The 144,179-nt window shown below is 33.2% G+C and overlaps 4 protein-coding genes across 4 annotated transcripts; 2 read left to right on the forward strand and 2 right to left on the reverse strand.

The window, feature by feature from the left end:
• Window positions 1–11,055: 11,055 nt before the first annotated feature.
• LOC106719764 (epithelial discoidin domain-containing receptor 1) lies at window positions 11,056–72,108 on the forward strand. Its single transcript, XM_014514205.2, has 17 exons — window positions 11,056–11,356; window positions 26,919–27,030; window positions 28,214–28,445; window positions 29,629–29,776; window positions 29,931–30,119; window positions 30,217–30,350; window positions 31,181–31,388; window positions 37,404–37,719; window positions 38,816–38,919; window positions 42,235–42,329; window positions 57,146–57,313; window positions 68,629–68,753; window positions 68,928–69,086; window positions 70,238–70,330; window positions 70,781–70,922; window positions 71,336–71,440; window positions 71,896–72,108. Exons 1-17 carry the CDS (start codon window positions 11,056–11,058, stop codon window positions 72,097–72,099), a joined length of 2,835 nt encoding a protein of 944 aa, XP_014369691.2. The 3' UTR covers window positions 72,100–72,108.
• LOC106719943 lies at window positions 58,766–59,451 on the reverse strand. Its single transcript, XM_014514434.2, has 2 exons — window positions 59,327–59,451; window positions 58,766–59,029 (listed from the first exon to the last, which is right to left on the reverse strand). Exons 1-2 carry the CDS (start codon window positions 59,430–59,432, stop codon window positions 58,773–58,775), a joined length of 363 nt encoding a protein of 120 aa, XP_014369920.2. The 5' UTR covers window positions 59,433–59,451; the 3' UTR covers window positions 58,766–58,772.
• A 12,805-nt stretch (window positions 72,109–84,913) lies between the features above and the next one.
• On the reverse strand, window positions 84,914–91,031 carry LOC106720043 (polypeptide N-acetylgalactosaminyltransferase 35A). Its single transcript, XM_045686070.1, has 11 exons — window positions 90,867–91,031; window positions 90,405–90,677; window positions 89,229–89,364; window positions 88,193–88,628; window positions 87,784–88,024; window positions 87,552–87,697; window positions 87,092–87,244; window positions 86,432–86,649; window positions 86,123–86,252; window positions 85,553–85,687; window positions 84,914–85,061 (listed from the first exon to the last, which is right to left on the reverse strand). The coding sequence occupies exons 1-11, from the start codon at window positions 90,958–90,960 to the stop codon at window positions 84,930–84,932; spliced, it is 2,094 nt and encodes a 697-aa protein (XP_045542026.1). The 5' UTR covers window positions 90,961–91,031; the 3' UTR covers window positions 84,914–84,929.
• A 1,905-nt stretch (window positions 91,032–92,936) lies between these two features.
• Window positions 92,937–99,279, forward strand: LOC106720044 (RING finger and SPRY domain-containing protein 1). The gene is made up of 8 exons (XM_045686102.1): window positions 92,937–93,070; window positions 93,878–94,055; window positions 94,477–94,650; window positions 94,977–95,202; window positions 97,054–97,304; window positions 97,515–97,527; window positions 97,865–98,120; window positions 98,809–99,279. The coding sequence occupies exons 1-8, from the start codon at window positions 92,937–92,939 to the stop codon at window positions 99,152–99,154; spliced, it is 1,578 nt and encodes a 525-aa protein (XP_045542058.1). The 3' UTR covers window positions 99,155–99,279.
• Window positions 99,280–144,179: the final 44,900 nt, after the last annotated feature.

The raw sequence follows: 144,179 nt of genomic DNA on the forward strand, positions 1-144,179 counted from the left end.
AACATTTTTAACCCGAATATTCGAATTTCCAAACCGCTACAAAACTTTGATGCTGGAAGTTTGTAAGGATTGTCTGAAAATTTTATTACTCACTAAAATATTCTATTAGTTTCAAATTAAATTTTGTTTGAAGGTAAATCTAGTAAATTACTTTATAATTTGGTCGCCTGCTTTATGATTTAAATTAAATTTCACTTTTATATATTTATCTTTTTACTCAAATTTGACGAAAATAAAAACAAGCAGATTTAAAAAAAAGGACGAAGAATTTATTCATTGAAGCACGAAGATTGCTTTCATGATGTTTTCTATTCCTTTTCAGATCTAGTTATTACGATATTGTTTCAGTCATATTCACACATGTCAGTCACTTCCAAGTTTTATATCTCTCTATCTCTGGTATAGAGGTAAATATTGACTTAATACTCTAACCGTATGCATTACTCGCATGTTTCAATAATTCTACATGGATTTTCACTTAAATTTTTCAACGTAACATTATAAATACATTCCGTTAAATGGCACCTTTATAATAATAAAGTCACGTAGATTATCTGTTAACATTTTCAAACGATAGAATAGGCTAAATAGTATAATAATAGTGAGGACGCTTTTGCACTGCGCTGTGTGCAGGTGAGTTTGGCTCAGCTCCAAGGGTCGTGCCATCCGTTATCATATTCACTGCACAAATTCAATTAAAATGCACAAAGGTCTTATTCCTTGTTCTTAACATTTGTAATATTCAGTTTGCATTTATATTTTATAATAGGGTAATCATTTTTACTCCAAATAGCATTTTCAAATTATATGGATATTGCTCTGATATATCACAACATCGTATGTCGTATGTCTTCTTTGTTTAGAGATATAAAAGAATAATTTTCGATTTCTTAGATTTTCTCTGATTTGACAAACATGAGAGGTAATTTATATTTATATAAAAAATAACGACACATGCGTACCTTATCAGGAGGTTAATAAATATTGCATATATATTTCTGTAAAACAATCACGGCGTAATTTCCATTTCCAGTGATTTTCTTGTTAATTTCATTAACTTATGTTTCTATGGACTTCTTAGTTGTTTCTCTTCGTAGTTTTCTTTTGCATTGTTACAAAATTAGATAAATACTTACCCCTTATATATCAGACAATATTAAACTGAAAAAATTAATACCAACTTTGCCTAATTTATAATTATTAATTGTTTCACTGTCGGTAGAACTCAACAAAATTGTTTCTTTAAATAGTCCAAGGTAATCAATGACGTTAATGGATCTAGCTTAATGTATTGATAAGTGCACTTTACGTTATAATTTATAATAAAACATCGGCTTCCATAATATTTTAAATTGTTTAAGTATCATGGAGCGCTAATGGACCGTCCTCGGTAAAATGTCTAGCTTAAAGCTATAAATTGTCGTCATTACATTATATATAGAAGAAAGTTTTGTCATCTTGTTAATTAGAAACTATGAACGAAAGAAGAATTAATAATTAATAATTGTTTGACGAATACAAAAAAGAACAATCTAGAAAAATTAAAGCAATTTACTAAAAGAGACCTTGCTCCATTTGTTCTTTCAGAAAATTAAATCAAAGTTTTCAACGTTACATTTTAATTAAAATCTTAAAGAATTTAACGAGCATTCTGAATTTTATACAAATTTAGTTATACCCATGACAAATTTTGATGAGATTGGAGGATCATAGTTGTAAAGTTGCAATCGTATTCAGAACTTTATAGTTCGCGAAAATTTCTGTTATAATATGACGGCAAAAATAATTCCGTGAAAGTACTTAGGAAGGAAACAAATATCCTTAAATGATACTACAAGCCTGTAATGTTGAAGAATTGAAAATTAGATTTTTTAAACAACATTTTGTTTAACGTGTCAGCATTTAAAAGAAAGAATAGGAGTATTAATCAAAATTACGAGACAAACGTTTCCAAGTGATGTTAAATAAAAGTTTAAGATCGTTGAAGAAGGTATTCTACAGATATAATAACACTCTTGTATGGAATATAGTTACATGACACCCGACACAAGACTCTTCCGTCCTAAAACAGGCAAAGGAACTGTATGAAAGACTTTTGCGTTTATATGACATTGATGTCCCTCATGAGGCATTTCAATACATGCACCCTGCATTAAAGTAGCATTAAAATAATGGTAAACCATACGAGGGTGCACACGGTCCTACTTCTACAAACACGAACCATTCTATCTAATTTAAAGTCGTCACTGACTGAATCATTTACATTTTATTGGCAAAGTTTCTGTCCTCAGAACGTCTATTTTTATGGTAACCATATTCAAATGCCCGGGTGTCATAAATCGGTAAAGAGGTAAACTGGTACGGCGGGGACCGGAAAGTTCATGAATAGAATCCTTGTCCCCAATGTGCCTCTATAGAAGCGATGTTAGATTTTTAACTTTCCGACGTCGCAACGCGAGGCATGTCTCTATCGCGACGCGCCACCATATTTTCGCGATACTTTATATCTTTACCTAAGGACTATACAAGTTTGTTGAAAACTTGAATTGAGTTTCTGCCTGCTTACCGCGCTGTTTTCCGAATCTTATAAAAATAAAACCTTATAAAGCCACATTTAATATGACTTTCTGTCCAAACATTACTTTAACATAGGTAGGGGCAGAAATATATATATATATTTTTTTAATTTTAGCAACCACAATAACATCATCTAGTTACTCGCATCAGCGTTTAAGTAGATAAGACTATAAAAATAAATAATTATAGCTTAATTCAGTAAAAATACTTTTTAGAATACACCAACAATAAATATTTCTAAATCAATACATCGATTTGAATAGGATAATCTCAATACTGAACAAAGTGATTTTACGAGTATGAAAATGTACTCAAATACCAAAACAAGAAAAGGATTTTCTATAACATTGAACAATATTACACAAAAGGTACCAAAGCTGTATCATAAAGTCTTGTTATGCTTTCGCCGTGTTTTGTATGAGGGAATAATTTTAAAGGCACTTTAATAAGCTTTAAGACTTTGAAAATACTATACAGTAATCTACTACTGTTTGTTTAAAAATCTCATAAACTGCTCCTTAGATGAAATACTTTAAATAAAATTTAATTTGAACAATATTTATAATAATGTGCAAATACAACTACAATTTACTGTAAACAAGGATTCTCAGGTTTATTAATTTTAATATTCAGGCTCGGGATTATTGTTTATTATGTTTTTTTGAAGGTATCTCCGGAACGGATCAACGGATCTTGATGAAATTTGGCACGGTTGTAAAACATAGTCTGGAAGAACACATAAGCTACTTATAAAGTTTTTTTTTGCCGCGCGAACAGAGTCGTGGGCAATGGCTAGTCTGTTAATAAATTGAAAAATTACTGTACACGTAAATACATAATTGGATTATAATAAATAATCATTTATTATGTTAATCTGATAAAAACTCAAGTTACACTCCTTTGTTTTCGATTTAATTAAAACACGGTCGTTTAAGTTTCCAAAACTTTAACACTCAGGACAATGTTAGCAGCTGGGGAAACTTTAAATGGATGTAGGTATTACATAAAAGACATACAGTTTTATTAATGTTTAGAAATGTTGAACTAAATGAGAATTTCGTGATAAACAAAAACCTGCTATACTTATCCCATTCTATATATTACATAAGTAATACAGTAGTAATAATGTTCTCCACGTATTATTTAAGAAGATAATTATAACTGTTATTTAAAATTTATAAAACGCTTATGCTGTAGTTTTACATCTTGTAAACGTAACGTTTTGGAACGAAGTTTCTTATCGCGCGTTGTGAAAGGGGGCTAGACGGAAAAAATTCTTACGAAAAGTTGTCACTACACTTTTTTCTATAGACGAATGAGCGCTACTTCACCATGGCAACGACGTGACAATATATAACGAAAATTCATAGAAATAAAATGTACTTCTTGTGAAGACTTAAGTTTCTTATTCATGGAATAAACATTGGTTCCTTCACTAATTAATCGAAAGGAACTTCGTTCCATCCGGGTGTCCCTTGACACCTCTCAAGTTTTTTTTATTTTTTATTTTTTATTTTTTATGCATCATTACAGTGGTTACGATCATCAACGATCTGATGCTAATTACTGTGCTATTGTCGACAAATTGCAACAAATTTATTTTAAAATTATTATCATGAAATGCAGACTAGTTAAAGTTCAATCATTTTTATCCTACTAATATTATAAATGCAAATGTTTAGATAGATGAATGTTACTTTAAAGGTACCTCCTGAACGCCTCTGGAACGAACGAATCTGGATGAAGTTTGGATTGATGGATATATACAGGATATAGAACTTAGTGCGCAAGAACACATAGGTTACTAATTTAGATTGTTTATAATTCCGTGCGGACGGAGTTGCAAGCGACAGCTAGTCGGTTTATAAATATGAGCCAATGCACATGTTAGGTCACAAGTAGTGGGCAGATCAATTTTTGATACTAGCATCTTATATAAGAACATGTATCCTTCTAGATTACATCATAGTTTTATAGCTGTACGAGGTATGTGTTTCAAGTATACGAAAGCTGAATTAACCTAGCTTAAGTTCATATTAATTCCAAATTATGTATTTGTTATTTGACGTATATATACACATCAAAAAAGTCTAAGCAACACATATAAATTTCAATTTTACAATGTGTTTTCGCTTTAAATCCTTAGTATTTTCGTACTTTTATTATTTATTAATGCTTTTTTAATATTAAACAACAATTGTTTTTTTTATTTACTTTTTAATAATCTTAATAACCAATAATTACGAGTAAGGAATGTTTGTACGTAGTACAAAGTAAGGTGCCTAATCAACTAAACTTAAAGTAAAATTAAATGGTTGTACAAAAATTGCATAAATGAATACAAAGTGTGGTCTCCTCTGTTATGGAGAACTTGCTGGCACCGATTATTCATAGAATCGATGAGACTGTTAATGTGATCCTACGGTAATTGCTCCCAATGAAATTTTAGTAAGTCCATCAGTTGTTGGGTTGTTGTCACTCCATCCAAGTCATTTAAAACACGTCTCTGGAGCATGTCCCGTGCATGCTCGATGGGGTTGAGGTCTGGCGATTGTGCAGGCCAAGGCAATACCAGGAAGTTTTCCCTTGCCAAGTACTCCCCTGTGTGCAAAGCTGTATGCGAACGCGCATTGTCATGCATCAAGGTGAAATCGAAGCCAAGCGCTTGTGCGAATGGATGGACATAAAGTCTTAGAACATCCTCAACGTAATTTACAGCGTTCATGTTACCATTTACAAAAACGAGCTCTGTTCGTATGTTCTTCATAATACCCGCCCATACCATAACTGTTAAGTCGTTGTATGGATGCACTTCCTGAAGCCACCTCAGTCTTTCAGTATTTCCAGGACAACGGTACACTCTTACCCTTCTAGTATCAGGCTAGAACCCAAATCGAGACTCATCGCAAAATAAAATTTTATCCCATTATTTCCGGGTCCATATAATGTGTTGACTAAACCATTCATTTCGACGAGCGCGATTCCCGTGACGTATCGGTGGGCACCTAATTGGTCGTAATAAGTCGTGCTCGTAGGCCATACTCATGCAATCGATTTCACACAGCTTGGCAGCTAACAACAACAGTACTTGAATTTTGTAGCCTCAAACCTATCTCTCGGGCGGTTAACATCGGCTGGCGTCTTTCAGTCAGTTGTATGTATCGATCTTTCCGTGTTGTTGTACACCTTCCTCGACCTGGGTGCTGCTCAGCAGGATCTCCCGTGTTAGTTTAATGCCGATGAAGACGGCAAATAACGCTTCTGTTGAACCAAAATACCGAGATACCTTAGATTGAGTTCTTCCCGCTTGCAACATCTCTACAGCTCTCTGCATTTCATCTGCGTTCAAATGACGTCGCTCCATAACGTAAAAAATGTCTCAAAATTCAAATTTGTTCAAAACTTTTTTTAATTTTGTTTGAATCTTAAAATTGATACCGAATACTAAATTTTAATAAGCAAAGAAAACGCTGTAAAATTCGAACAAATGCATTCGCTTTTAAATTTGTGAAAAAAAAAACAAATGATACTCGATTTTTTTTCACAACCAGCCAGTATGTCCTATAGATCAAAAAAGTTTACATAAGTATTACCTACTTGGTAAAAAATGATAAAATAATTGATTAATAACTTGAAATAGTATGTGTTGCTTAGACTTTTTTGATGTGTATATTTTTCCAAATAATTGGAAACAGCTTCGGTCAGCTGTTCATTCGGCCTACATTTATTTCTTAGCTCAGACGGAAACGAGCGTAGAACGTGAATCGAAAACCGGATACGTCTCACGAATAGTTGGTTCAAATATTTGCGAAAACAATCACTTGCTATTTTATAGAAACAAATATTTCAACGATGGAAACAAAGAGAGGTAAGATATTAAAATTCGATAGAACAGGTATAAAAAACAGTGTTTGAAACAACGAGTTAAAAATGAAAGAAACAAAACTGTTTAAAAATAAGACGGTTTTGAATTTAATACTTAGGTAAGGTAAATGTATTTTAGTTTGTTTACTTGAAAATAACTCACTAGTTCAAGTAATCACTAAGTATTTTCACGCTCAATTTGAACCAAGTTATTGAAGTTTTCGCGTAATTAAATTAAAACTTTATAGTCCACTTAGATCGAATAGAATAATGCTGCTTTAACTTGTTTCTGTTTGTATTTTCATTTATTTAATTCTATTTTAAGAATTAATCTTTTTTAACAACTGCACTTAGCTTAAATTTTACCATTACAACTACAAAGTGGATTAAATCGTCAACATTCAATGTCGATTACGGATCGATTTTACACTAAACAGTAAATACAATACTGTATTGTGAATTAGTATAATACAGTAATTACCGACAATACGGCGGAATGCCCGAGGCAATTGTAATTGATCGGATTTTGGTCCGAGCTCGTATACGCCGACGTTGCTAGGTAACCATAATAATTAATTTCCGACGTGTTTCAACTGAACAAAACTGATATCCTAAAAAAATATTCTAAAATATTTTTTCTTCCAAGTATTTTATGGAAAATTTATAAACTCAACTTTGGCATATGCAATAAATAAACTGAATGATTTATGCAATTGAAAACGAAGCACAAAGTGTTAATAAATTTAACGGTTTAATACTCGTAGATCCAATTTAGTAAGATTGTAATAGATTTAAACACCGACCTATTGTACGAGTATATGTAGAAACGTAATTAGCCCATACGTTTTTCAGACTATGTTCTACATCTATGCCAAATTTCAGCGAGATCCGTTTAGCTGTTCTTGAGATACCTAATAAAAAACGTCCATCCATACATTTAAATATTCGCATTTATACTAATTTTATCCATATCTCTGTACTGCACCAGTTAACAAAGTTAATTTAAGAAAATACTAATACAATGCAACGTTGCACTTTCACAATAAACGTTTCGTTTACTTAAAGTATGAAATAGCTTTCCAAGGAAGACAGTAGAATGTTGCCAGCAGACTAAAACTGTCAAAGTTTCTTCGTACAATGGGTATCGCGAAAACTCAAAACTGAGCAGTTAATATTTTTAGTCTGTGCAGAAGTTCAACTATCCAACGGCTGGCAACTAATAAAAGTGTGATAGCATCTCATCTTAAAGAAAAAGAAATTTAATTAAATCTACCGAACGATTGGTTTTTTTAAAATTAATTTCGGAAGTGCTCAGTCTTTTCTCCGCAAAAACGTTTTATTTTAAGTCCACGTAACGACCGTTCGAATGATTTAAATAAAGATTTAAGCGTAATGGAATTTATTGGTGGAATTGTTTTTTCTTAATCTGATTAGGTTACAAAATCGATTTATATTAATACAATCGATTTATATAATATTATTAATACTTATTTACTATTTGTAGAATTAATTTCACTAATGAATTAATATTTAGAGAATATGAAAAAGCTTCTATGATATATGTATTTACTTCGAAAAAATCATAACGAGTAGCACAGTTCTCAGATAGGTATTAGTTAAGTCACGAAAAGATCGAAAGAAAATGTCGCCTCGACAAATATTATCTCAATCTGAAACTTTTCCACTTCATTCTCTCTTATAGAAATCTCCGCCATCCATTTGTAACTCTTGAAAGACGCAAAATAAAACGAAGAAGGGATTGGATGCATTATCGGGCTGGGTCGGCAACTGGAGGCTTTCAAACCAACTCTCCCGGGAATTCGACTACACATTCCGTCAGCCATGGATCATTTATTCTAATATTCAGAGTAAAATGTTATAGAATACCACTGCAGTTTACCACACAAGTGACCACATAAAGTAAGGTAGGATTGTGGTCAACCGCTAGTTTAAGAATTATAAAAACAAGTTATGAATCAAGATATTTGGATGAATATTTTCAAATTTCTAAATTGTTAAATTTGAAATAAAAATTCTTTCAAAATGACTTCGGTACTAAACAAGCGATCAAAACGGCAATGTAATTTAAATAGAGGGCTTTCAAAGAATACCTTCATAACAATAAATCCTTTAAGGAATTTGTCGAATAACTCGTTACGAGTTATTCAGTCCCAAGTTTGTGCCGTTTTCATTTGGCAAAGTTTGATCCAGCCCGAAGTGAGAAACGGAGGCTGATGTTTATGATTATAGTTCGAACGATCGCAAAGCTTTACCACGATAATATGCCTCATTGTTTGTCAATATGTTACTAATATCAGGATAACATAAATAACAATAACTCTGATATGTGATACTCATTAATTAGTAAAACAAAAAAACGTTCACAAACAATTACTATTAAGCAAATCTAATATTATGTAATCTGACACTCATCTTCGGATAAAAAATTATAAAAATTATCACTGATAAGTAGTTATTGCTATCGATAGATCAAAAAACTTGTGAGCCGTCATGGGACGCCTGGCAGATGTGAAACATCGTGCGTGTACAAGTAATATTAAATATTATAATTAAATAAATAATAATAATAATAATGACAATAATTATTAAAATGATAAAATAAGGATTAAAATAATGATAACATATTGATAAAATAAAGATAAAATAATGATAAAATGATGTTTAAAATAATGATAAAATAAAGATAAAATAATGATAAAATATGATAAAATAATGATAATAATAATAATGTATACCTCAATATAGCGTGGCGACCCGTCGCCACACCGTACACTCTACTACACATAAAATATATATATGTATATCTTAGTATAGCTTGGCGACCCGTCGCCACGGCGAGCGTCGCCACGGCAACGATTCGGTTTACAAGTGATCCTATAGATGTTTCACATCAAAAAGTCTGACAACAGTGCGAAATATTAAAGTCAAAAACTTCTTTATAAGACATAAATGCATGTCTTATAAACAAGTTTTTGACATGTTTCATCATGTTTTATAAAAGCCAAGACATATTACAATTTATTGTAACTAGTAACAAAGCAGTTTTTATTTTATTTAATATACAAAATTTCACCTACAATTTTAGAGTATACTGGTTCGACAATATACTGGGTAATTTATCTTGTGTTTTTGCCGGTTGTTTGAACGCTAAATGCGGGAAGCTTGCTGGGAAAACTTCACGCCTCCGCGCCGCGCCGCGCCACCAAACCACCTGACTAACAAAACAATTTCGGAACGCTTCCCTCGAAAATACGTGTTATGGTCAATGTTCCAAGCTTTAATATTTGTAATAAACGATAACTCATTTAAAAAAATGAAGAATATATTTATACAGTACCGATATCAAGCCGTCCCTTGTCTATCCTGTGATTGAGGTTAGTAATACTTTGAAAGATAATTCTTTCAAACTTTGTTCCCAACATAAGAACGCTTTCAAGGAATAAATATGTCCCTAAGGCGTAATATTTACTTGAGTAAAAATCTGATCTCAAACTTTACTTTTTGTACACTCCTTTAGCGTTATGAAATCGAACATCAAAGTATTTAATAATAATAATAAATCAACTTTGACAACGACCAGCATTCGTTTTTCACATTTTTGGTTGTTCATTTGTTTTATTAAATCGTCAAGTGATATGATGAATGAAATGGCTCACAAAAAATATATCCATATTTTCACTACTGTATACTGTAACTATCGTTTGTAGGATCTAAGTCTTTGGTTTAAGAATTCAAAATATCCAGTGTAGCATTTTGAAACGACGAATAACAGAAAAGCTAGAAGAAGTAGTCTATTTCCTCTCTTTACGATGTGAAATACGAAAATACCAACGCATTGAAGCAACATAGAGGTTCATTGTAACGCAGATCCTTTTTAAGAAACATTCTATTACGCTAACATTTTCTACACTTTTTTTTTTATATAAATTATTAAGAATTCAAAAGCTTGTCGCACATGATATTATTAATTAATTTACTCTTTTTTCAAATTACGTCATAATTACGATAAAATATACCTATATAGTACAAATATAATTAAGCTTTGTATAGAAACAACAGTTAATATTTAATAACGATTGCGGGTCTATCTCTCAATGATTATTTAAAATATTACAGTTAGTTTATACTGATGACATTCAATTATATCTGCAGTAAGATTGTGTGAAGAAGTGATTAAAAATATTATTGAACATCTGATTTAAATAAGATAGATTATACAAAATACTTTTGTAGTTTTTAAGCTTAGAGCTCTTTACAATTTCCACACTCGAAGCCTCACAAGTTACTTCGCAGCTCTGAAGCGCTATTTCTCTAGCTGTCCGTCTGTCAGCACCCTAGTTTCTAAACAACACAAAATCGCTTTTAAAGCTTAATGCTATCCCATTTGCTTAGTAAGCAAATAATTTAAGTTCACCAAAACAATTTGAAAGATGGTACCGACTTTAATAGAATTAAAAAAGAAATATACCGAATTATTTTACTAGCAATCGATGGTGGAATCCTTTGTATGGACCAACAATTGTAAGGACCCAGCAATGGACGACCATAGGCTGTATCAACAACTTATTTTTCTTTTTCGTTGTTACAGACAAAATGTGGCGTCTGGCGCCACTGGTGATGCGACTTCTGGTCGTGTCACTGGTGGCGCTCGTTCTCGCCGAGAAAGGCACTGGTGGCGGAACCACATACGTGGCACAGCTGCCTGTTAAAGAGGTGACGCGCCCGGTGCGCCCCACAGCCGCCCTACCAAGGACTAAGGGGGGGCGCCGCCAGCGCAACCGACGTCGTACCACCACAACCACAACCACCACCGTAATCCCCGATGACGATGATGAGTACGAGCCAACAACGCCGGGGACAACTACCACAGTCGACCCACGGACCTTCGATCACAGTAAGTACTAAAATTATTTACAAAACATTAGTTTACAGTTACGTTCGATGAATTCAGATAGCCGCTTGGTCGCTTGCCACCTTATAATATATAAAATGGACAGACGAGGAAACTGGTTTTTCATTTGTTTCCCTTCTATATATGTGGTCAAGGGTCTTTAGGTTAGGTTAGGTTTTGTTAAGTTAAAACAAAGGTTGTGTTCGACAATAGTTACTGAATGGGCCTAGAGTACACAAAAGAAGGCTATCTGTCCGTATAAAATCAGCTGTATGGTATCGTCGACCATTAATTTACTAATTATGTTAATGTCTTTCATAGAAATGAAGAAGCTTAAGTGCAATTAACAGCTTGCAAAATTCTTTTACGCTCTAAAAAATTATGCTTTCTATTTAGAAAATTATAATTTTAATGAGTTTCAAACTACAGTCAAAATGAGTTACTTAAATGAGCAAAATATAATTTAAAATTAAAAATTATTAATAATATTCTAATTAACTAAATTTAAAATATGAAAATCCTCTAGTAATAAAAATAAATTAGACCATTCCAAATACAATTGATATTTTCCAGTTCAAAATCTGACAACCTGAAAACCTGACAGACAATTAACCATTTTATATTACGCTGTAAAATAAAATAATGGAATAAGGCAAGAAAAATCCGTTTGTAGGCCAAAGCGTTCCAGGCATTAATTACAGCGTAATAATTAAAAGCTCGTTAAGTCTAACCTGTCCAACTCATTTACTGATTAGATTCAACACTGCTTTCTTTATGAACGGGAACATTTTTTATTCTGCTTTTTATTAGATGCTTTAGTTGCTAGGAACTGATTAAAAAAATATTAAACTCCACCGTTAATCTCCAATCTCAGTCTGTTCAACTATTTTGCCTGCAAGAGATCAAATCGGAGTGGACATTCATACGGCAAACATTTTCCTGTCATTCGGGCAAACCTAATTTTAATTCTTGCATCCGAGATAACAAATTTTCCACGCTCAATAATCAGTCTTATTGTTTCGTTAAAACGCGTTGGCAAAAACAAATTAACTATTAACTTAACTGTCAGAAACGTTTTCTTTTTTTGTTTGTGTAACTCATGCAAATGGATTCTGTATTCCGTGCAATCGTCTCTAAGCATTTTTTAAATTCATTTAACACTGAAATTAAACTGACAAGCGCTCTATCAATGGTATTTTCTTGTTGAACTATCAAGACTACCTCAACCAATAGAAAAATAGGACATGGATCTTGTCGCCCGTAAAGTACTTGAAATCATAGATGAGGTCCTCCATTTCAAATATTATACATCATCATCATCATCAGCTTCACTATACGTCCCCACCGAGGGGCTCGGAGCCTACCCCAAGTTAGGGGTGACTAGGCCATAGTCAACCACGCTGGCCAAGTGCGGGTTGGTTGACTTCACACATATCATTGAATTTCTTCTCAGATATGTGCAGGTTGCATCACGATGTTTTCCTTATTAAAATATTATACGATGGCTTTTAAATATTGTTACGCAGTTTTATAATAACAAAGTAAATAGTCAATATAGCTGTTTCCCAAAAAATAATTTAAAATATATCACGATTCAAAATCATACACAATATTCTTGAAAGAGAATGAAAGCAATCCCGCGAACCGTTTAGGCAAACGGCCCAACGGCCGATTCCCTGCATAATAACCCCATAAGGCACAACAATGATGCGAACCTCTCAAACCATTATATTCCCAAGTAAATGTCAAGCGTAAATTGCTAGGGAGGCGATTTGATGTCAGTGTCGCCCGTACCACCGTTCTGGCCGACTCCCTTAAGCGCATAGTTTTCCAAGGGCCTTGCAAGAATGTCTCCTCGCAACGTGTTGACATCCAAATTGCTTGTCGCCAAGCAACGCACGGTTGTTATTCGAGAAAGTAACTCTACCGGCACCGGAATGTGTAGGAATAGACTGTGACAGTGAGGACTTGAAGGTGACCTTTCGATTTGACAGTACAATGTAATAGTGTAGGTAAATTAACCTGTTTAACATTAAATACTTTTTATATGAGTCATTGATATTATTATTTTATATGCATTATAAATTTAGACTATCATCAACTAATGTGCTAATTTTATCGTAATCAGCGTTTTATTTTTTATGTAAAAAATCTTCATATAGAAACTAACCAACTATCAGGTCTTAATTGCATATCATGCAAGTGGGTGTCGAGTAAAGGCCAATTTAAATAAAACCACCGATACATGGCCTGATAACAGTGTGCCTCAGGAAGGTAGAGGTGATATAAAATAGCAGGGGTCAACCTGGGCTGGCGTTCCTTGTCCCCCATAGGGCGGCACGGAGTGGGGCTCATTTCACGCCTCTTGAGCGCGCATTGAACCAATATTAGGTTTATTAGATAGATGGGCCGCTATAAAAAGCGATTTTTCATTTTTTTTCTCTACAATTTTATTACTTCTAGTATACCCGGGGAATGTTAAGTTTTAATATTAGAGTAACGCTGTAAAAGTTTTACTACCAATTGATAGAATCGAATCCGACGACATTAAATTTTCCAATAAAATAAGATGGTTTTCGTAAAATCTAATTTACAGAATACTTAAAAAAGTATTTTTTTTAAATATAAACATTTTAATAACAAAGTGTTTAAATAAATCAAACAAAACCAAGTTACCGCAACCTAATCTAAGCACATCAATTACTATAGACGTTTGGGTTTAAAAATTTTCGTATTGTTGGTTTTTAATGTAGCAAGAGCACGTCCAAACGTTGGATCCTTGTTAAATATTCAGAAGTTGTAAACTTTTGGTCGCTATTCAAAGAAAAGTTCAAAATTTTATGTATTGCATTCGCTCGGTTTTGGCAAAACGCCACTTAATCGCAATATGGTCTCCGCACACAAGCAATGCTTTTCTCGTACGCTGTCGACTCTCTCATATTGGGTAAAACTATTCAAATAAAACTCATGAACGAACACGTTTGGGTATTCTTTATTGCGCAAAAGAATTGTTAGGTTGAAATCACTAGTGATATTGCGATTTTTTTTTTGTGACTGAGTAGTCACTGTTTGCCTTGCATTGCGGAGGCAGTTACAGTTTCACCGGGCTTGAGGTGGCCGGGCGCAGATGGCGCTTAGCCTAAACCTCGTTTTGATATCGCGAAGAAAACTAGACATAAATATATTTTAAGCCAAAATTGTTGTAGAAAATTATTTTTCTTGACATAAAATGTGTTCTTCATTATATAAATACTAGCTGTCGCCCGCGACTCCGTCGGCGCGCAGTTAAAAAAAACTTAATAGCGGTATGAAAAATAGATGTTGGCCGATACTCAGACCTACTCAATATGCTCACAAAATTTCATGAGAATCGGTCAAGCCGTTTCGGAGGAGTACGGGAACGAAAACTTTGACACGAGAATTTTGTATATTAGATTATTTTACATTATAAAATACCGCATAGAAATAATAAAACACACCTGCAAAATGATAGTCCGCACTAGCCTACAGCTTCAAACCAGTTGAACAAAGAGCTAAAATTAAATTTACGCGGTGCAAAGAAAAAACTAGTTACAAGAGGAAATTGGCGGAGACAGTGACAAATTGTACCTCCAGGATGAAAGTAGTCTCGCTCTCTCTAACACACCTATGAAAACCACCTTTTCCAACATTTTTTTGCAGAGCAAGCATAACGCGATGTTCGTTTCGTGTACGTTTTTTATCATATTATTGTTAATGAATTTACAAATGGTGATTTTAGTCTTACGTACTGTTTCATCTTCTATACTAATGTAACATAATGTAATTCCTTTTTCAATTTACTTTATTTTAACAGTGATCTTTGAAGTTCTTTTGATGTTACAGTCAACAAAGATAAAATACGTGAAAATATATAATATACTTGATATTATTTCAAAGAGTGTAAAGTATCAAACAATCAGTAAAAACATGTCGACGTTACAAAAACGAATCACGTTTTATACAGATTCGAAATGTGTGTGCAACTCATTAAAATTTTTCCCAGCATATCAATGTTTACAATTTATTGCTATTAGCTTTTAAACTAGAATTCTTCATATGTACGTATAACCAAAATTCAATTAGTAAAATTAATTATATTCTAAAATAGCGGTATACTATTTAACCACATTAAAAACCTAACAAAAACTACGAATGTATAATCGACGACGCACGCTGTATACGAACCTCTATGATGTAGTATTGCGTAAGTCGCTTAGTGACTAAAATAACGTAAAATAAATTAACGTTGCTTTGTATTCGAAAGATTCTAACTTCAACATTTGAGAGATTCCTAATTTTGTTTTATTTAACTGAATAAAGACTAAGAGATATCAACGTCCCAATATACATATAAATGTAGCATCATCTTAAAAACAAAAAACAAGAAGAAGAACTCTTAATATTAAGATACCAACAAAAGCGATGTTTCAAAGATTTATATCAAATTATTAACAGAGCAGCAGCAACTTGTACGATTTAATAACTGGAATACAGAAGCCTAGTCCCAGTGTAATAGTTTGTCGAAGTTCTAGAGTTCCGTAACAATCAATATTAATACACATTTGTGCCGGCCAACTGTAAACTTTAGGAGAGCGTTGCAGAAAATTAACTGAGAACAATAACTAACTGCGAGCACTGGCGGTAGACGTTATTTTGGTAACAAATTAATAGCGTTCAATTCAATTAAAACTCCGACTGGCTCCAGCTATAGACAATAAAGCTTAGAACATACGATTGAATTGCTTGCGTTTAACGAAACAATGTGTTTTAGATAAGAAGTTCAGCTTCTATACGTATTTGGAGATATTAACATTTGAACGTCATATAAGAACTAAGTTAAAAACATAAAGATGCAATTAAGATATGTTTAAGTTAAACGGAATTTAAGTTGACTGTATAAATAAAACGATAAGCACGTTAAAAAGAAGTAAAAGGGAACTAACGTAAATATTTTGTTATCAGTTCCCGCGCCAGCGTTTCGCTTCAAATTAAATAAGTATTTAAGGAACGGTCTCCCTACTCGCCCCCGCCTGTCACTGCTTTATTGAAATACTGAACAGATAATTACACCAAAAATTTTATGAATTTGCACCATACTGGTACCAAATACGAAACCAAGCATCTGGAAAAAAAAATTGTAGAAATTATTCCAAATATTACGCTTTAATTCCAAATTAACCTAACCGGTTCTCAGATTGATCAATAGACTTACATTTTTATTGTATATGACCTGATTGAGACGAAACACAAAATAGGTACTGAATTTTAAATTAAACTTACAACAATAAAATATTGAACCGCATTGAAATAGCCTACCTATTTCTAAAGTTAGCTCGCACGCAACCACAGAGAACCCGACAAACAGAAAAAATTGTACCAAGGGTTGTTTTAAATACCTATCGTTTATGCAGTACGATCCTAATAGTCTTTCTCAGATATTTTCAAGTAGTATTATTATCCCGCCCAAAGTTTTCACACTGCATAGACTATCTTCTAGAGGCTATCCACATCCGCAATGGGGATGAAAAACAGATATGATGTCCAAGATACCAAAACATATTTTTAATCATTTGCTATAAATACGCTGTGTGCTAAAAATTCCCCTAACGTGGAAAGGCTATTAATTTTACGTCCCAATCTCTTTTATTATACTCATAAACAGTACTTTTCACGTATTTTCTAGAGATTTTAATTTAAGAATTATCACATAATACACGAAATTGCTAAATGAAACTCTTTTACTTTAATGCAAAGGTAAGGAAATGTCTTCTCCTTAAGTTTCTTCTAGTCTACTGAATTTCTATTAATCTAAACAAACAATAAGAGTAACCAGTATCAGGATCAGTATTGAAATTAAATCTAAATGATAATAGTCAATTTAATGTGGAATTCAATTTGATTTTAAAAAGATTAGGGTTTTTAATTAAATTGTTAGTACAACATATTATCATTAAGTGATGAAAAATAGCAAATATGACTTGCTGTAAAATTGGCAATTTGATTGAAAATACTACGCTTATAGACATAAGCGCAGCGTAACCATTTTACTTAAGTGTATGAAGTGAGTAATAAAGATAACTCGACAAATAAGTTAGTAACCGGAAGCTTTTTAAACTACATAACCTTGCTTGACAGTTTTCAATTTACTTAAACTTGTTACTCAGTTGCTATTTAACTTACATAATTATCTTAGCACGGCGTTAAGTGTTGCTTAACTTACAACGTGTGATGACTTATTAAATTTACATACTCGTATTTCCCGACGGTATTCGAAACCTGTTAACAATAATGCTACTTTCACACGAGGGCGGAATAATAAGACAGTGTAGTAAACAGTGCAGTGCTGCTCTAGTTTGAACACACACACAAGAGTACTATACGTTCTTGGCATGTGTACTCAAGCAATAGCAGTACTGGACTGTCCAACTGCTTTGTCTCTATTCTGTTCTCGTATGAAACTACGAGTAACATTACCGCCATGCTAAACTCTCTTAGTGTTGCGGGGTAATGCCGCAAGAAAACCGTAAACGAAACAATTACTATTCTACGAAGGGCAGTTACGCATCCCCTTCTAATGTTCCTTCCTTCTCAATTGTAATATTAACGCTGTCTTAAAAAAAAAAAACCTACATATTTTGAATTATTTTTTTATTTCATGGTTTTCCAATGTTCTTTATCGTATAAAATAAATTATTTATTCTGTTTGCGTTTTGTGATACTATTTTAATTAAATAAATATTTTTAATTTTTTCTTTGTTGTCTATTTTTGGAAATATCATCTTCAACTTACCTTTTTAATTTGTTAAATGTTAATTATTAGAAAATTTCATTACTAATATTTTAGGTTGCTAACCCTTAGAACTCCGCCGTTTTATATATATATATACATTGATCATTATAGTTATTAGCTTATCCCTTAGGGAAATATTAATTGTAAATTTCACATAACACGCCTTGCCTCGCAAGTAATTAATTTGTGCTGTGCAACGGTGCCAGAGCTCAGGTTTGTCTCAGCGACGAAACTTAATGCGAGTCTTAATGAATGTAATTTTAAAGAACGTTATGTTGCAAAATAAATGAACATAAGAACAGAAAAAAAATTGTTTAAAAAGAAAAAAAGTTACTGCTGGGTTTCGACTTACAAGCTTGCTTGATGTTATTGCGTTCATTCGAGAAAGTCCGACCATGTGTTCCATTTCCAGTATGACTTAATTCCTTTACTGGAATATGTGTTCGAATTTGCACGAATGGACGCAAAAACATTGAGCAAGCAATAAAAAGGCGTGCTTTATTTACATATATAAGTTCAGTACTATACAATCATTACTAAAAGTACTTCAGCCCAAAAATGTGGGTGCTCTTAAGTTAAGTAAAGCAATTTTTCTCAAATGAGATGAACCTTACAAGGAGTGATATGCTTCCGCTGTGTGATCCGCTCCGCTCATTTCAAGGTACTCAACCTCGGCATTCGGCAAGACATAACGAACCCCTAGCTACAAGTCTGTCAGAGTTGCTCCGTGCCACGTCATTAATTTCCTACCTAATGTCTAAAACGAGAGAGGCGTCGTTACGGACCATATTTTGTGTTCACAAGCACAGTAATAAAGTCTAGCTGCATGCATCATCGTTATGGTAGCGTTTGTTTTTGCATTTGAGTGGAGAACTGTACGGTATACAGCGCAAAACTTTTTTCGGCATTTGTAGACCCAGTTTAGTAAAATATTTCTCAAAAAATGGAGTTCTGTATTTGAGAGAAACAAAATAGTATTTTTAGAAACTGAGTGTATGACCATGCTACATTTAATATTGCTACGTTATAAAATTAACAAGTTAAATTAAAGAAACAGTCATAACCCCTGTTGGGTATAGGCCTCCTCTATTTTTCTCCATTTTTCCCTATCTGTTGCCGTTTTCTACCAGGATTTTCCTGCTACTTTTATTATGTCGTCTGACCATCGGGCTTTGGGTCATCCTCTAGTTCTCACGCCTTTTACCGGGCCAGACCATAGGGTTGCTTGCTTTGTCCATCTATTGCTACCTTTACTAGTTATTTATTAGCTACTTAATTGCTAGTTTACCAATTCTGCTCTAAAAACTTCAGTTACCTTCCTTCAACTGAAAGTTTCTTAAATCTTGACATCATAGCTAATAATAAATATTATTAAATTAAAATCTACGGGAATAAGCTAGTTCTATATAAACAAATTAAGGTTACGTTAGCTTCCCGCGTTATACTCTGACAACGGTGAATGTTTCCAAGTTCACAAACGCCTTGTAACGCATAAGTTTGTGCAGTTATATAGTTTGGTGGATAGAATACCTGGTTAATGCATACTATGTTCAGTTTACTACTCTGAATAGTTAAGCACAAACAATTTACTAAACTTTAACATTCCTGTTTAACTACTAAACAATGTTTTCTAAATTACTTTTTTTTTCTGACATTTTTTCGTCGTCCGTCTCGGCCGTTCGAGTAGGAATCCCTTTCCGCTAATAAATTTTAATGTCATGTAAAGAGTTGAAAATCATTGTATTATATTTAGTAGAGTAGTCATTAGGCAATCTAAGTATCGGGTACCTCTGTATCAAATACCCGTTAAAGTCTCTTAAAACTTGTTAGAAAATAACACTCCAAATCCAATGAACCGTGGAAATTTATAAACATAATGTACTATAAAACAAAAAAATCTTTATAAGCAAACTATGTTTAAATAAGAGATGCATTAAAACGCCTAAGAAACTACATCAATTTCCTGCCCGGTCTGCATGCATTATTAACTTTAATAATTAACTGTAGCATAAGCACCTTCAACACCTCCGTTTTCAAGCGCAGCGCTTTCTTGTTTTAAATAAAATATATACTGAAATTTGTTCGGCTGTTCTGTTTATACGATAATATTTATTTATAAGTAATGTATTTACAATATTTTCTGCAGCATTCAGAGGCGTTAATTAATAATTCAGGGAAGCTCTTAGCTTTCTTATACTAAATGTTCTTCTTCGTGTACTTCATTACTTAAGGTCATGCTTGTCTTAAAATGCCTTCATAGATGTTTTGGCCAGCAACCTCGAGGCTGACCCATTTTATGTATACGCGATATTAAGAAAAATGTAAAACAAATTGATTCATACTATGCCCTATATTTCGTATCTAAAATATTTTTGTACTTAATTATGCATAATATTCAAACGTCTTCATATAATACAAGCAACCACCATTAACGTTACAAACGTCTCTAATTGTTCCAACTGTGACTAATTCGAATTTGCAAGATTATCTCGCTAATTTGTACTTACATAATGACAAATGTAGCAAAAGGAATATAAAATAGACATAAATGGTACAAAACTACATGTTAAATAATTACGAAAAAAGTTAATAAACCTAATAACATCACAAGTTATATAACAAAAACATAACATGTTCTTTCATCAACTATAAAGAATGCTGAATACAATAGGAGATTTACAATCTCTCAATACTTAAAGCGACTTAGTCAACTTCTCGTAAAAAAAATCCGATCTTAGTTAGTATATGTTACAAATTAAACTAAATTAATTCATCTCTTTACAAAATTAAATTAATTAAAATTGTAAATGACTGTACATTTTTCCTAACAAAATGAGCAACGAGAAAAAAAAAAACGATCACAAGAATCGCAATGATTCAAGCGGTTGAGCGTGAATTAATGCCGTTGTTAATAAGATGAGGTTTGCTCCGTCATTAAAGAAATACTTTTAGACTAAAAGGTTCAGTTATTTATTGCGATGAACACTGAAAGCGGAGGCTGTTTACTCAACTCGCCTCTCTGTTATTACTTCAATCCTTACGATATTGTAAAGCCTCGTACAAATTAATTTACTCCTTTAATTAATACAAAAGGATATATGAATTGTAGTCAATTCATGATATTATACAGTTAAATAAATAAGTAATAGTAAACAAATTCTTTAATTATTTTAATAATAACTTTTCAATTTATAATCTCTTATATTAAACAGTATCAATCAAATTCAATACATTCCGATGAAATAAGTTTTAATAATTTTCCAAATGAGAGCATTAAAATAATCCGAGATTTTCAACTTTAGTAACAAAGTTTCTGATAGAAAGAAAACAAGAAATCTCCCGGAAAACTCCCAATTAAATGTTTCAGACCTTTAATTTTCAATGAATTATTAAAACTTTGCAAAGATACGATTCATAACGTAAGCAATCTTATACATATTAATAAAGTTTGTAAGTACGTATAATTTTATATTATAATGATACTTTTAATGTGAAGTATAATTTTTTTTAATTAAAACAAACAATTATTTCTAAATGGTTTGAGATTTGCTAAAGATTATCATTTATACTGTTATAAAATAGCGTTCATCGAATGGCCGTTTTCCATTTTATTTGGCAGCGCAACACGTACGAGGTAGTAAGGTCGTTGTAACTACTGCGGTTCCGATGCGGTACCGACAGAAAATTTATGTACCATTGAGCGTGCAAGTCTAGTCCCTTACTCTGGTACGCGCGGTGAAATCTTGGCCACGCGGGATTTCTGTATGCCTCACGCTCCAATGCCGCTAACGTAATCGAGCACGGTACAATACGCTTTGTTCGCGCAGCCTTCTATAACGAAACACTGCGAATAGTCGAACGCCTAACAACATTATTAGTAGAAACGCTATCCTTAGGGGGCCAACCCCGCTCAAATATTAAGTTTCCTAAGAATTTTAAATTAGAACATTAGAAGCGGGGGGTAAGAGGGGTCTCAACAGAATTAAATATTGATATTACCAACCGAGCGGACTACAGAAGGCTGGAAACAATTAAATTTTAATAGTTATACGCTTTTGTGACTGGTAATTAATGTAAGGAGGTTGCATGTTTTAGTAGGGGCAAAGCCTATCAGCGTTAACTTGCTTTCGGCAATTCGCTAATATATTATTTGACGCCTATCATACCTTAGAGGTACATATTTAAACAAGATAAACTTTGCCAATAAACATACAAAAGTTTTTCGAAAACATCTTCGTACGGCAACACTTTCAAATACAAGATCTTTAACATAATATAACAGTGTTGATCACTATATTAGAAATTATTTTTATTGATGTATGGTAATTGAATCAGGGTTGTATTCTTTTGTCACCTACGTCTCAATTAAGAACAAAAAAACTTAAAGTACTTTTTCGTAATTAAAGCGAATTTAACCGCTATCTGGGGCGGATAATTTCTTTTTGTTCTCGCACGGAGTTAGATTCGCGTCATTATTTTGAGTTATAGCGTGGTTTACATTTCGCTCGTTTGTTTTTCATTTTGTTATTTCAGGTGAATAAAAATATGTATTTTTACATTAATTTCATATATTTAAAAACTCATATACGGAATGGAATGAATACGAGATAAAAACAAAAGCCAATTTTGATAATATTTCGTATCTAATTTATCGTAACTTTTAAAATAAGATAGTTTTTACTTAAATCTAGTATGATTAAAAAAAAAACGAACACATATTAATAAAACGAAGCTTCAAACAATGAAATATAACTTTTAAAAGTACTCTTTAGTTAGGTCAATAAAATGTTAATTGTTTAATTAAACCCTAAGTAAAATAAAATATAAAGAATATTGTGAAGTAGGTAGTCGAAAACTCAAGGAATATCATGCCTTTAAATTCAGTTAAGAACAAAGAGAAAATTTTAATATCAATGACAAAGGCTTAATCTAAATATTCATGTTCGGCACCCGATAATTTACTTTAAGCGTCTTAGCGGACATTTGCCAAGTAAATCTCAATGACGATCAAAAATTAAATAGCTTAATATTTTCAAAGAATTTCTGAAAGTATGTCTTTCGGAAAGTAAAGATTTTTCTAATAAAATCTATTTAAAACGAAATTTTGTATACCCGTACGTATAAAAATTCGAATATTTGCTTCATATGTCGACTAGTATAAAATTACAAAATTACCATTGCATGTCATCATAACAAATTGTTTGTTTTTCTCTCTTGTTTCGAATGTGTTCCTTGTAAAATATTACTTGTCTCCGCGATACTGTGGATTAGGCGCCCATCGCTCACGATGCTCGTATGAGCTACGCCTGTTTTAAGGGCTACCAATAATCAATTTCTTGACAATGTTAAAAATGTTTTTTTTTTCATTCATTGTACAAAATTAAAGGAAAAATATAGTACAATTCTGTTAGGCAGCAATTAAGGAAACCCAAAGGATTTTAATGTACCTGTTGGTCACTAATTTGTATAAAAAGTTACAATTTGCATACGTCCTTTAGTGATTTTTTATTTAAAATTATTTATTAGCTTTAATTCAAATAATATGCGATTAAAATCTAGCGGAGTGGCGGGAAATGAATCTCTTCACAATTAGGTTATTTCTTTTAAAATGTATTGTTACCATTTATTTTAATCCGTATTGAAAATTACTTGGTACATGTAAGATTGTTAATTTAATATATGTATAAAAGTTTCAAAAATTTGACAACCCTATTTGAGCAGTGACATCACTAGCGCTCACATACAAATCCGTCTGCGGAGTCTTAGCAAAATATATGCCGGTCGTCCTCGTTTGTACATTGTTTGTACTCGTAACAACAAATCCCTTTACTATAGACAACTAAGCCGTTATATTTGTATTACATTCATTTATAATTGTAATTTTCATCATAAGTTTTTCTTTAAGTCCTTTATACATCTCTCTGACTGTTAAACACTTGTACAAATACATATTTTGTCTCTGCTTGTATCAATGACATTACCTATAACACACAAACAGAAATACATATTTATCGGTAAAATAGAATACATATGTAGTACAACATAATATTTTACTATGTTCCTTGGTTTCCCTAACTTTTTAAATATTTACGAGTATAATATTTGAACAAATATCTATAATACTAGTATTTGACTTAAGAATCTCTCTATAACCTGTAAAATAAAACTCACTCGTTCGTTGAATGTTGAAGTGTTCAATCGATATTTCTTTTCAACAGCAAAGTATTCTTAAGAATGTTAAGGTCCATATTTGTGTATTGAATATGAATTCTGAACTTAAACAAAAATGGTCGATATATTCACACATAGAAAAGTAAGGGCAAAATGCTTTTATTCTGTTAATTTAAATGGTTAAACGTCAGACCGCAAGCAATTCCTCACTTTAATGTTTACAGGAATTGTTGCTGTCATCTGCGATATTATAGTCGTTTTACCGCGCAAACCCGAGCACGTCAACCGCTCCTCTGTTTGTTACGTGAAAGTGCGAAAAGCATTTTTATAAGGATCACGTGTTTTCGTCTGACGAAGCCACTTTCATCTTTTTAAAATGTATCCCATCTTGTGAATACTTGATAAAATTACATCATGCCTACACATTAGAATAGTTGTAATTTTTCTTTAAATTTTAATTTTTACTTTATTTAAAATTGCAGACACCTACGGTTAATGTCATAAATATGGTATGTAAAACACACACAATTTCCATAACAGCAAATACCTTATCGAAGAATAATCCGTAAAGAATAAAATACGGATAATGCTAACTTGAAAAGAAATAACACAATTGAAAGAAAATCTCATCTCAATATGTTTATCCGCAAATAATCTGAATAAATAGAATTATTGTCTGTTCAAGAACCTTGAAATGCGATAAATGAAAGAGAAGGTAACGAAAAAAAGGCGAATGTTAAAGTAATTCCGTCAACGAAACAGAATTTGAATATTTCCCTTTGTGCTACAGACGCGGCGTATTGTACTTACGTTTTAATAAAAAGCAGGAAAATAAACAAAATTTCATGCTCGTGGGCGACCTCTTACCTTCACCCTACAAACCGTGTCACATACAAACCAATGTTAAAAGCCTGCTCTCCCTTTTATCGGAACGTAACCCCTGGCGTACACGCAACTGCCTAATTGGAAATTAAACCGAGAACTTTATTTAAAACTTTATTGAACACATTAGTCGCGATCAAGTCAGATGATTTATTTTTGAAGATATAAATAAGCTAATGGTCTTCGTAATATTATGTTTATTTTATAACGAAAAATACACCGTATATTTTTTGAGGATCGATCGATAACAGACATACTTTACAGAAAAACAAATACACTATTATAAAAACAAGTAATAATGCATCATAAAATTACCTGTGTTTGTTCATTTTAGACATTGTTGCTTTATATATTCTTTGTATAAATAATGTATAACTTTATCATCTTTGACATTTGCACTGAACGTGATTCTTGACATAGAAAGAACAGTCTGGGATAGGGTATTCATATAAGTTAGTTAGAATCTAGTTATCGCGTCTGTAAACTTTGATCTTTGTGTTTGTCTTTTGATATTGATAGTACACTGTGCCTCTTAATGATTAATTTTTATATTATTTAGCTGTTTTGTTATATTTAATTTTAAAAAAATCCTCCCAAGTAGGTTTGGCGACGGGCAGGCGGCCGGCCGTAAAAACTTAAGCCAAAACTTTAACGTTCATAAAACCTTGTGTACCGACCCCACGTAAGTGGGATAAGGCCTGGGAGATGATGATGATGAGAACACTATGCCTCTTGCCAATATATTTGCATTTGTTAAAACATTCGACATGATTACAGTGAAATTCGTTGCAACACTTGTATTGATACAATATATAGTTGTCCTGGTTTTTCTCAAAGAGAATGTGACAGATGTCAATATGTGTTAATGCAAGTATTCCATAGTTTTAATTATTATTATGGTTATTTCTATAAAGGTAAACTTTGCACGAGAAAGTTTTAAAATTCTTTACACTTACATGCCCCGTTATTAAGGTTTGAACAAACCTATTTAAATTCAAAGAAAATTAATTATTTTGAACTTAATTAACCTAATTTTATTAGTTTACGAATAAACTTATCTTGATGATTGATTGAATGATTTTTCAAACGTTCATGTTATTGCATATTTCTCTTTGAATGTTAAAAATAAGTAAATTCACCTCGTAACATAAAAAAAATTAGGGATTGGAAATTAAAATCGTGCTAGTAGTTGTAGAAAATATGAAATTTGTAATTTGTTACTGAGCTTGTTACTGAATCCCTGCAGGGCAGCGTACACGAATAACACACATGCGTTAATTAAAGAAATACAAGCTACAGAATAACAAGATTAATAATGTTCATATAATACGATACAATTTAATTTAAAAATAGACTATTATAATGTATTTCATTTTAGAAATATGACTTTTTAAATATTAATTTAAAGAGGAACATATATTGGTGAAGGATAAAACTAAGAAAAGATCCAGATTTATCAAAATGTCGGTTAAATGACGGATTTTCCTGAACGATCTATTAAAAAAGTACTCCTATAGAAAATAGGTAATAGGAGAATAGGAAAATAGGCAGAACATTTTATTAACACAAATAGATTGCAGCGGAATAACACATAGGCTACTATCTCCAGCCAGTTTGAAATATATGGCGAAACTATTACATTAATACTGTATGTAGTATGTATATAGGAATTAAAGTTAACACGGTTTAATTTGTCAACAGCGGACGTGGGGAAATGCGAAGTGCCACTGGGCATGCAGAGTGGGATGATATCGAATGAATCCCTCTCCGCCAGTTCCAGTTACGACCAGAGCGTGTCCCCGCTCAGTTCAAGGTAAGCTTGAATATTTTATAATATTATCACTACTACACTGACATAAATCGCATGAATAATTCATTAAAAAAAACTTGAGAGGTGTCAAGGGACACCCGGATGGAACGAAGTTCCTTTCGATTAATTAGTGAAGGAACCAATGTTTATTCTATGAATAAAAAACTTAACTTCACTTCACAAGAAGTACATTTTATTTCTATGACTTTTCGTTATATATTGTCACGTTGTTGCCATGGTGAAGTAGCGCTCATTCGTCGTTAACATACTTACTATAGCAAAAAGTGTCGTGACAACTTTTCGTAAGAATTTTTTCCGTCTAGCCCCCTTTCACAACGCGCGATAAGGAACTTCGTTCCAAAAATTTCATAACTTAACTAAAACTTCATCTTGAAAGTGATAGATAGCAGTACAAAAATATTAGCATACTTAAATGTTTCGTAGTCTTTAGTCAACGGATTTACTTTCATCGTGCATTCTACGTGTATTTAAAAAAAGGGCATCTTTATTTAAATTGGTTTAAAAGAACACGTTACATGCAGAATTAGCAAGTTAATATAGCTGCGACGTAGTAATTAAACTTGGCTATTGTTGAACAACAATTAAGTGTTCTGATATGGGCAAGTTGTTACAATAATTGCGAATCCGGCAACCGCAGCGCTGATACTTAGCTCAAACAATTAACAAGGGGTTTCACATTCGTGTCTTAAGCCCGCATAAGCTTGATACGAAACAATGGAGGGTAAACTCGACGCTCGTTTGTGAAATTCAGCAACGGCAAAATTAAATTTTCATACGAATCCAGTACGTTTGTGATCCAACAAAAGCCGGGACTTGACTGACTAGAGTGAGAGATATAAAGGAGCAGGTCGGATAGTGTTCTCAACATACATTCTCGTTCATAGGGTCAGGGGCTAAGGGAAAGCCACCTTAATTTGACGTTTAGCGCACGTTGTTCCTCGATTCGCTTGAGATGAGATCCACTAGAGATATTCAAATGAAATGACTATCCGCTCTACCGCACATTTAACAAATGCACTACTTGACCATTACCGTACATTCTAAATTCAATTATTTTTATCGTCACTTTGTCAATGGTTTTAATAAAGAAGTAAACCAATCTAAACAAGATAAATCACGTTTTATCATGATTTTTTAATTTATAACATCTCCGTGTGTCGATTAGGATTCGGACAGAAATACGGGGCGGTGCGTGGTGCCCCAATGGCCTGATTACGGCGAGGAGTCACCAGTATCTAGAGATAGACTTACACGATGAATATTTGATCACCGCAACTGAGTCCCAAGGCAGATTTGCTAACTCCATCGGAGTTGAGTTCGTCGAGAGCTACTCATTAGAGTTCTGGCGGGACTCTCTCAATCGCTGGGCCAAGTATCAAGATTTCAACGGGAGCCGAGTAAGTATAAAAACAGTATATTATTATGCACAGTTAGTTCTAGAATCATTTAATATTTACTATACAATTAGGCTCTTTGATTCGTAGGTGACATGGAAGTTACAATTTATTGGTTTAGTAGGAATGGCACTTTTCAAACAACATTTCGCGTTCTGCAAAAGACAATTCGACCATCACATTATATTACATTTCTTTACGAAATTCCCCCTTAGAAATGCTAATTAATTTTACGTCATTCATAATTTAACAAACAAACTGTAAAGATGAAAGCATTATTTCCACTGCGATTAATAACAGGATGATCTTGTCAGCTGTCAAATTCACTAAGCGGTTTTAGAAATTTGAACACGTCAACAACTTCACAACGATGTATTGCAAGATCAAAGGATAAAGTTAACCATCTTAATGCAACTTAAACACGAAGTCGACTTCAAACGGCCACCCCCAAAACGTGTTTTGCCCCCCACCCCCCACCTCCGCTAAAAGACGTCGAAACGTCCAGTAGCATGACAAAATCAAAACGTTAATCAGATGCAGAAGAAACAAATTTCCTAAGTGATACTTGAATGGTCCCATACAATTTGATCAGCAGACATAAATTAAATATAACTTGTATTATCTAGTAAATAACATTATTTTCTGAATTAACAAATATCTTAAAACGCAAAAAACAATTCGTCTAAATAACATTTTAAAAACAAAAATAATAAGAATGAGAGAAACGTCGCTCCAAACATTATTGCATTCGAATTCTGGGTAGCTATCTATGCCTCAAATTATTTTAATTTTATTTTTTCAAATTTGAAATTTGCTTTATAATTAAATTTTCTTAATTGTATCATTAAGGTTGCAAAAGCTAGTTACACAAACATTTTCCATTCTAAGATTAGAAATAGCATTTTAAATAGATGCACAGTACTGTGGCGACTTTTCGTATAACGTAAGCACATAGACTATGGACCTTGTCTCGGGTTACAAGGACACGATACTCTTATATAAAATAAAATTAGTCCCTTTGCGCCGTTCAACTTGAAACTTACGCCAGATACCAGACACTTACAGATTATCAAATCTAAATATTAAAGTACTTTCATAGGTTTTATGTTCATGTTTTGTTATCATATCATATTAACATAATTTAAGGTTCTTTTTCATTTTAATATAATGAAAGAATTATTTTCAGCTCATCCCCGGAAATGTAAACACCTATACACCAAACAAGTCTATACTGGAAGCTCCATTCGTAGCGTCCAAAGTGCGATTTCTGCCATTTGCTGATCATCCTAGGACTGCTTGCATGCGTGTGGAATTGTACGGCTGCCTTTGGAAACGTAAGTGTAACAATTATAATTCGATCATTGCTGGTGTTGTCCCGGGGACGTAGCAATGCGAATTCTTGAAGCGAATAATATTTGTTAATTGTTTGCGTGTGCTGGGCGAAATCCGCCTCTTGGCGGTGTATTTATAATTTCTATGTTTCTACAGAGGCCATTATTGCCTACTCCGCGCCTAAGGGCGGAGATATGCAGTCGATGACCGGTGGTGCCAAGTTCGAAGACCTGTCTTACGATGGTGTTATTCGTGATGGACGAATGTTAGATGGATTAGGGCAAATAACGGATTCTTACACCGGCCCTAATGACTTCGAACTGCCAGACCCGGATGACACTACAGGTAATATCATCAAAGAGATCATCGTTTTTCTTAAAGTTTGAACTGATCTTACATTAGTGCATTTGGAATTTTTGATTACATTGGCGATATCTTACAGGCTCCCGCTGGGTTGGATGGAACAAATCGATGTTGATCGATGACGAAGTGGAACTAACGTTCAACTTTAGTGATACAAGGGTTATGTATTTCGTGGACATTCACACTAATAATATGTTCACCAAAGACGTTCAGGTACGATTTAAAAACTTCTTCATGATACTTTGTTCTTTTATTTATCTCAAATTATAACACCTATTACAAACCACACTTTCACCCTCGTATTTTGATAAGTAAGAACAAAATACAAAGGCAAAGAAAACGGATCTCTTATTGCATATCTTTTATCCAACAAATAACTAACAATTCATGTACTTTTAGGCACATGTTCTTTTGTAATTCAGATAGACTACCATCCCTTTTTAGTATCAAATTCTTGTCGATCGTTCCTAACTAGTACTAAATTTCTATTATAGGAAATTTCTAACAGGAAACGTTATATTATTTTATGCTATAGAAAAACTGTAAGGTTGTTATTCGCTTGCGGAACGACATTTCGTGGACTAGGTAACGAAACATATTGGCTTAAGAATTCGCTACGTGATTTTAGACTTTAGCTAGTGCAGCGACCGTAACAGGGTACAGTGTTACCGCTGCGGGCGGCTGCATGTTGCATTCGCTCGGGTTTTTATTACCAAAGTAATTTTCATCCAAGTCCGTTACAACAAAACGTTGAATGTTGAGCTCGGTGAAATTTTTCCATTTTGCCATTTTATCTTGTTTCTTTAGTAACTTTAAAATGTTCGAGGCGCGGTCGAAAGAGCCGCAATGCTATTGTTTTCACATGTTTGGACAATTTACCACGTTTCCCGAAATTATAGATTTAAAAAATACCATACATAGTGGTTTTTACCAGACAACAGATTAACAGTTAACATACTACGGTTAGTTAACGTTCTTATATAAAAAGTTTTAGAGTCTTTAGTATGAATACTGCAGATTCTACAGTTGTGTTTCTCTTACAGCTCTTCAAGGAAGCAGAAGTATACTTTTCACTTGAAGGTGAACGGTGGCAGGAGGATTTTGTATCATACGAACCCAAGCAAGACAGAGTTTCGGAGCATGCGCGTGTCATCCACATTGACTTGGAGAACCGCACCGCGAAGCACATCATGTTAAAGTTCAAGTTCCAGCATGAATGGATTCTAATCAGCGAGGTCACATTCAAGTCTGGTAAGTTATTCCCAGTTCAAAACTGTTGCTATATGAGTAGTTTGACCACTATTCAATATCGGTCTTTGCAACTGTATCGGAGATGCTGTCAATCTTAATAAATTGTTCGAAGTTAGTTAACCCGTGGCCTGCCTTATTGAAATAATTAATAAACTTCAAACATATTTCATAAGTTTTATTTCTTTGTAATACAAATATAATATTCTTTGTCACAAAATATAAACGTTTAAAAATGGAAAAGTTGGCGCAAATTCTATGAATCAATATTGATAAGAAAAGGCTCTCATAAATTAAACTGTTAAGTACGGGAAGTAAACAATATAATCATCTTAAGCAAAATATTAAGGAAATTTAATTTTGCTTCGTCCTTAATAAATCAATCTATCTGATGGTAATTTATTTGAGATTCGTTCCCAACTCAATCCGCTTTGGTCCAATCAGCACTCAATTCCCGAAATAAACATACCGGAATCATAAAAGGAAGTCAAAAACAGTTTATCTAATCTAAATATTTTACACGTGCAAATTATTCTTAGTATAATATTGTAGAAATTTAAAAAAGTTTATAAGCAATGATTTTCAATACAATTTGGTACATTTTCTCGTACCAAAAACAGAATTATTGGGTTAATCAGAAGAGGACCAGGACCAGTTAATAGATCCATTACGTCTAATCGAACCTTATCTACAATGAACAGTCGCGAACCTCGAGCTATTTCACAAATTTTATCTTTCTCTAATTAATCCGCGGCTCTTTTGACAAAAATCGCCCTTTAATAAGTGGTAAATTGATTGGCGTTAAATGAGGAAGTCGTTACTATAGCAAATCTTTGATCTTGATAAATCTCCTTTCCTTATTGTGTTTGGTGGCGTGTAGCGTCGGGGAACGCCGACGTTATGATCTGATAGATGAATCCTGACTAATTAATATCGGGAACGCTTTGAAGATGAAACCCTCTCTATACAACGCGTCGGCCACATGGCGCAGACACCGTCTTCTACCTAATTAGAGATGCATACCTACTATGAACTAGAACTTGTTACATAGACATGTTTATTTACAGCTGATAGTGGTCTCTTAACTACATACAATATCTTTTTATACAATACCTTTAGAAATTATTGAAGTCGATTACATTACATTAAGGGGCTTCTTATTTTAATTAGTATCTAGTTCAAAGTTGTAGAACGGAAACTGACTAGCCTTGAAATTAATAAGTTGAGACTTTCAAGAATGGTATTTTAGTTTAAAAATCAAAATTAACATCTCATTATATTATTCTAATACTCGTTCAATACAAAATCTTAACCTAACTTGTACTATAAATACAAAAACGTTTACAATGCTATAAATTAAAACGTTACAACGAAACACTCCAATATGTGTGGCTCTTACATGGAACATCTGGCACTGACTAATATTATACAGCTTAGGTTGAACCAACTGACCTGCCACGCTACACCACAATAAAACTAATCCCAAATACTACGATATTTAGTCCACAATGTGGAACATAACTTTAATATAAAACTAAGATTGCTTTGACAAAGAATAGAATCATATAAATACTCATTTCTCATTTGCAATCTTTTAATTTTTAAACGTTTTTACCTATAATTATAGTAACCAACTAGTAGCGCTTTGTTTTGCAAGTACTTTTAACAAACAGTTGAATGTTATTTTGTTAGTAAACCCGAATATCAAAAGCGTTGATAGCGTTACAGAAAAAATATCGAACGTTGAATAAAAGCAAATAAAATCTATCGTTTTGTAAGTTACGCGAGCATTGGAACGTGAATTATTGTGCGATGTGTTTTTGTAATTTATCCAATTGCGCGAGCCTCGGTCCCAGCAAAATTAATGATACAAGTGATCTACATACCTGGACACATTTATGGTGCACTCTGTGCAAAAAAATGTCCCATCCTAAAATTGCCTGTAAACTTTTAATAGCTATCGTTTATATACTTCAAACGAATAACAGAGTCTATTGTTTCGTATTTATTTATTTGCCTTATATTACCAAGTAACTAAGTAAATAAAAGTTGGACTGTCCCCTAAGAATTCTTAAACCACTGAGCAGATTTTGATGGAACTTTGGTACGGTTTAGTTAAGATTTATGCTGTAAATATTGTACAATTTGTGTCTGATTTTTAATCTGTTCAAATTTAGCCCCTTTTATTTTTCTTCTATCTTTTTTCGCTTAAAAATATTTTAATAGTTTCAAAAGGACATGAAAGTTTTAACTATTCCGTTTTTTTTTGTTACACGCTGTTATAGCAGTCGCTCTATAGTTGTGGTATTAATTAGTGCTTCCATGGCGCTGGAAGATTAGTTCCATGTTCGCTACGTTGTATGTTGTACGTTTTTTTTTGGTATAAAAATTTTTCCATTCCCTTTTTTAATGAAAGTATTCCTATAAGTTAATAATAATTAATATGTCAATACATTAAGATTAAAAATTATAGAAATTAATTATTGAAATTATGGAATAAGTGTATTTTTGAAATATTCCAATAAGCTCTAACGTTAGTTTAATGTGAAGTATAAACCGATAATATTATTTTATAAAATTTATTACTACAACATGTGATTTTGATATTGACGCTTTAAATGTTAAACTATGGAACATGTTTAAGTTACTACTTTGTCCTGTACATCATATTTACATATTACTAGCTGCCGCCCGCGACTCCGTCCGCGCGCAGTTAAAAAAACTTAATAGGGGTATGAAAAATAGATAGTAGCCTATTCTCAGACCTACACGCAATGAATACGCATATAAAATTTGGTATAAATTGGTAAAGCCGTTTCGGAGGAGTACGGGAACGAACATTGTGACACGAGAAATTTATATATAAGACTAGCTTTTACCCGCGACTCCGTCCGCGCGGAATAAAAAAGAGAAAATGGGGTAAAATTATCCTATGTCCTTTTCCTGGTTCTAAGCTACCTGCCTACCAATTTTCAGTCAAATCGATTCAGCCGTTCTTGAGTTATAAATAGTGTAACTAACACGACTTTCTTTTATATATATAGATAGATTACTGTTACAAAATATTTTCTTTTCTTTCAATAGTCAGTCAATGTATTCAGCCAGACTTACTAAAAATCGCCAAAGTCTCCTTTTTTCAACGTCGGGAGATTGATGTTTTTTTTTTTTGTTTTCGCTATTATTGTTCCCCACAAAGTGACACACATCAGTAATGTTTAGTTCAACAGCGCTATTGTTCGAGAAATTACGCGCTTATAGAAAAATCGCTTTTTGTTCCCCTTGTATGAAAAGGGAAAAGTTACCATCGTTATTATCAATTTAGAACGTTCCCTTACTTTATTAACAATTATGAAACAAACTTAAGCTAAAAACATAAGCCACGGAACTCAAATCTTGTTAAACACGTGGAGGAAGTTGGGTTCACTTGGCCCGAAATCAAATTCTGAACATCCCGGTTGGCTGGCACTTCGTTAGCCTTATCGGCGTAGTCGTTTCACAAGTATTTTATAATCATTTTAACTTTCAAAGGTTTTCGAAACTTAATAAATCGACATTTTTATCGCGTTTCTCGAAACAGTGGGGAATAATTGGACAAAATTCGTGTTTTAACCACCTGGTAAGCGATAATTTTTAAATGCAAACAAAAAAAGCGTCAAACGAATTCGCTGAAACTAATAATAATTTGACGACAAAGTAAAATTATTCAAAATGACTGTTTACAGGATAACTTTTAATAATGATAAGGGTTAAACCACAAACAAACAAATGTAAAAATATTAGTAATATATAAAAAACAACCCTTACTTTTATTAGAATTAATGAATAAAAAAATATAATACGTAAAGAAACGATACGTTTACTTTCTAAACAAACACTGAATGTTATTTCTACTAAACATATCAAATCGCATAGGAGACCGTGCGCTTGGATATAGAATTTACTTCATTAACTCTCATAAGCTGTGCCGCAGCCGTGGTAACCGCAATCCTTGTTCACTGCGAGCATTGTGTTATTCTTTAAATAAACACCTGAATTACGTTTATTTGTTACATAAAGATTGTGGTTGCTCGAAAATAATTATAACATTATGTATTAAATAGAATAAAACCTATAATTTATATTCAAAAATAAGGAAATAATTAATATACTGAAGTATGAGAAAAAATATTTCTACGTCTTAAAGTAATGTAACTATTGTTTTTTTGTTATACAATCGGCTTCAAAAACTTATATAAAGTTTAAAACACCTTTTGTTATCAGGTGACTACAAAGAAATCTAAATTCAATGACATAAAATGTATTCGAATGTGTCCGGAAAGGAAATGCGAGAAACTTACAATATTGTTTTTCTCTGTTCTTTGTTTGTGACTTTAAAATAAAATAGTAGTTCTATATTCATACTTAGATCAAAAACTGTAATACTAGATGTATCAATATTATTGAATTTGAAACTGCAAATATTCATTAACTTATCATATTAATTAGTCACTTATTACAAGCAACAATGATATAGGTCTTTAATTAAAAGTTTAGCTAGCTTAAGCTAGCTATACATAACTTGTCTAAGCGTCGACCCACCAATCCTCAAGGCTTAGCCGCTCATCTATAACTCAATGTTCTTTGCCTGTTAATTTGTTTATCAAAGGAATTATAAATGTTATTAGTCCTTATTTCTTAAGTAACAAAATGTATCATGTTAAATAATCTGTGCTCTGTTATAGAAAGGGTAATGAACTTTAAAATTATGAGGAAATATTCTAGTAGTTTCTTATATTCTTAAAAGAACAGAAATACATGGTTCAGCAGGAAATTGGCTTTATTTGACGTTGTTAGTCAACTATTTTACCTGTTAAAACCTAACAAAATGTTTATTCTATCGACATATCTCTTTGTTGACCTAAGAGTGTGCCTAAACGCAATTAGAAATTAGCACGGAATTAACTGACTCTTGGCACCCACTCGGTATTACACTGGCACTCCGCCATACTCTCACACCTCGGTTTAGTTTTAGACCTAGTTTAAACAGTTTGACACACTAACATATGACTTTCGCCAGCTTTAGTTTATGCACGGCTTAAAATATAACTACTACTTTAAGCTCGACAGGCATTCTTTAGTCGGAGGTTTTAGCGGTTTAGTTTTTGTACTCTACATTTTTAAAATTGTTTTGTTCATTATCGTATTATAATAACTGAGATTTATAATAAAAAAATACTTTTCGAATTTACTAATACTTTTTTTTGGATCCCATTATAAATAATTAAAAAAAAGTTATAGATTGTAGAGATAAAATTATACTGGTTTGAGGATTATTATTTTTTTCACTATAGCCTAAGTCTACTCATTAACGTATTTTAAAATTTTCTTAATTACTTTAGATAATATTACTTCGAAAATCCTTCGGTGATTTCTCTACTTAACATTAATTGACATTATAAATAAGTGAATAAAACATAGAGCGGACAATAATTACGCGAATTACTAATTTTAAGTCAAAGACATTAAAGTCATATTAAGGAAAACAATTGGTTTAGGCGAACAAGGGAAGTTAGTAGACGGGTACAAATCAAATTGCTTACGGTTTATACTGAGTGATGGAGACACAAAACCATCTGACTAAACGGGTCTCGTGTCGCATTGTTTTAGGGACAATTAGCATTGCGCTCGACACCTATTCATTTCTTGTTCATTGTATTACTCTTATGTAAGGTTTGGACTCCTTTTCCGCGCACAAACGCTCGCTGCTTAGATACGCAGTCGGAAATATAAACTTGTCTTTAACACGTTTATACTATTAATTCAGATATCTCTTTTACATACATACTTAAACATAAACGAATTAAGTCGTAGTCAACGAAGGCATTGTTGTGTAGGTATAAACGCATTGCTACAAAATCAGTATATTAGTATAGACAGAGTTAAAGATCAATCGTTTAGACAAAATTATTAAATCAAGTATAAACTTGATTTAATAATTTTTGACTGTTACGAAATTTTAACAAATACTTTTGTCCACAGCTCCAACGGTCGTCAACTCATCAATTGAGTTCTTGGATGAATACTATCGGACGGATGTACCACCAACTTCGAGGAAGAAAAGAAACTCCACTTCACGAACTTCTGTGGGCCTTGCTTGCGGTGCTCTTATCGGTGGCGGTATATTTATAGCTGGTACTACGGTGTTACTAACGAAACGTATTAGAAGAAGGATTCCGAACATGCTGAAAAAACCATTCTGTCCATCGTTAAGAAGTGGGAATTCCGCAAGAAACAATAGACGAGCACCGCGTCTTGCACTCGGGCTAGCTAACTGTCCACCGATACACATGTTACGGTAAATAATGATCCATTTACGCTTTCAATTTTTTATTCCAAATATAAGGAGATTTTTGTTAATTTATCCGTACTCTTAACAATTATACTATTGGCGCTGTAACTTTACATTATTAATACAAAAGAGGGGATTAAAATATGCTTACTATTTTATGAATAACATATTTACGTTACGCAGTTTTGGCATACAACAGCTCTTTAGACATCTAAATGAGAGCAATTTATAAACAGCTCTATAAAGTTCCGTAATAACACGCTACGCGCCGTGAATGCTTTGGATAGCTACCAACAGTATCTCATCGATAACCTATCTTAACGTAACTAATGTTTAAATGTTATTCTTAGCCTTCTTCCTTATGTACTAAAAAGTTGCGTTACATTGTATAGTATTATTGACAATTGAGATTTTGATTACAATTTGTTATTTTATTTCAGATGCATTTTTTTTAAATAAATAAGAACATTCAGATATAATACCTACTTTATATATAACAAGAAATTCGATTTTAATATTATGTTTTACTTATTTAATTATTTATACATGTCTTTTACTTTGTGTCTTTTTGTGATGAAACAAAAAACAAATCCCTAAGTACACACATTGAATAATTTTATATAAAAATTTTAAAAGTACTTCTTGATTTTTTTAATTTTAGGTAAGGAATAAATTGAGAGTAATTTTTGTGTGTTCCTTGGCATTTATAAAAATAAACTGTGTGTGTACACAATATGTCGCGCACCATTTATTGTAAAGTATATACATTATATATTACATTTAATTAAGTGTGTACAAGAATGCTAAATCATATGCATGAGTAAATTTTAAGTTCTTACTAATCTTAAACTTAACTTAAACAAAGATAGACAACATCTACATCTAAACATGTTTACTTTTCATTGGAAGTCTTAAGACTAGTTAATTTTTAAATGTCCAGTTCTTTAAAATGATATAAACTAGTAAATGAAATACACAGAGAACCTTAAAAAATCTAATTACAATGTGATTTGTAGACTGTATTCGTTCAATGATCATAATCGCTGGCGAAAAATAGTAACTACTAATTTACGTATTCTAATGCTTAAATATTTGTTCACAGACCAGCTATAGTTGACGAGGATTATCGCGAGCCCTACAACATATGGAAAGAAACGCTAGGACGCCGTGACAAACGCTATGTTCCCGATCAGAACGAGTACAACGGTAAGTTTATATTTTTATATATAAATTTAGTATCACAATGAATATCAGCGCAACTATTTGAGTAAACTTGATAAAATCACGTTACCCTGTATAATTTGGTTCAGCATAAAAAATAGAACTAATAGTTCATCTAAGCTGAACCGCAAAAAAACAACAATCTATATCCATACACTTTTAAGATTTAATCAATGAGCACAATAAAATCGTAGAAAACATTAAAGTATACTTAAATCCATACAATAAAGCATTATATCGCAAACAACCGCAATTAATCTGGGCAATCAAGAATGAAATAAAAAATTTCCTCCGACCATACCCACGCACAATGGGCAGGAAAGCACACAAAGGTTGTATCAATAGAGCCATACGCTACCCGCATTCGCATTTATGGTACAATCGATGAAACGGAAAACTTTAAACTAGTATTACTGGTCAACTAAATAAAAGCAGCTTTTAATGTTACAACAGATTTCCATTATTTTTGCATTATATTACATTTTAAATCCCAATTAGTCTCAATTGTTACAATTTATTTTATTCAGCAAAGACGTTCAATTCTTCCTTCGTAAGATTGCATAATAAATATTTTTTCTTTGTTCTTTAGTACTATCCATCGATATTCATAGTCTTTGAATTTCACGATACTTGTTTCTAATATTTTACCCCATGCTACTGCTGTTTTATTATAGTTCTAATACTTTTAACTTATAAAGATGTAGGCATTTAGGCAACGTAAGAATATTATCTTGCAAAAGTATTAATTCCCTAAAAGTTTTCTCAGATCCTTTTGGAATATAATATTAATTATCTACTACAAGGAAGACCTCTATTGTAACAGTCCTTTGTCTTTTTTCGTTTGATGATTAATTAAGGTAAAATCTTTGTACGGTGAAATAACATCGAAATTTCAATTTTAAGAATCCTCAAATAGCCTACGGGTGTGATTAAATGACCTCCCCTCGGATTGTAAACAATGTTTTTACAAATGAACATACTACTGGGGGCTACTTTTTGTTTGGAAAAGCCCCAGGAAGTACCCGGTTTTGTGTTCGTTCAGATCAGAGAGTGCACAATTTGCCCGCAGTTGTTTTCATTGTAATCTAGTATGCTGTAGCTTTTGATTAGTGCCTTACTCGATATATCTTGCACACATTTCACATAGAGCAGTCCGTTTTAATTGTTGATGGATTATTAAATCAAAAATCGTTTTAGTAGTTGATTAATGTCACGATAAAATATTTTTACTATCTGTAAATGGAATTAATTTGGACGCGATGAAACTTTAAAAATAGACACTAAAAAGCAAGAGATGTTTAAGCAATTTCCTGAACTAATCAATGTTAGGTTATTTACAAATTGAAAATCCCACTTTAATCCCGGGCCGAGGCGTCTTTGCGAACGTTTCGAGCGGTTAGAAGCGACGCTACTTAGCCCGCTAAACACTTCACCCGCCCCTCGACTGCACTCGTTAGGTTTTCTAGTGCCCCGCACTTGGCCCCAGTTTGTTACTTTACACTAGGAATTCGTTGCCGCGTAAGCACTTACTAAGGTCGCCAAACTAAATCGAAACATTGAAAATATTTTGAAGTGTTCCGTAACCTACTACTCTGGAACAAGTTTCTAACTAACATAATTACAGACTTGTATATTTACATAAATATTTCCCTGAGTAACATTATTTTAGCGATGCCTGCCTTATTTCGGACTGCACGTTAATGATAGATAGATCAAATAAAGTGCAAAAAAAAACAACAAGACCAACTCAACCTGGTAAAATATTGCTGTCAAAAAACCTTTGAACAATTTTCAACGAGCACTCTCCATCTTCACATTAATTAAAAAAAATAATTATAATAAAACAAAGCACATAGGCGCGTGATTAATTTACGATGATGAATTTTAATTTTGAACAGCCTAATTGTTCCGCGCGTTTCATCTTTTAATACTTGGAGCATTACCTTCGTAAACAGAACGGGCGGGTACATTTTATTTTATTAATATCGCAGGTGGGGTAGGAGTGGCTGTACCGAGGCTTAGTCAACTTAATTAATGATGTGAGTGCGCTAATCGTGCTATTTTGTAGGCAACGAACTTATTTTATGACGTACTCTGTATATTTTCTGTAGGGTATGCAGCTGCTACCGAAGAGAAATTACCCAGTACATTGTCTTCTTAATGTATTATTTTATGACAAATTATTAAAGCGTTAACAGAAGAGCGTCACAAGAACATATTTGTCCCTTAGTATGCAATGTTTATTTTTTAATGTAAATTGAATAATCTAGAATTTATCCTTACAGTTGTATGGGCTAACCTACACATTGATTTTCCACAATAATATTTTGATGATATTCATATTCCATTACTTACTGTATCTGCCACACTATTGCTGTCTTCTGATGAAAAAAAATCAATGCTCAGAATTTTGAAAAGAATGCAGTAAATTAAAGTTACTAAAAAACAAAGATGAATCAAGAAATGTTTTAAGATTCCTTATTTCAATTCTTTTATTAATTTTATAGAGCCAAGCGGCAAAGGTTTTTAACAGTAAATTTGACGATACTCAGAATGTGGGTTAAAATGTTTAGCTTTAATTAAGCGAAATAACTCCAATACCTGCAATGCGGTTTCAGTATTAAACGGTCGAAGAATTTTTTTTTTCATAAACGTATGTGTGTGTATAAATATATATTACCTTTAATGGTATAGTTGTTGCTTAGTTTAAGAAAGGATTGTAAAATACTTAAAGTCGAAAGAAATCTTATTTGTTAAACGCCACTTAGTACAACATAAATAGCCGTTAAGCAACATCCTTCAACAATTTGATAAGAAAGTCACTTCAAAGGGAACTGTGTTTAAGAAAAAATTATCGCTAAATTAACAAATGTACCTTAAATTATTGAATGCGGACATTAGATAACATTGTAAAGAAAACTGTAAGATAGGGTGTGCTCGTTACGGCGGCCGGAAGTCCGGCGGGGAAGGCGGCCATTGTTCAGGCGCCATATTGAAAAGATGATGCGCCCTCGGCGCAGGATAATGGCCCCTCTAATACTATTTTAGAAAATAGTTGTTTCAAAACTTTTTTAAATTGTCTTGTTTAAAATATTTAGTACATAATTTATTTTACAAACCACTTTGGATATTTAAACAGTTTTATTTGACTTGCTCTATTTATTTGGATTGGATTGAAAATTATTTGAATACAGCATTAATTTAGAACAAAGTGGTCAAAAACTGCGACGATAAGAATTTAATTTTAGAATTATTACGTAAGTCTACAGATAATAATATGTATATATATTTGTCCATCAGAAATCTACGAGGAGAACGAGTTTCCACGGCCCTACATGATGCGACGACCGGACCCCCACGAAAGTTTCTATGCCGCTACGGATATTATACACCACGTAAGTACATTTAAAAAGTTTATCGTATTAGTCTATACGCCTTCGCCTAATTGGCTACTTGTTAAAACTCATGTCTGAAATACATCCAAAAAAACTTACTTTCAATGAGACTTCTAATTGTGGGCAAACTTTCTTAAAACCCATTTACATTTCGATTAGTTTGCAAAAAAACGCTGAGAGTTTTATGAATTGTTCTTTATGTTTAGTAACTACATAGTTACATCCAATTGTTATTATTGCAAAATGTTCACTATACATACTTTTAATATGCCAGAGCTAAAAATCATATATATTTTTAAACGATTTCAACTGTTTGTATTTTGAACGTAATTATTGGCTAACTTTATAACATGAAACATAATTACATCAGACAAGTGTAGATACAAAGCAAACTCGGTTTACGGTCGATGATTGCTATTAGGCAACTAAAATTAATTAACCGGTCACCTAATCAAATTTCCAATTCCGAATCTAATCTGAGCGCAACGCACTGGCCTCATGATAGATGCATTTATTGAGTACATTGTTTATAAATGTACACGCCATAGCAATATACTAGTCGTTGATAATAGCTATTATATGACGTCATTTCTATCTTTTTTTTTCACAACGAATCTTAATGGGACAGTTTGACTTAAAAACAGGCATATAGATTTTTTGCAATTTAATCGTCTTAATATTTTTTTTTAATTTTGCTAAGTACCAAGTTAAATGAAACTTAAGTCTTATATTATTTTTAAAAAGACGAACTGACGAAGGAAATCTAGACAGATGCTTTGACTTTTTGTCATTTATTTACTTAGTTGTAGGAGCTTCCTTTGTCTACGTTGTCATTTTCTTTTCCCGGACAGATTCAGCACTCAATTAACTCTTATCATAATGATCTTTCGCGGTGTACAAAGGGCTTTTACTCTTTAAGATCACAGACGTCCATTTTCTGTCGACTTTGAACTTAATGGAGTGTCTTGTGAATTATTAACTATTAATTCTAATAAAAGTCGTATAATTTTTTTACTTGCCGGTACATTTTTTATTCATTTCCACTATTTTATGTTGGTTGTTACTACGTCAGTTTTCTTTATTTAAAACTAGCTTTTACCCGCCACTCCGTCCGCGCGGAATAAAAAATAGAAAACGGGATAAAAATGATCCTATGTCCGTTTCCTGGTTCTAAGCTACCTGCCCACCAATTTTCAGTCAAATCGATTCAGCCGTTCTTGAGTTATAAATAGTGTAACTAACACGACTTTCTTTTATAGATAGAATAAAATACAATTTAATTCTTTACCTTTAATGTTTTTGCGATTTTCTTTCAACGCAATATTTTTATCAACACGGATGGATACAGTTGAAATACGAAGCGTCGATGTATAGACAGTAAAAGTGGCATTGGCTCGTAAAGTATTGTACTAATGCACTCTAGAGGCGCCGACGTCGCAGGATGATTTCCCGCGAGGGACCGCCGAGCCAAACGCCCCTCCTCTTCAAAACATGCCAATTGATCGTTAATACTTAATGAGACGCGTAACATCTCATATTCTCTTGTTTGATTAAATAAGTTTGTTAGAAGTATTATAACAAAACAAATAAACAAACACACCGGTCGTTGTAAGGATATCTAAATTTTGCATCTATTTGACATGCCCTTAACTTATCCTTTTACACATCACCCAGGCTTAGTTTCCCCGCAACCCGACTACCGCTAGTATATTGCGCGTAGGCAAGATATAGATTCACTATAGCTAGTCAAGCTCTGAAGAGCGGAGCAACCCTTTGATGTTGATGGTAATCTCCGGGCACGTACGCGAACCGAGATACTTTACCCTATTCAGTTACGAGTTTTCTTAATATGATTCATAAATTGTGTTGACATCGATAATATATATTAGAGAAAGAATTTTAATTACCATACCTACCAAATACATATTTCTTCAGATAAGAATACTAATTTAGTTTCCACTCTGAACCATATAACCAAATTCATTCCTACTATGAACCACTAACTTGTAAAGTTCAAATTTACTACGTGCCCTACGGCAATGGACAACCCTTTTCTAAACCCTAAAGTCCAAGAAACTTCTCGAATTAAATAATTTATATGTTCTTTGTACGAGTATGTCAGAGAACTATATTAATTAACAACTATTAAAGGAAGCCCGTGGTCTCTGCTTAACCCTCTGGGTTAGGGCGTGAGTTGTATTGTTGTTGCTTTATATAAAACATTTTCTGAATAAATGAATAATCATTTTTCTCTAAGAATTAATTTTCAAATTTCTTATTCATTTCCAGAACCAAAATCCTAGTAGCCAACTTCTACTAATATTAGGATCTACAAACTGGTACTAAACCTTTACCTTATTTTTAATTCATTGTAATTTATTCCGAATTTAAGACTAGCTTAATTATAAATTGGGTACTCTATTTTAATAATATGCTCTTAACGTAAGAAGCCGACAACTAAAGAAATTAATAGGAACTACTTTACAACTTAAGTAAAGTAGTGTTAACTAATGAGTTAATACTTATGCATAACTTGGCGGAAAGAAATATTTTATCAGACATTACTTCCCGTGGCGGCTGGAAGTTTCTCATTACGTCCTGGAAACTTTACATATCAAGTTTAAATATGCCCGCGTTCGCCGCCTTAAACTAACGAAGCTGGTTTCGTGACTTTCTCAACAAAACATTACATACGGCATAGTTGACGTAAACATTCTTATTGTTACCGACAAAGTGTAGTATACAAGTAGTATGTACGAGTATACAAGCATGCAGTTCTTTTCACATATTTGAATATAGATATTTAAAAAACATATATAACCTGTTTTTAAATTTTTTCTCTTAGTTACTTAGTAAAGTTCATTCAAACAATTCGACGAGATCATTAATTTTCTCGTCGCTCATTCGAATACTATACTACTTTCTATACTACAGTTTTAAAATTTATAAACTCTAATACAACATTAATCTGTAATGACTTACTATTACCATTAAAATTAAATTGATGTTTTAGTTAAAATTACGTCCAGTAAGCGCCGTGAAAGGCAAATTGCTTTCCATTATCGCCATACAACGCTATGCCTGTATGGATGATTTTCACGACAATTACTACGCGGGTGGAATTGTTAACAGATTTCGACAGTGCCCCGACCGCAGACATCGCAGTAATGATTACGTTCAAACGCGCCACTATACAGGTCCACCGACCGCATTAGTGATCAAAATTGCGACGGACGTTCCGAGTGACGTGTAATATCGATAGAATGACAGCCGGGCCACGATCACGGCTCGTAACAAGTCCAACACTCAAACAAGCAATTCAATGGATAGATGTTTCATGATTCAACGCGTGTTCGAGGTTAAATTTACCTACACTTCAGTTAAACGGTTTTAGGTCTCTGTTTGCGGTTCTATTGATATGTTCATTTAAAGCTCTTCGAATTTCATCGTTTGTCTATACAACTGTGTACGTTACACTACGAATTAATAAATAGTTATGAAGCTTTCTTGATACAGCGATCTAATATATCATCTAAGTAAAAGAAATATTTCAATTCAAATACCCAATTGCCCCAGATTGGAATTAAATGTAGTAACATAGCACTCAAATAAAGTACCATTGATGTTGTTTTCATATATACCATTACTCTACTTATAATTCAAAAAATATATTTTTAAGTACATTTAAGTTAAAACACTTTCAAGAAAATAATTGTAAAGGTATCTGAACGTGTAATTTATTCTCTATTTTATTTGAATAATTATAAATTGAATAATAATAATTAATGAGTTAATTAATAAAGCAAATAATTCTTAAAAAACTTATTCTTCTTAAATAACAATACTTTCTAACATCCATCCATCCATCTAAACTTTCTCATCTATCTATCTATATATATAAAAGATAGTCGTGTTAGTTACACTTTTTATAACTCAAGAACGGCTGAATCGATTTGACTGAAAATTGGTGGGCAGGTAGCTTAGAACCAGGAAACGGACATAGGATAATTTTTACCCCGTTTTCTATTTTTTATTCCGCGCGGACGGAGTCGCGGGTAAAAGCTAGTTTAAAATAAAAGTAAGATTGAACGATCAACAAATTAAAGGTTAAATTATTAAAGCTTCAAAAATAGCGCAAATAAACCACGCTTCTTATTATTAACAGATGGCCAAGTTTCTCACGGCCACAATTATTTTATCCGCTCATTAAGATCCTTTTAAACTCTTAAAGCGTTTAAGAGCGACGGCTTTATTAGTACCACAATTACGATGTTGTCAGTCTTTATTCTTCTTAAACATTGTAAAAGAATGTTTTGCTACTTTTGTTTAACTATTTATCTTGTATTTTTATTACTAAATATAGATAAATAAAATAAAAAATAAAATGACATTTAATCCTTTGCACCATTACAACGTAATTAAAAACTAACATATTACAAAATAATTATTAATACATAAAACAGGATTAAATCAAAATTACATTAGAACAAAGAAATATTTATAATTAACATTGCAATGCTGACCGGATAGGGATCCTCCCTCAACTTTGTTTGCTGGTTGCTCCTCTCTGGACCGCTCAGCGCTGATCTTCCGCGAAAACCCTTACGACTATCCGCACGCCAGTTGCAGCGGTGGATAACCAAACATAAATATTCATATATAAAGATATATATAAATTTCAAAATTACAAAAGATAACATATATATATATATATATATATATACATATATATATACTAGCTGTCGCCCGCGACTCCGTCCGCGCGCAGTTAAAAAAAAAAAACTAAATTTGAGATTTAAACTATCCTATCACTCAAGTTGGATCGAACTGCACATGGTGTGCGAATTTTATTATAATCGGTTAAGTGGTTTAGGAGTCCATTGAGGACAAACATTGTGACACGAGATTTATATATATTAAGATATATATATATACGAATAATACAAGAACTATGGTATAAAAAGAAGTTAAAGTTATGTATAATTAACGGGTCCTAAGTTCAATATGAAAGGTTAAAACGTTGCTCTTTTATTCCATGTTTCACATTATTTGTACAAATTTATAATAGGAGTCTAATTAAGCTATCAAAATATAGAATTAAAGACGCAATGTACTGATTCTCGTTCCACATGTGTTTTCATTAAAAAATCTTAAAAACAATAATTAAGTCTTAAATGTAAATCAAAACTTTCGTTCTAAGGAAGTATTTTCGTTCGAATAATTTATTGATTCGGCAACTTCAAGAACGGGAACAAAATCCGTTCCGTCCAAGTAAGTTTCGTTCTAAAATTAAAATAATAACTTGTTGCATAATTTAAACTACACGCCGGAAAAAGTTTCGGCAGCTAAAGAAAATTCCTCTTCACTGTTTTATATTACGAAACTTTTAACTCATTTTAAAATTTTGGTCTATATTTAGGCGATATACTTCGACAGTTTGTTTTATAATATTGCGCAATTTTATTGTCCAATTATCAAGAGAATATTTTTTCAAAGTTATGAAAGAACATAAATGTTTATAAGTGGCCTCGTGTAACATAAACGACTTAACTAATTGACTCGATTCTTTCTTTATAGGTATGCAAATGAGCTTGTTGATATTAACTATTATGTATGTAAATTGTGAAGATTTATGTATTTAGGAACCATACCATTCTTAGCATCTTTTGTTTAAGCTCTAATAAATGTTGTACGTAATGTCAAGAACGAGTTAATTTAAAAACGGTTAAACCTTAATGTTAACCTTTTATTTTGTATAAATTCTTACACAAACACACACAACACAGGTAGATAAAAACCTTCTCCATATTTTTGTAGCGAAAGGCCGTTTAGCAAGTCGCTGCTCGCACGCAATACTGAATTATTTAACCTCTTTTTAACAGTCGTTGAATAAATAAAAAACTGATTTATTTCTTCTAGGCTTGTATTTTACAAAGCGTTGAACATTTACTCTAAGGCAGTGGCTATATTATTCGTACATATGTACATTTTGAAGTCTTGTTGTTTGTTACCAAAGTGCCTTTCCTTTAAACTGTTAAACTGTAAAAATACTTCATACTTTCAATACATCATAAAAATCAACACACATATCATCAGCTTTTGTGAGTGTACTGCTGGAAATAGGCTTTCTCCTATACCATCCGAAGTATACGGTCCCTAGCTTTTCGTATCCAACGAAGCATCAATCCACGCTTAACTAAATACCGAAAGAAACAAAACTAACATGAAAATAATTATATTTAATGTTTTCTTTTCAAAGATGTGCAACACAACGTAATCTTAAAAATCTAATTAAAACTTTAATTCCTTTGAAAAGAAAAACGTCATTTGTTTACAATGGAATTGCTGATTCTATTCGGTTACATAAGTTGATAGTGCAATCAAGCAGAGCATACAAGCACTGGCTTGTACTGTAACAAAGATATATATGTCGGTCTGGCGGAGCATTAGACTGGTTTCCAGGTATTTAGTGTTTGCCTGCGGCCCCTTAATTTGTGTCCGCTAATTACAGTGACGTACACAAGCCCCGAGCGTTAACACTATTTAAAAAGTTGTACGCTCGTATATATGGATGTAAATTACATTGATTTTTTAATTTTTACTTGATAAAAATATAAAAAATAATTTCAATTAAAAACGTTTGGTTCAATGGATATAGGGATTTTATTACTACGTACCTCCATAAGTAATGAAAAGATCTGGATGGAATTCTGAAGACATAGTTTACAGTGTGAAATAGGGCATAGGCTACTTACTAACCGTCGGTTTCTGAAATCAAAATTTCTGTATAAAACATATCATCATACCTGTCATTATCTTTAAACAAACAGCGATAACATTATTTGAGCAAAAGCAAGTTCAAGAGAAATTTTAGTATTGGTCTTTGTTAACAAATGTTACAAGCAGTAAATAGAAAGATTTAATTTAATTTTATGTTACTGTTTAAAGTATCAATAAACGTTTCCGAAGAAAATTCATCAATCAACAGTTGTGAATTAACCATTTAGCAAACACCTCGGAACAATACACAAACACTGAGTAATCCGCAGCAAACAATATTCAACCAATACAACAGAGCCCTTTAGAGACAACATTTACCAACATTTGCCAAATAGTATGCTGAACCGATCTTAACTGGCAGAAAATCAACAATTCTCGGAGTCAGCAGACCGCTCCTTCAGTTGACTGGATTAAGTAAATACAATGGATCACGCAGAATAAATCAACTTATCCCAATTACTTTTCTCGAATATCGTTATTTATCAAAGACATTAACATTGAGGTTATTTTTAATATAGATAAGAAAATGTAAAGTCTTAGCATGCAATGAACTGGTGTAAATCACTGAACTCTTCCACACGTATAGGTAGTATTAGGTAATAGGCGTCTATTACCTTTAACATACAAACACAATACCTATGCATTGGGTAAAACATAAGCAATGCAGAGAGCGTATAAAGAGAGGGGAACTCGAAAGCATTTTTCAATTCAAAGGAAACCGGAGCACGAGTAATCGAAACATATTACTTTATTCCCCTTCCCGACTGCAATTCAAAAAGACATAAAAAATCGAGCACGTGTCGCTCCGTCCGTGCGAGGGTCAGCTATGGGAAGCTATAGCTCTCAGACTAAAGATATCATATTTAATTCTATATAAGGTTCCTTTTACCTTTAACTTTGTTCCAACATCTTTTATTTCCCGATTAGTTGACATTGTTTTCAAATTCAATTTGCTAGAAATTACTCATTGAATTTTAAGTGTTCCATTAAATTTTCTACGTCCATTATTCTTATGGCTTACTTTCTGGTTTACTTTTATTGTTAAGTGACGTTAGTCCATCCCAATACTATATGTTCGCTTTAGTATATTATTTATAATTAAAGTATATATAAAAATACGTGTAAATTTAAATGATACTAATCCAGCCATTTTTATTTTTGCAAAAATTAACATAAAAGAACCGTAAGTTTAAGTTTTGCTCGGAATCTAAAAAGTAGGCCGTTCCCGAACAGCTTCTTATCCTCTGATAATGCACACTACAGTATGTTTGTAAAATTAATAGTAATTTACCTAATCAACAGGAATAATTTAATACTATTTTCATGAGTGAGAGACCAAAATGCCGACATAAAAAGAGTAATGTTGCCGTTTTCAATTTCAGATGTGTTAAATATTTATAAATGTCGCGCTACAGGCAAAATCATAAATTCTTAAAAGTTTTCAAGGTGATTATGAATTTGGTTGCCTTTCGGTTGCACGCTCCAATAAATATCAATTCCCTAGGATATGGCACCTGAGCCAGCGTCGGTTTCATTGGAGTTTCAATACGAGCTACAATGTAATGAATAACATCCCAACTATACACATCAAATCAATGCTAACTTTACACTTTATTAAACACTTGTATGTTCAAATACTTTCATAGTTTGTACTGAATCCTATAATTAGTTTTTTTTTAATTCTAGAGTGACTTTTGATAAATAAAATTGTGATAAAACTATTTAAGTGTCACCTTTCTTCATAATATCTTCAGTGAAATCTCGCGGCCTCGTAATAAAATCACCGTCGTCACCGCTTCATAATTAATCAAACCGCTAATAAGCCCAATTAGTATCCTATACTGTCTTCAGGAAATTAATTATCAAGGAACTTTATGCAGTGATACTAGAATTACTATGTAAAGATTTATAAATGAAATGACTTTTATATGTTTTATGTTATATTTCTGTACAGTAAGATTTTTTGGGCTATTTCAGTGTCAGTTGAATACTTAAAAGGAAATATTTTGATGATGGTAGATGATATTAGTATTATAAATCCGAATGTTGGGATGGATGGATGGATCTTAGTTTGAAGGTATCTCCGGAATGGCTTAACAGATCTTGATAAAATTTGGTACAGATGTAGAACATAGTCTGGAAGAATACGTAGGCTACTTATAAAAGTTTTTTTTTATTTCGCGCGGATGGAGTCGCGGGCGACAGCTAGTACCCTATATGTACATTTCAAAGGTTTATATGCTACTTTGTATACTATGAAATAACTATATTGAAATAAATAAAATGCTACAACATATTATACGGGACAAAGAGGCGTGGCCACACAAAGTTAGGAAAACGTTCATTCAGTTTACGCGCCTTTAATCAAAAACAAATATTGTGAGCACAGTTTGACCACGTTTTGTTGATGCTTTTCAAAGATTCTAAACAACGCTTGGGGCACGTAACAATTTAAACGTTCAACAAAATTGCACTTTAAGGCGGAGACTGAAAGATCTAAAATGCTTCAAATTTTAAAATTTCTCAGCGCTGTTATAGGTATTCTAAGCACGGCATTGAGTCCATCGTTTGCACGATGACTCTGTTGTTAAAGCTCTTTGAATAAATAGTTTGCGATACCGTATCAACGAAACGTGGTAAATTAATATCTTTACGTTTTGAGTAACAATAAATAAGTAGAGCCAAATGTAATTTTATCATCAGTTTAAACTTCATAGTAAAGAGATTTGATTAAAAACATCGATTAAAGTGAATGACTCGATACGGACTTCAAAGATATTATGTGAATTGAAATCAGTTATTATGATAAATCTATTGTGCGGTTCTAACTTCAAGAGACATTATATAAAAATTAAATGTTTGATTTTCAACTGTTTCTTGCCCCTGCCAGCATTTTTACTTGGCCATTTTCCAGTAAATTACCAATTGATCGCGTCATTTCACTCGCCCGATTGTACCGCAAACTAAATTGATAAAAAATATTTTTTGCCATTCAAAACTTAAGTCAAAGTACGTAGTATATTTAGTGCAATAAAAGAGAAAAGATTTAATTAAATTTTAAATCAAAAAGGTTTTAAAATTAAAGTATAAAAATGTTAAAACTGTATTCATATTTGAGTGTGCAATAAATTTATTCAAGTGACTTTACAACTTTTCCAAAAAATACATGACTGGGCCGCAGAATACAGTTCGTAGCTCGACGGCTACAGAGCTCAGGTGTTCTCAACCTCTTCCTATTTCTCAAAGCGAATCCACGCTGCGGCCCGTATTTTATAATGACACTGGGAGCTTGCTCAAACGACGTATGCTCGCTGCCCACTCAAGGATTACCTTTAGGGCTGTGTCTCGGTTGTTATCATTATTTGTCTGGAAAGTTTTTGAAATCTTCAACGTTTAAACTTTAGAACATTTTATCCTTGAATATTCTGAATAGTTTCGTTAAAATTTTTACTTGACTGCTTCGCTGAGCAAGATCCTGTATATGTCGTATATGAATATACTTAAACCGTTCCTCTATTGCGGATCCATTTAAAATAAAATAAAATGAGAAAAGACTAAAAGGTTAATGACCTCAGCCGTCTCTTAATTTTATTCGTTAACTAGCTGTTGCCTGCGACTCTGTCTGCGCGGAGTTAAAAAAACTTAATAAGTAGCCTATGTGTTCTTGCAGACTATGATCTACATCTATGCCAAATTTCATCGACATCTGTTGAGCCGTTCTGGAGATACCTTCAAATAAACATCCATCTAAACATTCGCATCTATAATATTAAGTTTACAACTGATACATGTCCGTGGGCGATATTTACAAATCGTAGAGAATGTAATATTCGAATGCATTTCATGGCTGATTGGCTTCTTGCATCAAGCTCAATTCAGTGACTCAATATTCCCGAGCTGAGGTAAATCGCTTGCAATCTGGTCATGTTGAAACTTAACAATTTATACACAATTTAACTTCCATTTTATGTCAAATGTGGAAAATAATATAACTAAGATAACATATAACATGATAAAACAAAAATGACTATATAGTGTAATAAACTGAAATATGTTCTGCTGAACGGCTAAGGTTTAACTCCCAAAAGAGGAAAACTTTGATAGAGCATTTCTATTCTGATTTACTTCGGAATTGTATTGATAGATATGAATCATTCCCAAAGGTACAGTCTAATAGTGAAAAACATTGTTTCCTAAAGTGCAAGCACTTTTTATATGAAAGTACGGGCGACAACCCATGACTTCGTCCGCACGGAATTAAAAAAAATAACTGAATAAAAAAACATTCAAAATTTGTCTGTCTACAAGTCTATGTTTGTTCTGTATAACTTTCGAAACTGTTAAACAGGGACAGTTACTAGAAGGTAACTGACGAATACGAGACTAACTTACCGTGGGTTTCTGAGAAAAAATTCCCGTGTAAAACATATTGTTATCTCTGTTTTGTCAAAGATGATGACAGAGATTTTTTATGTTTTATACGGAGATTTTGGTCTCAGAAGCCCACTATATTTTTTAATTTCACGTTGACGAAGATGCGAGCAACAGCAATTTCAATATAAACTGGAAGCTTGTTACAATAACACAACAAATAACGAGGTTAAGACTGAACGACTAAAGACGATATCGAATAACGGCAAACGTTTGCACGAGGCGGCTGCGAACTCAGTCTAGTGATAATAGCTCTATGACAGAGAATGTTAAATTTAAGGAAACTTGGGGAACGTCGTTGTGTTTCTAGTGTCGCTTAGCTAGGTCAGAGTTTGCGACGCTTTTACCAAAATCACTCTGGGAGAGGAAATGCATCAATTGAATCCGCATTTACGTTATAGACAAGCGGTTGGATTGGATTTATATCCAAGAATCTCACTTAAATAATTATTTCGTGACTGTTCCTAAATTTATGCATATTCCATTTATTGCAAACTGTAAATAGTAAATACATAGTTCGATATTTCCTTGTTTATTTTCGTTCAGCTTCTCTTTTAAGGTCTTTTTCCACTGAGTGGAATCCAGCTTAAAAATTCTATTAGTTTTTCCGCATAACACTAGCTATTCAGTAATGTTTACAAACGTTAATACCCGGTAGATAGCACGAATACTGAGTCGAGTGGAGGCTCTGGACCGCACACAACATGACTTAACTAAGGTAATTAGTGCTACCGCTACATGACTTGTTTTTACGACAATCTTAATTAATGCATTGCCTGAAGAACACCTGAGAACTCGTGGGGGTTTTAATTTTTAATTGCATTGTTGAGTTTTAGATACATTTAACAGTATGTATATTTTATGTTCATAATCGTACTAAATTCCGCGAATAGATGGGCTGAAACGTATATTTTTATTTACTAATCTCATTATATTTGAGACTTAGATTTTCAAAAGATTTTCTTTTCGCTTTTCATTATTTTATGCCCATCATCATCCTTTCCTTTCTCAACGTAGGGTCGGTTTTTAAGTCAAAAATTTTTAATAAAAAAAAAATTAAACTAAATCGTTCATACTTGAATTTTAAAAACCGTAGTTATATTAGAAACACACCTAGTACATATATCAATTTCACTCGAGGTGGCTGCATTAACTCGCATTGTCTACCAACATGTAAGTAATAAGTTTTGTTTATGTGCTCAAAGTCTTTTTAAAGAGGATCGTAAAATAGTAGATGTATGCACGCCCGCACCGCTCGTAGCAATCCTTTCATATTTAAATAAACGAAACCACAAAGTATTCTTTTCTTCCGATTGAAATACGGTAGAGGCAAATGGTCGATAAAACTGGTCGGTAAATGGATCTGAGGTCTATAGAATCTCAGATTATCAAAACCTAGAAAGTTTTTAAATCATTTCTAAAATATGCAGTTTGTCACAATAGTATTCTACACTACATAGATATTGTTCTCGTATATCAGACTATGTCACTTTTATAACAAGTCAATTCATCTCTTATGGGTTTCACTTGGCTATGTATACATGTTAGTAGTAATATGATGTATGTTGCATATGTGAGGGTATTTAATATGTATTAGACAAGAAATATACCCCTTTATTACTAAATATTAAAAGATGATAACTTTGGCTAAAAGTGACAGTCAAGGGTAATAACCAACCATGGGTTTCCACTTGATATACTGTGAAAAACTGTTTGAAAAACAACTTGAAAAACTTAATGTTTTTGTACGGTTGTTTAAATAATGAAACATTATGGTAATGTCGAAACAGGATAACCTTAGAAACTAAAATAAAATAGCGACCATGAAATTGATTTAACTAGAACCAGAGTCGTAAAGAAGGCACCTTCTGGAAAATGATTGTGGCCCCGAAGACTGTTTTATATACGGCAACTTCTATGTTTTATGCGACATTTTAGAGCTTACATCGCCATCTTTTTGCGGGCACTCCATTACTTGTAACATACGGTGCCGTGTAGCCACAGTCACTACCCGGTGTAAGTACCCCCGAGTGCCGCGTGAATATGTCACATGTCCCGTTACACCCTCACACCCTAACCCTCTCACCCCCTACTCCCCTCTACCGCCTGTGTTACCGTCGCTGAATTAAATAATGGATTGGCTTCGCATAACAACTATTTCATTCTGTTTACACGCTCCTCTAAGAGGTAGCTATATATCAAAACATTTTTAAAATACTAGCAGAGAAATTCAGATTTTTATTATGATATACATTTCTTTATTACATAGTGTAAGTTGTACATAGTTTCTTCCTTTATATTCTTCCTTTATATCTGCCACTTCAATATAAAATGATTTGTATAGTAAATGAAAACCACGAAACATAGGCAAACAACGTTTAAACTATTCTATGCGAGGTAGCCATCTAAAGGGGAAAGGTCGGGTTCGTAATATTAATGGTATTGCCTAAGGTATGCTTGGATTTTACTCATTAGGGGTATTATGCGGCTATTTGAGAAATGATAAATGAGCAAAGGTTGGTTTAGCGAGGAGGGAAACTTCGGAAGGCATAGCCGTTTTGTTAACATTTTGCTAGAGAATCATTAAGCTCAGTTATAATCCTTCTATGGTAACGATTGTTCTCCGTCGGGCCGATCAGCCTATTAGTCAGTCCGATGGGACTTTTCTCAACATTAGGCCGATTGAAGAAATGTTTGTCACAACGTAGGCCGTGGCATTTTTTCACAAAACAGTTAGCATGTAAATTCATTTAACTAGCAAAATATTATTTCTATTTTCATATCTATTAATATTTCTTTGCTCGATGTTTATAATATTAATAGATGAATAATGGAAGGAATCTCTTTCTCTTTCTCACTCATCTTCAATCTTATTTTCAATGTTCATAATAAGTTCTTTGCGCGCTCAAAGTGCTTGTACTCGAAATGATATCAAGCGATGATTAACGCATTCAGTTTACGAATATCGAAACTGCAACGCCAAGAACAATAAGTCATCGAGCCACATAAATTACAGGAGCACAATCTTGCTTAGGGGGAATAGCAATTAAGCGAGACCCTAGATTATTTACTGCTACATAAAATAAACCATCGCCGTTATTAACGACAAATACCGTAGCGTGATATGATCGATATACCGCTCGCGAAATTAACTCACAATATTTTGGTGAAACGTAATTGACTAATGGATACGTGATCGAGCCTCGACACTATCGACAGGCTGAACTTTATTTTAATCTCAATAATAATATCGCCCAACAAAGAGTCATCAATCTTAATTAATATGAATAAACAAATGAGTAATACATATATACTACATTAAAGTATAGAATTATAGCATCTGCTAATTGTATGAAAACATAAGTTGTTTACTGTGGCTCGCTTGGCCTACAAAATAATCGGGTCAGTGGGAATATTTTTTTGATTCTATTGACCTTATCGATTCCAACAATTTTCTCAAAGTATGAGATATTCTAATACCAGCACACGCAGTTTTAAACATAATGTTTTTTTTTTACAGAACATGAGGTTTTCAATTTTTTTATTATGCAAGACTCGCAAAATTGACTACCGTAAGTTTACTAAAACGATGTTTTTGTCAACAGGCATACCCGGAAGAACGCTATCGGCGCCGTGAGAGACCTATCCCGGGTCTCTTCACCTCCATCAAACTCCCTGAAGCCGAGCCCCCAAACGGGGTGGCGCCCCTGCTGGATTTTCCGCGGGGGCGCATGCGACCGGTTACTTTCCTCGGCGAGAGCCTTCATGGCAATGTAAGTACAACTTATGTAATAACACTCACGCTGTAACCCAGGATTACCCTGTCGTACATTTATAGCTACTTCTAAATTCATACATCTACATGTAAACACTTGTCCGTTGTTTCCCTCTAATACCAACGGTAAACTAAAAACCAACTGTGTAATACAAATTTAGAAATAATTGTAATTTAACACCGACAGGATGAATCACACGCAAATAATAATTTTGCAAAAAACCGAACTGATTCATCAGACTGACTTACAAAAAACTTGCTCGCCTGTTTCGCCTGTCAAAGAAACAGATGTGCTACCGTACACCCTTGTTTCTGAGGATCAAATACGAAAAACCCTTAGCAAAGCTTCGATACTAATACAAAACAACTTCCCAATTGTTCCAAATCCGGTTTATTTAAAATTTAGTTGCAATTTTAAGTCAAATTTAAAAAATCATCAAACTGGGTTTTCGATTCCACTTGTTCTGTTTGAGATGGCATTGTAAGAGGTTTTTGCAACACTTTGATATTACTCTTGTCGGGTTCTGATGAGCCCTCTATAGACTCTGTAGCAGTTGATTCCCTTAGTCCAGGGCTAGATTCGCCAGTAGTCTCAGGTGTTGTCAAATTTGGTTTCGAAGCTTTTTTCTTTATTTCTTTCACTTCTAGCAAATTAACCGTTTCATTTAACTCGATAATTGCTGAAATAATTGAAATACGCTTATATTTTACAATTCTAGTTGTTGCTTATTCAAACATTACTCCAAAAAATGCTTTTAGACACTGTATTGTTAAACACGTGTTTTAACCCTTGATATTGTTGACGTCAACATGACATCACCCAAAATATGTATCACCACACTGGTTTCGTTATAAGTAATTCATTATATATTGCTAAAGATCTCATTTCACAAGCCTACGCTTAATAATCTTTCAATATCCATGATTTGTTTAAAATCCGCGCTGGGCACTAGTATTATTGGTATGTTTAATCTAAAATGTATTTGAAACACTGTCTAAGATTTTTATGGGAAGGCCTTTACATTATAAAATTCATAAAATCTTTTACAAGCGTATCATTTTAAATATTAACTAATGCTATCTCAAATTATATGCAATTTTCAGATACATAATTAAATCTGTATGCTAACGTTTGATTTCACCTGCTTGTAAATGAGATCCCGAAGCTTTTTTCTGTATCTCATTTTCCTCTGCCAAATTATGGGGCTCACTTAACTTGACCGGTGCTGAAATAATTTGAATCTTACTTATACCTATTGTTAAACGAAAATTACGCAGGTTTCTATTATAGTTCAAAGTTGATCGACTTTGACTTTTGAAGACTATAGGTTCCCCAGAAAATCCTAGTTTAGTAATAGTGATAAAAAAATATATTTTATAAAGCTATTTTATTAGTAGATTACTCATTAATTTTCAAGTCGCTAAGTCAGTTTTGTATTAATCACGGAGTTGATATCTTAATTTGTGTTTGATGTATCTTTTTCCACTTCAGGCTGAACATTAGGCTTCTGTAGAACATTAAAATGATTTGGAGATCCACTTTTATCGTCAGATGTTTCTTTAGGTTCATCTTTAGTTTGCTTACTTTGATCTTCATTTGTTTTGTGTTGAATGTTTTCCACAGTGATTTGATTTTTGGGATCCAACATATTCTTAGATATATCCGCGGACCTTATCTCTTCTTGTTTGGGTTTTTCACTTAAATTCATTGTACCTGTAAAAACACGTTCCACATTAAATAAAACGATTCTGATAAAAATAGTATCTGTTAAGAATCATGAAAGTGAAGTGGAAATATAAGAGGTTCAAAAATTATATATTGTATGATCCCTAAACTTAACCTTAAATAATAATATAGTAAAAAGAAAGTAACGATAAAATGAACCCGCTACCACTTTTCATAGTTTAAGCTTTTAAACATGATATGCAAACTTCAAACCTAGTGCATATTAACAGGTGTACTTTTGATTTGTTTTTTACTGCATAAATGTTTCTATATCGTATTTCTTACCCGTTAAAGTTTGTTTTATATCTTCCTTAAGTTTTCCATCTTTCATAAGATCAAGAATGTTGTCAACAGAGAGCTTCTTTTTTAGTTTCTCAAAAAACTCCTCCATTATAGCTCTTGTTTTTGTATTTTTTGTAATATTCTTTTAAAACATTTTTTTTAATGGATGGTTGGGTTATTGTAAAATTTTGAAACTATTTGATTTCGATTTGAACGTAAATTGCTGTCACTTTATGTTTAAAAATTATTGTTTTATTTCATAATTTTCTGGCAGCGGATGAAAAAGTTTTCATGCTGTCGTTTATTATTCTCAATATACATTAACCCGAATTATATGCTGCCCAGGAAAATACTACTACTCGCCATGTTGCGAAAACTTCGGCACTAATTTCTTGTGATGGCAATTTCATAAAAAATAGTAACATTACGGCATTGACGTTGTTGGTTATCGTCAAGTATTACGAGTATTTTATTGTGCTGAATATGCATACATATGCAATTAACGTTATATCTAAAATATCGGATGTTATTTATAAATGGCATTGTTTGATGTATTAACGTAGATGAAAAGTATCGGGAAAAAACACTGGAGCTTCTTTTGTTCATAATAGGGTTTCTGTATGAAACACTAGCGATCACCCGCGATTTCGTCGACGCAAAATTTAAAAGAAAAGTAGCCTTTAATATATCCGCATACATCAGCAGGCCACAGAATACAGGCGTAACGTGGACGCAATTCCGCTTTTTGTTTTATGAGTGTGGTGCCTTTTCTTATTAGGAAAGGATGGGAAGGAGAAGTGGATTTGGAGCATAGGAAGGGTTAATATCATCTTTCTGTGCGTCTCCTTTTCCGTTGATTAAACGTAGTCAACGCATCTGCATTGTCTTTGAGGGTGTCCGACTTTTCTACTCAAATGTCCGGCCAAACTAATTGGTCTGTCCGGCTAGTAGGTTTGGCGACCTAGCAACCCTACATACAAACATTCCAATTTTATAAACTGTATACAAAAGCCACTTCTCCGGCCTTCGCATAGGTGGATATTTAAACCATTTAAGCAAAGCTAATTTAAGCTACCTTATGCTAAGGGATAATACATTTAATGGGGAAGAAAAATTTAAAATCGTTTAAGAAGTTTTAGTTTATTTTTTACAAATATACATAAATACCTCTCTTCGTCTCACCTCCGTAACTAAACTGTAGAAGAAAAAAATTAGTATGACATCACTCACCGCATATTATATTTGCTTGGTAAACAATAAACAATACTGTTCTTCAGAGATAAACGGATACATCATGAATAGCAGCGTGCAGGGGAAGTTTGTCTAGGTTGCTACACTCCACTAAATTCAGTATGTTTGTTCTTTCTTAATTAAAATACAACAATGACACGTGCCTCTGTTTGCCAAATCTACCACACACAGTTGGTAAGCAACAGATCTAATTAGGATAGACACAAATATACAAAACTGAATATTTACATTGAAACACGTACGAAATAGGTATTATATAGTATTTATTGTCTATAATTTATTGTAATACTAATTTGTGCTTGCGACTTTGTGTGCGCGGTTTTAAAAGACTTTGTTCTATACCTGTGTCAAATTTAATCGAGACCCTAATCTTCTATTTTTTTCTCATTTCTTCTTTCATAAGAAATTTTCCCTGACAATATAAAACACAACAAAAACAAGAATTAGAAAAATCGGTCCAGCCGTTTCACGCGTGATGTCATAACCAAGGTATATAGGGATTCCTTTATATATATGTATACAGAATACATTACTATAGATTACATAGAGATGAGTAGTACTTATATTTTACTTATAAGAAGCATGTTTGGAATACTAACGTCTTGTCTACACGCTCCAATGAATAATGCTATCTTCACACGAGGGTAAAACAGTGGACAGTGTTGGACTCCAAAGTTTGAACGCAAAGTTACTGCCAAAACAGTTTCATTTTGTCCTTGTGTATACTTTTAAATAGCAGTACTGTTCTGTCCTACAGTTCTATCGTACTCTTTTGCCCTCGTATGAAAATAACATAAGAAGGGTGTATGGAACGCCTCCGTCTTGTCAACGCGCTCCAATCGAGTGAATAACGCGAGGCGTTGGTGTGGAATAGAACTGTACTTGATAGATCGCTATTTACATTGTACGGAAAATAGGAGAATAACTTGCTATAAAATAATAGGAAAGCTTTCTCATAATCTTTAAAAATTGTGACTTGTCGTTAAAATTTCCGTTTTAAGTTGTAGTGTTGAATGTGCCAACTTTGAAGGTTAACCTAGACACGAATAAATCTTTCAAAATTTAAAATATTTTAATAGTTATTTTTGTTTGGAAATTAAACAGGGAATTTTCATTAATACAATTTTATAGAATTTCGCTCTCTCATAGAATGTAGAATATGAAATAATTAAACTATATAACAAAGCATTATTAAGGTTCAAATAATATTTGTTGCGAAGCTTTGAGGTTGTTTCGGGGTCAAGTGGGGTGGAGGGAACATTTTTGGACACTTGTCGCCCCGGGCAGCAGAATGTCGGCCGCAACTGTGCCTCTAACGTTTCCTCTTTGACAACCACGTGGAAAACTTTTATCACTTGTTTATAATTTATTTCGTTATATTTTCTAATTCAAAAATGTATTTTTAATGATGAATATCTATATATATATATATATATATAAAAGTCGTGTTAGTTACACTATTTATAACTCACGATAGGTCGAACTGATTTAGCTGAAAATTGATGGGGAGCTAGCTTAGAACTAGGAGACGGACATATGACCTTTTTTATCTTGTGTGCATTTTTTTTATTCCACGCAGACGGAGTCGCGAGTAAAAGCTAGTTTAAAATAAACATTTGAGTTGAAGTCTCTTCGTATCTATTAGGGTGGGTCAAAAAAATCAACTATTTTTTTTTTACAATTAATACGGAAAAATGGGTTACTAGGCACCTTAAAAAAATTCTCACCAAATATGAACTCTTAATTTTAATAGGAAGATCCTCCGCGTCGCAGTTTTTCATTTTTTTCTCAGTCCAATAGAAAAAAATTCATTCCTCATCATTAATTGGTCGTACAGAAAAATTTTTTTTTAGAATTTTGTAGGAAATTTAATGCTCTACAAAAAAGGTATCTTATGTTTTTTCCGTAAACCTCACCATTTCACTAATATTGAAGATTTAAGATTGATTATTTTAAGTCAAATGTCACTTTTGTTTATGAATTTTATAACTCGACAAGAAATGGCTATTATTGAATGCGCAATAGAAATTTTTGTAGCAAATTAACTGCTCTATAAAAATGGTATCAATATGTTTTGGCGATTAAATTAAGCGTTCAAAAGATATTCAATAGGAATGAATTTTTTTCTATTGGACTGAGAAAAAAATGAAAAACTGCGACGCGGAGGATCTTCCTATTAAAATTAAGAGTTCATATTTGGTGAGAATTTTTTTAAGGTGCCTAGTAACCCATTTTTCCGTATTAATTGTAAAAAAAAAATAGTTGATTTTTTTGACCCACCCTAGTATCTATAATCTATATATACCCGTACAATAATAAAATTAATACTAAATTGTTATTACAATAGAGATAAAATAAACATGTTTCATTTAATTCTTAAAACATTTATTTTACGATATTTATAATATACATAAAACTTTTTTCCCAGAACACTACCGTACATAACAACAGCTCTATTTATTCAAGTACAATTCTCATGAATATTTATTCTAATAAAACGATACGTTAAATATAAATGAAAAAGCATACATCGCGTTGAGGGCCGGTGTGAAATAGCACCCGGCAAATTGACAGCCAAATGGAATTTTTAAATACTTACGTTAAAAGTGAGGGGTTTCCAAACGGAGGCGTTATCACACACCCATTATTAAAACTCCCCCAGTTTATTACTTGCAAAGGTCGTAAGTTACGCTTTATTACTTTCTTACAATCTTCGTAATCCTTAGCGTTGAGAATCATTGGATTTATTTATATATTAAATGCCAAGCTATTTAATTCATGTTGTTGATTAACATTTACTTACTGAGTTCTATCATTAGTATTTGTGGGTAAATAAAAAAACCAAAGCTCGATTACCTAGAGCACTCGGGTAAAAAATATTCAGATGTGTACGCAATTAAATACGTGCCCGCCACATCAGCGCCTCTACTGTCAGTCTGGCAAAAAAGCGTCAAGTTAAAATTGGAAGCTCTGCCAACCAGGATTTTTAAAGTTCGTGAGTGCCTTTTCTCCTATCCTTTGAAAATTAGCGGTTTACAGTCACACATATATTTATTTTGAAGCTACATGTTAAGTATTTTTCGGAGGCGCTTGACAAGTATAGTGCTTCAGTTTCAAGTGGTCGTTGTAGTCCTTAGACGAGTCCAATTCTCGTTATTCAGATGCAGTTTCGTTGTCACCCCTGGGGCGTTCGAGGTGGAATTTCAAAAACTACAATCGTTATTTCTCACGTTTCTGTGCAAATAAACTTTTCAATAAGCAACAAACGTAACAGCTGTGTGCTTGAAACGGAAATGAAATATATAAACTATCAAGACATTTAAGGATATAGATTACTTTAAACTTTAAAACATTTAATAACAGTGTTTTATTTAAGATAGTTCAACGAATGGAAATTGACGGTGATCTGGAAACTTATAAACATATTTAGGCAAAACCATTAAGTGTTGACTATGAGATTATTGAAATTAGTATGATCCGATTACTTGGAATATTAATTAACATTGCAATGCATTATCTCTAATCTAATTAAATTAATTTCAATTAACACCTTGTCCGTTATAGAAGTCATTTGGCTTACGGTACAAAGACATCACAATATTACAGGTAAGTTTAAATGTTCTAATGTATAATATTGACTAACATTGAATAAACTTCAGGAGTCTCTCCACTAACGTCTCAACTAAATTTTTTCGACTATAGAGTCGGATCGAGTCCCCACGTAAAAAAAGCCATAGTCAACCACGCTGGCCCAGTGCGGGTTGGTTGACTTCACACATATCATGAATTTCTTCTTAGATATCTGCTGGTAGCATCTCGATGTTTTCCTTCACCTTAAAAACGTCGGATAAATGTACATATGTAAATAGAAAGTCGTAAAACACATTGGTACATGGCGGGATTCGAACCCAGGACCTGCTGCAGATTATAAGTCAAGACCTTGACCCCTGAGCCACCAACTACATTTAATTAAACAGTTTTCAATAAGTCGATGAACCAAGAGATGTTGTTTTGTACTATGTACAATCTTTATATCTGACTTGTCCAAATAATTCGCAAAAAACAATTACTTATAGCTCATGAATTTAATGACCATGTACCGGGGTAACTAATTTTCTTGAGGCTGTTAGTTCAGGATTCAAACCCTTAAGCACGGTCGGCAGGTTTGCACATCACCTCGTCTCCCTTTTGCGAATTTCTCACGAGGGCAACAGTGTGACGGAAAAGTTGACAGTGCAGTATAACTATTGTGTGAACGCATACTTACTCTCAAAACAGTATATATTTATTTCTACACATTTTGTCCATTCTACTAGCTACTCGTATAAGGCTAATTGAATGTTAGATTTTACAATTGAATGTTAACTGCAGTACAGTTTTGTCTTACTATTCCCCATCATCGCATTTCCCTCGTGTGAAACAAGTATTTGAGAGGGTAAACTGGTCTGCAAAAATAGTCATAAAAATTGATTAGCGACTGTAGCAAGGAAATGCAATCTACCGGCTGCCGGCTAAACATCGTTTCCCCCCGTTCCCCCCCCCCAGCCCCACGTTCCCTGCACGTTGATGGAGCGCAACCCCAACCATTACCGTTTTAAATAATATTTTTTTAGTATGAATTTTTTAAATTAAGTTTGTAGAATTCAGATCTCTTGATTTATAATCTATTTATGATATCTTACTTTTATGCTTTATAGTTTAAGCATGATTAATAATCATATTATGTTCTGTAGATTTTTCACCAAAGAACCTTAGTCTAAAGGGGTACCAGCTATTATCGTCTCTGTCGACTCCATTAGACGAAGAAAGCGACACAGTACTATAAATATAGGCTATATATCTCTAGTTTAATTTATATTAATAAAAAAGTACCTAATATTCAACTCAGTAATAAAAAATATTGACACGACAGATACGATATGTTAACTCATAAAATGCGCCATCGAATTTCACATCTGAATTGCGAACGAATTTAAAAAAATAATTTGCTCACTTAAAACTTTGACGCCAGCATTTTTAACTACAACAACACGACGAATATTGTCATTGCACGAATGAACGAGTCAATACCAATTTATCGGACAAAGAGTCTTTATTAATTATTTTGATGAAGCTACCGAAAACAATATTTGTAATTAATGGCAGAGTAAAATGTTAAATAAATGTACGCTCGCGTCGCTGTAGGTTACGATGAATATGGCTAAAAGTCGTTTTTAATTAATTTACAATATTCAACGCCTTTTTGCCCTTTTTAAATTCGTTTACAATAATGTCTCACGAAAGTTCAAACAATTTAATTACGTTGAATGTTATAGTTAAGTTTCGAAAGGACATTTTAAAATGGTTATCAAAAATATACAGGTGATAGTAGATTACTTAGTTTTAAATAAATGTTTATTAATTTTGTTCCACCTAAGTAGGTTTAGCAAGGGGCAGGCCGTTAAAAAAATAAGTTAAAACTTTAAGGTTTATAAAACCATGTGCGCCGATCTCACGTATGAGATAAGGCTAGGGACATGATGAATTTTGAACAATACTGAGAAGTTCCATATAACTAATGATAATTATGTCATCTAATATTTTTAGTATTATTAATTAATTTATTTGTTTGAACCGATTTTAAAAATTATTTCATTCTTGAAAAGTTACACTATCTCCAGGTGCTAAGTTTCTCTTAATTTCACTAGTCCAACAATATTTTTGTAATAATATGTAAAAGAAAGCTTTATTATTAATACGTAAAGTTGTGTGTAACGAGTAACAACGATACCGCGCCCCAACTTTGTTAAAGTTGTTTACTCGAACCACAAACCTACAGGACACCTGAACAAACAATACTTTAATTCCATTAGTTACTGGATTTTTCGAGATTTGCGGTTTTATATTTACTTTATCAACAACTGGACTCCTTCAAATAATATGGTTTATAACTTGGAATCTTATTAACTTAAGTATTCTAAATCGGTTACTGCCCACACTCAAGGCTGTTCTTAGTGGAGATACAGTATAACAAATCAATGCTAAGGTATATTATAATTAGAGATTATCATACTGAAATAATATACGTTTAATTGAAATATCTAGTAAGCAATGAGTTTTGTTAGATTGAAGTGTATCTAAATAAAGATTTTTATGCCTATTTCCATTATCTCTGAACCTGCTTAATTTTTAATGCTGCTTAATTAATCCGAGCTGAATTTTTAACATCGAAAATTTGTGAACAGAATGAACGAAATTATAAGTTCTTGTTATAAGCAGTTGCAGTATAAAGAACATTAATAACATTCATAATTTTGGCAACCTAGCTTGCATTGACTTTTAAACAAATATCGTAAAATAGACCCTTGATGATGTCCATTTTTAACACCCTGTAATTCACCACTTTATGGATCAAAGAAAGAACAACTAAAGATTATTTGGTGTTAACTCTCGTCTTTATAACGAGTATAAATCTAAAATAGTACGATCGTTTCTTTGATCGTGTCTACTACAGTCCTAAAGTAATGAATTTCTTAAACCTCAACCCAATATTTTCTGCATATTTGCTATTTTTAATTAATTTAGAAATTTTAATACATTTTCGTGTTCGTTCAAAGATAGTTTTGCTATATACACGGTATGAGTTGAAAGTAGCAAGAACTTTTATTCTGTGTGTAAATGAGCCTTTCAACACATCGCATTATTAGCCCTAGTTTTCATGACAAAGAGTACAACCGCGCTCTTTGATTCTTTGCATAACTTTGTGCTAAGATATTCACAACATACGCTAGGAAATATAGCCATTTTATCATTTTCCATTCGTATTGAAATTATTTTTTTTTTTTAATAGTAGATATAAAGTACGGTCACAGATAAAATCTAGATACTAACATAAATATGTTAGCAATTACATACCGAAAATATTTTCGTGAGGTCAAAGTCGTTACTGTATAAGTGTACTGATACTAAAAACTTATTATTTTCATAAACTTTACTACATTTAATTTTTTTTCATTACACAGTAAAACATAAAAGTCAAGATGGCACAATAGCCGGAATCTCAGCTGAAATGTTACTCGACGTAAATTTCCTTTTACAGTAACGAACCTTCTGAGAACATAAGCGTTCGCGACTCAAACCACCTTTACTGTAAAGTTGGCTTATTCTCAAGGTCTGTAAATCCGCAAGGCGCAAAGCCATTTTGCACGCTCGGTAAACTTAGAAACTGGGCCAAAGTAGGCTTTTGTGAAATATACAGGATTTTTTTCCTTACTCGCTCACTATTTACGTGCTTAAGAACTATTTTGCCAGAATGCTTACGCTTGCCATGGAATAAAATGTAAATTTTTGAAAAACCATTAATATCTTTTAAAAGACGCTAATTATTTACCTTAAAGCTCGCCTTACACTATTAAGTAGTTTAAAATAATCCTCTTATAGTTAAGAACAACACAATTACTAACTTTAGAATATTTTCATGGTTTTAATAAATAGGAACTTCATAATGGAGTGCATCTTAAGACGCATTATAACAATTGAGATTAAGTATTATATATAGAAAAAATTTACCTTAAAATCGTTGTGATTGTTGGCAAAACCAAAATCACTTGTTAAGGTAAAAATAAAAACTGGACACAATGCTTGAAAAACGAATGGCAAGGTCCAAACGCTTCAAAAACACGTCACTACCTATACTAGCTGATATTTCTGCTGCTGATAATATATTATCCGGTGGAATAATTAACTAGGATATGCAGTTTAGCTCTCAAAGGCCTTTCGCCTCATTAATCCAGAGGCATGTGGGTCCGTCTAGGCGTCTCAGACGTCCCAAGTGAAATGAAGTCTATATAAATATAAAATACTAGCTGTCGCACGCGACTCCGTCCGCGCGCAGTTAAAAAAAATGAAAAATAGATGTTGGCCGATTCTCAGACCTACTGAATATGCTCACAAAATTTCATGAGAATCGGTCAAGCCGTTTCGGAGGAGTACGGTGACGAAAACTGTGACACGAGAATTTTATATATTAGATTATATAGTTCAAAATTGTGCTAAAAGAAATTTTTTATCAACAGATCCAGATATGCGAGACCGACGGCATCGAAGAACTGAGCGACGAAGAATGCCCGAGCACTGGCGGCCGCCGCCGACAGCGTGTTGTTGTCAAGACGCTTTGGCGCGGCTGCCATAACGATATCAAGTAAGTTTACATGTAGATATATGTATTTATTATAGGTAACCATGACTGAAGGCTCTGTTGATTCATTGAACATATTATTTCCGGACAAACTGTCCACAACGTCAGCTACTCTTAATACTAGATAGTAATAAATAGCAGTATGAGGAGTTTGATAACTGATTAACTGTGCGTCAGAGCGGCGTTCGCCCGCGAAGCTACATGGGGCGCAGGGCTCAAGCATCCTCAACTCGCGAGAGTGCTAGGTTTGAGCCTGCTAGAGCCCCCATGCGCGGCCCTCGATCGCGGCGATGCTGCTCCCCTCCCCACGATTCTGAAAACGGACAAGAAATTGAAGTAAGTGGAAAGCTTTAGCGTTAGCGAATCACCAGGTTTCTCTTGCATGAAAGTTGGATTGCCATTTATTAGCTGCTTTGGCTTACGCTTTTTCTGTTATTTTTTATAATTTTCAGCAAAAAAACACTGGAATTCGATACCAGCGCTACTTCCTACCGTCTACCAGATTCAATAGTGAATCTTAATGCTTAAGCACAGAAAAAAAATATAATTGTCATGTATTTTCATTAAGTGTTAAACACGTACAGAAGAATTGTATTTATATAGAGATACAGTACACATGCATGTTCATTACTTTCAATTATTCAGTGCCTGGCTTTGCTTAAACATAAATTTACCAACACTGCAAAAACACTTGGATATTAATAGTAACATCCCATGTATTTAAAGAAGATGTCAGCACAATAGCACAAAGAAAGGTAACATGATTTCAGAACAACAACTGTATTACTCTAAAAATACAGTTAGACACTGTTCAGTTGAACACGTGTTTTAACCCTTTGACAACCGGATTATGGTCGTCACCATGGTTGACATATAAATGGTCGACATTTAAGCTAAAATGTAATTGTAACATTGTCTAAGTATTTTTATATGGTTAAGCCCTAAATTCCTATAGATATCGTCTACAATAAACAGGCACCCAAATAATGAAGTGTACTCGTATAAAGAATTTTGTCAAAGTTTTTTTAAGTTTCACATATTGTATTTAATAATAAAAAACAAAGTGAATTTAAAACAATCATAACTAATTACATCTGCAAAAAGTAAAGGTCGCATGCAACTTTAATTAAAAAAGAAGGAATAATACCGGTAACAAAAATTAGATAATGAATTAAACGGAAAAATGAAGCAAAACAATTTAATCATTAAATTATGGAGCGAGATCAGGCGCTCCTACGCCACGCTTCTAAAGAAAGCCCCTTACTGGTTATTGTTCATATCAATTTAATAAAATGCAAAGAGGAAAGAGAGAGACATAAACTTGACATATTAATATCTCCAATTTAGCTAGATTTTAAAAGTTTAGGACACAATTATCTTTTTAAATTTGTTGTTACGTATTTTTCGAAGTAGTAGTAACGTGGTTTTCTAGTAGTCTTAGTTGCCTAGTTTGAAAAATAGAATTAATTATGGGAACACATTTTCAGTTATTCCAGTTTGACTCACATATGCTGTCAGATAGCAGCCGGCATGAAGTATCTGGAGTCGTTCGAATTAGTACACCGAGATCTGGCTGCTCGGTAAGTTGTGCCGTCGTCGCGTTCCTTGTACCAAGCAATACAGACAAACCCCCAAACTTACCCGTTCAGGAATAGGAGACGGTCCATCAGATTTGAGAGTTAATTGTCTTCCTTCTTCATCGATTACAACAACATTTACAGATCAAATATTCTAGAGATTCGTCGTGATCAAGTAACACTCATATTGCTGTATAATTGCATGTTCTCGGTGTTGCATTGAAGAAAAATCACTAATACTCAACCACATCATTGCTTTTAATGTCATCATTAAGCATACCGTGGATAGCTAGGATCATTTGATAAAAATAGAAGGTACAAAATCCAGACGTGGATGTAGAGTTAATGAAGTTGCAGAGGCGAAAGTTTCTGTAACATGATGAAGAATGTAGGAAAAGAATGTAGTTTGTCAATTATCAATATGAAGCAATGTATAACGATCGTATTTTACAGCAATATAACAGTGACTGAAGAACTTCATGTCAAGATATCTGACTACGCAATGTTCTGTGAGGAATTCGTGACCGACTACCATATGATGGCTGATGGCTGTCGCTTTCCGTTACGTTGGATGGCTTGGGAAAGCTTGCTTATGGTACGTCTTACTTTTTGCCTGACTAACTATAATTATTTCACAGATATTGATGAATATCTGTTTTTACGTCCTGCAACCTAAAATGTTTGACAGGCTTTCAAGAGTGATATATCATTCTATATGTATTTGTTTAAGCATCAAGCAACAGGAATACGACAGATGTTTTATGTCTTTAAATAAAGATAGACGATCTAATTTGCGGCCAGTCCATCCTTACCAAACCCCAACTTTTGAAGCTCAAAGTACAGTCGGCCAGTCATTCAGTAGGCAATGTGCTATTTGCCGTTTAAGATTAACAATTTCCCAGCTCCTAGGACGCTTAGTTTAAAATAAACGGCGCTAGTTATAAGGATTAGGTCATCAGAGAGATAAATTACTAAAATATAATGGAAGATTTATTTTCATTGTTCTAGGGCGTGTATGCTCCATCAAGTGATGTCTGGTCATTCGGCGTAACTGTCTGGGAAATACTAACTTATTGCCTCGTCAAACCGTTCGACGAAATGAATGACGACCAGGTGGGTTTCATGCATTGTCTTTTTTATATTTCTACTAGCTGTCGCCCGCGACATCGTACGCACGGCATTAAAAAAAACTTCATAACTAGCCTATGTGTTCTTCCAGACTATGTTCTACAACCATGCCAAATTTCATCAAGATCCGTTGAGCCGTTCTGAAAATATCTTCAAACAAACATGCATCCATCCATCCATCTAAACATTCGCATTTATAATATTAGTAAGAGAAGTCGGCTAAATTACTATACTATTAAAAGTAGTAAGTACCAGTTACGTTTATTCAAAGAAAACAATTGATTTTAAATGTTGGCAAATTGGCTACTCGCCTGTGATAGTTTAACATTACACTACCGGTTGTATATTATACCCTCCTCCATGAACAATACGATAAGCTATTCCCTACATGATGTAAGAGTGGAATCGGTGTAATTAATATGTGATTATCGTTGGTGTAGGTTATAGCAAACGCGAACGAGTGGCGTCGTGGAGGTCGCGGTGCCCGGGTGCCCGCAGCACCACCGCCGCGTTGCCGCCGGGAGCTCTACGACCTCATGCACGAATGCTGGCGACGTGAACCTGAACAGCGGCCGCGCTTCTATGACCTGCATCGCTTCCTGGAACGTATGACCCATGGCTATAAGCCACCATTCATTCGTTAAACTAACACCTTAATTTGTCACGGATTCCAAATATGAATATTGAAATCCTCGATTAAGGATATTACAAAACTTAGAAACCACATTACTGACTTTACATTTTGATGTATATTTGGGTCAATATGTGGTTTCAAACATTTTTTCCATATCGGTTTTTAACCGATATGCACTTACTTACCGAGACTTGTAACATAAAAACACGACTATACGTTATTTACAACGGATAATTTACGAATAATATCATTCGAATAATTTGAAACGTATCAGAAATATTGGACTCAGTCCTTTAAATACAGCGTTTCAGAAATTTTAGATTTATTATATTGGCCAATACTAGATAAAATCAACGAACTTGTGAGAGCTTCTTGATTTAGAATGTAAGTTTAGCTTTAGTTGATTTTTCTCTAGTGCTGGCCTGTCTTTTCTTAGTCAGTATTTTAAACAGTATTATTATAAGATACATGTATCATTCATATATCATAAACATCATATCTAATTGTAAACATTTTTACATATTAAAACACGCTTATAGTATATTATATATATCAAGAGACGAGTTTGTATCTATATCTTTCTTACACGGGCAGTGAAACCTCTGAGTGGCCTTTGTAGGTAGCCTTAATGCGTATGCTAGGTTTGTGAATTTAGATAGATGGTCTTGGAATTATGGATTGTGATTGCTATTCGGAGGTCAGCCCGTGTTCTGTCGACAACGCGTATATCTTTATGCCTATTCCCAGCGCTGTCTAGCTAGCGCCCTTTAGCTCTATTTCTACCACACCCAAGTGACATTCCTTCTTAGGTAGATGCTACTTTAATCGACGCAGTTACATTCTTTGGTTCAAGTACTGTCTCCTAGTTTATGAGATGCGAGGATTCTGATTTCCCAACGTTTATCACAAGTATGTAGATCTCATCGACTGACTATTGTAACTTGTCACCGGTGTACATTTTTTGTGGATACACGGTTTGTTAAATCAGTATGTTGACATTTTACCCCCATATTGTATATCCAAAATCTAATCCTATTTTTTTATCCTCTTTTAAATGTTAAGATTATATACATTAAGAGGTTAGTTGTATTCTCTAGAGCGATCAACCTAGGCTTCTTGTTTTTTCGATCACGCCTTACATATCCGATCACATGGCCGATGAATTTATAAGAATGATATTTTAGTAGAGTATTGATGAACCTTACGGAGTGTTTGTTTTGCTGTAGCGTTCGGATCATCAGTCATGTGAACTGATATTTATGATCCAAAAGTACCGAATTACTTCTGTATATATATTCTATCCTTAACCCCTATCGCTAGTATGTATATTAATATTTGAATTTCACAATTATTAAGTGTGTAAATATTGTTCAAAATCCTCCTGACACCTCGCCTGATTCGTAGGATTCAAATTGATAATCCCATTCACATTTACATCTACAATTAGGATAAAGAATTTACAACAAAAAATAAAACATCACAGATATATCGAAGAATAACATCTTCTTCTATGAGCCAGTGGATAGACTAAAGATTTTGAATAATAATAACTTTCAAATAGAGATTGTCTCATTTCCATCAAAATCTGATATGACTACATCTTCTGTTTTCACGCAAACAGAAGATGTCGTGATTCATATTTCGAGACAATCTTAATGCACGATGCTATAGCGTAAGTTGATATAATTTCAGTTCGTTATGATTTTTATTTCCCACGTTCATATTTTGCTACGTGCGTAATATTCTCTCAAAGCAATAATAGAAGTAAGATGAGTAGTTGTACATATTTAGCATAGTTTCGGGACATAAAAATAAATGTGGCATCATACGACTCCTTATTATTATGCAGTGTCTGATTAGATTTTCATCTCATATAATCATTTTATTCTTATGTTGTGTACCTGGGATGGATGAGAGGTGTGTGTTAGTTTGTAATATTAGAAATAAGTAGTCAAAACATACGTAGATTGATGCTGATTGAGATTTTCTTTATGTTTCATCATCTCACTAGTGTATTAGAATTTCGATAGAAAAACAGATACTGCAAAATAAAGGGAGGTTTTTTTGGAAATTGTACATAAGATTACAGTTGATTTAAATCCTGTAATTCCAAAACTGTATCTTACCACATTTATTATTGTATCTGCAACAGATGTAGGGTGATACAAACAAGGATAAAAAGACCTCATCCCAAATTCGCGATCGCGAAATTAGAACCCGTATTCTCTGATGAAATTTAATTGCTCACTTAATTACGATCATTTAATAGACTAGGCATTATTTAAATTTAATTCAAAAACGGATAATATAATAGAATACTACATTTATACAACTTTGACGCTAATACCAGTCGATTTATTTATAATAATTCATAATAAAAGAGTGGTGGGTAATTAAAATTTTGTTAGAGAATAAAGGAGCTGATCCACCCGAAATCTGTTTAATTAGTATTGTATATAGGCAAATTAGCTGCCAACTGTAAATAATAAAGTTAGATAAATATAAATAATAGAGATTGTGCAGGTGATGATGTGTGGAAGGATTAGAATACTAGAGTAGATAAGAGTGACGTACGAATAGGGATTATTACATCTTATCCAAAAATATCAAATATATGAATTTGATTCCACTCTAAATCTGTTTAATTAGTGCCAGTTGTCTTGTATAAAGGCAACTAATTGTCTTTGTACAAGACAACTGTTAGTCTATGATAGGATTATAATGACGAATGAATGAGATTGTATGTAGGATGTTTGGTGAAGGATGATTACAAAGCAGGTGACATACAAAATTGTTCCTCTCATGGGTCATTCACATTTTCTTGAAAGGAATATAACATGTGCCAATACAAAACTAACGACAATAGAATTTTTAATTTACATCCAATGCCATTAAAAGTGACTTTTGTGATCTAAAAGAGATAAGACTCCATCTGAAAACGTTTCAATTAGTAACAGTTGTATTGTACAAAGGCAAATAAAATAAACTTTCCATCAAAAAAGTAGTACAGTTTTAAAATCGCAATATCTTTTAAAATTATACTTAAGAATTTTGAAATAAATTAAAATCATTTTTAAAGATTTAATCGGATTTCTTTTAAGGTATAATTTGTTAAAATCAAATGTATAGCACAATACAGCGATGCGCACAAAACGAGCGGGAGCAGAGTACCTAGTAATTTTGTTTACATCTCCCCGACCCGCTGTCGCTAATATCGTGCTCCTGATCTTAGAGGACAGACTGCGACCCAAAATTTGATAAAATAAAATAAAAAATAAAATAAAAAAACAGTAGTCTTGTATATAGGCAAATTAGTTGCCATGTGTAAATATAACTGTAAGTTTCCACTGTCTAAACTCTCGTATAAAACATATCACAATCTGTTCAAAGAGAATGAGAACTTCTCATTATTTTTGAACAGACAACAATATGTTAATACAAGTGTCTCGACAGTGAAATTTGAGGTTAAACCTTTGAAAAAGTAATAATTATGGTTATAGGAATGTAGTGTGAATTATTAGATAGTAGGTATAGGGGGTACATACGAAATAGGATTATAACACCTGATCCAATGTCCTCAAATAAATGATTTTATGATCATAACGAGGTCAGATATCCCCCGAAATTTGCTTCTGTAGTCTTGTATATAGGCAAAATAGTTGCCATCTGTAAATATTACCGTGAATTTCGACTGGCAAACTACTTGTATACTCTCATCTCTCTTTATAAACTTAGAGATAAGACAATACAAGTATGATGGCAGTGGAATTTTCCGGTTAGATTATAAATGCTCCTATTCTATTTTGAATCCACTATTCTAGATGAAAATCTAGAATAGTTGATCCTATAATAGTTAAATAGGGTTCTTAAGATTTAAGGATTAATTATAATGAAGGATTGCATAGCATTCCGATTAGTATAGAGTTGGTATGAAAGTGTATGTGTGTTGAAGTAAAATTATAACTGAGCGATTGTGATTAGATTTAGGAAAAGTTTGATTCATTGATGCATGTGAAAAAAAATATATAAAATAAATTTTGGATTGATCGAGGTACTGTAAACGAAAAAAACAATGTATTGATCGGATTATGGTAAATTTAAAGGCATGTACCTAGTTGGAAATATTAAAAAAAAAGAATGAATGTGTGAGTGACTGAAAATTACGTAATCTGTTAGTTTTATTTTATGTATTCTGTTGCCATCGTTTAGATAAAATTTTATTTCTTAGCTCAAAATCCATTCTTCAGTTAATACTTAAGTGATTTCATTATATTTTTTTATCAATTCCTTGTACACAAATTCCGTTATTCAATAGTCACATTTTATATACTTGCTATGTTTTTCGTATATTTTTTTTATACATGAGTTGAAGGAGTATTATCAGAGCCAGCGTATTTCTTGTGAATCGTTTACTAGTAATTATAATATACTTAATATCTAAGTTAACAAAATATTATATTAGTTATAATGAAAAGAGGAATATCACGCATATAGTGAAAGTGGTTAATTATTTGAGTCTAAGGACCTTCGATCATATATTTTGGTGTAATAATAATAATCTACTAAAACATATGATCGAAGGTAAGAACAATTTAAAAGCATCGTGCCAACACCAATCTATGTCACCACTGGCTCTTCATATGGGTATCTGTCTTCATAGAACCATCTTAATGATATGAAATTTAAGGAAAACAGGTAACTAAGGCAACCTAGGTTAGGCGAGTCCCTGCATGAATATATTTCATTTTATAGAGTTAGAAATTAATATTAATTCATCGTAATATAATATCATTATATATACATTAATTACTGTATTTTATCTTGTTAATTATAACTAACACTTTGTCGATTGAAACATGAATATGTGGGTTCCGTACAACGAATGTTTAAAAAATATGTAAAACTTAAACTATCTCTTTGCAGTTCGTCACAAATTAGGTTGCACGTATTTAAAAATAAAATGATTTTCGGGACTGGCTCTTGAAAATTCTTAACAAATTTCAAGAACTAGCCATTAAACATCGAGTGTCCCATAAATCATTGATAAACGTATGACCTGGACAATGTATAAAATATCATTGTAATATTTATGGCACTTTCTTTGTGTATTGATTAAGGGAAATTACGCCAAGAGCGATGCATGTAAGTGTTTTACGGATTCTAAGTTATTCATATAAATGATTATGGTATATAGTGTAGTATTGATCTAACGTCCTGTAGATTACAAAAATATGCATGTTAATCAATATTGAATTCCCGTATTGAAGTTATCGAACAGTAAAATTGCGATATGTATGTATTCTGTATTTGCTATTGGTGTAATTGCATAGGGCGTACGATCCTTCTATCATAACTTCATATCACATGTATATCCACCTATATAAACTCTGTGTCAAAACACATCCTATTCTTGTTCATTTTCATGCATTATTTTTATATCTATTGATTTATAAATTTGGATTGTAATAAGAAAAGGAACGTCTTTCGCAAATACATCTTATTTTAAAACCATCGTTAACTGTGAATTTTAAATGGCGTAACACTTGTGTACATACACTGTTGCTATCTCTATTTTTTTTTTTTCAAAAAGCGGAAAGAAGATAGTAATAATGTTTTAATACAGCTGTTGCGTCAGTGGAGATACACAGTTACACTATGCGTGTTATATGCGAAAGGCAACTTATTGAGAGTGTTGGGACCAATGATTCGCATATTATACGATCACACTTGACCCTAATTTTAAAGTACATTGACTAAAATGACATGTAAATTCCATAACGTCGTACCGAGGATCTTTTTTAACACCTTTCAAAGCAGTCAGTGTATTTAAATTTGGTTAAGTTCGTAAAAAACTACACTAATAACATCTTATCACACAGCTCATGAAATTTTTATTAGCGGAACATAAGGTCCAGTAATTGAAAAGTTGTTTGTAAAATGTTGTATAAAAATTCATTAAATTATCTATAAACTAGATGTGATGATTAATATATATACTCATATATAGTTTATAGACGATAATTGAATATTTTGTTTGATTAAAATAGAATTTTCATTTCTCTCTGATGTATAATATATAATTAAAATTTTACCATATCTATACAAATGGCCAATTTTAAACGGTCTAAACATATCCATGAGAAAAATGTCTCTTCATTGAAAATTATAAATGTCTATTATTATTTATTCATAGATTAAGTCTTAGATAATATATTGCATGTATTTCATTGTTTAATGATAATTAACCAAGTATATGTTGTATGTAAATGGCTGTAACGATCCTTCCCCATATTATCCATAGTATTATGATTAATTGATAAATGTTTTCAATACGTCTTCTACGTGTCTATGTCAAATTTTCTTATATTTAATATCTGTGTTTAAATTGTAAACAGTAAGCTTTACGCTAGTTCTATGATTTTCATGTCATGATATCTGAAATAATACAACAGAAACAAACAATAGTTACGCTAACCGATTTTAAAAAAATTATGCTAATTTCATGTAGTAATTAATTTTCTATTTAACCTTTCTTTGTCATTTTCTGATTTTCTTTTTTAATTGTACGTTCTAGACTCATGTATCTATTTTAATTTTGTAGAAATCACTCTTAAAATGAAATCAATTCTGTAGGAACATTAAATAACACAAGACTTGTAGGCAACAAATGCCTCTTTTTATGTAATTTTAAATGTTAAAATAAATGTTGGATACATGTCAATATAGTGTTGTTTGATTTTAACAAAATAATAAGGCACATAGTGTAAATAACTTAAAATTTCTTAATGCATTATCTGTAAACCCTACTCCTGTCACCTACATTTTTAATACTTATCAACCAAGTTTCGTTTTCTGTTCTTAATCTTTTTCTTACTTTAATTCTGTCTTTAACTCTTTCTTCCTCATCCCCAAAGAAATGCTCCCCTATTTTTTTAACAACGAACAATACAATGAATAAAGCAGCGCTTGCCACCATTCCACCTGTTGGTCTTTCACGAATATTTGTGTTATGCATTTTCGTACGGTCATCGACAATATATTATGTTAAAATTTGTATGGAATTTACTCAGTCCCGAGAACAACACATCTAAAACAAATGTTGTCGAACATTACTAATAATTTCTCGCAAACTTACGTGCTAGGTCCTCAGATTTTGAGTAGGGATATGGCCGACAGCGTAGTAGGTAGATGCCTATAAATTACTGTTAAAAACACTTACATCCTACTTGGAAGGGAACACTGACGCCAGCAACTCGGTCCAAACCTTTACAGTTCGCTAAAATACTGTTCGTGTTTCAAAATAATACAGCATTTTTATTTCGCTCGGCAGAAACAAAAATATATCCACAGTTTAAAGAACTCGCGTAGCTTTGCATCCAAATACAAAATCAGATAAACCTTAAGAAAAGCAGAGCACAGCTGCGCTAATAATTTATGCTTGGCAACATCAGAAATAACAATTGCTGTGCGAAGTCATTGAAAATTTGTAGGATTGCAAATCAAAAAAACCACAAATCATTAACATTATTTATTCCTTCTTAAATAAATAATAATTATAGAATTTAATAAAGCAATAGAGTTTAACAGTAGTCAAATGAGTGAGCAAAATTGTGTTCTTTGTGACCATGACCCAAAAACAATTTTCTGATATAAATGAACTATTTATTAATTTTGTATATAGACCGGTTTGACTTGAACTTCAGTTTGTCATACATATACTTCTGTACTAGTTCGTTATATGTATCCCAGTTTGCGAGATATTAAACTGACTAGAGTTGTACTAATTAAAATATGTTTAAAATTTGATCAGAAATGAAAAATACATAATACCACATTATTTACCATTTATTATAATATGTAACATCAATTAAAATCTTATAAACATATATAAACAACAAAAGCTGCCTAAATAAAGCAATTAAATCCCAAAACATTTAGCGAAAAAATAACTACAATTTCAAAGGAAACAGTTAACCTATGTATTCTAATGTTAATTTGTATGATTATGACTATATTGAAAAGTGAATTACTTTATATGTAAATAGTTTAACATATATAACATTCATTGTCGTTAACATGGACTTTGAGCGAAGACATACAATTTTGACCCTATATAATATTACACAAAAGGACATCGGAATTATACTAAAACTGTCGCTGTTAAATCTATATATATAAAAGAAAGTCGTGTTAGTTACACCATTTATAACTCAAGAACGGCTGAATCGATTTGACTGAAAATTGGTGGGCATGTAGCTTAGAACCAGGAATAGGACATAGGATAATTTTTACCCCGTTTTTTTTTTTATTCCGCGCGGACGGAGTCGCGGGAAAAAGCTAGTACTCTATAAAATATACTTAATTCGTAAAATATTACCATCGTTGAAACTAAATTAATCCTATTTCATTATTTCGAGAAAAAAATGTGAGCCGTCATGGGACGCCTGGCAGATGTGAAACATCGTGTGTGTACAAGTTATATGCATAAAAGATAATATTATTAAAATAAAATATACAGTCAAAATCTGTTATAACGACATCGAAGGGACTACTCATATTGAGTCGTAAAAACCGATAGTTGTAACAACCGGTGACAGGTATTAATAGGAACGATATGTAATAACATTCAGCCAGGACCTTTGATTTTGGTCAATTTAACCGGTATATTGTTCTAAACGATGTCGCTATAAACGGTTTTGACTGTATGTATATATATGTATACCTCAGTATTGCGTGGCGACCCGTCGCCACACCGCACACTCTACTACACATAAAATATATATATGTATACCTTAGTATAGCTTGGCGACCCGTCACCACGGCAAGCGTCGCCACGCTAACAATTCGGTTTACAAGTGAGCCTATAGATGTTTCACATAAAAAAAATAAACATAAGAAAATATGTAAAATTAGATTTTGTATTTTAGTTTAATTTATATATACATAAACAATGAATAAAACGTTTCGTATTTATTCTTATTGTACACGATTCCATCAATTTTATTCTTATTAAATTATTTATTTAAATTACATCTCTGTAAAATATATTTGAGTACAGAACTATTCAATTTTTATGGCGGCTAACATTGTACTGCGCAGCGAATTGTGCAATGTTCCCACAAGTGAACATATTTGAAAAATACAATACATAAGATGTCATAACTAATTCCTCGCTCAAAATCCACGCCGAAAACCTATATTAAATTATATAATAGACACATATACCTACACAATCAGATAATATTCTATCGGTTAATTATATACGTTATTTGTTATATTGACTAGCTGTAATTACAGCTTTAACTTCATGGTGCATAAGATAACAGTTTATAGCCGTACTTAGAATTATTAAATGGCCTTTTTAGTGTGTTTTTGTGAGAAATCTACATTAAGATCTTCTTTTGTGACCACTTGCACACAAGTCATGTTATAAAAGAAGTATTAATAAAAAATTGAGTATAAAGCTTTGTAAAGATAAGCACAAATTGTATTTGTTCCTAAGATAGATACATATACATAATAAATCTTCTCATATGTACGTAAACGATAAACATGGTTCATACAAAATCACATAATCTCTGGATTCGCTTAGAAAAAAATGGAGAGAACGATATGATTTCATACAAATATTTAGGCAGTAGAAAAATAAATCAACTAATACAATTTTAGTTAAGAAATTCAAATGAGTTAGACAGATTAAAAATTAAATATTATTTAAATTACAATCGCATAGACAATACAGGAGTATTTTTTATATTACATTAAAACTAAAATATGCTTATTAATTCTAATAAATTGTGTTGAGTGTTTTCATTAAAAATAATCAACAAATCAAAATTCTAAGTCATACCAATATCCTAATACTATATAAAAAATTGAATACAAAAAATTTTTATTCTAATATAAAAACCGAGCTAAAAAATCAGTCGTTCATTTAAATATAACGGAATGTTTTCCGTGAAACTTTACAATGTTCAGAAATTTGAGTGCTAAAACATAAATGACGCTGGCTCATATACAATACAATACAAACACAAACAACTTACATTTAAAACAATAATCATATAAAAATAAAAAAATAAAATTATTTGACAAGAAACTTAAATAAACTAAAAACCTATCTAAATAAATTAATCATTTTTCTAAACAAACCTTAGTGATAAAAAATCTTTTTTTTTTTAAAGTAAAAAGTATGGTGCATTTTATTGGACTTTTTTTTAAATTTTGTAAAAAATCTTTGAATCATTTTATATAAAGCTCATATTGGAAGAATAGTCACAACAAAACAGGAACGGAGGATTACTTACTTACGACAAGTCTTGTACATTACCCTTAACCATTGGTTTCCATTGAAGCAAACAAAAATCGTAATCGTCTTAGAAAAAAGAACATTTTGTGATCTCCACATTATGTACTAATGACTGGAAACCCATAGTTATATAATATTTTAAACATTAAATAATAATATGAGTAATACATGTTATAGATCGACAAAATTATCTGACCCGGTGGTGGGAATGTCAAACTAAATTATGACAGCTCACAAGCGCCCCCCTGTCAATGTCAAAAAATGTCACAATGTTTTTCCTATAGTAACTGTCATGTCATTTTTTTACCCCATTTTCTTACAACTACAATAGCGCCTCTCACACCGGCTCAGATATCCTTGTTTGACTATATCTGAATACTGTGGGAAAATATTAATTATTGGTTCCGACTACTGTCATATTTGTTTTGACAAATTTATCATCACTCACATTAACTTTGATAAAACATAGATAACAATATCTGTCAATACTAAAGTTATTGCAATGAAGACCAAAAATAACACATAAAAAATATATTGACATGAAAATAAATGCCAACAACTTTACCCTATGAAACTATTCAAATAAAATGCAGTTCATTTCAGACGCGTAGAAATTGTAAAGTTAGCAACATAAATATGTATACATTTTCAAATCTTCAGAAATTAGTATACACCTACGGTTTAAAAAAATATTTATGAAGCAAAAAGATGGATAGGTTCAAACATATTTTTGAAACCGAAGGCATATATACAATGTGCATCTTTGTCAATGTAGACATATTTAAAAAGCTGATTGTAAATATAAAGAACTTATTGATTTATATGACAACCTTTACAAGATTCCTAAAAAAAAATCCACCTTTTTATTGAACATATTGTAGTGACCATGTATTGCATGACGTTATTTATAAAGTGTTGAAAGTTTTTTTAATTTAAATTTTCTTAGTTTATGTTCTTACTACTATGGAATGTAACTACGTAATGGAACATAAAGGAAAAGGACGGTTTTGTCAAGAATATTTACAAAAAAAAACATAATTAAAAAGTCAACTAATATAAATTCTGCGAGGAGATCGAATGCAAACTTAAAACTTAAATTTTAAGTTAAAACTTAGATTTTACATCAAAATATTGATTACAATATAGCAACTTATCTGGATAAATAAACAAAAACGACAGTAAAATACAATAAATACGTAAACGCTCCCAGTTCAATGTCAAAAAGTATAGCAAGTTTTGTAAGAGATCCTTGTCATATTATGTCCTATACATAACTTATCCCGTGTACCTTTCACCGGGCCAGATAAGTTTGTCATACTATTTTAATTTGTCACTGGGTTTTACTTCACATGGTGTTAATAAAAATAATTAGTATTTTTATTTCTAAAATCATGTTTCGTTTGTTATAACTAAATGTTAAAGCACAATAAGTTATGTTAAGAAAGGTTCTAAAAGGTACATTTATATAGAAAAATAAGTTCACTGATAAAAAATATACAAATTAGTTAAAAAAAAACTAAATGGGGGGGGGGTTTATGAAAAATAGATGTTGGCCGATTCTCAGACCTACTCAATATGCTCACAAAATTTCATGAGAATCGGTCAAGAAGTTTCGGAGGAGTTTAACACCGTGACACGAGAATTTTATATAATAGATATAAATCTAATGCTTGGCACAACTTATACTGAATGTATGTATAACAAAATAATTAAAAAAAATAGAAATGATATTAAAATAAAATGGAAACTATGTAAGAAAATGCAAATGAGATTCAATCATTCAATCATTAAAATTGATTTTTTAATCATTCAACTTAAAATATATATACAGTCAAAATCTGTTATAACGACATCGAAGGGACTACTCATATTGAGTCGTAAAAACCGATAGTTGTAACAACCGGTGACAGGTATTAATAGGAAAGATATGTATATAACATTCAGCCAGGACCTTTGATTTTGGTCAATTTAACCGGTATGTTGTTCTAAACGATGTCGCCATAAACGGTTTTGACTGTATATTCAATTTTTTTTGATATTATTATTCATATCGTCATGATTGTAGAATAATGTCGGTTTTAAAAAAAATAACCATTTACTATATATTTAGTTTAAATAATTCAGTTTCCGACAGATTAGATGGCATATAAAATGTATGTAAACTTAACAAAATCGATAAAACTAAGAATAATTTCATATGGCCTGTAGAATTTAATATATTTAGGTTCATTACTATTTTACGGATATAACGATATTCTTTAGATACGCTAATACAGGGATCCCCAAAATATTTTGGACAAGTGACCCCCTTTTCCAAAATGAACTGTTACCTCAGACCCCCCATAGCCAAATTACTTACTTTTATGATCAATTACTATTATTATTATTATTCATTCTGACTTAGGTCAAAAGAAGAAGACGATCCCTTTGGGAATCCCTGCGCTAATTGATAAGCATTTGGCTTAAATCTTAATATAATTATGATCATATCAATATTTATTATCTAAGGTACCTGTTAAGAGTATTATTATTTAAGAGCGAATAAAATCCCATTGATTTGTATCTTGATCATCGCATATAACCATGATCAATGGTTCCCTAAGGTAAGCCCGCTCAACTCCCAGACACATACCAACTGCTATGTTGTAAATAGGACTTCCAGCCTGAAACAAAAATTTTAAAAATGTATATAAATTATCTAGGATTTTTTGCACAATATTCACTAATTAATACAGCCAACACAACTCTAAATTGTTTCATAATTGACTTATATAAAGAATCTTAAAATTTTCCTTAAACTTTTTTCTTACTAACATTATAAACGTGGAAGTTTAGATGGATGGATGGATTTTTAAATGTATCTCCAGAACGGCTTCATGGATCTCGCTGAAATTTAGCCTAGATGTAGAATGTAGTCTGAAAGAAGGCTACTAAATTCTTATTTTATTCCGCGCGGGCGACAGTTAAAATAAAATAAAAAAAAATAACAAATGACATGTGAGATACCATCTAACTTTTTCTTTTCAAAACGCAACTAAAAGAAAGTTACTTAACTACTTAGGTAAAAAAAAATTACGAATTAAAATATATGAAGACTAGATAGTGTGGTTGTGAAAGTTAAAAAGAGATGTTCCAATGTCTAAAAGTAACTTACAGCTCCCTTATGCTTCCATTCCTGAGTGCCACCAAGTTCATGACATTTGCCCAGTATCGGAGACATTGTATTGACAGCGTCCAAGCAGAGAGTTCCACTAAGTACCAACTCATGACGTACAGTCTCATACCATATCTGTAAGACGAAAAATATTTCTGCTAATTTACACTATCGTACTTCCTATTCAAAAATGTGTTGTAAAAAACATACAAGGGTTTATAATTTGTTGTCAACAGATCAGTTAACAAATTACTCAAACAAGTTATCCAATGTATCAAATAATTTAATATCTAAATAAATGATTTCTTGAATCTATATCTTATAAAAGACACTTAACTCAAATATAAAACTAAAAATTTGATAAGTTTTGCCATTCAAACTTGCCATAACATTTTTTTTATTTCTGACATTGCTGAAATTTAAATTATTCAATCTTTCGTGAGACATTATCACTAACTAATATAGGAAACGGCTAGAAAAAGAAGAAACTAGTTGGTCCTGACACTGGACAAATTTACTTGAGTGTTTTAGCAGTTTTCATTTTTGTAAATATAATTATTGTTTATTTACCTGGTGTATGCCCCTCATGCACCTACCGAGTACCAATCGGCTACCTTTGGTCTTGATATCTTTAGCACTTTGGACACATAAGGTGGAACCTTTAAGACGAATTTGAAAGGAATCCGTGTAGTTTCGCTTCCTAAAAAAAGGACAGGTGTTCTACTTTAGTAATTTGACCACTGCATTCAGTTATCTTTCCACTAATTAAACATTTAACCAAAAACATAGTCATCTGTGTGATTGAAAAACATAGATGACAGTATGTTATTTATGTTCCGGCACCAAAGACAGTTAGAAATTATGTTTTTAAAAACAAACCTAGAGTGCCAAGGCTGGAACTTAGTCTTCTCAGGATCATTAAGAGCGGCCATACGTTTCCTAAGAATAGATTCTTCACCCGTATCTAATTCAGGATAGATATTCTCTAGATACCATCTGAATGTCTTACATTTGAGACGTTGCCTCAAAGCTTTCCTCTCAGATATATCCCCAATTTCAACATTAGCAGCCGACGGATTAACTTCAATCACTTTTTTCTGAAAAACAATATAATTACCAAACACAACTTACTATGTATACTTTGATGGATAAACGAAAAAGACTACCGAAGTACATACACAAGACATCTGATATCACAGTCCTAGAAATACAATGAAGAGAAGCAAAGAACTATGCAAATGGAAAGGAAAGATTTAGATCAGAAAGATGAAAAGAATGGACAATGCAGGCAATATCCAAGTTTTCTTAACTTATGATAATAAAAGAACCCAAAACTGTTGAAGGCAGGAACAGTTTTCATCTTTATAGTGAATTTTAAAATGCAAACAGATGAAAGTTAATACATTTATTTAAATTACAATGTTAAAATATAAATATTATTCTCTAACTGAAACGAAAATGGTGATTAGTTGATAGAAATCTACAAATAGAACCTAAATGTCATATAAACTTCTTTTGAATAAACCAATCCGCACTTACCACATATTCATCCATCCATACACGGGCCATACGCATAGAGTTACGCACCATAAAATCTTCTTTCTCACCCATACCATAAGGTCTTCGTTTACGGAACACGTGACCGACCCGACTACATGGTATGAGCTCCAACGTACCACCGCACATCCATATCTGTGTGTATTTTTTAGATATAAAGATGGTGATTTTTATTTTATAGTAAAGAAACATTAATTTGCTCCTTAAGCTACATTAACAATTAAAGCATTTCAAAGATACGGCCCGCGATCGTAATGTGTCACAGAAGAATCATGTTTCTGGAGCTTTTAGACTTCATTCGATTTTAATTCAATAAATAAAATGTTATAATAATTCAGTTAATTTTTTTTCAATCTAGCCCACAATTTTGAATTCATAGAAAATTTAATATATGTCCTCTGCGAAATTGAGTTTGACACCTCTGTATTAAAGTATAACATACCCTGAAAGATATCTCCAAGTTCTCGCCACCCCACACATTCATACCAGCGTCATACTTGCCAATATAAATGAAGTATTCACGATAAATTGCAAACAAACCACCTGCCATGGTGGGAGACTTGATTGGCTTTATGAAATCTTCATGGTCTGTAAACATATAAAACTGTTTAATAAACATCATGACTTGATAGGTATGGTATAAATGATGTAATAATGTTTAAAATCTATCTCACCTTTCAAAGTCCCTCTGGGTAAATTGTCCCATTTAAAATGAAGTCCCCAATTAAAACCACCTCTCACTAAAGGACTTGAAGAATATTCAAATGTGTCAGCATTAATAACATCTATTACAGGAGCGACGGCCCGATGTGAATAACGCACACGGACACCATCTACACCCTCCGACAGACGTGCCAACAATGGCGGCAGCCAATCCACATTGACCTCTATGTGAGAATCCAGAAACACCAATACCTGAAAAAAAAAAACAAAATTTCATCACAGTGTACCCATACAGTATGACTAAATTACGTACAAGATGCACTATACCATCCAAAGAAGCAGTGGTACAGGTGTGATGTCACACAACATCTTTACTTACAAAGCGAAAAGATTTTATGAATTCTAAATTGTAATATTTACCTCACCAACCGAATTATCAGCCCCATATAACCTTGCCCGGATCAAACCTTCTCTTTTGCTTGTCCTCAATAGCCGTATATTAATACCAGTTTTAGCTCTTGAAATTTTCTCCGCAGACTTTTTATCAATGTTGTTACTGTTGTCATCATTTATGTAATCCACTAACCACTTTTCCACTTCAATTTTATTCGTTTCCAACATTTCCTCTTCCTTTCTCATCATACTGTTAAGATCGTTTACAGCATTCATAACACTTTCATGTAATCCATCCAAGTCACTGTAGTCATCTACTAAAATTATCTCCTTCAAATACTTTGCATCTGTGCGGTCCAATATTGAATGAATAGATCTCATTAGGGTTTCAAAATGTTCATTATAAAAGCAGATAATTATTGAAGTTTTAGGCAATTTCTTCCTATAGTTTATATCTCGGCACCTGTGTTATATATATTTTAAACATTATTACAAATAAATATGCTTCTTATATAATAATAACATCTTACTAATATAATTGCGAATGTTTGGATGGATGGATGGATGTTTGTTAAAGGTTTGTCTGCAGAATGACTCAATGGATGTCGATGAAATTTGCCAGATTTAGAAGATAGTCTAGAAGGTCTTCTTCTGATTCGGCTACTAATTTTTTTAATACCGCGCGAACGGAGTCGCGGGCTACAGTTAGTATTATATAAAGCTTATAGTGTTTTGTTTTACTATACACTTCACTAAAATTTATTGTTGAAAGTTAATAAAATTACAATGTGCAAATTAGTAAACTTTAGTCCTGTTTACTTCATAAATATTTCTTTACTTTTAAATAATGTTCCTGTTTTGTGTATAATAATGTAACATATAAATATTAATGAATTTGCAATAACATATGAAATTTCTATTCCCCCAAAGAACACAAAAACACATATTGCCAGCCTTTTCAATTTTCTTTGAAAAATAGTGATAACATTGTTTTATTGTACAGGTTTATGGGATGTGGAAACTTATAGATTTATCTTTTAGGTGAGTTTTCCACTATACATACATTTTGTTCCTGGTATCAGGAATGCTCCTGTGATTTCCAATCCTCTTAGAGATGAGCGCATTAAATGCATGCAAATTGTAACCCTGTTCCCTAATTCGCACATCTTCAGCGTTTCTAATTATTCCATACTGATGTTCTGTAAAATATTTTTAAAACATGAGTAAAAAAAACATGGCAAAATCTTTATAGAAAAAAATGCATGAATTAACATTGACTTCATACATCACTACATTTACTCTCGGTTTCTGAGTCCAAAATCTCTGTAAGAAACATATTGTCATCCCTATCTTTGACAACACAGACATAGCATGTTTAAAAGAAATTTAGGTCTCAGAAACCCATGGTTAATGAAGCAAAAAAAGCAAATTTTAACATCTACATTTCGACGCCCCTACCAAATAAACTTGTAATAGGAAAAATCAATTTTTCAGGAGAAGCAAAAAACCGTATTTCTTTAATAACTTCATCAATAATTATTGTACAAGAATCTTTTAGATACCCAAACAAAGCTAATTTTTATAGCTTCATTGTATTTAATTTTCATTCCGGGCATATTCTGTGCTATGAAGGAAAAATGATAATACTAGAAATAAAAATAAAATCTGTTTCAATAATGACTTTTTATCTATGTAATTAACATTAAGAAAAATGTAATAAAATCACAACATGTGATGGACCTTTCGATGCTGAATTCGACGGAATAGCAAGAACCCGGTAAGAGTGCATTACAGGATTATTCGATGGGGGCGTCGATTTCATGTAGAAAATTCCAATTTGAAATTAATAGAATGTAAAATAAATATAAATATATATATAAACAGCTAATCTATATATATAACTTTTCTAGCTAAAACAAAACATTGCTAATAAAATCACTAACCGAATGCATGTAAATTTAAATACCATGAATACTCAATGTCTAATTCAATTACTTCACAAAATGCAATGCACAAATATACATGAAAAAGATAATAAACATAATCTGAATTCAACAAATAAAATTCTTTTTTTTTTAATAAATAAGAAAAACTCAATGACACCACTGAGACTAAAAATCTGAAAAAATCAGTAAAAATTTGTCTAACTATACATAGGTTTGTTAATATTGATAACAGAGGTAAGTTATTCATATCAAATAACCCAATATGTTCTTTTTTAATTGATAGCCCTTCTCACCTAAGCTTATGTCAGGTTTAGCAGCCATCTTCATTCCCAGTTGATTAACAAATTTTTCTTTTTGCATAAACTTTTGTTTGTAATCTGAATTGTGCTTTAGGTATTTCCACATCTTACCCATGTATTTACTATTAGCTTTAGGGCTATCATATAGCATACTTTTACCTTCTAAATCTGCAATAGACTTATCATTGTTTTTAATTCGGTCCTTTTCTGCTGAATTAACTAATTGATAATGCATTGTATTTTCCTGATCAATCTTATTAGTGTCGCCTAAAATAAATCACAATACAAACCATTTACAACTTTAAAAAAATAAACTTAAAAATGGAAAGCGTAAATGGTGCTTAATGATCTTTGATGAATGCGAATCAAAGCAAAATTAAGAACATCGATTTCTATTCAACACTCAACTATATTTTATGATGTTAGATTTTGCTAACGATAAAAAAAATTACTTACCATTAAGATTCAATAACCAGTATAAATACAAAGAGATGGTCCAAGTTATTGAAGCAATTAATATACCCCATAAGAAAGAATTAATTTTCGCCATTTTAAGTGTTTCAAAACGAGAAGGAATAAAATACAATTATATGAACGTTTGGCCCTTATACTGACTATAAAATTTACTGTCCACATATAAAAAAAAAAGAAAAATAATTGTCATTGTTGGGGTTGATGTTTCAGAAATCTTACTAATATTTCTGATTTTTATTTGACTCTTTGAACATTTTCAGTAACACATAGAAGCTCACACAATTCAAGTAAAGCAAAAAAGAATTACCGACGACCACAACCCCATCACCCACAGGTTGCCGACCAAAGAGTATATAAGCAATTACAAATGCCCTTCTCTTAAAAAAAAATAGTAAACGCTGGCAACCCACGACTTACATTTAGCTGCCCAGTTTTTATTAGTCTAGTCATCGAATCTAATCTGTAAATCTACATTGGAATGTTTTAGAACGTTTAGAACCAATGCTCGTTCCTGTCCAATACTGGAATGGTACCACCATTACTTCTGAAAACGGAATATGGTCAATTCTAGCATAACACGATTCATTCCAGTGTTGAAATAACAATTCACGTCTTTACAAGAACAATGTGATATTTTTTAAACCACAACTTTAAAGGAGAGCAATTTTAAACATTTAAGCGTTAATAAATTCTAATTTCACATCGAATTGTGTTTTTTTTTTACTCATTTTCTGAAAGTACATTAATTACCGCAACAATTTAATTGTTTTTCGATGGTAAAATTAGTAAAATTTTAGAATTTATCAACGCTTAAATGATTAAGTGTTTAAAATGATTGCAAGACGTCTAAAGTTGTGGTTCGAAAATTTCACGTTGTTCTTGTAAAGAGGGGAATTAAACAAGAGCTTTAGTTTTTTAATTTTTTAATGCGGAATGTGATTTTTATTAAAATGGCAGTCTGTCCGTTTTATAAGTTATTTTTTTATTACTTTTTGTACTTTCAATAAAGTTATTTGACCATGTATCTTGTAATTACCCGTAAAACACGATTTCTTTTCTTTCCTTTACTTTAGTGATTTCATACATTATATGTTTCTTTTTTGTGGAGATTAAAATATAACTATAAAATATAATAAATGTGAAAGTAAAGTAATCTTTATTTCCCTTATAAAAATAAAATGTGATTTTGATTTATATTACTTACACATTACACATTAACACGCACACTTACTAACGTGTCATTGCTGGACACATAAAATAAAGGTATATAAAAATATTTCAAAACTAGTTGTTCCAATGCGGCTTCATACGCATGAAATTCCATTCATTTTGTTCAGCGAAGCTTTATTTTATTGTTTGTAGTTTGTTTTATTCACATTGTGTAAAACTGAGTAACGCAGTCAAAACGCAAATGCTCAGATGACAACGAACCCCTTCGCCATTGATAGATAATTACCGTTACCATGAAACCATCCATCTCTGCTTCTTCTGCTAGCAATTCTATATTTATTACTGTATATATAATAATGTACTCTTTAATTTATTATTAACTAGTTTTCGCCCGCGACTCCGTCCGCGCGGAATTAAGAAATTAACAAATAGCCCATGTTTTCTTCCAGACATGTTCTACATCTGTGCTAAATTTCAAAAAGATCCGACATATTTTCCGACTGCCTCTATTTTCTCTTTGGCCTTCATTTGCTCTTTGGCCTCTAGTACCATAAATAAGATCCTTCTGGAACTATAGTTTTGAATTTTCAAAAGCCGAGCGAGTAGTAGCAACAAGTACATGTGAGTTTTTTTTTTAAATTAAATAATAATTTCTGTTTTATTAGTAGACGAAAGACTATACTAAAACATAAAATATTTTAAGTGATCGTTCGATTATTGTAAATAACTATCTAAAATAAGAATTTGTATGAGTTTCTGCAATGTTGAATCCATTGGCTGATTTTATAAGTCAAATATTTGTTGAATATCAAATCTCTGTACAGGTGAACTGGTAAGGCAAATTATTCAACAGACGATCAATACATACTATATTTTCACAACATGGAAGGTGTAATGGACCATTTAATCGACTACGAGTATTTACGTAGGTCAAGACCAAATGAAATTTGGGAACCTCGCGTTATAAGGAACGTAATTTTGCAAATATTACGAAAATTAAGGCCGAGTAATAGAGTGTGAGTATAATTCATATCTGCATTGATTAATTTACCATATTAACTGCATATTTGAAGGTTCCACTAAGATGATGCCCTAAGTGCGTAGTATGTTTGAATGTATAAAAATAGATTGTTTCTTATATTTTATATGATAAGGGAGGAAACAAGCTGCAGATTACATAATGTGTAACTATCAACAACGGCTGTGGTCTCAACACCAGAGTGATTGCAGTCATGTTGTCAGCGGTTTTAGTAAACACACAACTTGTTTTTGCAATATTGTATTGCACATGATCTTTAAATGTTCCTTTATTTATTAATAAACTTGTACCTGTACATAAGACAAGAAGCATCGGTAATTGTATGAGTCTGTGAATAACATGATTTTCCTGATTTCTTTATACTCAAAGGTACAAACAACAAAGCAGCCACTTGTAAATTTTGGTATAAAATAGTAAAGCAGTTGAAAGGTTGCAAATGAACATGCAATGGAATGGGCATCATTTCCCTGCTGTTGTAGTCTGCTTGGGGTTGATGTGTCATATAATTTCATTTGCCAAACAACTTTCTTATTCCTTTCAGCAATAAATTTACTAATTTAAGAAATGAAATCTGTAATTTCTAAAAATATGTAAGTTTAAATGGATAGATGTATGTTTGTTGGGAGGTATTTTTGGAACAGCTTAATGGATCTTAATGAAATTTGGTAGATATGTAGGACATGGTCAGGATAAACACATAGGCTACTTATTAGATGTTTTTTATTATTCCGCACTCACAGAGTCACGGACGAAAGCTAGTTAAACATATGTGTATTAATTTTAGGCCACATAGATTTGAATCAATGCTGAACTTCATTATACATGTTTCAATGATTGAAACAAATTGGCTGACAGTAGCCAGCAGTCTGATGGAGAATATGCCAACTTGTCCTTATACAATAATAACGATTGCAGTTATTATGCGCGAAATTCCAAGTCCACAAGTGACTACAGTCAGCATGGTATGTATATATATAAGACGTTTTTGTTTTCTTCAGAGTTAGGATAAAATAAAACAAAACTGAGTTTCTTTTGTTTGAAAAAAGAAACGACATTTAATGTTACTATTTTAAATCCTAATCCTAATTTAATTAACATGGAAAAAAATATCAACTTTCAAGAAGTTTAAAAAGCATTGTGTGTATTAAACACACAATGCTTTTTAAACTTCTTGACATTAACAGGTTGACAGTTCTTTTTAATATTAGTACAGTCTAAATAATGATTAAAGAATAGCTACTATCTCACAGATCAATTAAACAATAAAAATTTAAATAAAATAAATTTTAAAGAAAATAATATTTTTCTTTACATATATTCAAATGTCTATTAAGATATGATATTTTTTCATTTGAACAAAAGGTTAAAATGAAAATGTTTCAGGTGTTGAACGAGCAATACCAATTGTCTCAGAACCGCGCTGTGGCGCCCGACTTCGACATTAGAATTGAGAAGAACATTTGTTTAGTTCTTAACTGTTTAGCGGAGAAGTTAGTCGGGACTCATAGTACGGCAATATTTACGGATAATGTGTGCAGCTACTTATGCCACATTTTTGTAAGTAGCAAATAATGTATTAACAAATTATAATATCATGTCGCTACTGTAAGAATAGCCCCTTGTCCAGTTCAATGCCATGACCAAGCAGAAGACAAGTGTAATGTCAAAGTATTACTGCATCTCCATTAATATGTATGATTGATGCTGGATGTTAAATTCTAATTCTTATCATCCCACCATACTCTATGAAGGGTGGGAAGATGTAATTGAGAGAAGTGGGATTAAAAAGGAATATACTTTTTGATTACTCTCCTGCAATGAATAAATGTAAACAATAAAAATGACTGCAGTATTAAAAATAATCATGATAATTTCTTTTATAGATAAATAGTAGAAATCATAATGATCTGGAGTTACAAATGAGAGCTTTACTTGCACTTGAAAAATTTGCTGCCACCAAAGAAAATAAGGCAATGATAGTGGGAAGATTGTCACAACTAAACATAAATCATTTATCTAATTTAGAGACATTCTTTATGGATATTTCTGGGGAACATGGAGTTCGGCGCGAGGTTGGATATTGCGCCAAATGGGCGCTGGATAATATCTGTAAGTGCTTAATCTTATTTTTTATGTTGTTCGAAAAGGAATACTTCTAATACAGAAAATGAGAATTTTACAATATTTAGTAATAATTGAGGTCACCTTTTTATTCAAATTTGTTGTAAACATTCCATTTAAACTTACCTTGTGCTAATGATGGTTCTGTGCCTTGAATGCAGGACAACAGATGTTAGAGATGTAACGAGAGGGCTCAACCATTTATTTTATAATCATTAACCTATGTTCTATACATAGATAACCCTAATTTAAGTCCTCTTTTCCTCCCCACCCTTTTCTTATTAGGAAAGTTTGGGAAAGGGAAGTGGATTTGGCGGAAGAGAGGACGCATGGGAAGAAGAAATATCCTTTTTCTGTGCGTCCCCTTCTCTGTTGATTAAAGTTATGCAACACATCTGCATTTGCGTATGTCTATGGGTAACGATCGCCTCGCTATTTCAGCGAATCCAGGTGACCGTTTCTGCATTTGCCACCTTTTGATATAAAATAAAACATAGATTGAAGTGTCCACAGGTGGGCACAGTTAATCGAAAAGTTAACTTCGTTAATCGTTAATTCAAAATTTAACTTCGTTAATCGTTAAAGCGTTAAATTCTCGAATATTTAACGCAAGTTAAAGTTAATCGTTAACAGTTAACCATACCAAAATTATACATACTAATTTCATACTTATTGTGGCGACACTTGTTTAAAATAGTAATTTGACTATACATTCTATAACACATTAGTATTAGAGACAAGTATGAATGCATTATAGTATATTTCATTACGAGTGCGGAAAGCCTGTCATTGCAAAGAGTTCCGACAAATGTCTACCCGAGCCGAGGCACAGCCGAAGGTTAGGGTTGACAGTGGGAACATCTAATTCCGCACGTGTACTAAAAAACTATTTTTAATACAGTTGGGGAAAAATTAAACAATTTAATAGAATAATAAAAACACAATAAACTCAACTAACTAAAATGTTTGGGAAATGATTTTTTTGTTTTCTTCACCCATTCTGGGTAGGCAAAGGGAACTATGCCCAAACAGCCAAGTTTGCAGTAGATTCTTTTTATTGGTATGAAATGAAAATGAAATTTAATGAGATGAAATAAAATGAAACCTAACCTAATTCATTAAATCAAATCATTAAATCTGATATTGTAAAAATTTGGAGCTTCTTTTTAGAAATATTTGCATGAATCATAAAAACTTCAATGATTTTTTTTTTAAAAACTACGTGGTCGGTTTTTTCTTTTTAATAGACATTATTTTGACAGTTGGGAAATAGAACGCACGAGTTTGGAAAAGCTTAAGAAAAAGCACGAGTAAAAAGGGGGTTTTTAATACCGTTGCTCAAAAAGTGGCGTATTGCAGGGACGAAGAGCGTTCGGGATGTGGGCTATTAAATACTCGTGCTTTTATTTACTCGTAATGAAATATACTATTTCGAACCTTCTTTTTATTTTGTCCTGTTGGTCACGTCTTTCCCGGACGCTCTGATGCATCACAGTTGCACGGGAACTTCACATATATCAATTATCAACTCCTTCGTTCACCATTCGAGTCGCCGACAGTCGCCCAACATAGTTGAACTTACGAGCGTGGCGTGTAATTTAACCATAATGACAGCACGTCTCCAAGTTTCTAATTTAACGATTAACGGACTTTTATTAACGGAAGTTGAGTTTAACGGAAGTTAACAAAAGCGTTAACACTTTTTTAAGTTAACTTAAAAGTTAATCCGTTAAGCAAAATGTTAACTTCGTTAATTAACGATTAACGGATTAACGAGTTAATGCCCAGCTCTGGAAGTGTCAAAAGAAATAAGTGAATTATAAGATGTTATATTTGCAGTTCCAAAACCAGGCAGACAATTGTCCTATGATACAGTGAATATAGCAACTATAAATGGTATGCTTAAAAATGATAGTGGAAATATCTATCTGAAGTATTCACCAGATCTTATGGAAATTAGGAATGATACCATATTGTCTCAAACATTACATGGGACCTGTGAGGTGGAGGAAGGAATGTGGTTCTATGAGATTACCATGATTACTGAAGGTTCCTTAACCGTTGGTTGGGCATCTACCGGCGTTGACACGGTTACTATGTATTTTATTATATAATAAAAAACTAACTAAATCAGGCATATGTTGCAATGACAGTCTAAATAAAAAATAATAATATTAAATAAATGTGTTATTGTTGGTTTCTGAGACAAAAAACCCAATATAAAACATGTTGTTATCTCTTTTTTATCATAGATAATGAGAGGGACAACAATTTGTTTTGTCCAGGTATTTTGTTCTCAGGGAGGAACAATAAGTGCATGCAAAAAGTATTATTGAAGATTATATTTTATTATTTAAATTTCTATAGACCAAACCTGTAACTTTCTTAAAGTATACTACCAAAATTTAATCAAAACCAGTTGTTGACAAACATGCATAAACTTATTACTTATATATAGATATAGCGAGTGCGTAGGAGTGAGGCATTTGGGAGAGCTGTTTGTGTGAGGTGAGTCAGGCGGAGGTAGGTTGTATGTTAGGCTACTGGTGCTTGTGGATTGAGAGATGCCTCGGTTACTTGCAACTAACATAGTTGCGATATTAGACATTACAATTGCTACATAAAATGTATAATACGATGTAATAACTAGCTCCTTTTTTTAAATTGTATTTTTCTGGTATTATTTCACAGGAGAAATCAGTCGGTGATGATATGTTTTCATTAGGTTATGAAGGCAACTACAGATTATTGTGGTATAATGGAAATCCCTATATTATTTCTCTGGGAAGGTGGAGGGTGGATGAAGTGTTAGGTTGCCTTCTCGACATTACTAACAAGAGTATCTCTTTCTTTCTGAATGGGTTCGAAGTCGTAATGAATTCCAATGATTTCTTTTCACCCACAAGGTGAGTTCTTGCTAATGGTTTTTCTTTTGTATATGTCGGTAATTAGTTTATATATTAGGTTGTGATATATGAAATTGTTTTTTTTTTTATATGATAGGAATATTCCTAGACTATATATTCTTTTTATATTAGGACATTTAATTTTTACACAACTGATAAGGGGATAATGTTATTCTCTAGTGTATAAGTTTTCTTTTTATGTATGTAAAGTCCTTTGTAACGACTTAGGGCCTATAACTAAACCGATTTTGATGATTTATTTTCAAATAATATAGTTTAATTATTTTGAATTAAAAAAAATCATTTGTTTTTATTTTTCTAATCAACGTTAGATTCGGTTTATTGGTACTTATTAATATTGAAATTTGTTGAAATGTAATTTAATTTGTCTTCATAAAATATTTTTACATTGCATAATTATTAATAAATTTTCGTCATAATTCATGACATAAATACGCGTGATATGTTACATTTTCGCTCTTCTCTTCTCGTGATTTTTGGCACCGCTCGTCCCCTTTCGTGTTTCTTTTGATTAATGGATAATCCTTAAGCAATTGCGAAATGTTACTAAGATCAAAAAATAATATCATGGATTAAAGTGATTATTACATTTTCTTTTTTAAAAAGATTTTTTTAACAGCAAAAGCAAATTAAAGGATGTATACACATGTTGATTTATTTGTTTCAGGCCACCAAAGAAATTCTTCCCGGCGATTACAATAGCGCCCTTCCAACAGTGCATCGTGAACTTTGGCCAGAAACCTTTCCGCAGCGCGCCGGAGGGTGTACAATTCTCCGCGCTCAGCTCTGTCGGTCAACTCACTCCGCAGCAGAGGATGGTAATTATCTATATACATTCGACATTCCTGACAATTTTCAGCAACAAATTGATTGTTTTTTGTTGTCAGATTTACGGAATGCCGCGCAGTGCGATGCAAGAACGGCAAGCGTCGTTCAATGCGAGCGAGGACGCGTGCGACATTTGCTGCGACCGCGCCGTCGACGTCACGCTGCGTCCCTGCGGACATCGGTGAGTCTCTCTATCTCACTACATCCATTCTTTTCAGAGTGCCTGTGTTGACTTGGAGAGTTCATTTTCATCACAACAAGTCTACAAATTATTTATAATCATTTTGTATTTTTAATTGTAGCTTATTTAACACAGTAATTTTTTTAATGTTATATCTTACAATGTTATAAATAACTGGTAACTAATATTTAAATGATTATCAAATTTAATATTGTTGCGGCATTACGTTGGTACACGGCACAGTGTAGCCACGTCTTACATCAGATAACTTTATGGAGGAGGCCGAAACCATATTATAACCTAAGAGCCAATAATGTGGATACAATAAAAGTGACGATGTTAAAGGATCTGTATACATATTAATATTCTTATGATTCTTTTCAGTACACTTTGCCGACCATGCTCGCTAAAAATTGTGGCGTGCCCTGTGTGTAGAAGTCCCATCAATGAATGGCGTTGAATTCATTTTTTTTTTTTTACTTTTTTTTAGATATATCATTATGGTCTGATAATAAAAGGCTGTGATTTATTTTAAACATGATGAAGAGTTAGAATATAAGAAAAATATAAAGACACCAGTACTGATTGCTTTATGAATGGGTATGTCTTTATATTTTAAAATACTTTAAGAAAAAATGATACCAGTTTTAGGCTTGTAATATCGGAAGGCCATTGCTTGAATAAACGTGATCTCTTAATCTGAATGTGATATGTAAGGCTAGTGATATAATTGAAGTACAAATTTGAAAGTACGTGCCATATAATAAAGCATTTTTGTTACAATTACGCTGATGAGACTAAATATTTTTAGGTATTATTTATTACATTATAATTTTAATCAGGGCTTTTTTGTGCACTACTTGCCCCTAAAGGAAACTATTACATTATTATTATAAAGGTATTCGATTATATCATAATAACTGAATAAAAGATTATAAAATTAGAAATAAAATATCATTTTTGGTAACCTTTGTAAAAATCTAGATTTTTTTTAATGTTTAAATTATACAAATACAAAAAAATATGTTCTTACAACTATCGGGACTTAATGTGTCCACAAAATGTAACAAAAAAGGCCTGGTTAAAAATAAATAATGATAAATTGTTATTTAAGACTGATTATGATTACTTTAAAATATTGTTTGATTAAAATCTTAGAAATAAATACAGTCGAATCTGAATAAGTGAGAATTCAAGGGACCGCAATATGTCTCGCTTATAAGAGATTCTTACCAACACGAGTATCTCGCTAATGGAGGTAGGTATAGAAACGTTCATTGTCACATACAGAAGTTTATTAAAAGGCACTAGAGAAAAGAATACATTATCAAAATTCACCTAAAGTTAAAAACAAATAAAAAGCACAGGATTTATTTTTTATTATAAGATATTCTCGACTCTCGCTCATAGAAAATATTAGGTGTGTAGCAGTCTCAGTCAAGAGTGTGTGCCATCAAAATGTGGGGTTCACGACTCTCGCTCATAGTTTTCTCGCTTACCATGGTTCGACTATATTTTAAGTACAATAATTTTTACAAAAAATATATACTTGTAAGGAAAGTGCTGTTTATAAAACCGATGTTATTTTTGATTTATTTGTTTAATTTAGTATACATATAAATTAAACTATTAAATAAAATAAACAGTTCTATTGATGTTATATGGTGTGTTAATAAATTGTTTATATGATTGATACTTTTTTGAATCATTAGAATTTATTCTTTAATATATTCATTCTAATATATTAAAGAATATTGATAATGTGTTTATTTGTTTGTTACAAGAGAGATCTCTATTATTTAGTTTTAATACTGATTTTTTATAAGATTCAGTTTTTTTTTATTTTTTGTAATGAGTAAATTTGTTTATTAAAATATGTGTTTTTTATTTAAATTCTATCAATAATCTTTGTGATAATTTGTGATGGTGATAATTGATTGACCTTGACTTGATCATAATTATTTCCAACTAGCTGACACAAATATCGCCTAAGTGTTCTTCCATACAGTGGTTTACATCTATACCTAATTTCATCCGGATCCATGCAGCATCTCTGGATATACCTTCTAACAAACAACCAGATTTGCTAAAAAGATTTTTTTTTTAAATTTTGAACTTATAGGAAGGTAGGCAAAGTATCTGTAAATGCGGTCTGATTTTAGGTCTCTTAACTATTCCTATGAATTCACTATTAGCGTAAATTGTAGTTGATCTATTATGGTTTAGGGTTTTGAGTGGAATACATTCATACATTTTTAAAGTTGTTACAATCGATATAGTCGTAGCCGACAGAGGTAAGAAGAAAAAATCTAAGATGTCCTGAGTAACTATTCTTTTGTTTCTGGTCGCTACCCCACTGTGAGAGTTTTATCATATTTATGTCTATGGGCACCGATCACTTATTCATAGCTTAGCTGTTGCTTTTTTAGCGACTTAAGTGGCTGTTTTTCGTTTGCCACTTTGTATACACTTTACCTTGAAAACAAAATTAGTTATAATTTTTATTATATTTTTAATAAAATATAGATTTTTTCTTAATTGATATTAATTTTTATTTATACTTTAATGTTATACAATATTTATACAAATATAATACTGCTTCATAACACTAATATTGCTTCATATCACGTTGAACCCGACGCATGATTTCTTCACGCCCGCCTAGAAAATAAAATTTGGGTTCAAAAATTGTCAAAATGGTACGAATAATCATATAGGAGTAATCAGTTTACAGTTTAAGGAAAATTTCATTGATAAATATTGATATTTGCAATAAAGTAATAGAAAAAAACAAACATAAACTATTCCATAACATCCAATCTCACGTAACAAGAAAAATTAAAAAAAATAATTAGATCTGAGATGAGTTTAGCTGTTAGAGAGTCAACAAAGCTGGCTGTGATATGTCACGGAACAGCATTTCACGGCCACTTTGCCGTCCCCCTAATGGCTATGTCTCTTCATCGAGCCAGTGATGAAGCTGTCACCAACGTGTCTGCGTTCTGTTCTAATGTTTGGTGAAGCTATCGCCAACGTGTCTCCGATCACCTGTCGCTCATCAAAGCTGGCTGTGATATGATACATAACAAGCACATCTCAACCACTTTGTGAGCGACAGGGTGACCATGTCTTTTCCAAAAGCCAATTTACTTTTCATATTTTACATCTGTGTCGTTCGTTATCTTGCCCCGTCGTGCGGCCTTTAAAGATGAAATATCCCACAGCCCAACTCGTCAAAAATGGCTGTGATATGAATAAATAACATGGCACAACCATTTTTACGAATGGGCCACGGATCCTCGCAGCGTTGTAAATCCAGGAAGTGTGATCGTAGCAGTTGTCTCCGTAAACCGACCACATCAAAGTGGCTGTGATATGAGACTACTTGACATCTCACCGCCGCTTTGACAGGCTAGGCCCGAGAAACTTTCAACATGGAGTGTGTGGTGATGTGTGGACTCTGCTGATCTTTAGTTCCATTGGCGAGGCGCTGTGGCAAAGCAAATGGGCCGTGCTCATCAAAGCTGGCTGTGATAGCTGTAAGGAATCTATAACAAACCGACTTTGATGACATGGCCACATTGACTCACCTGTGAATAACTAATAAATTTTTGCACATTAAAATAACAAGTATGATATATCTGAAAACTGTAAGTCATAAAATTGTACAATATCATTACAATTATAGAACAACCATTTTTAGATGATACAAAGTATTTAAAAAATGAAAATTAAAATACAACAAGTACAGAGAAAAATGCTTCTTACATCAATATATACAATCAATTGAATTTTTGGATAAAAACTTTTTCCAATGAAAATAAAACCAAGGTGCTATCAACAAATTTTTTAGAGAATTATTAGCAAGCTTCTACTAACCTCTTTTGTAACCTTGTGATAAGATATTGCTAATCATATAGCAGCTTTTGGATTTGAAAACAAATTTTAGGAATAATAATATAAACAATAATTAATAATGCTTAAAAGCTATAAGAGCGCCCTATTTTTTTTTTTGTTTAAAGTTGATCAAGAAAACTTATGAAGTCCCTACGAAGGAGATTTTAATCCTTTTACAGAAGTCACGCTAAAAGTGCTCTCGAATTTAAAAAGTTGTTAATCCGAATATCATATCCTGAATTGCAAACCCATGGAAAAATAAAATAAAATAAACCACGTTCCGGTTAAAGTTCCATTTAAAGAACGCTCCATTACGATATTGGACGTCGAGTGACTTTCAGTGTTTTTTTCAAAGAAAACCTTAGACTGCACAGGAATGGACTAGGCAAACAGCGGTCGTTGTACTACATACTAAATTGTGCCACTTTCCGCGGGGGATAACGTTGACAATCACACAACATGTACGTACACATATCACGCTGAAACGTTAAATTAAAACATTCTGATCGCATACTTACTCTAAAATGTATACACACAAACAACGTAAGTTTATAACTCATTATTGTACACTTTACATATAACAGAGGACAATGCACGCGCTTTATAGGTCCTGTCTCTTAAAAGTCAAAGATGTAAACATTCAATATAGGGAAGTGCACGCGACCAAAATAATCTTAACTATGGCCACCATTTCAATCTTTTGGAAACCAAGACATTTTTGTACAGCTTAGGTAATCTAAATTTTCGGAACATTTTTTACTATAGAAGAAGAATACAAAATATGTAATAAGAGTATTTAAATAAAAATTGTGACGCTGTATACACCGGGTGGGCTGCGGTCTCCACCATTGTTAAGGTCGACCTATTGTGACCATATCTTAAAATTAACACTTCATGATGTGACCTAGTAATTCTGCCAAATATTCAACCCTGTGTTTCCACTGTTTAAATTTGAGTTTCAAAACATTTTCTTATCCTTCTCAATATGTTTGAAACAGACATAATGTTTCTGTACAGTGGTAACTCACGGCTATGTATCCAAGTGATAAACTTGAGTTGGGTATACGAACACTACAAGCGAACTTATTTTACGGCTCTGCACATCACAGGCTTCCTGTCATGACACGAGGGTATTAGAGTTCATTCGTCATAGTTTCTTTTGTCTTTTATTTAATTTGTTGAATATATAACCATGATAAATGCGATAAATTTTAATTATACCACTATAAAGTTTACATTAAAATATAAGAATTATAGAGTAAAATGGACAAACATAAGTTGACTACATATGTTTTAGTATTAGTTGAATGTTGTTGTTCAATGAATCAGGAAAACACCGTAATGCAAACTGCCCTGCATATCGGCGACTAAATTCAAATATTTGTCTCAAATCAACCAACCCGCACTGGGGTAGCGTGGTTGAAAATGGCCAAGTCGTCCCTAACTTGGGTAGGCTCATGTCCTCTCGGTGTTGACATGAGTTTTCGACAACATAACCATTTCATTTATCATGGGTTTCTGACACCAAAACTCCGTTCAAAACATATTGTTATATCTGTTTTGTCAAAGATAATTACAGGGACAACGATATTTTTTATAAACAGATTTTGGTCTCACAAACCTACGGCTAGCTATTCATTTTTAATCTCAAGTGATGTCTTAAAGCTGTTTATAAAATCATATTGATTTATCTATCTGACCATATCTTTCAATTGTTTATTTATTGTAATTACTAAAAACAATTTGAAGATTTTCTCTACTCTTTGTAGTGGAAACTGTGTGTACGGGAAATTAAATGTTGCGGTCGTTGAATGCAAATGAGCGATGCGACAGCCGTCGGAATGAAATGTCACCCTGCTTGTACAAACATTGCCCAAATGTGGTCAGGAAACACTGGCGCTGAGCTGTTAAACGACCTTAATTGTCAAATCATTATTTGCACCGCGTATTTACGTTATCCGTGAATAGATGGATCTGTTTTCTAATGCTTTATAGGTACATACACAATATGGTAAAGTGCCTCTTATATGTGGACCCTTGAATATTTAATTTTTTTTTATTTTAAAACACGAAGATAAAACCTTGTGGACATTATGACCCTAATTATATAGGTATATAAAATTTCATTTCTCCATATTGATAGGTAAACAATTAGATTGCTTTAGAATAAACTATAACAGAAGTAATTTAAAATTAAATTTTCCAGTAATTTCTTTGTTTTCATAATAGTACTGGGAAAACGACATCTGCCGTCACAAGTCAAACAAGCAGCATGGGAAATGGCCGGCTGAGTTCATTCAAAATTCTTAACATGAATATTGCGTTGCAAACGACTTCTGAATAGTCGCGAACGTTTCACATAAGAATTAATCAACGTCCCAATCGATCGATAGCCAACATCACTCAGGCAAATTGGACAACGTTCGTTCAGTACAAATTACTGTAAAAGTTTACAAGTTATCGACATAAATGGCATGCCACACTGCTCTTAGTTATATTAACATCGACAATGATAGTAAATGGAATAAATAACAATCCCGTACCATCGCTAAAATTGCCATTAGTTTTCTACTGTCCATTAATTATATAGCTACAAAATAAGATAGTGACTTAGCGGTTTAACACAGCTTTTATGATAAAAGTTATTTTAGCCTATTGAATGTTATACCGGCTAAATACTCATCACAACTTGTATACTGGTTTAGAAACACATAGAGGACAAACCTTCAAACAAGGATTAGATTTATGCAGATTCGTACATCGTAATTAAAACCGTTAGAGCATTTCAGTAGACTGTTGTTAGATAACTCTTTAACGGCTTAATTGTTCCCGCTGATTATCTAATACATAAAATTCTCGTGTCACAGTTTTCGTTGCCATACTCCTCCGAAACGGCTTGACCGATTCTCATGAAATTTTGTGAGCATATTCAGTAGGTCTGAGAATCGGCCAACATCTTTTTTTTTTTAAACTGCGCGCGTATGGAGTCGCGGGCATCAGCTATCTATATATATATAAAAGAAAGTCGTGTTAGTTACACTATTTATAACACAAGAACGGCTGAATCGATTTGATTGAAAATTGGTGTGCCGGTAGCTTAGAACCAGGAAACGGACATAGGATAATTTTTACCCCGTTTTCTATTCTTTATTTCGCGCGGACGGAGTCGCGGGTAAAAGCTAGTTTAGCATAAAAGTAGAATCTATAATAGATAGTCTATAATAGATAATGTAGAATATTTTCTAATTCCGCGCAGACGGAGTCGCGAGCAAAAGCTAGAAGGTATATAATTTCAAGCCATAGAACAAAGGTGGTATTAATCTATTCGGTGTATTGATTGACAATTTGTCGTTTACAATGTATGAATTCGGTCGTCACCCTAAGCTTAGACATATTCGTAGTGATGTATTGTCTTCAAACAATGGCTGTATTGATTTTCCTGTCTACAGTAATTACGTTCAGTAACAAGGTTTGTTGGTAGCACGCAAGCCTGGTAAAAAGTTAACGATATTCATTACAAAAAAGCTTTACTGAAAAGGTAAAAGCTATTTACAAAAACAAGTGCTCGAAATTCGACTTTAATATTTAATTAAAGTTTTTGTTTTTGAATAAAAATAGTTTTTGGCCCTTCTTCCCACTAATTTTAACTGTGTCACGTTCATATGTTTGTGCAATTTATTGCATCAACAACTTCGCCCGTAATTTACAAAAATACAGAAGTAAAGTTAGTAAATTTTGGCCACAAAAATTTTTATTTGATTAATTTTCATATAATTGCCCTGAACGAGGTCTATTAAAGATGTACAAAACGTCTTGCGTATTCAAAAGAGTCTTTATTATGGTTCGGATAATTTTATAGAATGGACACAAAAGGAACTGTTCTAGAAACTGCCGTAACGCTCGCTGATATGTATTTGACTGTTTTGGACGCAACGCAACTAAGAAGTATGTTATCGTAACTACGTTGTAACAATGTGTATTTGAAAAGCGGAAGTCGTGAACCATAATACCAAGAATATTCAAAGTTTGTATATTGCAATAATAATTTAACTAAGAGTAATATACGTATCAAAACATATATATTTTTTAAAATTCAATTCATGAGATTGTACATACATCGTACGCTGCAGCAAATAAATTCAAGTTGAAGTTCTTCAGTAACAAGAACAAGATAAAAAAAAAACATTTTGGCTCTTGAAACCTTTACTTTCAGTACTGATTATACAGTTTAAGTTTGTGGATTAAATTTGAAAAGTACTTATTAAGTGCTACTTTTGTATCTAAGAACCCGGATAATTTTGTAGGGGATGATGATAGACCAAAACACTAGGAACTCGCTCGCCACTAGAACTTTCTAGAATTCTTTTCATAAGTCATAATAAACATAGTCGTTACTCATGTTATGCAATATATATCTATCCGCCTCATTTTCAATTAACAAAAAAAAAAAAATGTTCCCTCACATCTCTATACGTAGATAGTTCACTTGGACACCTCGTTGCACACCTTTGAAATGACAGCTTTTGCGTCGTTCTGTCTTATAGGATTACTTGACCGACCAGTGGCGTTGCTATGGTGGTCAGTTCCGTATTATCATTATTTAAAAGCTATATGGGCATAGAAAATGCCATTAAATGTAAAAGCTGCAGTACGAAAAGCATCTGGTAATATTTTTCTGACAGGAGGGCGCTAGTAAGTAGTAGTTAAGTTTGTCTTATGTCCACCGGGTTAGATATATCAGTTCATTCTCACCACCGCCGCAAACCGCAACCGTCAACGCCGAAATGGCGAAAATGAAATAGGAACAAAATACCACGGTTTATAGCCTGGCCATGTATAGATGTCATATAATAACTGCCTATAATAACTGTGAATTTAATAAATATTTAGCGTTGTATTAGATCAGATTTTTCTTAGTTACAAAAAGCTATCGTTATGTTTAATGTAAAATTTATAATGAAATATTTGCAAGTATGAAAAAATCATAGAACAATTTTCAGTTTAAAATTCGCTAAGTTTTATAAAATCCCAGACAACCTTCAAATGTTTAATCCCATTATCCCATAATCCCTGATCGGTCAGATATTTTTAGCAACACTGTGGAACTGAACAATTCAATATCATAGTGTAAGGAAAAAAAAAACACTAAACCTTACAAAAAATTCTGTTATAGTATAAGGACAGCTAAGAACCCTTTTGTATGTTACGGGTTTCTAATGAAAAAGATATACACATTCAATGAAACAGGAAAAAAGCGAACTCCCTATTTCTCTTTTTTGATGAAACGATCGCTTTTGATATTTAAAAATGTAAGAAGAAATGTTTTCATGTTTAGTTGTCATTATTTATACAGAAACAAGAATCAATTAACCAAATTAAATTCAGAAAATAAATAAGTATTCCCTCAATAATAAAATTAGGGGGGTAAGGGGAGCGGGGGGGGTAAGGGGAGCGGTATCAATATCTCATCCGACCCAATTGTCAACCTCACCTGCACGCGCCGGATGGCGACGGAGACCGAATGGTTTCCGTGGTGCCCCCTGCTAATCTACAAACGAGGCTCTGACGACCGATCAATGGCGGTATATCCATATCTCCTATCAGTTTAGTAGATAGAAGAGGCTATAGCAAGCCTTAGGACCTAAATAGTCTTTAAAAAGTCTAGAGCGAATGGAGGACAAAGACATGGAAGCAAGATTGAAAAATTATCTACCCCAGGAGGGTACCAGCGGTGCTGGAGAATCCCTCCCTGAGAAAATCTCAGGCAGCCCCATGTATTCTGGGGGGGGCACAGTTTTGCGGCCAAACACAAAACTCTCCGGAGTGGCTGACCAGGCTTCGGAGGCGGAGAATGCTACTGGATATAAGAAGCACATGGTTCAACAAACCCTACACAAAAGCTTTTTCAACATGCGCCCTAGGGCAAATTCATTAAACAACCTTAATATTGGACTCCAAATTAGTGAACCCAATACTAGTAGTACAGAAACCATGCCTCCAGAATGGCAAAGAGTTCCTATATTAAGAAATAAGAAAAGACTAAGAACATCGGATTCACCGCCAAAAGAATTTTCTTTAGAGAATAGGTTTAGCTCTCTATCGACTGATGTAGATATGCCCGGCCCTTCAGAAGTCACTAGGAAAAAAGAAAACAAACCACCACCCCTTATATTATATGGTATAGAAGATATAAACAAATTAATTGAAGCCTTTGAGTCTGTAATGGGACGAACGGACTACTCACTAAAAATTATAACCAAAAACCAATTAAGAGTAAATTGCACAACAGTAGAATCTTATAAAAAATTAATGACCTTCGTGCGCCAAAAAGGATTAATAGGACACACATTTACACGTAAAGAAGAGAGACCATATAGAATTGTAATAAAAAATTTACATCACACAACACCCCACGAAGCAATCATAACAGAAATTGAAAAATCAGGCAACAAAGTTAGAGGTGAGATTATTAATGCTAGAATTGGACCAAATAAAAGACCTTCGACAACTTTCTTTGTAAACATTGAACCTGGTGCCAACAATAAAGCAGTTAAAGATATAAGAGTCATATACAATACAATTGTAGCAATTGAAGATCCCAAAAAACGTAAGGTGATAGCACAATGTACAAAATGTCAACAATATGGTCACACGAAAAATAACTGCTTAAGGCCATATAGATGCGTAAAGTGTGCAGAGGCACATAATACTGCAGACTGCCCTAAAAAAGACAGAAATACTCCAGCAAAATGTGCCCTATGTCTTGGTAGCCATCCAGCTAATTATAAAGGGTGCGAGGTTTATAAAGAAATCCTATCGCGGAAGTATAATGTTAAAAAACCAGAATCTCTCTTGGAATATCAATCAGAAAAAATTCCGAAATTTAAAAGTAAAGACAGCAAATCATCTAATGTAGACGAAAGTGAGTCGATCAGAAAATATTCTACCAACACAAGAACATATAGTGAGGTCCTTAGAAACGAACAACAATGTAATGCTAATTCAACCAAGGTAGTTGAGGAACTACTTATCAAACAATCTGAAAAGATTGATTTACTCCTTCAACAAATAAGCAACCTTATGGGGCTTATGACCAAGCTAGTTGACAAATTACTACAATGAATTATTTAAAAATATGTATCTGGAACATAAATGGTCTCTCGCCTAATATAGATGATGTAAAACTTCTACTTAATATACATAAACTTGATGCATTGCTTATATCGGAGACACACTTTACTGACAGAAGTCTCATAAAAATACCTCAGTATAGCATATATTCTACCAATCATCCAGATGGCACTGCCCACGGTGGTACTGCAATTGTAATAAAAAGTTCCATTAAACATCACCAATTACCTAGTTTTAGAAAAGAACATATACAAGCGACAACAGTTTGCATACAGGACAAAGGTGGCGAATTTAACCTATCATCGATATACTGCCCACCAAAACACAACATTAAAGCGAATCATTTCAAGGAACTCTTCTCAACTTTAGGAAAAAAATTCATTGCTGGTGGCGACTGGAATGCCAAACATTCCCACTGGGGATCTAGACTCATCACCACAAGAGGCAGAGAACTAATGACATGTATATCTACCAACAAGCTCATAACCCTATCGACTGCAGAACCAACGCACTGGCCGACGGACTCAGCTAGGCTACCGGACGTAATCGACTTCTTCGTAGTTGGTGGATTGCCGAAACTATCTTTCAAGATCGAGTCATGCTTAGACGGATCATCCGATCATACTCCTGTTTTACTAACAGCTAGCACTACTGCACTTCAGACTGATAAATATTCGCCACTATATAACTCTCTTACAGACTGGTACTCTTTCCGCGAAATAATAGAGAGGGATATAGAACTAAAAATACCACTCAAAACATCTGAAGATATTGAGAGGGCTGCCAAAAATTTAACAAATATCATACAGTCGGCATGCTGGCGAAGCACGCCCGAAAACCGACCTACAAATGGTAAGTTTAGTATCCCTATCGAAGTGAGAGAAAAAATTCGAGAAAAAAGAAGACTACGACGTGTGTGGCACCAAAGTCGGTGTAGCAATGACAAAAGAGCACTTAACAAAGCTATAGTAGACTTAAAGGAAGCTCTCAAAACCGCAAATAATTCTGTTATGCAGACGTATCTGGAATCTCTTTCTCCAAGTAAGGCTACAAATTACTCTCTATGGAAGGCTCTAAGAGGAATGAACAAGCCACAAAATAGAAAGCCTCCAATAAGGAGTGGCCAAAACACTTGGGCGAGAACAAGTCTCGAGAAGGCTAAAGTCTTCGCAGATCACCTGGCAAAAGTATTTGTGCCGAATATGCCTGAAGTGGGGATGGATGAAACAGACATTGAAACTATATTAAATCAAGATTACCAACTAGACTTACCCATTAAACACATAACACCTAAAGAAATCCGGCGTGAAATACAAAACCTAAAGAATAAAAAAGCCCCAGGGTTCGACTTAATAACAAAAGAAGTTCTAATACAGCTACCGAAGAAAGCTATAATGTACATAACTGCACTCTTTAATTCCATTCTAAGAGTCAAATACTATCCTAAACTCTGGAAAATATCGCAGGTAGTGATGATTCATAAAGAAGGTAAACCTGAAAATGAGGTCTCTTCCTATAGGCCTATTAGTCTGCTCACAGTGCTTTCAAAAGTGTTTGAAAAACTTCTCCTCCGAAGATTAATGCCCATACTACACGAAAAACATGTAATACCAGACCATCAGTTTGGTTTCCGACAAGAACATGGAACCATTGAACAAGTACATAGAGTATGCAACAAGATAAGAAAGTCACTAGAAGATAAAGAATACTGCTCATGCGCATTCCTAGACATACAGCAGGCATTCGATAGGGTTTGGCACAGGGGACTGCTATGCAAAATAAAACAATTTTTACCCCATACTTTTTATGAAATCTTAAAATCATATCTTTCCGATAGAATATTTCAAGTCAGAGAAAATGACAGTACGTCCTCATTCCACGATATCCAAGCAGGTGTACCTCAAGGGTCGGTCTTGGGTCCAGTCTTATACACTTTGTACACTGCAGATTTCCCTGAAAGTAATAATTTAACCACAGCAACATATGCGGATGACACAGCTGTCTTGGCCAGTCACAAGGACCCAAAGACTGCTACTGTAATGCTCCAGAATGGACTCGATGAAGTAGACAAATGGTTAAAAAAATGGAGAATAAGAGCCAGTGCTTCAAAATCGGTCCAAGTGACATTTACGCTGCGCCATGAAAACTGCCCAGCAGTTAAACTAGGAGATCAAGAACTTCCACACAGTGACGTCGTCAAATACTTAGGTATTAGACTGGATAAAAAACTCACATGGAGAGCACACATTATAGCAAAAAGAGATCAACTTAACATACAATATCGAAACCTTCAGTGGCTCCTAGGAAGAAGGTCTGTTCTAAGCTTGGATAATAAGCTTCTACTTTATAATGCTGTTCTCAAACCAATATGGACATATGGGATACAAGTTTGGGGTTCTGCAAGTGCTTCAAATTTAAACATCATACAAAGGGTGCAAAATCGTATACTTAAGAACATCTCGAATGCCCCCTGGTTTATTAAAAACTCAGAGGTGCATGACGTACTAAAAGTGAACACCGTCCAGCAGGAGCTCAAATTGATTGCTGAGCGCTATAAAGCAAGAATTGCAAACCACTATAATCCCCTGGTTGCAACCTTACCTAAATGTGACCACAGAAGGAGGCTTAAAAGGGCCACTATTATGTAACAAACAAGACTCACTAAGGTCTGTTTAAAAGAAGAAGTTTCTTGATGGAGAAATAATTCTGAAAAATTACTCGTTCCTCATATCTGCTTAAAGTTTTAAAGACTGATTGCAGATGCAGCTTAGAAAAAAAAAAAAAAAAAAAAAAAAAAGTTTAATCTTCGAATGCCTTACAACTAAGAGGTGGGATTGCAAATGAGGTTGGGCTTTATTATATTCACTACAACTATAATGGCAGCTTTGTAAGCTTTAATATAGAAAAATAGTTAAAACAATACGTCTCATGTTCAGATTTAGATGTTCCCAATTTGTTGCGAAATAATATTCATTATATCTAAAAGTTTTTGCTTTAAAATACAATCAATAGTACAACATTTACTGAAATATTTATGATAATTGACCATAAAATAATTAAAATACGTACATTTTTAATAAACAATATTATGTTAATTATTTTGATAATCTATAAAACACATTATAAATAGAGTTTAGACATTATTCATACTTATTTGGTGTATATTTATTCAATGATTACTACAACTATATGTATATAAATAATAAATATACAGTAATAATTAAAAAAATAAACAAAAAAGCAACATATAAACGAAGATTACCACCGTCGTTAGGGTCCGGTCTTCGCATCCTGGTCTTGGCTTGCTGTGAGTATGCTCGATCCACATGAAAGACAAGGTAGTGAGAATTTGTGATGTACAGGACATCTCATTACCCATGTCTTTCACGAGGCAAAGAGCAAGGGAGAGCGCCGTCACTGCCACCTGTGTCACTTGGCCTATTGGAATTTGAATTAGTAAATTCACATGTCAATATGAATGATAATGATTCAGATGAAGCGTGATGTATTGCGTGAAAAGTTACTTTATTAAAAAAGGGAGTGACGACAGATGAGTGTAGGATCGGTCTGGAAGACGACATAGTGGTGCGCAGACATCACATAGAGTGGTTAAAAGGAAAAGATAGAAGGGGAATAACTAAGAGATTAGTTAGCATAATTTAAAACATGAGGCAGTATGTACGAAGTTATAGTGAAGGGTGCATGACTTGCTTATTGATAGAATTCTTGGAATATGATTGATTTGGTCAACACAATGATGAGATGATGATGATAGCATGATTCAAAAGCATTGACCTTGGTGATAAATGAGTTAAAAATAAACAAATGACAAATAAATAGTTAACGAACTAAAACATGAAAGTGAATAAAAATGCAACACAAAATTAAATAAAGCAATTGAAGGCATTACAAATGATATAATGTTTACGATGATTACAAAATGAATATTTGTATAGTCACAAAAATTACATTATAATCACAATACTAATATTGTTAATTACATTATATACTTAAACGTTGAACAACATAATTAAAGAGATATAAATTATATAATACAATATATAAAATAAATATTATTTCTTCACATATAGTAATATACAAGCTATAATTTTAATTTTCATCAGTATTTATATAAAATACTTTACTTTAGTCACATTTAACTCAAATAAAGGCTATTTATCTTGCTCCTTTATGCTTCGCTTTTAGTCTAATAAATATTTATACTAATACTATTGAAGAAAGCTTTTTGTCTTGATTATAATATAATAAAGGTTGCTTATCAGCAAAGGGTAAACTCTTCAAGAATATGAAATTGAAAATTCTTTTAGTAATACGTAAAAAGCAATTTTGTACTCAACGGCATATTATATATTACATTTGTTATATTATGATTTAATAGGATGACATTGTGCTCAAAGAGATACTTTTAATGAACCCAGAATGATAAATAATTGACATGAGAACATTACTTTTAAATATCAACCTGCTGAAATCTCATCAAAAAATATAGACGATTTTGTTTACAGAGAACAGAATATTTTAGAAGGCATATGTTTATCGATGGAATAAAACAGTTTGATGATGGCAATGATTATTATTCATCGAGTTTTATATTTGATTTATAAAATTACAAATATCGCTTCAAAAAAAAGTGTGGTTGAAGCGAGAATTTTGTTAGTAAAATAAAGCACGAAAAAAATACAATTGCACATTACAATTGTTCCCGACAGAAAGGCGATATTAAGATTACAACTTTAATTTAAAAATTTATGCCCTAAATGTCCATTAGCTTTCCACTGCGAACGAAAATAGCTTTTAATATCGCGTCACGAATGTAATAATGTTGAGAGTAAATAGCTGTAGGCTAGTAAATTGAATTTCAAACATCCCCGAAATGGACGTCGGGCTCAATTTCATTCGAGTCGAGTGCAGTGCATGCGATGGCAACGACGGGCGCCAGACAGCCGTGGTCAATGAAATCATTTAACAGACGCAGGAAACGTTAATAATGCAAACGTAGGTATTCAATATGGACGGTAAAGCCAGGGATGTGAATATCCGATATTCGCAACGTAATAATCGATAGTAAATCCTATCAAGGCTTACGCACACACGGGTTACCGCTATCGCTGAGAAATTGCCGTCTATGTGAATGAAATTTAAGCCGATTAGTCTCGGAGCAGGCGAACTGATTGTCAGTAATTATGCTTCCTATTACAGACAGATGAGGTATTTGTGTACGTATACCTTAATGTTACATATGCAAAATAAATGAACAACATTAGATGAAAGTGACGTATTCATTAAACGATTGCATAGTTTCATCTCGAATTTAATTGTTAACAGGTACTATATTGATGACGTTATGGTTTACTTGAATACTATCTAGAATTATATGACCTATAGACGTAATTTATCTTTGTTTTGGATAAATCATGTTATTTATTAATATAAATATTTATTTATAGCTAAATTATCAGACAATTAAAATACACAATTTTAACACAACACTGATATCGATATTATGGTATGACACATAATATTTTATGCTTATTTTTGGTGATATAATAATAATAATAATAAAAATCTGGGTGTTACAGAAAATGTTATAAAACGTCGCTAATCTTCTTATCTATATATATAAAAGAAAGTCGTGTTAGTTACACTATTTATAACTCAAGAACGGCTGAATCAATTTGACTGAAAATTGGTGGGCAGGTAGCTTAGAACCAGGAAACGGACATAGGATATTTTTAATTATAATACTAGCTTTTACCCGCGACTCCGTCCGCGCGGAATAAAAAATAGAAAACGGGGTAAAAATTATCCTATGTCCTTTTCCTGGTTCTAAGCTACCTGCCCACCAATTTTCAGTCAAATCGATTCAGTCGTTCTCGAGTTATAAATAGTGTAACTAACACGACTTTATTTTATATATATAGATAGATAGATAAATGAAATGCATGCAATGCACCCCGCGAAAAGTGACAGAAATAATTTAGTACAATGGCGGCTATATGCCTAGTCCGTTTTTCTATAGTCAAAGTATAGAGTCAAAGCAAGGCTTATTTAATACCGAATTTTACCTTACTACAAGTTTTATGAATTAGTGGAGAAAAAATGACAGTAACACATAGTAGTTTTATTTAGTTAGTTTAGTTTTGTCCCGTAATATATAATGTACTTGTTTGCTATGTAAAAAAAGTTAAAATGCCCCCCATTATGATAATATTGCGTTCATATACAAAAAAAAACATGATGGAATTCTTATTAGATATTAGATCCTTATTAGAGATATTTTTTTTAGCATTACATTCATTTGATCCAGAAAGAAAGCTACATAAAACGGTACAAGAAATAGCTGTGCTTAATATTTTCACACACATAATATGTGTAGTATCATAAATTAAAAAAAAATATATTTGTACTATTACTATCAAGAAAACCAAAAACTATCAAAGTATATTGACATCGGTATATTTTACTATTATTATAAATGCGAATGTTTTGATGGATGAATGGATGGATGTTTGTTTAAAGGTATCTCTGGAACGCCTCAACAGATCTTGATTAAATTTGGCAGCGATATAGAACATAGTCTGGAAGAACACATAGGCTACTTATTAAGTGTTTTTTGTTAATGCCGCGCGGACTGAGTCGCGGGTGACAGGTAGTCTTATAATAAAAAGCAAAAGCGGAATCTGTATAAATCCGTACAATAACGACAGCGGAAAGTTATGTTTCGAGCATGCAATTTGTATTTATTCCGTCGCGTCGTGCAATTACTCTTAGTAATAGTTTATTATTATTATCAGAAGTAGGTACAATAAAGAAACCTAAAATAAATCATGACGCATGAGCTCATACGCACACTTGACTCAATGCCAGAGATAAACAAAACAACCGTGTGGTAAACAAACGATATCGGAGTGGTCCCCTCAAAGACGAGATAGTGAAAATAAACTGCGTCTTACGAACACGTTTTGTTGCATTTTAATCCAACTATAGTAAACAGATTCCGTATTCTTTACAAAGTAGGTACTAGCGACTATTATAAAGTGTTCGGATATGAAGCTTAAATATAAACAACCTAGTGTATGGGCACGTTAGCGAATTGCTACTAGCTGGGCACCGTGTAGTTAATTTTATAAAATTTGAATCGTGTATATCAGATTGTTGTTTTATTTCTTTCCGCGGTTAAATTAATTATGTATACAAAAATCTTCGAAACTATTTATATATACAATGAATAAAAATGGACTGTTTATACCTATGTAATACCGTTTTTTTATGTATTTCGTGAATAAGATATATTGGCAATGCTTACAATGACCCAATTATTAATTTTTTTGTCTGTGTGTCTGTCTATCCCGGATTGACCGCATTAGTTCCGAGTAATCCCGCACCGGGTTGTCCGATTTTCATGCATATTACAAGCTATTTTTCTTAAGATATAAAAATATGATTCATCGAAACAGGACAGTCACAAGAACAGACTTCGAAGAATAATCATACTAATATTACAAATGCAGATGTTTAGATGGATGGATGGATGGATGGATGGACGGATGGATGGACGGATGTTTGTTTGAAGGTATCTTCGTAACGGCCCAACAGATCTTTATGAAATTGGGCACAGATGTAGAACATAGGTTGGAAGAACACATAGGCTACTACTACTTATTAAGTTTTTTTTTATTCCCCGACAGACGGAGTCGCGGGCAACAGCTATCAAATAATAAAAGAAAAAAACAGAATTAAACCGGAACTTATAATTACTCGTTCTATAATGAGATATGTATTTAGCTTTTACCCGCGACTTCGTCCGTGTATTCTTTCAGACTATGTTGTACATCTGTGCGAAATTTCATCAAAATCCTTTAAGCATTTTTGGAGAAACGTAGTAACAAACATCCATCCAAACTTTCGCATTTATATTATTACTCGAACTTTAAAGCTTTAAATTCTGCAGCATAATAATAAGCCTATCAGTACATTTCCATGTTAATTAACTTAACTTAATTGCAATCATGTTATAACATTTTACAATTGGATTCCATCGTAATTCATACAAATATTTGACACCAACGTATAGTGTATCCGAAATCAGATATTGAAAATTTAATTAACTCCTCTCAACGATAAAATGGAAATCGCCCGAACGTAGGAAATGAACCGTATACTCTGGACATTGTATTCTACGAATATATTACAGCTCAATATATTGTCGTAGTAAATAGCGTTGGTAATGAAAATTATTCTTTATTCCATTCCATAAATATAAATGGATATTCCGGTATATATCGTAAATCATTTTTAAAGGTTAAGGAAAAAATCCTTTAAAAACCGATTTTTTTTTTTTACATTTGAATTGCAGATTAATTAACCAACAGATTGATGTGGATAATATTTAAGATAACACCCACTATATTAGTCATTGTTTAGCAGTCACCTATTATGAGTACTATAAATTTCATAATATACACTATTTTACTGATTATTTGCGGATTCAAGGAATAACAAACCATCCACTTGCACATATCCGTTACGTAACTTTTAACTATTATAATACTTGGTATTTTTTGCAATGCTGTGTACTTGAATTAAGTCAAATATTTATCTATTTCAGCTGTCACTTATATGTATTCAAAAGGGTAATCTCAAAGGACCATAAGTTATTATTTCAAGTAAAGTTATCCGATATACTCGTTCGACAAGCTATGACACATTGGGTAAATGTGTAATTAAATTACAATAGCCCTTGTCAATATCTAAAAATGTCACAAGAACCTTATACTGTCTTGTCATCTCTCGCCTTGTGTCATTTATTAGAATGTTTTCCATATTTTCTAACAGAAGTAACCCCAAGGGTAAACGGGCCAGTTAAGTTTATCGCACTAAACATATTGTATCGTTGTATACTGTCCATCTTATTATATTGCAGATGTCCAAGCGCGAATATTGAGTCTCCGCATTGCGCATTTTCATCTGCCGTATTACAACTAACTTGATGCAATAACCTATTCAACGAGCATCATTTTGCATTTTGTAAAACAAACTTACATTGGATAAAAATAGATCTTATTTTAAATGTCATTTAAATTACCAAAATTGGATTTCCCCATTCAGACACCTCTATAAAAAAACTATTATCTCTGTTTTTAAAAAGGATATAGGTATAGGATATATAAGAAGTATAATAATAAATGAGATGAAAGGAGCCCCTTAGTGATCGCTTAACGGCAATATTTGTATGTTATGGAATCGTTAAATTCGCATTTCTTGCAAAAGTATCAAGAATCGATGACAAAAAGTTGCGTTATTATTCTGACCGGAATCGTCAGGTTAACAAAATAAATCAAATAAACGCCCTTTGTAGTTAATTAGCATTTTAATTTTTATGTTCTCAATTACTTAATAACATACACCACCTTATCGAGCCACGGTACGAAATTTTGCCCATTTCAATCGTTAAAAATACGTAAACATTCCTAAAAATTTTAACAGCTTTTATTATTATGTGTGCTAAAAAAACTCAGTGGAACATACGCAAACTTAATGAAACAAAATAACCTTATAGATTACCTCGAAATGAAACCAATTCATGCGATCCAATACAAAATAATGAAGGTACATCATAAAAATTACCGCGTAATCTATAATTGCCAATTTATTTCAACACAGTAAATGTAATTTATTTAAAACGCGAGGTAATTCATTAATCATATAAATTTTAGTAAAATAATCCATGATAGTATATACGACAAAATCGCCATTTTTCATAAAATAATGTTGTAAAGCAACATCTACTTGCGGCATGTGGTATCTTAATTTACGTTAATTTTACTAATATTATGCTGAATTGAAATCATTTTTGGCGATAAAAATGATGACCGCAATTACATTTTCTTGAAATAAATTATTTAGATAATGTAGTTTTAAAAATAATCTACCAATTAAAATTAAACCTTCCATTAGCATATTTTATACCTCCTCATATCATTGTTTACACCTACACTGTATACACTAGCAATTGTTGCAAAAGAACTAATGATGCATGAAGTTTTACGCAGGCGCTTGGTTGTTTCGTCGAGTTCTGCGCTGGGTCTTTTTGTCAAGCTATTACTTAATGAAAACTAAATAATTTTCCAAAAAGCATTGTCTTATAATAATAGAAATCTGAGCAAAGACGTATATGTAGAAAATACAATTCAACTAAAATAAAAACTCGGGCACCTATTCACTTTAGATTGCAAAGAATGCAGTATCTAAGAAAGACTGTGTATGAAAACTTTACAAATTGAAATAGTTCTACGTGAGTACACATTCGCCTGAATATGTTAATTAAGAAATCATATCGTTTTCAGTCTTACGATTCAAAGTCTCAGAAGGTGAAAAACATATAGAAGGTTAGCTATTTTATATATTCTGTAATTCCATAACCTAAAACATTATTTTGTCTATTCTATAAATCAATAACAGTTTTTTTTTTTATTTTAAAATAACAACATTCATTTTTTATTTTAAAATTTCAACATCATTGATATTGCGATCCACCATATTATTTAAATATTTGATTTACAAATTTCAAATAAAAATATTCGACTTATTTTGTTATTAATCGGACAGTACATCGATATCGTAAATTAAAAGTATTATAATGACTAGTCTGAATGACAGCCAAGTTGGCGGCAATCGGGGAATCGTTCGACAGATGTAAGATAAATGATTGTAAAAAGTTGTTATTTACAATTCATCAAAGAAAACATACGAGTTAAAGAAGACTGTGTTTTATTAAAAGTATTCTGCGGCTGTGACTCCCACACTTTGTAGTAAATGAATGTTTTCCAAAGTAGATGAATTGTAAGCGTAAAAGATGACATTTACTTGTCTAGCGACAACTTTGACGTTTAAGAGACAGGACTTGTCCCGCATTCTTCTTTGTCAGATATAAACGAACAATAAGTTCTAAACTTGCTTGTTTTGTGTGTGTGTAAATTTTTTACGGTATGCTTTCATAAATGCTTTCATTTTGAACATGATTTGCACATGCGTGATTTTCATCTTTATTTCTTCCCCGCTAACAGTGGCAGAATTCACTTAAAACAACAGAGACTTTTTGCCTAGTCCGTATCTTTCAAAGAGAGGCTTGATAGTGAAGTCAACTAAATCGTACGTACGTTTGTTTTAATACAAAAAAAAATTAGATGCAAAACGGCTTTCCAAACGAACGCACATCATGATGAACTTTATAACAAAGTTAATTTTTACTAAGACACTACTATGTTAAGGTAAAAAGCGGGAAATGATTAATTAATTATTTCCTTACAAAAATAGGTCATGAAACATATTATAAAGTCATTTTTTACAACTTTCATAACCCTTTTTATAAAATTTCAATCGATCACAAGTAACGGTAAAAATCGCTGGAGCTCGTTTCGCTGGCTTAAAATATTACCTAAATGCAATCAACGGCAAAATAAAAAGAACAGGTTATTTCTTTGAATTTAAAACAAGGAAAGGTAATGAAGTTGAGAAAAAAATCCGGTTATGGGTTATAATAATGACCTACCTACCTGTGTCCGTCGTTAAGATGGCCGCCTCACCCCATTTGCACATCTCCATTGCGCAGGCTGCGGACACATACGACAAAGCCGTTCAAATTATTTATTATTTTTCATACATAAACAACAAAATAATTTCAAGAAACTCAAAAGCAATGACAAAAAAATTAAATCGCAACATTTTTTTAATTAAAAGCTGAAATATTACTTAAAATGTTATAAATTCCCGTTTCCCATTTTATAATCCAATTCGATATAAATACATATTTTATGATAAATACGTAAAAATTATAATGATACTATAAAAAAAACAGTATTGTGAAAAAAAAAAACGGCGAAACCGTGAATAACTTTATTAAATTTCATGTTCGCATTTCGCACCAGCAAGGACCATCGCATCAGTAAACATTGCAATATAACAACATAAAAAAAACATATTTTTTTAAATAATTATATTAAAAAATTCGACATTTACCTTTCTGAAATTATATTTGTTGCTTTTTCTATTTTCCCTTCATTCTAAGACACGAAACTGCCACCATTCTGATCGTACCTGTAACAAGGAAATATATGTTCTTTGATCGAATTTTACGTCATAAGCATGCAACATTATTAACGCGCGCAGCTAACGCTCAGCAAAATAAATAACGCTACATCACAAATTATGCCACAATAAATTAAAAGAAATTCGCAGTTAGCATTCGCAATTCATATTCATTGAACACACATTTATTGCACACAAATATATGTGCAGTTAAAAATACATTAGAAAAAACTCACCTAAATCAGAGCTGCGTTACTTTGCTTATTCGATAGTCGGTTAGGTAAATACCCTGTAGTACCTGTTAATAAAGAAATAAAATATAATTATCAAATCTTACTGTCAGTTACTCGTAACATAATAAATAAATATCCGTGATGTAAATTATTGCGTTAATAAATAACTATTTTAATACTTTCTTCTTTAATGATTCTAATATCATACTAATATTATAAATGAGAATGTTTAGATGAATGGATGGTTGTTTGTTTGAAGGTATCTCCCTAACGGCTCAATGGATCTTGATGATATTTGGCACAGACGTAGAACATAGTCTGGAAGAACACATAGGCTACTGATTTAGAGTTTATTAATTCCGCCCGGACGGAATGGCGGGCGACAGCTAGTATTGTTATAATTACTTTGAATAGGGAAAAACCCTGAATTACTTCTAATTAGTTTTACTGTATGTTAACACCCTGGTATTTGTGAATAGACGATTCATACAACAACTGAAGCTATACTAATAAGGCGCTTGCTTAAAAAATATAGACCACATTATTCACTGATTTAACTTTCGAACGTCAAAACGAACACTTTAAAAATATACAATTTAATTCAGCAAAATTTCTACAAACAGTAAAATAAAAATCAATCCAGCTTCAAATCAAATGACGTAAAAATAACGAACACCCACTCGAATTGACGTCAAGCTTTGCTGATACAAACGGTAGCGCTCCGCTATCATCCATTATCTCTTTCACACTTGTAACATGGATATTATTTGTGAATGAAATATAAAATAGATTCAAGTTACCGCACGACATGCGTTTTTATCGTAATTTGCGCAATTGACATGGAAATAGCTCAATGATCGGTACAAAATCCCAAGTTTGCCATATTTTTTTAATGTAATATAATATTGATAATTACGTTAATTACAAAAAATAAAAAAAACTAAATTGAAGTTTACAGTATACGGGATGTATCCAGAGCGTAACAAAAAGTTTACTATTTAACATAATCGTTCACGAGTTATAAAAACGTCCCTATTTTTACAAATCGATTGAATGGCGCAGGCGTGGTTTGGAATTGGCCCGTTCGATGTTACTGTTGGCTTAAGTTTATTCCCACAATTTGATCACTTGAATAAATTGACGCCTACTTCCTTACGTACGAAAAAAACAATTTAACGATTTATGGTCTTTTATTGCTTTTGCCTTTGGGAATTTGCCTTTGATCGGTGCCGTTACAATGTTTCTACTGGAGGTTCGAAAAAAAAAAATATTAAGTTCGGTAAATTAAATGTTGCCCATCGGATCTTGGAAATTACGAAAATAAACAATGATATTGATATCCTAACTAATTAGAAGCCTCTGGTATTGAATACGATACGGCATTGTTTAGATACTTTTATGATTACTACTATTGACGCGCATTACCGCTCGCTAAATTCACCCAATTTGGATTTCAAAACTATATAATAAGAAACTATAGCTACTTTATTATTGAATATAATACTAGCACAAAGCTAACATGACAACTTCTTAAAGGATTTAAAAAGATTAAAATGAGTGGACTGGGTTTCGAACGAAGCAATTAAAATAAAATCAGTAGTATTATGACAGTCAGCCGGGTCTTTACGCATATTTTTATTCGCGCTACGGCACCACAATTCATCGATGCCTCCCTGACCTCGGATAAAGCTAACGGCCCGGTGCATTCGCCGTAGCGAGTTCAACGGCACACGTTTTTTCGCAAACTTTTACAACCGACACCGTCATTCAAGCCGCGTTTGCTCCGAGTTCATAATGCACCGGATTAAGAGGGGTACGACGCGTGCCTTGCTTCAATAGATGGCGCTATTGTGCGCATGCCAGCCACTTCTTCTTTTGCCTTGTTGTGTTGCTTGGCTTTTGAATAATATGGACTTATCAATTATGCTACCGCAATATGGATGACAAACATGACGAAATTTCTTTATACTCTAATATGTGAAATGGAATTCTTTATCTATGTAATCTGGAGATCTAAAGTAGAGATAGGTAAAGAAAAGGCGCTGTACAAAAATCCATAATTAGTCCGTGTATGACAACCAAAAGTCTTTAAACTTAAATGCTGTAAGCTGATATTTATGGCAAACATCTAAATTATTTTTTAAGTCAAAGAAATTTATTTATAAAATGAGCGAGCGAATAAGCAAAACCAATCTTTGGTTAGTACTGTCCTAATTAAGGTGTATCCGCCATTACCATCGTTGGTATGGTGTCATGCGTAAGTAAAGGACTGACTAATTAAATTAGAGTAAACAAATCCCGCTAATGGTTTCCAAAAACAAAAACGAGAAATGAAAAACAAAGAATACTAAGGTGGAGTTATATAAAATAAAAAAAAAGAAAATTAATATTCATATAAATATTTTTAATAGATTTGTTTTCAAGTTTAAAAGAATATCTAAAGAGCAAATTATTCCTGATAATTGTAACAAGCGATTTAAGCAAAAATGATGGCGTCGTTGTTCATATATTTCTCGGAAATGACGTCGCAGTAATAAGGAGACGTTTTGTAAAACGGCCATTTTGAAACTCATCTGTGTTCATTTCCGTTGCAGATATGACGGTTGAAATGACGGCAATGCAACGTTTAGCTACATCTATACCGAGGCAGAAATCAATCGGTATTTGTAAGTATCGGGATCGGAAAATGATGATATACGAAGAAATTTATGATTTCAAACTTGTTCAGGACTTTTTGAAATAGGAACATTATATTTTAACTATTTGATTTTGCTATAGAAAAAAAAAATAAAAAAAGTCATTTCTTTTTTTCAGTCATGTAGTCCAACAAAGACTCGTACCATCAACTAGAATTTGCATTAACAAAATGTTAGACAAATTTCCGACAGAGAATGGATACAGCTATTAAACGAACGACAGAAATGCGTCACGAACGCGATAGTTGGCTAGTTTTACACCAAGCGATAGCGATTAGTTTTTTTTTACTTTACGTCATCGCTTTATCTGACTTGTTGTAGTTTGTGATAGAAACCAATGAAAAGTCCGCCGGAGCGCCGCCAGATCTCTAGATATTTGGGAACAACTGGCTATGTTATAATTATAGCGCTGCGCAATACAAAGAGGCAATTGTTGACGATGATAACTAAATCACATCAATACAAAACAAATTATCTACAAGCATTTTTTTTTGCATAAAATGCATAATTGCTAACTAACTAAATTTCAGGAAGAACAATATGACAGTTGAAATACAGTGAAACCTGGTTAAGTGAGACATCAAGGGACCTGCAATGTCGTTTCACTTATATAGGTATTCCACTTACCCGGTGTCTCAGATATACAGGTATACATAAATATCTGTCTCATTTACAGAGGGTTCCATTAATAGAGATGAGAAAACAGGTTATTTCAGTTATACCGGTGCGATCATTAAATAAAATAACGTTCAAAATTTCTACTTACGTACTTGGAATTACGTGTGGAATTTGTGGGTAGAATAAGAATGAGTAAACAAACAATGTTATCTCAGTTACAGAGGTTTATGCATATAAAATTTACTCGCTGTCTCAGTTATAGAGGTAACTATGATGATAAATCGAAAGAACAAATCCCAGATATAGAGGTTTACCTCGTCCCACTAACAGAGGTAATTCAGTGCCAAAGTGTTGGGACCTCAGCATGAGCTCCAGTTATGGAGGTTTCTCACTTATCCAGGTCCCACTTAACCAAGTTTCACTGTATATTCTTATTTCGTTTCTGTAATTTCTTCCAGTTATATCAAAATAAACTATCAAAATATTTTCCTGTCATATTAGTACATATTGATAAAAGTATAATTACTTAAAGCATCAGGTGAACGACCTATTGCGTTGCTAATTATGCCTACTATGCTACTATGTGTGTGTGATAAAGAACCTTATCAGAACAAGATGTTAACGAATACACCTTTATTACAACAATAATAATCTTAATTTTGGTATAGTTTGATTAAAATTATTTTGAAATGTTAGTGGCATCATAGTTTAACTTAATTTGAATTTTTTTTAAACTAGTTGTTAAAAAAATTTCTACAAGCCCGTCTTATTGTAACTGAGTGTGAAAGGATACGAATCAAAGACAACTCAATCGCGAACCAGTAGTTAACACGAGCTCATAATGAATTTGACACACCTACATGCAAACCCGTATACAAAAAAAACGTCTTACTAACATTATAAATGCGAAAGTTTAGATTGATGGATGGATGGATGTTTGAAGGTATCTTCGAAACGGCACAAATGTACAACATAGTGTGGAAGAACACATAGACTACTCGTTTTTTTTTTTTAATTCCGCGTGGACAGAATCGCGGGCGACAGCTAGTAATTATATACATGCGAATTACATTAGTTTTTTGCAAATCTAGCATAAACAAATATTTAATTTATACATAATCAAGTTACACAAATATTATTACGCCCTTATTATGTTGATATTGCGTATCTGGTTAACATTGAACTGCTTACAACATAGGTTATCGTTCATTGTTTCTTGCTGGTGATTATGTGCATATAAAACAATACAGCAGTCTGTCCTTCGCAGTGACCGACGGGTCACTTCTGATATAAACGAAAACATGAAAATTATCCGAATGCAATTAAACTTGAAATTATAACCAGATAAGGGAAATGACATAAATAACATGTTTGATATGACAGTCCTACGTAAATACTATTACTATACAATACTAGTATTATTATTTATTTACATTTTAAATACTACGCACATGTTTGCAAATGAGTAAACATTGTGTCTGGCTGGTTACAATTTTTTTTTTAGTTTTATTTGTTGCGTAAATTTTACACTACATTAAAAAAAACTCCTTTTTATGTACCTTTTCGATTATCGATGATTGGCAATCAGTTAAGCATATATAACAACAATATTTTGCCATAATTTAAATTACGTATAAAATAAGTAATATAAAAAAACTCCGTGTAAATTTCATGTGTCTCTTCAAACTTCCAACTCTATTGTTCCCTTTGTAATTTACAAAAGATGAAATACTGTGAGTAGTGCATTTGGGAATTCTAATCAGGAATAGCCTTTTATGCTTAAATTGCGTCTTACCTGGTCACGGCAATGATGCAATTTTTTCTTTGCATACATTGCGCCGTTATCTTCCCATTGTTGATCTTTGCCGGCTGTACTCATGTCAATATTAGCCGCCATAACTGTGAACAATCAAAACATTTCACATTTGTAATATCTTATACCTATATATATAAAATTCTCGTGTCACGGGGTTCGAACTTGAACTCCTCCGAAACGGCTTGACCGATTCTCATGAAATTTTGTGAGCATATTCAGTAGGTCTGAGAAACGGCCAACATCTATTTCTCATAACCCCCCCCCCCATTTAGTTTCTTTTTTAACTGCGCGCGGACGGAGTCGCGGGCGACAGCTAGTTGATAAATAAAAACGAATTTTATAGAAACATAATAGGATTAAAAAAAATTATCCCTTAATTTTATTACTTCGGTTCTTATTGACTTCAGTCTTCTTACTTATTGAGTACATCAAAGGACTTCATTCTTTTACAAACTTCTCTCTTAAAGAAACTTGTGCCGTGGCGTAATAGCATAGCTCTTTTTGAGTTAAATAACTTTGAGATTGAAAAGGAAGGAAACTGCGGAGACTTCTTCGTCTTAGTTTATAAGTAATAAAGTTTATATATTTGAACTCTTATCAATATAGGTACAATGTCGCGGTTTACGGCTAATGAGTGGGTTTGTATAAACACGAATGTAGTTTCAACTCAACAGTTTATGGAAAAATATTTTCGATTATTGGAATTTTTCTCAATATCATTTATTAAAATCGAGAGCATGTTCATTTCTTGAACTATCTAGAAATGTAGAAATTTTTAACATGATTTTGTAAGTTTATTAGAATAGCAATGGGGCGGCGTACCTGAACATGTTAATTCTTTATTTAAATAACAAACTAGCGCAATCAATTCGAATGAAAGGACGAAGGCAATATCTCTGCAGCGAGCGTCTTGACTTTTTTCATTTCGTTTTAAAATCACAAAGGATTTTTTTTAGGACTGCGAGTCAGAACGGTGACCGCGTCGGTCTGACACCCCGTAGCGACAAACTCATGGAATGTATTGCGTAATTCTGAAATCACTTTTTGTGCCCGCCTCACTATGGTTGACTTTTGTAAAACAGAGATTTTCAACTACCTGCTCTTTTTTTCTTAGCCCACAGTCGCTCAGGCCCCTCAGTCAGTATAAACCCCGGTGAAATGTGCCCTTTTACGCTCAAAAACCTTCAAATACATTCGACCCGAAAGCTAGCCGCATATTCGTCGATGACTATCCGTTGACTATGTATAGAAAGATTCGGCGGAGGTTATGAATAAAGTATTAAGCGAGCGCATAAATATGTAAAAAGTAATGTGAAACGTTTTAAAATTCTATCCAATGATGTTTATGTAAAACAATGGAAAATTAATCTACGATGTATAAATAGGTACACGATAAGTAAGAGATGCAACAGGGAGGGTATATTGTTAGTGTACATATTGGCGGGCGAGTTAGCAATGTTAATGGTAATCGCGTGCGGCGTCGCTCTACTTGTTGTAACGGAACGTGGCGTAGCGCGCCGCAGCCGGTTTTTTGATACTTCACATCCGTAATATTAGCACTACATCTACGTGACAACTCTCACATAACCGTCGCTTGCCAGTTTCCAACGTTACTAATGAATATAAAAAAACACAAATTTCTCAAAATGGACCAATAATATCCTATACAGTTCGAAATATGTAGAATGGGAGGGGTCATCAAAACTGTCGACGTTCTAAAAGACATCATATTAGGAGTTGGAATGAGCGTCGCGACAGCCAACTACGCACTAGGAATTGTTAATTAAATTCATTAATATGATTCCAAGTCACGTAACACAGCTCTCGAAGTTCCCAGCCGCTGGGCTTGGGGACCTTCGCATGTACATCCGTATAGCACACGGTCGAATGTCCGGTTGAAGGCAATGACTCCGGCACCCTATCGCCAAGGAAAGTATATACATATGATCTACAAATCTCTCGACTATTGTCGGTTCGTTGAACGTGACCTTGCAGAAATGACATAATATGAAAAGCACGCGCTTTTACTTTATACGTAATTGGACATCTGTTACGATTCTTGTAAATATAATGAACGGTTTAATGCAAGCAATTCTGAAAGTGAAAGTCTACCGCTATGTACATTATGAGATATCTCAACGGTAAAAATTGTCGACACACAACAATTCTTTCAAATACATATCAGTAACATTGCCACTCCTAACACCAATATCTAAATCGACATAGACCTAAACTATAAATATTGGAAACGCGCTACGCCGCAACGAACCTATAGTTCAAATTGAGCATTCAGCTTTTATCACTCGAAAATTGCCAAAAACTATTAGCTGGTTATCAAAACCATTACATACCATATAACACAGTAAACGAGACTAAGAAAAAGTAGTAAAAAAACAAGAATATACTTTCTATGCTAATAAATAATGAAGTTCCATTATCATGATCTTGCGCGATTTAAAAAATCGGCTCCTGAACTTAAAGCAAAGTTGCTCATAATCTTTGTGGACATAGCAGGCTCGTCTGTAAAAGCCTTTGACTTTTATGTAACTACAGTCTTATCGATTGGTTCGACAAAGCAGACCGTGCACAATGAACTAAAAAAAGATATGGATCTCCAGAAAGCTTGGCTAACGGATTTTAAAGCCATGCATTTCGTATGAGCGATCGTAGTACGTCTGGAGTCTAGTAAGCGCAGTAATAACATGTTATTACATGCCTATTGGAGACAAAAAATTACATGTTGTGTAAACATGTAATAAAACAGTGTCGGCAATGCGTGTTACTCCGCACTTTCTACTTTAAAAGTGAATCTTTCGTAATTATTATTTTCAACCAGGCTTCGTTTAATTAATTGGACAATTAGTTACCTAAATTGTTATATTTATCTTGTCTTGACTTTTTATTCAATAATGATGTCTTCTTAAAAAACAAATAACACAAAACAGCATTTATATGATATTTTAACGCATTTCTTTTGTCGTTAGCTTGAGGCCGAATGTTAGAACAAATCAATCAATCAACTAAGAATCTAATAAATGCAATATTTTTTTTAAATAAAACAATAAAGTTATTACAATTGGTAAATCTCTTGTTGGTCGTTGAAATGAGCTGATCCATGCCATTTATGACCGCGAAGGTAGATTTCCGTGTCTCTAAAGATATATTCACAATAATTTTAAGAAGGATAAAAGGGAAATAGTTAAATAATTATATTTGTCAAAGGTGACAAGAATTGATGATATTTAAAAGAACATTGCGATTTCCAATAGTAAAACACAAGAAAGATGAGCTTTCTTCACATACCGGTGATTGCGTGCGGCGGGCAGCGCGGCCATCTGCTGTTTCGTCGCACTCCATTTCGCATCGCGTCTGCACCCGAGCAAGTCCAAGCATACATGCATCAACCAACGGCAAAAACTTGTCTAACATCTAAGACGGCGTTCGTCGCTCCGAATTTGATGTTGGCCAAAGATGTTTTTTGTTTGAAAACAGCACGCAGTTTCGCACGTGCGTCCCACATGACTGTTCATGGTGCGATGGTAAGTTGGGAGTGTCGACGAGAGTACAACTGAAGAGGCTTCGGCGGCCAAGCCATTTGTCGGTTGTACGAAAGAGATGGCTTGCGCAGGGGTACGGAGGATGCGCAAACTGTTTTCCTGGCCGCGCAACTTGTTGAAGCGATCGGCGCTGCCAATGAAATATAGAGGCGGGCTGTGGTATATTCGACTTAAATATCTAGACCAACCCCCTAAACCATAAGCACTGATAAATGTTAAGGCTTCCTACGTTGCTTGATATTTTCACACGACAATTACAACAATATTAAAGACAAAAATTTAATTGCAGTTTTTCATTTTTATCTTTAAACTCTGTATCTGTAATGATTATAATTTTGACACTCCTGACAATGATAATAAAATATTTTTTTTCAAAAACGTTTTTTACTTGTAAAAATATTATTTTGTCGCATTATAATGAATATTTCAAAACGAATCGTGATTTAAATTTTAAAACAATCTTATTTTTATTACATTAACAATCTTACGTGCAATCTTGACAAAACTATGAGTAGTACTTAATTGATCTATGACCCCGACCTTTACGTCAATAATGATAAAGTCTAAATTAAAATACCAAAAAATATCAAACCTGTCACGAGGGCGCCACAATCTTTTCAATTTATACTATATATAAAACCTACTTAGACATAAAAAATGAAGAGGATCTTGGGACATTTTTGACGTTGACAGAGGGGCGCTAGTGAGCTGTCATAATTTAGTTTGACTTCTAGGCTGTATGGCTTAGTTCCTTTGCCTGCTCTCGTGAGCGAATAGTAAAAACAACAATTAGTTTGACTTCTGCACACCGGGTCAGTTATTCTTGTCGGCCTATAAACTTTGTAGTATATGGCCAGTAATTTAAACGGGACATAAACTATAAATTTTTCACTACGGCTATAAATATTTTCAGTATATTAACCCATCAAATTATTACTAACTCAAAATTAACACTGGTACCAAAATAAACTCGGCAACAATCAATAATGTCAATGCCATGCATGCATGAATTTTTCTTTCTAGTGAAATTTCTTTTTTACCCGAGACAGCCTTTACCAGAAATTATCCGTAGGTTTTCCGGATATGACTTTATTTAACTATTTTTCTAGTAAGGCTATACGCTAGAAATAATTCGCTAATAAAATAAATAATACAATTTTCCGAAACAAGGGCTGAAGTAATAACATAACAGTATATTTATTAAGTACAAACATAATTATTTGAAGTGTGAGTAGAACGGCTAGTGTAGTATGTTTTAAACGTTAACTGTGCCTCTGAGAGGCTCAAAGAGGTATACTGGTCATTGGCACGGGCATTGTGAGGTCTTCGGCCCCAATAACTGACCTAGCACTAGGCGCACCTTCACCGCGCGCCCGTGCCTAAGGGTTGTAACACCTGGCGTCTAAGCCACCGTAGTTCGTGGCTTTGCGGCCTCGCGGCTAACTGCGGCGGTTTATTTTAATAAAGCCCGCGCAGATGTTGTGAGCTGTGTCGTACTCTCACTCTGACTTTACACCCTAGAACATTGTACGCAGGGTGCAGTTATGCATGTATGCCACTCCCAGGGCCGAGTTGTAAACAAACCGGGCGAGGGCAATGGCTGACGGCAGCCGGCCACTCCCCGCTCTCGATGCGCCCGCGCCGGCGACGCCATTCAACCGGGAAGTTCACGCTTTATTTTTAGCATTTTACAAAACAAGCATCATTACTACAATAATAACGGAGTTTAGCGGGATTATGAATCGATATTTGTCTATTACTGTGGGATATAATTTTTTTTTATTTTGTTATTTTCATAATTCTTAATATAACAATTTAAACGCTCAGCGTATAATGGCGTCCCGAGACGGTTAAATTTTAAACTCGTCATCATACCGCGTCTGTGCAATGCGCATGCGCATGGGAGAGCGTGCACGGTGCAAGCTAGTTGTGCGTAGAGGCTTGCAGGGCTGTTAAATTCCTTAAATTTAATTTTGTCAAAACTAAATAAAACCAATAAACTCTCGGAGCCAGTTGGCACGTATTTATGTGAGATAAGATTAGAGAATAGACAAAATGACGTGTTAGTTTGTAGAAAAAGAAGGACGAGAACAATGTAGTGAAATAAGGTATAAGTTTGCGTTTGTTTTTACCGAGCAGACAATTTTAAAAAATCATTGTGCTCAACCAAAAGCAAACATGCACCGCATTGCAGACAGGAAATAAAACTGAACGTTGAATATTTTTATAAGCGGTCGCTTGAAAACATAAGTTCAGTTTTTGTCGCATGTACAATGAATATTGACAAAGGGTAGAGCCGTCGATTCGAGACCAGGTGCAAAAGCTGGGGTCAACAGCCGCGGTCGTGTGACAAGTAACTAATAAGCGACGTCCGCGTCAGATATGTCGCCCGCCTGCGGCCCTTCTTCGGAGTCGTGTTCGTGCGTAACCATCGCCAATCGGCATTGACATTGGATATCGGAGGAGTGCTAGATCCGCAGTGGGGCCAAGAGCGCGGTGCCACTTCCGAAGATTGTTGTCTTGGGCGACGTCGAAGGCGGCGGCACTCGGACGCGAGTCAATGACCCGAAGGCGCGGAGGGCGCGGGAGGGTGCGCGCGCACGCAGCGGTGCCCCGCCTTTATTTATTACGATACGCGCGGCGCTGCGCGCTCGGCGCCGGCAGCGCGGCGGGGCGGAGGCCGCATTCCGGGCAGCTCTACTCTACCTCACTGCGGTCATGCTAAAATAACACGACCCATGCCTTTGGACCGCCAGACGAAGATCTATAATGCCACTTTAAAATAATCTGTTTCTAAACTTACAGCTTTCAGGATCCGCGCGGTGAGCACGTGCGTCCTCTTGTATCGTAACGTCCGTCCGTCCGCTCAGACCACCCAAACTCACTGGCAGAGTCGGGAAAAGTTCGAATAGTGTACGGTGCAGTGAGCGCGCCGGCGCGTACTTCGATGTAAGTCAACACTAAAGTTCACATGGCGCGCGCGAAGTATAAAGGCGGGACAACAGAGTACGCGTCAAGTCAGGTGGCTGTATGACGCATTAGTGAGCGCGCGGCGCGGCGGTACAGAATGCGCAAACAGACGAGGCGGGGGGACGAACCCCTCCCCTCCGTCACTTCATCCCACACCGACACCCGGGTGCTCCGTGCTGCCCTCTAGGCTGGGCTCATCGACCGCGCGCGCCCTCACGGTACCGTGCCATGCCACCGTGCCGGTCTCCGGTCCCCGGTCGCCGGTTGCCGGTACCGCTCTCGCCATGCTTTGTCACTCTTTCTTGCAGCTGTACCGCAATGTTACGATACTCGCTTTAACTCTACACCAAGCCATCAGGACATTACTATATACTTTACGCATCGATTCTGTAACAGTTAAAAAATATATGTTAATTGAAAGAATCAATCAATGTCGAGTTATTTACGCGACGTGATATAATATTCACTTATCGTTGTGTACAGAAATCTTGTATTAATTATTTAATTATCGCAAAATCCCAATCCGGTGAGCACGATTATCTTACAAGTACCGCGTGCTCGTGTTGCGAATCACTAACGGGCTATAGCGGCCTACGTTTAACCACGCATGTACGTAGAAATCGAAGCCTCGATAACTGAGAACCGCCTCGAGAAACGTGGACGGAAACAAACCGGGGAATATCATCGTAGGTCTATCGATTTGTTCATTCGCGGAATATGGCATATTATTTTACATGAATAATATTTTTATAATTTACAAATTAATAAAAACACAAAACAAAATTTACAATTTTCAACAAAACAACTTAAGGAAATAAATCTGGCTAAAGCACTGATGGGCAAATCTTTATTAATGCAGGTAACCGCTATTTTTTTGCGCGGAAACATTGAACTAGTTTTTTTGTTCACCGACGTCCGAGATCTGCATGAACTGGTTCACTCCCGAATAAGATTTGAAAAGGCTGTGACTCTTCTAACGGACGTCACTCTCGGCAGGTCGTTGCACACGATTCGTATGAAATCAAAAGTGCACAAGCGAAGTCGCTCGAGTGTATAGCTCAGGCTACGCTGATGCCGGCAGTATTGTCTGCATTGACTGAATGAAATGAGCAAATGGCGGCGTAGCGGTACAAATTATGTAATAACAAATTGAAATAAAACAACATTAACGTGCTTTAAGTAAATTAAATGTTCTATCTCGCAGCAGCCGAAAGTCAATTTTAATAGCGCGATAGAGTACCTATTTAAAAAAGTGATATTATTACTAATCGCGTTAAAGTCTATTAGTAGAAATAAATGCCAATTGTCAATTTTAATCACTTTCAAGTGAAAAATCGTTGCTTTGTGTGTGTAATCTTCCATGTAAAGATTTTTAAAACGATCCTATTAAATAAAATATATACAGAATATACAGAAATTCAGGGAAAGAATAAATGAATAAAATAAAACATCACAATCACACAAACGAAGTCGAATCAATGGTATTGTGTTCGTTCAACAGATCAATCAGAACGATTAAAAGGTAACTGCACGTAGCCAGGGTTACCAACGGTTACCAACGGCCTCCCTCTCGGTGAGATCAGCCGAATCAATTAGCAGCGTTAGGGATGTAACCGCGAACAACCAATTATTTCGATATCATACTGACACCTGTGTACTGTTTTGTATTTTATTATCAACTGGCTGTCGCCCGCGACTCCGTCCGCGCGGAAAATCATTTATGTCCGCTCAAATTTAGTGTTAACTGTACAGTCAGACAGTTCAGTATCGCTATGTAGATATAATTTAAATGAAATTTTTACTCTGTTTTGCCCATACACGTAAAACTCTTCAGTAAAAAGTGAAGGTGTGTAGCTAGCGTCACGTTACAGCACTGATGATATTGATATCGCAGTATATTTGTACATTGTACAATATCAGAATAAAGATAGGACCTTGTTATGAAGATTTTGTAACGTTTATATTATTGAGCCAATGTATACTGAAGAAATACCTTTGTTAACTAGGTATTATGACTCCAAATGCTTGGAATACGCTTTTATGATCAAATAACAATATTTTTATTTGTCGTGAGAGGTATATTAAAATTTCCCGCTAACAAGTTGTTGCCTAGCAATAATACCCATTTGAGCAAATATTAATACAAGACCCTTATGAAAAGAGAGTGAAGTTATTGTAAGGATCATTTGTATTTGTATAAATATTTCGATGGCTCCTACGAATAAGGGCCAATGTGCAAATTGACAACATTATAGGAGAGACTCTCAGTTTCAAGCATATAGGAAAATAGGCCACATAGACCCTTTTACTTCAGTAAAAAACATTTACACCAGTAAATGTGTATTTTTTTAATTAAACTAAGGTAGGCTATTAACACAAAAAAAGTAAAAATCACCAATTTGTTAATTTGGCTTTTATAAACAGGGCCCATAGATTTGTAAAAACAATTTAGTATATTCAATCTCGACTATTTAACTTGTTATTATTATATTGCTGTTTGGCAAAGAGCTTTGAGACCCAAAAGCTTTACATATTTTTAATTTTCTTTATAAATTTATACAAATCTATGAAACTGTAAGTACCTCTTCCAGACATGCTACAATCACTAATAAATCATATTTTTTATATTATCATTTTTTTTTTTTTGGCTGGCAACTGATTGAATTATTAATCTGTTATATCAAGTTTTGTATCTTTTTTTTATATTGAAATAGTTAGCGCTTGACCAATAATCAAAATTCAAGAAATTTCAGCTAGGATAATAAGAAATAAATATATTTGATAGTGAGGGAATGAGCTCGTACACAATAAATATACTTTATGATATCATTCAATATAACGAATTATGTGAATTTCTACTTCTGAAACATTGATTGTTATCTCACCGGAATTAAAGCAATGACAATATACTTACGTTCTAAAAGTGTTTGGTTAGTGGAATTCCATAGTTATAATGAGATCGTGTGACTCTAACTGCGGGTTTCCACTGCAGTGACACTTGTATAAACACATATTGTTGTCTCACTTTTTTCAAACATAATGAAAGTGATGATAATATGTATTAATACTAACGTTACTTCAGTGGTGTTCTACGGTAACGTATCCTGTGAATTTGGCAGTGGTGTAGCTGCGTTTAAATGTAGAGCCGGCAATTATCGTTGTGTCTCTGGTCGGTCTGAGTACGCAGCTATGCAGCGCCCACGCCTCATATCTGAAATAGATGCGCGGGCGCCGACGATGACTCAGCGCGGACTGGGCCCCGGTGTCCCCGTCAGCGGTGGCTTTCGCCAACGTTAGGCCAAGATCGAACTATTATTCGGTTATCAAATCATCCATGATGACATTTTTAATCTTGATATTTATTTGTTTGTACATAAACAATTATTATATAAAGCTATAAGATTATGAGTATTTCGATTATTCCAAAGGAGAACGGAGTAGCGTAGGAAAACAAAATTGTTAAATATTGTATGTTAAATTAGCTTTTCCTTAAATTAAGAGTTATATATGTGTGTGTTTAAAAAGTAGATATAGCGTAAAATTGTTTTAGGTAATGGCGTAATATGTTTAAGACGGTTCGCAAAGTGTAAGGTGCGTTATAGTAATTAAAAACTGTAAAGTAAAAAAAGAAATGTTTGTTAATGAAAATGACATAACAATTGAAAATTTGCAACAAAATTTATAAATAAATCCGTTGATCAGGTTATTTATATAAGAAAAAAAAATATTGTTAACAAGACTGTCGGCTTAATTAAGCGTTTAAAACATAACATTTTAAACTACATCAACAAGAAAAAAACACGTTTCTGTTTTTAACTCTTTTATCCATTAAACTTTGAGCAACCTTAACTTAAACGTTTAGTATGTCAGCGTCTGAAAGTCATCGCTCCAATTTGTTGGGCGTCGATAAAAATGGCGTACACGACCCGTTTCAGCGAACGCAAGTGCGGTTACTCAAATATTTCTCTTCGCCAAGTGCTCAGCAAACACGCACACAAACACATGCAAACAAACACAGAAGTGTCATGCTAATCATTACGCTGGACACATATTAATTTAAGTACGGCACTTTAGCCCAGCTACCGTCAAAGGCCACCAATCAGTAACGGACCAGGTCTTCGAAGAAAGGAAACCAACATAGCGGACTTTCAAGCCCCACACCGGTGGTTTGCATTGTTACGTGAACTCGATTCAAAACCATACATGTGCCATTTACATACAATATAAATGTATATACGTACATAATATTTACGTCTCAAGGAACAACATCTTGCAATAGTATTTGTATAGCTAATATACAAGAACAACAATTCAATAAAGGATTAAAAATAAATAAAGCTAATGAAACAGAAACAATATGAACAAGCTTCTATAACTAAGTGATGACTAACAACATAAGCTCTCGTAAAATTATGAGTAATAACAATAAAATTCATGAAAGACAACAACATGTATAAGCTGATACGGAGCCGCGAAAGCTTTTGCGTCGAAGTTGGTGCGGACTGGTCTTGCGACATTCTCGATGACCAATCTTGCCGTACCAACGCAGTGCGCGCACTACGCTTACACGTTAATCGAGAAAAAATATTCAAAGATTTAAAGATAACGCGCCCAACCTTACGCATATGATAAGTACTTTTAAAAGTAAAAACAGTATGATAAGTCCATGTCCAAATTTGAGGATAATTAAAATTGTACTACCCCGGAATCTGGCGGTATTCCACCTTAAAAGCGACAGTAGTTTGAATGTTGCGAAGTTTGTCTCATTGCAAGAAACAAGGCATTATTCATGTAAGTGTAAAACCGCAAAAATCCCTGACTGTACATTTATCACTATATATGTTCATTAAATTCATTGTCATACCATAACTTGTGATTAAAAAGCCTATTTGTCAAAAAAATGTAATCTTTTATCAGATTATTATAAATTTTGACATTTCACGTGGTAATTATTTCTAATTGCCAGGCATTATGATAAACGTCCGACGCATGTTGATGGTAACTTATAGGTACCCGACGAATGTTTACAAAGAAAGATGCTTCAACCGCATCTAAAAGGGACGGACAAGTTGAGCGTGGGAACACCGCAGCATTCGATATACTGTTTTAGAACGATATATTCAAGCAACTTGTTGCTATAAAGAGCATTTTGTCGCAATTTTTCAAAAGATGAGTTAAGAATTGAAACATATAATACTCGTGTTTTATTTCCCAACTGTTCACAGATATTTCTTTTATTACCGGCACTGATTCTAGAACCGTTTACAATCTTAAAATCTTAAATTTGATTTTAGTCTAGTTTTGAATACTTTAGTTGCCACCGGCAGTTATTTCTTGACATGTTGAGTAACTAGAACATAAAGTCATCTGCTGTAGTGCACGATGCGATACTAAGCTAGTAAGCAAAGTTAAAAAGTCATCATTGTATGCGATGATGATGTCCTCCGTGACGTAATCCGTCAATGGCGAACCTTGCTATCCTGCTATCTCCGAGAGTGCGATCGGAGATGACTGGCAAATCCGAACTTAGTTTTGAAAGTCCGGTCGCACGGCGCACAGTACAACCGGCCTGAGGAATCGTATGTGTAGGTATAGGAAGTTCTTAAGATACAGAGATGTTATCAAACGACATCTGACTGCATGTGAGCTACCGGTCAAAGGTTGGGAAGATCTCGCGCAACAGAGAAGAGAATGGCGCAACTCTGTCAATTTGGCAGTAACACGCTTTGAAACCCGACGATTACAAGACCTGGATGCAAAGCGCCAAATTAGAAAAACTCATTGTATGTACTTATGTTTCTATTATTTAAATTATTACTACACCGTACAAACTCTGGATATTCTCGGTATTTTGGTTCACGACTTCCTGCTTTCAAATATACATTATTACCAAATATTTACGATAACATATTTCTTAGTAGCGTTTCGTTGCGTTACCAAAATAATAGAAATATATATTGTCAGCGAGCGGTACCTCAGGTTCATCTGAGAAACAAGTTGCACTTTGTTTTCATTCTATTAAATTAACCGGACCACATCAAAGGCTCTTCTGTATACATAAGACATTTTATATGTCTACAATCTAAGCCCTTCGTCAGATTAATATACTGTAAAGGCAATATTAATCAACATTACATTCTCCTGATAACGAGCATTTTTATTAGGATAAGGATAGTATTTTTGAGATCTACAGATATCTTATAAATCATTTTTATACAACTCTAATGGTATACAGTCTAGCCTACACCCAACGCAAATTTTAAGAGGTTCAGAAATGTGCTATTTATTCGTGTTTACTAAACATTAGTTACAATTATATATCCTATGCTACTCAGTGATAATGTAGTTTCCTAATGAAAAATTTTTTTAAATCGATCCAGTAGTTTTCGAGTTAATTTGTAACATACAAAATGACAAATCTTTCCTTTTTATAATATAGATAGGTATATGAAGAATGTATTAGGAAAGTTATTATACCGTATTTGGTCTTCTTAAATTTTTGGTTGATATACATAAGGTACTAGCTTTTACCCGCGACTCCGTCCGCGCTGAATATAAAAATAGAAAACGGGATAAAAATTACCCTATGTCCGTCTCCCAGTTCTAAGCTACCTCCCCATCAATTTTCAGCTAAATCAGTTCGACTGATCTTGAGTTATAAATAGTGTAACTAACACGACTTTCTTTTATATATATAAGATAGATGTTGCGAACTAACTTTTTATTATATTATCTTTGAAGATAAATAAATTAAAAATATCGCGTAAAACACTTAACCTTACAATGTTTTCGGTTAATTTGAATTAACCTCCATAAATGCTAAAGCAGGAACTGATTGCAGACTGATATAATAATGCACAGCCCAAATGCCTTGACCGACAGATTTTTGCAGGGAGATTTCTTTACAAAGAAAGAATTTTTCTAAGTTCGCCCTAGAGGGAGTGCTTTAGGAAATAGAATTAGCCCTTTAAAAGCTCGTGACGCTAACCTTTAGTTATCTTCCAGTTCCATTTCCCTAGGATCTGAGTCATTCTCTTACTATTAAAATATTATTAGTATCTGATTAGTATCTGATAATAATCAAGGGAATATACAGTGATGGCGAATTATTTAAAAGAAAAGTGGCGGTTATATTTCATTAAAGTACAATGCAATACTACAGAGCATTGGAACCGAACAGGCTTGCAGCTCGTGATGTTTTAACATTAAGATTGAGTGCCTTATACGTGTGACCGCTGTATTGGTGTTTGGACTGAATACATAAACTTTGACAAAAAAGCTTTCATGCATTAAAAATAAGACTTATTAATAATACTACTCACCATAAAAGAAGAAGATAGTTACAAAAAACGTAAGCACAACGATATAAAATTAAACGACATGGTACAAGTTGTGCCAATGACATGAAATTCGTTTCACGTTTCATTTCTACTTATTTTACAGACTCTAAGCAAACAAAAAGCGCCGTTATGGCACCATAAAGCGCGTTTGTGGCCCGTTTGTACTGTTCTAACGAATCAATGAATACCAGTGAATTTGACAGAAATTAAATCGATACCTAGTTCGTTAGAAGCAATTTACTCGATAGAAAACCATATCATAACAATTGTTAACATTTAATATAAAACCATATCATTACTTGAGTGTCGCTATTTTGGATAAGGTTTTAATTTACTTAATTGTAACTTTGTTAATAAAATTATAATTTAACTATATACGAACTTAGAAAAAAAGGTATAAAATTAATACTCAAGCTCAACATCTTTTCCGAGTCGGGAATTCAATACACCGGGACTTAATGAGTTCGAGGAATTCAGTAAGAGCTCATCAATATCTTCATGACTAAAGGACTTTTGTGCTTTACAGTAAGTTTCGTAGAAATAGTTGGAAATAGAAATCAAATAAACTTTTGTGATAGAAACTATAGATAGAGTTTTAAACATGGTTAAGTTATAGTTTGATTATGAATATGAGTTTAATTTTAATCAAAGATTATAGTAGTGACCATTCTTGGTAATATCATAAGTACATTACGTGTAAATTACGCAGTAAGTTTGAAAAGTTTTACGTCAGTATATCTTTTTATAGACGCGAGTTGGTCGAGTATAGTATGTACGTATGGGTGACAGAATGCGCCGTGGCCGGGGGAGATAGGGCATGCTAGGACGCGAGGGAAGCGAGGCAGTCGACCTTGCGCGGTGTTTACGGTGGCGCGGCACGGCGTGAGGCGCATCGGCCGCGTCCGCGTCAGGGCCGCGCGTGGGACACAAACAAGCCATATAGCCATACCTACGCTAATGTATGTACATAGTGCTTCGGGTATGCAGGACACCGCCGGCCGCGTCCGGTTGCCGCTTGGGCGCGACGCGCTCCGATCAAGCGCGGATGCCACTGAACTCTAAACGCACCTTGCCCACATCAACCTTTTGCCGACGCTCGATGCGTTTATTTCATTACATTGTTAGTTCTCAAACGCACAATCATCTACTTAACAAATAAACTACAAATAAACTGACACTAGTATTTTCTGAAGGTAGTTTCAAAATAGTTATATGATAGAGTTTTCAGGCTGAACATAATTTACCCGCTTTAGTATTTAAAGGATACAGATTCAATTTTGTAGGAACGTTCCATAGGTTTAACAGGATAACTACTACATTGATAACTCCGTTAGATAAAGCAGCACTTTTCAAAACAACATTGAAAATTTTAAAATAAGAAATTTAAATAATTCTCTGAGATAAAGAAAAACTACAACAACGTAACATGAATCAAGGAATAAGTAAACAGTAAGGAGACGCTAGTGACGCAGCTTCTGCACATCTAAGCCCCTCAAGTGCGATAACACTCACGATAATGTCATAAATTGTACTCTGCCTGGATTATACGATGTCTCCCACGCATATAGTCGTAAGGCAATAAAAATATTTTTTCAAGAGAGCAATTTTGGTGTGCATTATTGTCAAATTCAAATGTTAAGATTCCAATCAATATCACTGTATTTAAAAAATATATTTAAATTATTTTAGGAATAAAAAGATCGTGCTTAGCAGAGTTCCAAAAGCACAACTTTTTGCGCAAAAAAGTAGTTACGACTTTATACGTAGGACCCGTCGTACGTTTCAATGCTCTCAAAGCTCGACATCGTTGAAGAACTCAACAGTTTTATGTACCTATATTTCGGTTTGAAATAGTACTTGAAAATTTTTTTAGATTTGTAGATGCAATTTTTTTAGTGGTGGTAATTTTTCTAGTGGTTTTTTTAATAAGAGAAGGGGGTAAACGAGCGGCGAGAACACCAAGGTGATCATCGACGCCCATAGACATCCGCTACTTTAGTAGAACTGCAGATGCGTTGCCGGCCTTTAAGAAACATATATGCTCGCTTCTTAAAGGACCCTAAGTCGTTCATTATCCACTGCAAAAAAGATATGAAAAAAGTGAAGTAGTTATTACATATATAATGGACCAACAATGATTCCTACGCTGTTAAATATTCACAATAATCACAAAGTCAAAATTGTTTGATGGCACGTCTAAGATTTAATTAAACATTTCTTTGGAAAAATGGCACGTGGATATAGTACGGAAAGGTAAGTTCCTGGCATAGAAAGTCTGAGAAAATACTTTTTTTTATTTATATAGGTATATTTCAGTTTTTAGGAAAGCATCTGATCACAAAGATAAGTCGCAGGTGCCTGCAATGCCAAGTTAAATGAAAACAAAAAGTCAATTAGAGTTAATGTCACTTGAAATCGAAGTTAACAATTAGATCGGTAAGTCTGAGTGAGACAGAGAAATATCTAAAGGTGCAAGTCAATATTATGATCTAAAAATAGACTATGCTCCGTCCATACTCAAGTGCAGTGTACGTTGTACATTGTATGTACTGAAACAGTTTGTAAAGGTTAAGCCACACGTGTAACAAAGAGTGTTTTTGTAGCAATAAAAGCAAACAGTTGGCTGTATTGCGAGTTGTAAGCATTCAAGTTACGATAACGTT

The sequence above is a fragment of the Papilio machaon genome, chromosome Z (genome assembly GCF_912999745.1).
Source record: "Papilio machaon chromosome Z, ilPapMach1.1, whole genome shotgun sequence".
Classification (NCBI taxonomy): Eukaryota; Metazoa; Arthropoda; class Insecta; order Lepidoptera; family Papilionidae; genus Papilio; species Papilio machaon.

Coding starts and splice junctions, on each gene's coding strand:
- LOC106719764 (XM_014514205.2), top strand. CDS start 11,056: ATGTGGCGTCTGGCGCCACTGGTGATGCGACTTCTGGTCGTGTCACTG. Junction 11,357..26,918: donor CCCACGGACCTTCGATCACA/GTAAGTACTAAA, acceptor ATTTGTCAACAG/CGGACGTGGGGAAATGCGAA. Junction 70,331..70,780: donor CACCGAGATCTGGCTGCTCG/GTAAGTTGTGCC, acceptor CGTATTTTACAG/CAATATAACAGTGACTGAAG.
- LOC106719943 (XM_014514434.2), bottom strand. CDS start 59,432: ATGGAGGAGTTTTTTGAGAAACTAAAAAAGAAGCTCTCTGTTGACAAC. Junction 59,030..59,326: donor TATAAAACAAACTTTAACGG/GTAAGAAATACG, acceptor GTGTTTTTACAG/GTACAATGAATTTAAGTGAA.
- LOC106720043 (XM_045686070.1), bottom strand. CDS start 90,960: ATGGCGAAAATTAATTCTTTCTTATGGGGTATATTAATTGCTTCAATA. Junction 89,365..90,404: donor TAAACCTGACATAAGCTTAG/GTGAGAAGGGCT, acceptor AATATTTTACAG/AACATCAGTATGGAATAATT. Junction 85,688..86,122: donor GCATGAGGGGCATACACCAG/GTAAATAAACAA, acceptor TTCGTCTTACAG/ATATGGTATGAGACTGTACG.
- LOC106720044 (XM_045686102.1), top strand. CDS start 92,937: ATGGAAGGTGTAATGGACCATTTAATCGACTACGAGTATTTACGTAGG. Junction 93,071..93,877: donor TTAAGGCCGAGTAATAGAGT/GTGAGTATAATT, acceptor TATTAATTTTAG/GCCACATAGATTTGAATCAA. Junction 94,056..94,476: donor AAGTGACTACAGTCAGCATG/GTATGTATATAT, acceptor AAAATGTTTCAG/GTGTTGAACGAGCAATACCA.